Genomic DNA, 124998 nt, shown 5'->3' with positions numbered 1-124998 from the left:
TTATCGTAGTTCCTGTCTCAGTTGTGATACCATTTGAACAATTGAGTATTTTTATGATTCAATGGGTGTTTTAAATAATTTGAAGTATTAAAATTCTTGTTTTTTATCTACACTCACCAATATTATAATGCTGAAGAGTTTGTATGTTTGAACACCTAATCTCAGAAACTATTGATTTCAATAAAAGTTATATCAATGGATTTCTTGAGACTAGGTCACTAGGATTATGTTTTACGGTGATTCTTTCCACCCTTATAAGTTAGAATAGAGTTGCTCACATACGAATTTTGATTTAGGATACGAAAAACAAAAATCTTTTTGTTTATATTATATATGAGTGGGACATTGATAATTGTATATATGTTTATAGCTTATACATATATTCAAAAATTACTTGACCGAGTTTGACGAAAATATTGTTCTTATAAATAGGTATATCAGAAAAGTTTAAAATGTAGCATGATTCGCGTTCAAAAATATATAAAGTATTATATCCTTACGGCACAGGTGGATTTACTGGATTTCCCATTTTGGTCAAATTAGTTTATAGAGCGAGATAAGCTGACGCCAATTTTCTTGTGATCTAAAGTACACTAAAATGAATATTTACCGATAAAGCATTAAAACGTTGTATTTTCCCTGACAAAGTTGTTATACAGCTAGTTATTTTATAAAATAATAAATATATATTATTGCATTTTGCTCAGTTATATTACTGATAAAATAACGACTAAAAACAAAAAGTTATATATTATAAAACATGCACTGAAATCAAAAATCTTCAGTAGATAATCAATTCTATAATACTAACATCACCAATAACCATGAACCATATGTATATTGTATATAATATTATTTTGTTATATATATCGTTGTAGATATATACATATATATGTAATTATATTTGATAACACCACAAAAATAATATTTAAAATCATAATACTATTTTTTCATTGATACACAATTAGTTTTGAGTGTTTAAATAGTTAGGTATCACTTATCAATTAGTTGTACATGTCTAACCTATCTATTTCCTAATATTACTAAAAATTGAATTAAAAAAATTCGTGGATAAATTAGTTAAACGATGGAACACTGTATATAAAAAAAAACATTAGAATTATATTATCACATATTTAAAATTTTATATTTTGATCTATGATAGGATATTTCAATATTTGGTATATTTATTTAATAAGAACATTTTTATAAAAGCAATTTAAACACAATACTCACTTTTCACTTTAATTTTATATTGTTTTAAATAAGTATTTTAATTATTTTCAGCAATTTACAAAACATTTAAATTTATTAATAACGTAAAATAGACATAGATATAGACATCGTATCGTAGCTATTTATTTTTTATTTTTTTTTCCAAAGAAGTAATTTCGGCATATGTTTTTGTTTTTTTTTTTGTTTTTGAGCTTTAGTTATATAGAAAAAATTGTTTATTAAACTTGCCATGCAATCACTAATAATCAGTTATTTCCAAACAAATTTGTAATACATATTATACAAAACCCTGACTATTAAGTGCACACCAAATTTAAATTATCATAATAATATAAATTTTAGTATGTACAACTATTGCGCATGAATGCTAATATTCACGTCCGCAAATTTTCGTCACCTAATATGTAATGTATCGACTTCTATATCTGATTAGAACTGGTCACCACCTTATAATAATATGTCACGAACGAATAACGATAAGATAACGAAAATAAAACCAGTAATGCAAAACTAGCCATTTTATTATAACCGTTGTACGGAGCGAAAGCGAATATATTAATCGACACGCGTTTATCGTATACTGAAATCGAATATTATAATACCGAATGGTTAGCAATAAAAATTTGACAACGTTGATATGATGAAATGTCCTGTCGCACTTAACGGCTCGAATCTAAAAGTCCTTCTGGCGATGGGCTATGTAGGTAGTAGATACGTAGTATACATGTTTTTGCATACTTATATATAATATTTTATTACATTTATTATTTATTAAAAAGTGCTTCTGCTATTTATATGTTTATAGTTTAAATAGGATTTAAGAACTAATTGGATGACGATAATAGCCTACAATAACCTATGTACTATAAGGTACTTATATATTTAAATATGATACGTTATTAATCTATCGATTGCGCATATTGTGCCAAAATAAGTGGAAATACTCGTGACATATCGTCTATAATATTGTATATCAATAAATTGTAAATAATATTATATAATGTATTATATTTATTTATATACTTATACTAAATTAATATCAATTAATTTATTTTTTCTATGCAAAAAATGTCTTACAAAAAAAAAAAAAAATGCTAATTGCTAGTTTGTGAAAATATTAATACGATATATATAACATATAATATAAACTACACCGATTCAATAAGTTCAACTGTAATGTGAACGACGCTCATTGAGGTTTTTCAATAGTATCGACCGCGGAATGACATTTTATTATAGTATAGGTAGGTAATAGGTATATATATATTAAATATAAACCTAATGAGTCAGAAATTTACTAATCAATATCCACCATATTAATTATAGTATTCAATATGCACTATGCTCGTATATTTACAGTTCTTATACTTATATCATATATCATACACTTTACACTTATATTATTAAAGTATATGTATGTTATAATGTCACCAAACCATTTTTTCTAGGTTCTTTGGAAAATATTAAATATATTTTCTACATTGATATATATATATGGGTTAAAGGTGCCCACTCATTATAAAAGTATTGTGTTCACTAGTCAGTGGTTATATACATATACTATCGGTACCATAATTATAATACGTGTTTTTTTAAGACACACTCGCCCGCCTCGTTTCTGGAGTCCTCACTTGATATGCGTAATTGGCGTTATTTATCGTTGGAACTTAGATAAAATGTTTCGGAGATCAAAACTATAAGTACTTATGATATTATTTACACTCATATAGTAGCATACTTAACATACCTAACTTAACCTGTGGGGGGGGGGTGGGCTAAGGGAGCTTTAGATCATTGACCATAATAAAATATGAACTATTCTGCACTCAAATAACACAAAAAAAAATGTTAATTGTTTTAGAAATAATGATTATGTAATAGGTAATCTTGTATATAATTTTTTTTTTATTATAAATAAACTATTTCTTAAAAGTACCTAGAAAAAGTAGACAAAAATTATATGATTGAACAAATTAATATAAAACGTTTTTATAGTGGTATAAAAATTCAAAATTATTTGTAATTATTTAACCCATTACATATTTATGTAACATAATACAATAGGTACATATCCATTTATAAATGTGATATTAAATATATAATTATATAATATTTATTTATTTATTGTATGTACTTACTATGGCAACTTATAATAAAAATAACTTTGTAACGGTTTCTAATTTTTATTTACTATGTTTAGCCCACTTAAAAAAATACGGAATCATCCTGGGTACGACGTCATTACATACACATTAGATACTGGGGAATTGCAGACCTTTTAATTATTTGACATTATAATAAAATTTATAATCGTCCTTTTTTTAAATAGTTTAAAGACTAAAGCATTTTTACTTTTTTGTTTTCACAGTTTAGATTTCGGTGTTATAACTGGATACATTTTGATGTGTAATGTGTATAGTATAGGTACTAATAGTTTAGGTACTCGCTTTTTCGTAATAATGTGCGATGCAATACCATTTTCCTCTAAAAATTGATATCGCTTTCTTACACTGTCCATTTTCACCAACAACAAAAAAAGTAAGTTTCCATTTTCATGTGATAAAATTTAAGCGACAATGGTCAATGTTAAATACAAGATGATGTCTTTGTTTTGGAACTAAAAATCACCACCATTGATAAGTATTCCAAAAGGTACATGTCTTACGGTTGCGTGTCAAAGTCAATGCGCCCAACTGGCCAAGTACACCAACGAAAAGCGTCAGTGCAGTAGATTTATTTCGTGAGTTAAGAGTGGGATATTTAAGACGACATTTTAGGCTGTTCTATAGGTGTATACATATAAACGAGTTTATTTTGCAGTGACAATGACGGCGGTGGCGTTGATGAAACAAAAAATAAAAAAAACACCTTTTCTAACGCCTAACGACTGTTATAGCGACGATGATGGTTGATAAACGTTATAGTAATAATAATATTTTAATGACCGGTGCACAAGTACGTATAAAATACGACAAACGCGGCGGCGTTGGTGGCGTGTGCCGTCGACGAAGAAGTCGACGCCGCCGCCGCCGTCTTCGTCGCATACGAGAAACCCACGGGCCGGCTGGGGGACCACCGGCAGCGCTAAAAATTGAACCTTGTCTGCATAGGTGTCGGACACGTGGTGCGCGCCGGTTACGCATGCGCGGCACACCGGCCACACAACGGCGGCGGCGACGGCAGCGACCGGCCGGCACACTGGTGTGCTGCGGTGCGCGCGTGTGTTTTATACAGTGTCCGCCGACCGTCGGACGTCTTACACGCGTTCGCATACGATATCTGCCGGGCGTGTTCCCCCCCGACGACGCGGGCGACGTACACGATAATTAATAACAATATCATATTATTGTTGATCCGTTTTTTTTTCTACGGACGGAACGCGAATAGTTTTTGTTTCATCGAACGTAATTTTTTTTTTAAATATTTATATATTTAATTTGTTTACCGGCAAAAGTTCTATAATATAGTAGTAATACCGCCAAGACTACTAATACTAATACTATTACTACTACTACTAATATCACTACTACTACTTCTACTTCTACTACTACTACCACCACCACATACATTACTTCTACTGTAAATTGTAATACTACGTTTGTACCACTATTGGTATCATATTAACCGCGGCAAAAGTGTACCGAGGTAGTTTATCGAACGCGACGAGCGTGTAATAATAATATAAAGTCGTACGGCTATATTATATTATCGTAGTATTAGACAACCGCGACACCGGTGACAGGGAAAAAAAAATCGTCGCCGGTGGCGACGACGGCGGCGGCGGCGGCGGCAGTGGCGTCCGTGGCGATGTCGCGTTCACTGTCCGCGGCAGACGACCCGTTTACCACCCGGCACATTAGCTGGACGATTAGCTGGTACGCCGTATAGTAGTATCATACGTGACAAAATAACAACAAAAATAATAAAAAATATTCAGCGTCACACTCGTACAAACGTCAAGCGTGCACCACCAGACGACTACGACGACGAAAACGACAATATTACCGTAAAGACAACTGTAACTACAACTGCGGCGACACAATCGTCTGCTGCAGGCTTCCCGTATAGTCTCGTATATGATGCCGGTGAAATTACCGCCGTTGACGCTATCGGCCGCCCGATGAGTTGTTGTTGGCCGCCAGTCGCGTGTGTAACGACGCCGCCGCCGACCTGAGCGTTTGTGGGAAGTATGTGGAAGACACGTAACCGATACAATTGGTCGTGGTCTATACGTATTGTCGTTGTTGTAGCCGCCGCAGCCGTAACGCTCGCGATGTCCGCCGCCGAACCACGCGAATCCGCCGTCTCCTCGTCCTCTTCCCTGCGTTCTTCTTCTTTGTCGTCACCACCGTCGTCGTCGCAATTTTCTTCCTCCTCATCCTCCTCGTTCTCTTCTTCATCCTCGGCCGCCGCTACTAGTGCGGTAACCATCGTCACGTCACAACTGGAAAGAGCGCCGTTCGGCCGCGACGGAACCGAACAACAGACTAACACTCCAGGTAAGTTTGTTACCTAAGTCCTGTTAGAATTTAGTCATAATACGTAATAATATTGTGTATAGTTACGCTGGGTAGGAAAAATATTGTTCTCTGTTTGGTAAATAGTTTGATGTGAATGTTACAGTAGGCTCGTTCGGATAGAAGAGACGCCAGTAGCAAAGATTTTTTCCGCATTACAGATGATCATTTATAACTTATAAGTTTGCTACTTTTACGACTGATAACGCGACATATCAATAGTGTTCAATGATTGCGATTTATGATCCTATTCAAATACAACACCTGTTGACTGTATTGGTTTGCCATGTCTTCTTTCTTATACAAAAAATGTAGATATCACACATGACACATACATTCGTACGTGATATACGCAACTTTTTTTTCCAATTTAAATAAAACCGGTATTTGTATTGAATTGTTAATAAATCGTAGGTAGGTACATATTTATCATAATAAAAAAAAAATTTTATGAGTATTTATAATTCTAATGGATTTCCGATAAAAGCCGCGTATTTGATAATTCGACTTATTATTATTTTATTGACAATCATTTACGTGGTTATTTAAGTTGGATTATTTCACCTTCCCTATCAGGCACTTTCCCTTTTAGATGGTTTAAATATAAATTTATTTTATATTTCTAATAATGTAATATGCGCAGAAATGATTTATGATTAAAAACTCGTTTTATTTACGTTCTCTTTCTATTGGTTCCTTGATTTTTTTATAAGCTTATGTGGATAAAATTGTAAATACTATACTCCCAATTCATAAAGTTATAATTATACAAAAATGTAATTCGGTATGTAAACGCATTGAAATTAATACGTGGGTTGCTGTATTATACTACGGTATATTGTATAATAATATTGGTATAATACTTATCGTTTATTCGTTTATGAACTGCAACTGTTCATAATATCTATCATCGAACGACCCATCTAATGAACGCACAAAATACAAGTGCACACCCAAATGTAAAGCTACATTAAATCATTTAAGTCATATATATATATAATTAAATATTATACGTGATGGATTTTATATTTTGACGTCTGCGGGAATCAATTGGGTATCTATAAAATATATATTTTGAGAATGTAATTCATAACTTCATAAGTAAGTGGACACTGAATTCTGAAAAAATATATGTATAATTAAATTGAAGAAACATTGAGTTGTATAAATCATTGGTATATTACCTATAATAAAATAAAAAATTGATTGCACTATATATAATAAATAATATATCTTTGATTAAAAACAGGTTTGAATGTTTAATAAAATATTACTCTATTACCCTTACCCGCGTTAAAATTCTAAAAGATTTTGATACTTCGATTTATTAATTTACTATTTATCATAAATTCTATATTGTGTAATAGTTTTAAGTCCGTCAAAATGTTGAGTGTGTCTGTTCCAGAAACAATTCTCTAACTATCATCAGCATGACGTGTATTACATGTGAAATTGTTACCTTCTGTCACTATATTATTTTATAGACTTCCATTTGAAGTAGGAACGAGTATATGTAATTCAATGATCTATAGATAAAACATTTTAATTGCATGCGTAAATAAAGAGTTTCGTTCAAAAATATCCTATCCATCGTCTTTGTCTATCAACCATATGAGTATAGGTTGTCAATGCATGCAATAATATTAAAAATTATGTTCTATTAATTGTTCCTGCATTATCGAAATAAACATGATTATAATAATAATATGGATGTATAGTATATACCTAATATAAATCATAAATTTCCCATGATGAATGTTTCGCTTATAATAATACATTATTTTGTGAATGAATTGATCGCCTCCAGATTATCATAAATCGCCTATCTATAGTATTAAGGCAACCTAAATTTCGTGTAATAATTCTACGTTTACTGTTTTCTATACGGTGCTAAGGATTTTTAATTGTTTGAATTTGAGCAAATAGTAAGATAATACATTATTATCTTATGTTGGACCAGTACCAAAACTATAAAAATTAAACGAATTTGATTTTTATAGAAAACCTATTTTTTTTATACATTGAAAGATTGAAGTATGCTTAATTTTTCTTTATTATCGAAAGAAGTTGATGCTATATTTTTATAATATGTTATGTTATTTTTTCAGTAAATCATTACTGAAATCACCACGTGCATAAATACAGTATAATACAATGTGTGTATTTATACAGGTATAGGTTTATATAGTACTTATTCATAGAGTGATTAAATAAAATATTATATTTGTCTGAGATGAAAATCGCATGTTCTAAATTATTATGCACGGTTTATACATTATTATTAATTGTACGGGGAAGGTGAAAAAAAAAATCATCAAAAAGCATTTTAGCCGTGACGGCTGTCAACGTGTTTTCGTCGGACAGCCCGTGGCGGCGGCGGCATTCGCTTATACATCTATAATATTATAATAGTATACGGCGGAATGATTGTTAATTTCTTTCGTTTCGGCCCCATACGGACGATATAAAGACGCGAATGAATGCGCCTCGGCTGTCGGGAGAGGCGGGTATAACCCTCTCGGGCTCGCGGTGCACCATTATAATAATAATAATATTATAACAACGTCGGTATATTGGCCGCCGTATTCTGCAGGTTTAAATGTCACTTGTGAAAGGTGACCGTCCTAAAAGGACTTGAACGGGTAAACTGGTATGCGCCACACAATTAGCATGCATTCTCCGCGACGACGCGATGTGGAATGAAAAACATGTACGTCTGTTTATTTAGTATAGACATATATATATTAATATATTATAAGTAATACGCTGACATGCGTGTCCGTGTCCGTGACGGTCGGATTGAAACAGTCTTTTGAATCGATGAGATATGTGTGACTGTAATTTATTATACAATTTATTAGAATAATTAATAATAATAATAATATTTTTACAACTATCGTTAAATCTCAAAACTACACACTATTTATTAAGGTTGCTGTGTCCAAAAACTAAAAATTGTTTAATTATTTAAAAATGTAAAATATTATATTTATTTAGATAAAAGAAATTACTGTTAGCTAAGTGCTCATTACAATAAACAAGTAAATTAGAATTCTATACTTTTTTATATGTTAAAATAACAATTTCATCTTATTTAGAGCTTAAGTAATTTTTTTATGGTTAAAACATCATAGTTTAGTGCGCATCTATCAAACCTTTTATTAAACTTGGTAAACGTTTTCTACGTTTGAAATACATATAGTCTGTAGATTAAAATTAGAGTGTGGTATTTAGGTATAAAAAGTGTAGTAACTTTATTTTGTATCGAGCTTTTAGTAGTCTAAATCTGCACGTCACAAGATAATATTATTATAATTAACTATTTTTGTACATTTATAAATTATAATACATTAGGTACATCTAAAGTGTTACATAATGTGTACACAAATAATATTATATATATTAGGTTGTATACTGATTGAAAATTCAATTGTAAATAATTTATCATATACATTTTAATGACGTGATTTTTATGAATAATAATTTTTTTTATCTATGCAAATAATATAAATTTCTATAGGTATGTATAAAATATTTATTAAATATCAACGGATTATACATTATATAATCTGAGTAATCTGAGTACCTTTATAGGTATAATACAATTCTAGTGAGGATTAATATTTTTTTTGTTTCGCAATATATATTTGACAATTGTATTGAAGAATCCAATTCCATCCTATTTGAAAATATTTAATGAGTATCTAAGCTTTTGGTTTATTGTACGTTTTTAAACATTGAAGACAATTATTTAAATTGTAAAAATATATTTATGCTAATCATATTTTTTTTAAACTATTTAATCTAAGGCGATATGCGATTAAATATTATAGTTTTTATTTTACATAATATGATATATCTATTAAAAAATGTGACTGAAACATATTTAATTTAATATTCAAAAATATCTATAATTTGTAGAATAAATCATAATTAAAAGATAGATTCTGTATTTTTAACTTTTAATTACAATTAACCTTTTAAATTTAAAAATATTTTTTTTAATTTGATTACTTTTAAAATATTCTAAGCTACCTTATACATATTATGCAAAAATAATTATCTTCTCTAAAACCTTATCATATATTTTCTCAATCAAATTATTACGTTTTAGGGGAAGTATTGATCTTAAAAAAATGTAGTTTTTTGAACTTGTTGAAACTTGAAATTGATTGCTAAGAAAATATAATATTATAAGATATTATGAAAACGTGTTAAAATTAGGAAACTAAAGACGGCTTTAAATTGTTATATTTTAATTGAATTATTTGAAGTAAAATTATTTTATCATCATCTAATTAAATAATTATTTGAATTTTAAATTTACAAGTCAACATTTCAAGAGAACAACATTATTAATGATCATTTCTCTATTATTTATACCTATATTAATTGATGAATGATGAGTGATGACCAATAAATCTATGACTAAACGATATCGCATTATGTTGAGTACCACGATTTAGGTTACACTAGTCGAGTGTTGGTTCCTAGAATGCGTCAACGCAATTTGAGTACTTATCATGTTATCAACGTATGAATTATTAGTCATTATTATTAAAACTGATTTAATTTTAGATTTTGCAATTGTTAAATTAAATATTTTCTATAAAAAATGAATAATTATTACCAATTTAATATGCGAAATGTAATGTTATTTTTTATAAATACATGAAGTGTATTATAGTTCTACAAAAAACTAAAGGAGGAAAGTAGACAACCGATCTGCTGTGCAGTAGATGTAAAATGCACTTCGTCATTTATGAATAAGTAATTGTAAAGTATATGTGTAATATGTGTTAAATTTGAATTTTATTCAGAAAATAACTAAGAGAAGACAGTTTCTTATGATATAGGTTAACCTATAAATTAATATTAAAGGAATATTAAATTAATTCATTCTATGATTGATATTACAGTAAGAGGTTGAATTAATTTTTGTCAAAAATATTGCATTTGAAAATATAAGACATTTTTTATTTTTGATCTCACAAAGTATCAATTAGATCCAATTTTCTACTAGAAAATCAAAGCTTTTTTACTACTACCTTTTATTTAAAAGGCGATGAAAAATATACAAATAAAAATACACATACATAATTTAATTATTATAACATGAATATATTCATCGCTTCGTTTAGAATCCAAAATTAAAAAATATATTTTTAAAAGTTTGATTTTGTAATCCAGTGAACCACTTAAAAGAAATGTCTTCTTAATATTCGAAATCAATGGTGAAATATTCTTATTTTAAAAAGTTTGGAGTTTGATAGTAGTAAACATTTTAGTAAAACTGTATTTATTAAATACTATGTAATGGACTATATGTATATTTAGACAAGTACGTATGTCCGATAAATATTGTTATAACTAAATATAATAACGGTTATACATAAAATATTAAATTTATATAACATTCATAATCATTCATTTTAGTAATAGTGGTATTGGTTCTTAATAAGATCATTATTTTATAATATATTTATTATTTATGAAAAATGTTTATTTACGCTAAAGTATGGATAGAACGATTCTGTCTATTGGTTATATATTCGCGTTATCGTGGCCGGTCCCGGACGGACAAGTGTGTGACGACTATGATCGACTGGTGGTGGTTGTGTGATTACGATGGACGTCTATAGCGACCTGTGCGATGTCGTACACTTGGATGGCAGCAACAACGGGCGATGGTGGAGACTCAGGCGAGTGCAAGCAATGCACTTTCAATAATATGCAACGGTGGTGACCGGTCGCTCGTGAATCACCGCTGCGGGTCGTGTCCGATACGTCGTTTTTGCCCCGGTACTCCGCCAGTCAAGTTCGAACGCCAATGAGCCCGCGTAATTAAGACGCGCTTGCAATATGCCACAGCGTCATTGGTGCTATACGGTGTAGCGGGCATTCTTTTTGTCGCCACTTACCGACTTACCCGAATCTGCGGCACTGCTGCCATCACCATCGTCGTTCATCCGCGGATATCTGAAGGTTGCGTCTATACTCAACGCCTGGTATCGGTGAAGGCCACTGTCTGAGCCTCGCGTCCGTGACCGAAACCGACCAGTTGGTCGAACGATCTCGATAACTGTCGTCCTGTACCACAATCGATGTCCCGTCACAACACGTCTGCTTAGAAATTCTGCCACATAAAACGTGGTATATAATATAACTCACCGCCTTATACAATTGTGCAATCACGGTTTCCATCTCATTTTTTGTCTACTCGTATTTATCCGAACGTGCACCAAGTTTTGTTACTCTTGGGCTATTAGCTCCAATCTCTAGTTGATTTTACATGGTGTCGCTAACCACAACGTATGATTCTGAAGATCACCCTCCCTCACCACGGAAACCACTCCGGAGAATCGACGGAAGCCGGGCATCAGTTCTGTTGCAATTGAGCATGCGCAGAGATAATTGGAGACGCAGAAACAAGAACGCGGACGATTCAGTGACGATATAATATTATATATGTTATGACTTATGAGATATCCTCGTTTATTATTTAAGTAAATTTCAAGGAGATGCTAAGGATAAAAACGTACTGTGTGCGGTGAAAAAACCTATAATACGATATGTTATATGTTAGATCCATGCACAAAACAAACTGATCGTGGTGATGTAGTAGCAAGGGTACGACCAAATATTTCTATGAAAGGATTAATATACGTATAATCATATAGATTATAGACAACACATTCAATAAGATATATAAACATTTTTGGAGAAAAGTGGTTAGGACTAAATCCACCACGCCCCTTTATTGTATGTTACGGACTGGCAAGACGTATACAAAGATAACAAAGATCGTGAAAGTGAGGCCAATGTTCCTCATTTTGGAATTAGGTAGCTGTATTTGATTAATGTTGGTTGGCTATACCCCCTTAGTCGTTGAGCCATACTGTCATTGGACATTCACAGATTCTGTGTTTAGACTTGGGTGCGTATTCACAGCATTTGCACTTTGCACTTAATTATTATAACAGTCTTAATTGTTCTGAAGTTATTATAAATCAAATTAATGATGGAATGTGCCAAATATTTATCATAATATCTATCATAGTTAATTTTATACTTCTTAGAATGTAAATTATAACATCATTATTAAGTTTGGACCCGATTAGTTGTATGCCGGGTTTCATAAATAATCATTATAACATTTCACATTTAATGAATCAATAGTTAACTGCTAATGGTCTTTTTGACATGACTTAGTGGCCCATTATTGGTCCATTAAATTTTAGTAAACCATTAAATTAATACATTTTGGCATTCGTGCAATATGCGATCTACCACACAACTTAGAATGTAATATATGTTCTATCGTGTACTTACAATGTAACACATTAAATAAACCGATATATGATTAATTTAAAAATGAAAATGTTGCAAAAAATGTATGGAATGTAATGTCAAGTGATACATAGTCATTTAATTTAAGCCTGGTGCAGATAAATATATAAAAGTGATAATGTTTTAATTGATTTAATACAGGATATTCGTATAGTACACCGTTAGATTAAAGGAAAAATTATTGCAATGCTATTTAAAAAATTTAATTAATAATATTATATTATACTTCTTTATTTTATAAACATTTTAATAATTTATTGATAAGCTAAATTTAAAAATAATGTATATTTGTGTTATGTAATAACTGTTTTATATAGTTTGTAAAATTTAAAATATTATATTATATGATAGATCACAAGTTAATTGTGGTAAATGTTTATCGTATGATAGATCGCATATTGCACGAAACCCTATATTTTGTATGCAACTTGGCATCAATGTTTAAGAATTGTGATAAATCATTCGAAAAATGATTCTGAGTTAAGCTAAGTTCTAGCTGTTAATTCGGGCAATAGAATATATTTTTAAGTTTGTATAATAAACATATATGAATTGGAAATTTTAAATGTTGTGCTCGAGTCAACAATTTAAATATATAGTTGTAAGGATAACCTATTATTAAAGATTTCAAAAAATATATAAATAATATTAATGATTCTAGAGAATTTACTAGGTGTTAATCTCATGTATAAGTTAGGAGTTAACTAGAACTATAATTAATTAGGAATAAATTAAACGAAAAGAAAAAAAAGACTTTGTGGTAGTATAATAATGGAATTATTATTATTTATTGTAGAACTGCTATAATTAAGAGTAGATGTACGAGAACAATGGCTCTTTCAGTTCTAGATAATGTCTAATGCGCACCTACCTCGATAACGTTTGGTATGAGGTTTATCTATTTCATCATTTTTTTTTTTTTTTTGATAGTATTTCCATATTTAAGCAGGTTTGGCATCAAGCATCTGGCGACGTAAACAGTTTTATCGAGACAACTCTGGTGATTTTTGTCATCCGAGTGAAAGTTGCTACAACGTTCTCATTGTACCTATATAGGTTGGTGTATTATTTAAATTCATATTTTGGAAAATCATATTTAGACTGCAAAGTTATCGAATTGTAATAAAAAAAAAAAAAATGAAAGTAGGTAACCGATCTGCAGTAGGTAAGGAAGTGTCGAATATTCTCGCCATTGAGTAGGTCTATATTAGACTATCTGTAGACTTAATTATTAAGTATATTGTATGTAGTACCTATTGTTCAATTAGTTATGTTGTAAGTTGAATTCAATTTAACCAAAAAAAAACATAACATATATTATTATATTGTTAATTCCTATTTAATTATTTATAATATATAGTATACTATAGTATACTCGTATATTTATTCATATCATATATTATTGTTATTAACTTTTGAGTCGATACCAAATTTTTGTAGAACGGTGTGTATACTGTGAATTATACTTATATTATATAGGCAATAGCATAAAACTTATAAATGTGTTGAAAATGTTATTGTGAAATTTTATATATAAAATATAATAATCTACATAAAAGCTCTAAGTTCCCACTAATAATATTTTTCGATTACAAAAAAATAACTTAAATTGTTATTCTTATTTGTTTAAATTTATAATTTCGTCCAAATTTGAATTTTAGATGTAGTACGCATATATTGTTTTGATCCTTTAAGATTGTTAAAAGTTTTTATCGACAATAGTTTAATTTTTTTTTTTTTTAATTATTATTTTGTATGCCTATAAATAGCTAAAAAAGAATTGCAATATTTTGAAATTTTACCGTGTATTTAAAGTGCACGGTTATTCGTTTAGTTTTTGAGTTAAGCCAAGTAAACAATATCGATTTTGTTAAAAACTTTTATTCATGAAAATTCCAGTTTTTTCCATTATTGCGTACAGTTATATTTTACAACTACCGCCTCAGTAATGATAATATATATATATATAATATAAATTAGACGATGGATGATGGGAATTTTCTTTTGTCAGATTATCAGTAAATTGTTTAAATATCATGATTATTTTATTGTAGTGTGTAACTGGAGATTATAGGATGAGGATGTCAAAGGTAAAATTTAGTTAGAATTATGTATAACCCTCCCACCTATCATAACAAAAATTAAACAATACAAATGGAATTTAAAAATATAAAAATAGTTACAAAAATAAGTCAATAACAATTGATTGTTTATTTTTTTATTTAATGTGCCGCAGTGCCCGTAGCCGTGACTGCGGGAGTCCGGGCTGACTATAAATTATAATATTAGAAGATCTATTTGCATGTGTGTGTTATTTTCGTACACAAGTAAAAAATCAAAGGCGACGTAAAACGGTGAACCAAGAAGTTCACATTTTGAGTATTATTTATCACAACATTTTAGGTGAAGCGCCGCCTCACTTGCCTCACCCTCAAAACCGCCACACTGCATTTAAGTCTTTTAGATTATGATTTTATGTTTCCAATGTATTGTTATTATGTTTAATGATTAACAATATTTTTAAATCTTATTACAGCATTCTCGTTCTGGGTTTATTTTTCCTCATTGACGAAAACATTTTTACGACATAGTGTTTAATATATATTTAATCAATTTTATAACTAAACTCGGCTCATTCTAATATCGAGTAATAATTTTCTAAAAAACTTATTTGAAAATCTATAATTGATTATGCTGAAAATATATGTGTAAGTAAATAAATTTTGAATAAATATTATATTGTGTGTATCCATGGCCCCCACAAGGAGGGGGGGGGGGGTTGATGGACTTCGAGTAGAGAGGCCCGGCTATTTTTAGGGCCCTTGAGCCCGTTGATATTTATTTGTAGAGTTGTATAAAGGGCCCGGGTAGACATTTAGTACAGAGGCCCGAGATTGTATGTGGAGGCCCTGTGTGTAAACATTGTTTGCAGTGACTAGTTATTATACAAAATATTAAATAGAATATAATTCATATAAAACTATCTTTAAACAAATCATAGATGAAATGTTATATTTTTTATTGATTTACTATGGCATCTGTTCAAATTGCATGTTTATGTTATGTGAAACTTTAAATTGTTTTTAGTCAAGATTTTTTTTTATTTCTATAAATCTATTCACTGAATAGTTTTCTTTTGTTCATATCGTAGTTTTGGTTTATACTGTATAATATATTATATATAATTTTTATGTGGTATTCGTTTATGTATTTAGTATCAATTCTGAATAATTTTATTATATCACTGTTAAACTTTTAATGAAATTCTATTCTATACATCAACTTTGATATAGGTACATCTCTTTTTGTTTTGAAGTTTAAATCTAAACATATAAATTGGTTGTTTGACATGTCTCGTTTGAAACACAGTGGTATACCTAGTTATTTCTTTAATAACTGGCAATTAAATGTTTTAACATTCTATGAAATACCGAGAAAATAAATGTTAGTTTAATTAAATAGATTTGTTCTTATTTCACAGACGAAACTCTATGAAACAATGCCGGTTAAATTGCAATGATTATGACATAAAAGTGGTTTTATTAAAAAATGTTATACAAACTTAATTTGCCCTCGTCTAATAATTTTAACCAGGAATATTCAACTTTTTAATAAATTAAAATGTATTTTACCCCCACGTCTCTATTTTGCTTTAATAATATTCTCTTAAGGTTTTCCCTTGGGCATACACCTACACGTTATTAAATTAATTTAAAAAATCTAAATTTGGCTGATTCAAGTATAATAAATTTAACAATAAAAATTTATTGACAGAAGTATTGTGGTCTTCATTGAATATTTCAGCTTATTAACTGATAACATAAGATACATCATATAATATAGATAATTATTTTTAATTGTGTAACATGTTTAATACAAGTAGATGAATATAACTATATAAAGGAATAATTTAAATAATTTGTTTATAATAATTAAACGTTATACCTACTTAAAAGATTAATTATAAATTTTCATTTTTTTTGTGACACAATGAATCGTTATATACAGTTTTAGATTATTAGCTATTTATTTTTTATTAACTACATGCAAATAAAAAATGTATTCGGTATTCCATATAACTTCTTGTCACTATTAACATTTGACTTCACTCGTCGTATGTAGGTACATATACAAATATTTAATTTGGTCTTGAATGTAATTATTTTATTTAAACATTTTTATTATACTTATACACTGGAAGTTAATAAAAAAAATTCAGGAGTTGATCTGTTTAGTATTTTAATATGAAGTGTACAAAAAATTATAAATTTGTTTTATTCTTATACAAAATCGGATTATTTCTTTTAAACAATCATTATGCAGAAATCATTTTTTTTTTTATAAATATTATACCTATATCATCTTATGCTGAATAGTAAAATATGTTTGAGCAATCATGACTTGGAATTATACTTTTTGGTGTACTGGCTCCGATTCAATTCTATATAATTATTATTCATTTTTTAACTGTGTAACTTTCAACTAATGAATAATACAAAAATTATTTACAAACAATTCTTAAAATTAAAGTTATGTAGATATTTTTAATTTTCAAATTTATTCAATGAAAACAATGAAATTATGTAGTAATATGTGAACGGATTATTTATTTAATAAAACATATGTACAATTAAAATATAATATTTCTACAAAAGTAAAAAGACTATGTAAAGTGAACAATCATTATAAATTTGTTTCATTGTGTAATCATTATTCATTATGCAGAAATGTTTTTTTTTAAATATTATATAAGTTCCTATCATCTTACGCTAAATAATAAAAATATATGCTATTAATTACTTTTGGTGGGAATTTTTTTAACATATTATATGTAGGAAAATGTTTATAAATATAATTTGTATTTATATTTAATCAGTGTATTTTTACTTTGCTTAAAAAATTTTAATGATTGAAGATTTAAATAACTTAGTACTTAGCTTAGCTTCAGTAAAAAGAAAACTTTAGGTACAATATATAATTACGCTACGCAGTATAGTTATGTTTTTTTTGTACTTGTTAGACAATTACGTTTTACATGAATGTGATTTTAGTAAAATAATATAAATGGTTGTTTATTGTATGCGGTATGCTTACTTACTTACTAATATAAGCATTTTTATTTTTTTATACTAAATTCTTAAAATATTCTTATAAATTATATTTAAATGTTAAATTTATCTTTGACTGTTAACTTCTTCAATTATTGAAAACATTCAAAGAAGAAATGCAATGAAAATTAATTTACGATGTTCTTACTTAAATTAAATAACTTCAAACTATTATACTGGGCTTATTGTATATTATATGATAGATACCTACACAAATATTATATAATAGTATAATACAAAGTGCTTTTTTCGTATAATGATAAGTTTATACTTGAAATAAAATGAAAAACAATATCCTATAAAGTTATAAATACATTTTATGATTGTTATGTATAGTTTCATATCAAATAGACGATGAACATACTCATGTTTAAACATATTCAAATTTAAATTTAAATTTACCTACCAATCACTTTATCAAAAATGTTTAAATATCATCATTTTTAGTGTTAAAATTATGAATCATGACGAACTGTATTAATATGCATAGATTTTTACGTCTTCATTTGATTAATATACACCTCGCAGAGTAGATACACGCGTATATTTTGTTATACACCTATTAGAGAATGCACAGTAGCCAAAAATATAATTTGAAATTGTATATGCATGACACCCTATAAGTGGCATGATGTAAATACTGTAAATTCACAATTCAGTTATTACGAAGTGCTAATAATGTCTTAGGTATTGGTATCCGACTATGTTACATTTCATGTCGTGTACGATTTAACTTTTACTTCGTACGTAAAAAAACCTTCCAATTATCCGAGTAATTATATAATATATTATCATATATATTACTTGGTTAGTGAAAATGGCGTGCGCATAATATATGCACGTATAATATAATATCGTTGTTGTTTTTCATACGCGCGGCGTATGCAGAATATTATAATGTATTGTATGTTATACGTCGAGCAAGACGCGCGTGTACACAACAGCAGTAATAATAACGTAATAAACAAAAGGAAAACGTAAAAGTCGTAAAATTTAAACGTGCCTTTAATAATTTAAGCGCGCGCGTGTGTATACGACCATCGGGGAGGGGGGTACGGCGGCGATGACTAAAGCATTTCGCTTTTTCTCTGTAAGGGTAGTTCTCCGGTTACGCAGGTCAGTGTCCGTCTGGGCCGACGATGGTCGTTACGCGAGGTCAGTCGTGTCACGCACCCACTTACGCATCGCAACTACCGCCTGCACCCGTCGCGTACAACCCTCGACCCCTCGCCGACAGACGGCAACACCACACCACTACCGACCGACTGCTATCATCGTTTATAACACTATATATTATATACACACCAAGTATACCGTAATGCACATAATACAATATGTATATGTATATTGTATATATATATTTAATTGTTAATAGTTTACATATATTTACTTTAATAGTGCCTCTGCAGTCGTCCACTGCGTCCCCGTGGGGAATCGTTTTATAACCAGAACTGTATATAATATTATATTATACGCACAAGCACGAGCGCACGCAAATTCAAACGGGTTAATGTTGATGTGTATAGATATTATTATTATATTTGTGTGTAAGTGTATTGCGAACGTTATAATATAATATATAGTGCGATTACGTGTGAAATGTGCAAACTTGCATCGACCTTTCCATGGTATTTGTGTGTGTATAGATTGCATTTATACTATAATATATAGTAATATATAGCAATATATAGCACAGTGTGCATCAAGCACTACTTAATAAGCGTAAGCGTGAACTGGCGGATTTATACATAAATATACATCATACACATACGTATACTAGGTAGTAGGTATAATACTCGACGAGTGCATTGTGCATGTGTTTTCGTCATAGTCGTGCGCACGTGTGAATTTCGGGGGGTGCCTACAATTTTTTTGGGCCCTATCTTAACAAGACATGTACATATTTTAATAAATTATAATGCCTGAATAAACATTACTTAAATTATATCACATATAACATATTAATCGGTAGTATTACTAGTACCAAGTTATACCTATAATATTTCATTAGATAGTCGGATCTAAAATCTATTTTCAAGATAATTTCAATATATTTTATTTATTATTTTTACTTTTGTAGTCAATAACATCTAGCTGTTATAATCATAATAAGTTTAGTTTTACCACGCAAATTTAAAATATTTTAAGTTGTATTATTTTTTTTATCCCAAAACATAATTTTTTACAACATATTTTAGAAAAAATATCATTTTTATTCTAGTAGCATTAGTTAAAATACGGACCCATATATATGATGCTATAGGATTTAAATTTTAGAGCCTCAATTACATGTCGGGGTGTGCCCAGGCACACTCGGAACCCCCTGTGCGCACGCCTATTGTTTTTCGTGATAAGAATGTATAGTTGTATGAGTGTGTGCATAGTGCACACATGAGTTGTATATGCATTGATCGCTCTGTTATATACACGCAATAAAAATTCAATGACCTATTGATGTCAGAATCAATAACCAGCCGGCAGTTCCTATAATACTTAATACACATAGTATGCAAATTATATAGGTAATATGCCGCGTATGTATGTGTTCATTATGTACCTGTAATATTATTATAGTAAATGTATCTCCGTGCGTGTATGGTTTTGTGCAACCACCGTGTTATTTGTAAGCTACTGTATATAATACATGTAATGTATAGGTAAGGATCGTCTGCAGTTATGTAGTGTGTAAACACATTGTTCATAGATTTTAGATATCATCTAAACTACATTATCTAATAATAAAGCTGATGTGTATACTAGTATACACTACAACCATGGCCGATTTATAGTCACACAAAATCATACCACGGTTTGCATGGTACCATTTCCCCCTATTATATACACATCCAATTATAATATTAGTCGTAATCAATTCAATTTGCCATTTTCGGTATATATTGAACACGATTATGTTTTAATTTACAGAATTGTAAGAATTGTATCAGCTGTCGATTAGCGCGGTTCACACTTTCACAGCTATAGATGTTTCTGTTATATCCAAAAGTTTAACTCTACAAAAACTAAAAAATTAGATAATCGGACTTTAAGTATCTTCTACCTATGCACGATGCACCTACGCATGTATATTGTATATATAATGTTATAAATCGACCTAATATGATTAATATGTACATGACTGATTTGTTTTTTAGTTAAATGACAAGATGATTATTTCATCACTCATTGTTTTAAAATCTATTAATGTTCTTAAAAATATTTTTTTAACTAGAATTTTTATAGTGGGATCCGATATAGCCATCGAAGACAGACGACAAGTGTGTGCATAGACATATATAGGTACTTTAAGTGCAATTATCTAACTTCTTTTATTATCTGGCAGAACTCAACTTTTGAAGGCGACATTACAAACGACATGTGAGCTTAGAGATACTATCTCGAGTTTTTTGAAAATTATTTTTCACTTTTGATGCAAAGGTTTAGGTTACCTATTATTGTTGATTTCATAAACTTTTTTGTAAACATATTTTTATCTATACATAGAGTATAATATATAGTTGTTTTATTACCTATATTTCATTTAATTAGGTACTATAGTATATTTTTCCATGTGCAATTATTCGTTAGCATTTATCGTGTTTTGTTTCGTTGTATTTGTCGTTTGATCATAAACCGTCACCAGGTGAATAGAGGTAGCGCCCGGATACATAGACCACGTACGGACACATTACTTTGGATAATGCAACAACCCTCACTCATCCAAAAAACATTTAACCTAATATTCACAATGTTCACATAGATACTAAGAATAATATACATTCTAGGCGCGTTGTTTTTGATTAGGAAATAAAAAGTTAATGTTGGTTATACTTTATTTTAAATTCATAAATGATATTTTATACGTACACGAACAAGAGGGGTAACATTCTTAAAAATTACAGACTTATCTTTAAATCTCGTTATAATAATACTAGTATACACGACATGCGATAGTTTTATTGATTTTATGAGTTTATTTGAAGAGTTGTGTTTAAACATACATTCGTTTAGATAGATAGTTAGTAAATATAAAAATAAACTGAATAGTTGAACATGATGCTTTATATGGTTATATTATAATATAATATAATGTATTGATTTTATTTTCATGAAATGCCGAAAGTTGCTTTTAAACTTGATTTATATTTATATTTTATATGTTTAAAAGAAATTATTATTAACGCTAACATTTTTACTTTTATTATAATTGTACAATTTATAAATCAATTTTCACAATAAGCAGAAATTATATTTGTAAAATTAATGTATTAAAATATAAAAATATAATAAATATAGTAAAATAAATTAGCTGAATTTGAGCAGTGGGAATTAGACAATCAGCAAGTAACACACATGTTAGGACGAAGATAAAATTTGATGTAAAATAAGTTTTTACTAGATGACATTTTTGATTTTTATGAGGCTTGAGAGAACAGTAGTGAGGAGAAATAGCTATAAGAGGATTTAAAATGGATTTAAATTTATCGAAGAAGTTAAGAAGTGAGACTTCATTCCTGTTAGGAGTTTGAACGGTTAGTTACGTTTGCATACGGACGGTAGTTTTATCGCATTTTTAGTGGCTCGTTGTTGATAATGGTGTTAATAATAAGTGGTAGAGTTTGATGGCGATTATTGTTGACATTTTTGGTATGAGATTTTTTTATTTGTGGCTTAGTTATCTGTAAATTGTACATCTTTTGAAGTTGGCAGTGTGCGCTTCTTACAGGGATTTTGAAGGAAGATTTGGTGTTTTTGAGTAGAAGAAGCATAGATGATTTTTCTCTCATTTGATACTCATGAGTCATGGAAGGATATTATATAGAATAGGTTTGAGTATGGCCATAGATTTGGACATTTTGACAATATGGTTATTTTCGATTATTACGACAATAATATTTTTTTTAAAACAGACACACTGTTGACTTTTGTTGTTGTTTTACAAATATTTAAATTTTCTTGTACATAAATTGATCATTGTTTAAATTGTTTTTAGAACATTATTTTTGAATGTGACAAAATCAGAAAATATAAATTTGAAATTCATGTTAAGTTATAACATTTGTATAATCGTATACATATCAGATTTTTAAAATAGGATATATGATATTATTTTGATTATATGATTTGAAATGAGACTATAATTATATATATAATTATTTTATAAACAATTTTCAGTAATTACATACATTAGATAAAAATAGAATGCGACGAATGCGTAATAAAACCAAAGTTATAAATTTTGTGATAGGAGTTTAATGACACATCTTACTGATGAAGTACCTTATAATATATAGTAATACTAACCATGTAATAATAACGATTCGTCCAAAGCCGGTTTATCGAAAATACGGTGTGACTCACTAGCCAAAATATCACATCAATAAAAAAAAATATCACCGTGAGAAATATATATACTAGTTAATTGAATTAGTCACCATATTATGCATGTCCGTTTTTCCTTAGAAATGTTACTTAATGACAAAACTTCTCAAAGTGTGTTAACTATAAGTCATAAACAAATGGATTTTGTTTGTTTATGACCAAAATACACACTCGTACACACACATATAATACTAATGCATCGCATGTAAATAATATATTACCCATTACATTTTATTATGATTTTGCTATATCACTGTTAAATTTTAAATTCATTATATAATGTTAAAGGACACAACATACAACGGCTATATTATTACTTACGCAAAGCTCCTATCAATACTTCATATTTCGAACAAAATATTAATATTATATCAGGATTCACGGTGTTTAATATTATATACTATACTATGTAGGACGTAGGTATAAGGTATTATGTTATATACCTTCATTCCAAACATAGATAAATACAATTTTTTAGTGCAGGGAATTAAACCGTTGATATAATGCACAAATAAAGTTATAAACTTGTAGTTAAATTATAATTTAAATCTGAAAATGCATGCACTTTACTGGTACCTCTACATAAATGTATTTGTTTTTATAATTATATTAGAAATTGAACCCTTAAAAATATTTTACTTCATTAATCTTTTATTCTTATTTTTTATGGTTATAGAAAATAACAACTTGATTAAAAATTTTTTCGAGTGGTTGAATTTAATTAATGTATGATTAACTGATTTGCAATTACTTTATCTTCGTGTATAGAAGATATATATTATGTAATATATCATGTGTAAACCAAAACTTAATTTAACAACTTATTATGGATCATACAAACTTTCTTCTTATAATTACTTATATTTTAATGATATTCAAAGTTCATATTTCATAATATCAAGCCTCATTTTAAAAATTAATAATTATTTTAGATGTATAAAAAGTTTTTATTTATATCGAAAGTTTATTTATTGGCTAGAATAAATTATCAATTATAATTTTAATTTAATGTACTTAACAGCTGAAAAATATTATCTTATATGCTATGATAGTTATAATAAGTATAAGCACAATAAGATTAAGAATAGGTTTTTACATTTTTAATTAAATATTATTATCATTTAATTGTATTAATTGAGTACGTCACTTTCATATGATTTCTTCACATTTCGTATACTTACACGTACATTAAAATAAATTCAAAAATATTTTCTACGATTTATGTCTTATAAAGGTAGATTACAAATAGATTCCCATATCCCGTTGTTCAACAAAAATATTAAATAATATCTTCATAAAAATATCGATTAAAATAACTCTTTGTTTTAAAAAAATTAATAAATTATAAAATAAACCATCCAGAAATAATAGAAAAATTTGACTTTAAAATTAAACAAAAGTATATAGAAGAAATAACGATATTTTTAGAATTGTAAGCTATTGTAGTTCTTAATCTGATTGTATTTTATATTCATCAACTAATACTTTAAACGGTAAGTACTAGGTAATCCTATTAATATCGATATATTTAATTGTAACGCTAATGATATTAATATTGTATGTATTCTTTAATTATCATTATATATTATATTATTTGATTTTGAATATTTTATATTATTACGTATTAAAATATATACGTATATACGTAATATATCTTATATACCTTTTTTTTAATGCTATTGCGTTATTTGCGTAAATGGTTTTTATATCATGATCAAAAAAAAAATGTTTATTAAACAAAGATTAAATCAAATTGATTAAATTATTGTTATTTTAATACTAAAAATTCTCAATTATTATTTAAATTAAGAAATACACTATATTAAATAAAAAGGTATATAATATTTATATAATTAAACAATAACCAAATAGAGCATAATTAAATTTTCATTTGCTAGAATTTCTTATATTTTCGATGATTGTTCGTAGTTTATAAAATGTTTATAATTTTATTGAGAAAATCAATCTTCAAAGTATCAGTTAAACTAGATCTATTCAAGTATTATACGAAATTCATCCTTCACAAAAAAATATTTAAAGTTTAAAAAATAAATATATAATTGTAAATTTAGAAAGGTAGTACCTATTGTTAATTTTTATTTCCTTGCTCGAAGGAAGTGTAGGACTGTAGGAGTATATATATATATAAATATAAATATTTTTAATACGTTTTAACAGTTATTAAAAAATAAAAATAAATTGCTCAAAGATACTATCTTTAAATGTTCTTGTGATGTTTTAATATTTAACTTTTGGAATAACCAATTTTCCATGTTGAAAGTTTTGGACTCAGTAAATGTCTTTAATACTTACAAAACTTAATTGGTATAGTATTATAAGTATTAGGTTCATTAGTAATACCAAATATAATTTTTGAAATAGAAACATCTAATTTTGATTGCATGTTAAAATAAAGCATATATATAGATTATTTGTATAAACCATTTAAAATATCCCAGTATACAGTTAACAAACTATATCAGTACAAAGTTTCCGAGTGGAGGGTATTAAGATGTAAAACTAAAAACGAATGTCCAGACAAACGAATAGTTTTACCTTCCTACCCTATAAGATCACTTTCCATTTTATACAAATACATATTTTACAAGAAGTTTATTAAAAACTGAGTTTAATTTTTAATTTTTTTATCAGTTGTTATGGTACTTTTTTATGATTATTTTATATATTAAGTATAATTACAATTTTAAATAACTTAATAAACTTTTAAAACGGTTATAACACTTTAATTAAATTGTTGGTTGTATTATTGTTAACGGGTTAAATAGATTTTTTTAAGCAGGTATTTAATTTTAAATTAAGCTATAGCAGTTTTTTAATTATCATCTGTTAATAATTTTCAATAATTTGTCCATTCTGACTTCTAAGTTATAAGTTCATTATTATTTGTATATGAGTGGTTCACTAAAATATCTAAAATATAATATCATCTAAACAATCTGAATAGTAGTAAGTATTTAATCTATTATACATTTGACTTTCATAAATGGATGATCATTTTTAGTTTGTGTGTATTCATATTTCATATTCATAGGCATTCTTGATATGTTGTACTAATTTTACCATTTGTAGAAATAGATTTTGTTTGTTTATGAATTTATGGACGATGGTCTGATCTACAGTAAATACAACTTTATAGTTTTAAAATAATTTATAGCTTATGATTTTTACAAAGTTACCACTTTTGCCTTTTTCAGTGTTTCAAAGCTATATTTTTTTTATAATATACAGAGATTGAGTACTTTTTTAGAATGTCTAATTCAATTTTTTATATATTTCAATTGATTCAGTTACTCTTTAAATTAAAATTATTTTGTATACATTTATTATACACGATATGTATATTACGTATATTTTCGTACATTTTGCTGTTATAGATTTTTCAAAATAATTTTTATTAATTTCTATCTAATAAAATCAAATCTAATACATTATTATAAATCTTCTCTGTACTCATGTACGTATTCTAGTCATTTAACTTAACAAACGGATCGTGTTTCATAAATTGACAATTAAGTAGTATTAAAATGACTATGCTTTTATTTATTTTTGATTCCTTTTGTTAGTATAGTTTAAAGTTACAAGTATTACTATTAAGTTTTAAGCTATTTAATGACTAAATAATTAAGTGGGTATAGGGTTTTTGTAACACAGTTTATAATATTTATTGTCCAGAATAATTCTTGGAATCATTGGTCTGTATATAACTAGTATGTTAGTGTGTTTACTTGCACTTTACAGCATTACATTACATTTATGATTTTAAAATTACTAGCTATATATTATTTATTATGTATTGAATTAAATCTGATTTAAATTATTATAATACATTTTTCATTAGCTATTAATTTTAAGTTTTTTTTTTCAAAATCTTAATGTTACAATAAGTTGTGTAGTAGCTTATAATATATAATGTATAGTTACTTCTATGAGTTCTATGATAAATATAATTATATGTTTAATAATAGCTAATAAACAATAGAGAATATTTTGTGTTTATTAGATTATCTGAAATTAATAATATAAAGCTATTCAGTTAATAAATTAATAAAAAAAAGCATTGCATTATTCCACAAAACTTATTTAAATAAATAATTTAAAAAAAAAAACAATTATTATAAATAAATGACATATTATTATTTTGAATACAATAAAAAATGACTAGAAAATGTCTACAAGAAATAAACTGCAATAATAATAAAATAAATTATAAAACATTATTTATTATAAAAACCGAAAAATTATTTAATACATTTAGATTTCATAAAGATATCTTATCAGTTATCATATATTTCTTATTTTAATACTTAATTATATATATGTTTTTCTATTTATTTTTCACTTCTCACTACCAGTCACCATTTAGCGAACCGAGAGGATAGAGGTCTAGATACATTTTTAAATATAGATTTTGGCCAAGTATTCAAGTACCTATATAGTTTGTAGGATTTGGATATGAAAATAGTAATTCATTTTATTTAATGGCGATCATTACCGCAGAAAGTATTTCGCTTAAGAATATTTAGGTGTACAGGTGCACAGTTTAAAAAATATTACAGGAACGTTTTTTATTATGGTTATCGTCATATACGTTTATAATAATATAATGGTGGATTTTATTTTAGGTACATCAGGTGGCAGACGACAACATTGTCCATGGTGCAAACGAGCGTCTGGCGCACTCCCGTTACCGTCGTCTTCGTCATCGTCAGCCTCGTCTTCGTCGTCGTCATCTTCATCTTCGTCGTCGTCATCGTCGTCGTCGGCAACTTCCGGTATCAACCGGCACCACCATCGGCGAAAGCACCGTCCGCGCGGCCGACGGCATTACGACAGCGCCACTAGGTCTAGTCTGGACAAACAGCGGATAGAGGCGATCAAAGAACAGATACTGTCTAAACTGGGCATGACCGCAAAACCGAATATCACCAAGGCGCGGTCGACGAGGTTCCTGGTAGAGGCGCTGGCCGTCGAACCGTTGTCCGGACTCACCGCCGCCGACCCGGATGCCGCCGCCGTAGCTGGCAATACACTGCCGCCGAGTACACGGTTACCGACCACTAGAGACGCCGATTCGGAGCCAGACGATTTTTACGGCCGCACCAGAGAGATCATAGGATTCGCGGAACCAGGTGAGTGTCTAGAAACGTGTACGCACAATATTATAATATTATATTACATATATCATTATTGAGCATTTATCGTTCCCGTGTCTTTATACGACCTGCACATATAATATTATAAACGTCAAACCTAATCCCATCGCATAATAATGTGGCCCACCCGAGTCGTGCAAGCATAGTGTTGCAGTACATTTCTTCTGAACGACTATATTTAAGAGATGTGGCTACGATGGCTGCACTATACTAAGTATACGTCATATATATATATACGTCATTATACATTATACGCGTGTAATAGTTGCATGTTGCATGTATATAGTTAACATCTACTCGTTCTTAAATCACGTCGTTTAGATGTCTTCGAACTCGTTAATATGTCAGTAGACACATAAAATTTGTAAATATTTTTTTAATAAAAAAATAATAATAATAAAACAACAATATCAAATAAAAAGATAATTACACGTTCAGCTAGTTCACACGGTAACTGTATACGCACACCGTTTTCTGTTTGTCGCGCTTGTATATAATAATAATTACACCATGTTTTACATTATAAGCGCCTGCTTAGTAGCGTAATAATAATAATAGTTTATCTTTATTGTATTTTCTTAAATTTGATTTATTTGAAACACCGTGTAATAGCATAGCCCCCCGGCCATACAAGTCATTGGCTTCTGGCCTGCGACCCGTGTATAGTAATATTATAATGTATAGGTAGCAGGTACGCACGTCGAAGAGTAAAAAATTACCTAATCGAAAAAAAATATGAAAATAAATGAACACCTATTAGGTGCAACGCATTAGCTAGATATCACGAACCAATGACTTTAGGGAAAATATAACAATTGTTTCAATAGCATTTTGAAATATCACTATTTTACGTCAAGAGGATAACTCATATAATTCCGCTGTGCATTCTGTGTATCAACTAATATTCATTTAACTTTGACTTTAGTAGAAATATTTGTAAGCGAGTTTTGATTTTATTTAAAAATGGGTCAGGTTTGTCGGAACAAGTTTGAGAAGAATAACAGTATTTTATGTTTAATAGTGTTACACATTGTTATAGACAAATTACTCAACACAAGTCTTTCGTTTCATTTAATTCTCAATTTAATATATTTATAACAAAGGATAGTATAGTACTTTTCACTTACGTTATATATTTAATCTATACATATTATAATGTGTACAATATTTTTCTAACAATACGCTCTGTAAAATGTATAGTTTATATAACTAATCAATATTTACTTCATAAGCAATTTTTGTTTAGAGCACTATTTAAAGAAAAATTATGGAAATAGTCAACTCAATTATTATACAAATAATGTATCTAAACTATGTATGTTAAAATAAAGCACATCTCTACATCAGTCACATTAATAAATTATAGATTTGAGAATTTTATTGAAAAAGTCAAATACTAACAATAACGCATTTATTATGGTTATATTCTATATTTATGCATTTATTCGTTTATAAACATAAATCACAATAAATGGGTACGCTGTGAAGTAGACAATTTGAGAATTCCTGGGTGAAAGTCAAAATTGGCCTTAACTTTTACGACGTTATAAATTATACAATTGTTAACACTTTTGGATTAAATTTAAAAAAGGAGAACTTTTTTGTGTAATTTTACATTTTGTAGACATAGTAGTTGTTTAAACTTTTTAAATAAAAATCAATTTTTAAATTGAAACGTTGAAGTTCTCAGAACTTTTTGTATAAAAATTGAATTCGTGATTTTTTTCATATTTGTAGAAAATAAAAAACAAACATTGAATGATATTAAATAGATAACGATATTATTTGCAAATGTCACGAATAACGTCATCTTGCATATTATTATATTGACGAAAAGATATAATATAAAAATGCGTGTTTAGGCATTTTTCCATCTATACAAAATGATTCTGAGAATATTATCATGACTCGTGAGTCGTGAGCATTCTAGAGATGTTTATGGTACGTAATAAACATCAAAATGGAAAAGTTTTCATTGAACAAATAGTAAAAACAATCGGAGCGTATATATATTTTATATATATGTATGTGTGTGTGTGTGTGTGTGTGTGTGTATGTATAAATTATATTTTGCCCTTCTGTACGATTTGCGTTTTATCGTTAACTCGTGCGAGTTGTACGGCCTGCCCAAGGTACGTGATAAAACAATGTATACAATATAATATAGAGTAATGATGGATCGATGTGCGGCTGCCTGCAGTACACAATGACACGATGAATAGCGAACAATTATTGTTTAGTACATAATATAATGAATCTATACAATTTAAACGAACACAGTTTGCTTAGCAATTTTTTACAAACGACTTATGCAAATATCCAGCTTATAATAATTTGTCTGCAATAACTATTTTATATTTGATGATATATGATTATAATGATTATAATATAATATATATATATATATATATATATCTTGTTATGATATTAATATATGGTCGGCTTGCTGCTAATATTATGTAAAATTAATAATGATTTATATGCACTATAATGACGGTTTTAAAAATAATATATAATTGCAATCTGTTTACAAGATAATTATTAATAAGGATTGAAATGGAGTGGGTATTTTAATTTGAGATTTATCGCGTGAATAATTTTACACATACATATCCAATTACCATCCTGCTATCACCGCGATCGGTAAATACAATATAATCCACTTATATAATTGATTGAAAACTAATAAACACACTAATGTAAACTGATTATTATCGTAAAAAACACTTTTGTAAAATTACATTAAAGCACTAATGTATAAATATTAATGTTTTAGTAATAATATACAATACCTATTTATATTATTCAAAAAATACAACAAGCACTATATTAAGTCTTATATACAGTCAGCGAGATAACATGTATATTTTACACGGCGTATAGAATACACCTAAATCAATGAACTTGAGCTATTTTTGAACAAAAATATACCTTTTTTTAATTAACGTTTCAGTGAATATCCACAATCGTCCATTGCGTGCTGTGTAATATATCTACCTCTATTTACCGACGGTTTAAACTCCGTTGGTTGTTAGACGCACGATATAAATTTATGTGATAAAACAAACAGACGTATTACACAAGATTAAAGTGTGGTTAAATCGTTTTCCTAAACTAAGCAAAAATTATAACGGTATAGGGAGTAAAAATGTATAGGAAAAGCTTGACATAGGTATTTATAATATACTATTTGCACATATAACTAGGTAAGTAATTATGGATATAGTACATTAACACAGTTATCGTGAAATGTATAGTACTCGTATCTAAGTATTTAATATTTTGCATTGATCATTATTTATTATGTACGTTGAAACAACAATAATATCAGGGATATTATACATTTAAATTGATAAACGCTTTTCAAATTTCAAATACAAATAATATTATGATAGTCTTAAACATTTTTAATGATAAAAGTGATTGTTTTTGAATTATCTGAGCTTTCTATATAATAATATATATTATTGTATATATATATATATATTATGTATCGAAGATTTTACAAGTATCAGATATAATATTCAATACCTACCTTAAATTTTCTTCCACATTTTATAACGCTTAGTTATTTTTAATTAAAAAAATACCTACTCATTTTCATTTGTAATAAAAAAGCTATTAATTATTACAATTATTTCGTAATATTTAATAACGGTTATTAAATCTAAAATTCTTATTTTTTAAAGCTACTCAGAACTGTTTAAGAGTTTGATTGTGATCTGATTATTAGTAAATTTGTTTGCATTCCATGCAAGATTCTAAAATTATATTCCCGAATAATAAGTAAATGCACATAGGAATATAGTAGATTGTATATTATAGGAATACTACAGATATTAATTCAACATGTTGTAGTTGTATAGTTTACTTTTAAATATAGTTTTGGAAACATAAACTAAAATTTTTGGTTCGATATTTTATCTAACAACAACAATTTAATTTTGAAGTCAAAAATAAGTTAACAGAGAATCGTGTACAATGGCACTTGATTTTTTTCTTATGCTGAAATGTAGGCATTTATTCATTATTTATTTGTACAACAGACCGAAGCCCAAAGTATAAGTGATAATTATAACAAGATAATTTAATCTAGCACTTCAATAACATTTACACGACTCATAAGTCATAATAATAACAATGAGTACCTAATTAGAACACTGATATATCTTGTTGAAACTACTATTTAATTTTGATTACCAAAAATATTTATTATTTCAAATTTATTTTTTTATTTTTTTAATGTAAATATGTTTTTTTACTAACTTAATTTACTTTACTTTAATTATTTCTTATTATTATTATTATTTTTTTAAATACAACATACTTCAGAATATATTTTTACATATAATTTATCTGAGGCTATCTTATTCAAAACTCCAAGCTCAAACTAAACTCTTATTTTCGTATCTTTAAATACTTCCTTAACGCAAAATCAAAACTTCTATTCCACAACTAAGTATTTACACCTTTTAAAAATTCATTTGGATGTATAGTATTCGAATTTGGGGCTTCGGATAAAAACCCAAATCAAAACAAAATACAAATAACAAAATACATTATAAAGTTGTAGTAGATTGTGAGATATTACTAACTACCATGGCGGTATAGATAAAATATCGAACCAAGCAATAAAAAGTGATAGATATAACGCATTTACGCATGTATAACTATCAATCAAAATATTATGGAGTTTATACAAGTACCAAACGAATGAACTATGTAAAACGATAAAAGTTATAGAATATTACTGTATACTTAACGACAGCCAATACTATGAGATTTTATATAGCATTGTAATTATTAATATACGATATATTCGACGCGCGTGAATAATTTCGACACAGCTTCGTCCGAAATCATATTGTAAGAGTCAAATTCTTTTTTTTTCTTTTTACTACGTACCCAAAAAATATTTAATTAAAAACAATTTCCCTTTGGCAGCCGCTAGTTGAATTTGACGTTGGCAAACGATATACGTTGCGTTTTGCCGGGTGCGCGAGTGAAGTGAAAACGTCGCTGCCACCGCGCCGCCGGGTTCGAACAAGCATCTAAATAATAAAATGTTAGTATGAAATATTATTCTTGCAAACGATATTTATATTCTTTATTGCTTAGGGGCCCGTGATTGTCGGCAGCTTTTGGTACACGTATACCTAGTATGTATCGACTACCTAGTCTCTATATCGTAGGTATTTGCATGTATATACTATAATGGTCAGTCAGCGAAATTATTTAGAAATGGGTTTCTAGTCGCGGCATCGTCAATGTTAATAAATATATACATACGAATAGTATATTAATTATTTGTTTATTTTTTATCTTTTATTGATTGATTTCATCTCAGTTATAACTTTATTTTTATCTATGGACTATTAAATGTATCTAAGTTTGTAAGTAATAGTAAATATAAAATTGATCAATGCCTATATAGGTACCTATATAAAGATACGTTAATATAGTTTAAAAAAAAAACTATGGAAAGTGTAATAATTTGAAATGTTACAATTAAAAAAAAAAAAAATGTAAAACGATTTTTAAGTTATGACCAGTTTAGTTCTGCATATTATGTCATGACTCATGAGTGTCAAGTGTGAATTATCTTTTATAATATCAGATTCGATTTATCTTATGTTTTATTTACAAGAGAAATGTTTTCAACCTGGTTAATTTCTTTCTTTTTTAATCGAGGGAGGTTATTTCTTTGCAGTATTCCCGTGATAGGTGCCTATATAATAGTATGCGCTGTTACAAATTATTTATTAGGAACATCGCGACGGCACGCAGGAACGGTGGCGCGCGACTGCCGCAGCCGCCGAGAATATTATAATATTAATATCTATTAATAATAATACAGTACTATCTTGTCAGTCTGTTGATTTAAAATGATTTTATTTAAATGTATTCGCGTCACAAGGTCCACAGTCCGGTACGCGTAGTAGCGGTGACGGCACGCGCGGAGGGGGCAACTGCTTGCGGGCAAAAATACCTATATTATGCCGCCGCAGCCTCCTTTGAACTCGTTTATATTATATATTTTATTATATTAGTAGAGAAACCCTAGATCCAGATCGTTATGTCGGTAATTTATAGATACTGGTTCACGCCCATGTATTTATTATTGCATAATATTATCTATAACGCCGCCTCATAAATGTGGTTATTATTATTATTATTATTTTTAAGTTATTATTTTTTAGTCTTCTTTTCAATATAATATTATATCCAAGTATGTAACTAATTGGGACATTATATAGTAAATATATTTGCTAATGCAGGTATATAATCGTTGTGTATAGTGTTTGTACATCTAAATATGTATGTGTGTATGTATATGTGTGGTATAGCCATGTAGGTATATATAATATTATGACCGTCTATCTGTTTATGGTGACCGTGAGAGTTTTCAACGCGCACCACTCACGCCAAAGAGGTATAGGTATATTAATGTCGTTATAAAAACCGCGGTCCCCAGCGCCCAGCAGTGCACCGGCACTTGGCAGCCAAACCAACACATATTATAATAAATAATATTATGATATACTTCATTATCATAATAATATATATTAATATCCACCGGCGCCCTATAATGTATAATACGGAATTTCGATACGGCTATTACACACGTGCAGCAGTTCTACGATACACAGTACGGACGCCAGACCTAGTGGGAGAGAAAAATAGACATACACACATACCACTGACCAGACCATATGTTGGAAATTATTATGTATCCGTGTATATTTAAAATGTATATGTATTAATGTTTATTACTAGATAATTAAGGTAATACAGCCACTAATTTTCTCAGCCGGCTGATGCGTTTGCGAAAACAATGTTTTTATATAAATTATTTTAAAATACGAGTATAAAATATGTATAATAATAAAATATAAAATAAAATAAATAATTAATAATTATTAATAGTTATTATTTTGATTTTATATATTAAAATAATTCAACTATATAATATATTAATATATATTTTATATGATATGATTTTAATCATTTAAAGCAGAACACTCGACTGGAACGTCTATGCATAAAGTATAACTATACCTAATCTAGTTTATAATTTATACGCATTTATAGAGAGTTAATATTAAGATGAGTGGGATTTCTTTAGAGATTTTTTCGACAATTTTCCATTCATACAACTTAAAATGTTTGTATAGTTTTATATATTTTTTATAATAATAAAAAGGGTCCGATTCAATAACCAGGTATCTCCACTTTTTAGAATTTTCCAGGAGACGTAAAAAACTGTTTTACTAACCACCCTTTGATAAAAGTACTGTTTCAAAAACAGATTTTTATGCTTTAGATGTATATATAACAGTACATACACTCTTATTACTTTTGAATAAATTTTAATAATTTTAATTAATTAATATAAGTATAATTTAGTAGAGATAAATGAGCTTTTGCCCAAAATTAAAATCCATATTTTTTTTATATCTCAAAAATACTTGAAACATTGCATTAAATAATCTCAAAAAACACTAACCATGTGTGATCATATCTATGATACTAATAAAGCCTAAACTGTTCATTAAAAATGTAATATTAATATCTAACCTAACATTCATACAAATTACATTATGTTTCAGAATAATATTATGTTACTTTAAAAATTATGAATGATCGTTAAAGACAATCTAAACTTAAGATATTTTTTATGTCAATAATGTAATGCCAGTAATGGTATACATATAACTATATTAAAACTGTTTAGTATATAACGGTTCAAAATTATTAAAAAAAAAAAATCGAAAATCAGTTTTTTGTATATTATATTAAAGATTATGTTTAAGTATGTGCACTGTGCACTGTATAGTATACGTAAATTATGTTTTGAGCTTAGTGAAAATATCTAATCAATTTGATATTTATAATGTACTTAACATCTTACACAGATTTACGAAAGTCGTTAATTATTCACGGTGAGTGTTGCAGGTGCGCATTATTAATAATTTTATATAGGTGAACTCGAGACATAAAGCCGTAAAGGTGTATATAAAATTTACGTCTCAGGATGTCGTATTGTTATAATAGTATAATAACGATATTATTACCCGCTGTCGGTTTTTTTCACCGTTTATAATCATCATCCCGTAGTTCTAGATAATAATAATAAAGTATAATAACAATATGCAGGCACAGTTGTTCGACAGACGGAGAAGTTTTCGTCACGATGATGAAGATTCTTACGAGCATAATGTATACACGTAGAAAGCGTGGGTCGACTGCCGCCACGCGTCGTTTTCGTTATTACTTATTATTATAATATAATATATATTATATTATGTAACCCGTGCACGGAGCACAGTATGTTATTCCATAGTGTACTAAATAATATGGTAGCTTTTGTCGAATCGACCACGACGGATACATATTTTATTATATGTATTTTATTTTATGTTCTAATAATAATATTTTGATTGCATATGCTATACGGTTTTGAAATAATTATGTATATAAGGTGGCTGAATAAAACACGCCGGGTTTTTGATATGATTTTATGCTGTGACATACAAATCTACAATACTTGTAAAGGTTATTCCTTTATCCTCGTCGAGTGAATTCTAAAAAGTCACTATATTATCTGTAAATCAAGGACGCGCATATATATAACATATTATTATATCATATAGGTACATGTCTTTTATGTATAAAAATAACTGCAACTGGGAAATACGATTTTTTAGAGTTTTGTTCCCGAAAACTGTAATCAGAAATTCGTACAAAGAGTAATAAACGTATATAATTTAATGAACACGGCGATTTCGATAATAAATCAGTATTTAAACATGTATATATGTATGATTATATTAAATTATTTTTGTCTATATTGAGCTTTAACATTACTTTTAAACAAACAGTATTTTTCTTTCGATGAATATCTTATTAAATTATTAAATGCATAATGTAAATTATTTTTTATATAGGTACTTATAATAAAATAAAAGGTATAATTAATATGTAACAAACACAGTCCACAATTCGGCAAGGTATTCATTATATCATACTAGACAAGTTTTCAGATCTATTATCATAATAATAAATTATGATTTTTTATCATCATTTAAATTTTAATTTAATTTAAATTTTTTAGTAATATATTCAAACTTTAAATAAAATATTACAACCTATATTCTTATATTATATATTTGTGTATAATGCCTAATAGCTTTAAATAGTTTTAAGACGGTTGTGTTTATACGAAATGGGCCAATGTGTTTCCTCATAAATGTAAATCATACATATAGGAAAAAGTATAAACTCAAAATCACCTATTTGTACAAAATGGTTTTTACGCACATTTAATATTCATTTTATTGCGATGGATGTATTGATTTTACAATGATGCATGTTTTTTTGCATCATTCATCACCTTTTGGGGCAGTAAAAAATGCTTTAGAGGTAGTAGCAAATCGGATCTAGTTAGCACTTTTTTGGGTTAAGAGGGGTGTGGAGGGGTCAAAAATAAAAATGTCCAGTAATTTTCCTGATCATCTTAATAATTATATAGATCACATAAAACAAACAATATTTTAAACAAAAATTAATGGACCTATCGCAATACTAATTGTAAAATAAATTACTTTAATAGCAATATCACAAAATATATTATCATAAAATTTACTTAGTGATATAGGTTAACAGCTAGACTATCTCCGCTTAGAATCGTTTTTTGTATACAATAATATATCATTAAATTCAAATTTAACACATCCTTTACAGTGATCCACTCAACACTTACTGTACTTGCCTGTACTGTAGAATGGTACACACTTACCCACATTTTTATAAAATTAAAATATGATTCATATTTTATAAATCTTGTACTCACAATTTATTCTATTACTTTACTAAAGGGTTTTCTTCTGACCCGTTAAATTGTAAAATGTTTGTTTCCTTGAGATTTTCCAGTTATGTTTAAATACATAATATATGGAAATATACAACATGCGCGCACGAGATAGATTTAGAACAAATATAAGTAATGTTATTATAGTATACTTTATAATCTTGTACCTTTAATAATATAGAAAATATATAGAAAACTAATTCCAACCGTGTTAATGCTACGATACGAATGCTTACGATTAAAAAAAAAAGAAATTTAGAATACTGGTAAATAAATAATTGTACTTATAACGGGATATGAATAGAGGGGATATTCGGAAATTGCAATAAAAATTGTAATTATTTTGTATTTTCGTCGCAGTTTCCTAACTGTTAATAATTCTTGGCTGTTTTGTTCTCCATCAATTGCTTACACCACGTAAAATAATAAGTCGCACTGTACACATTTCAGATTTTAATGTTACTTAAAAACTTTTATACATTATAATATATCATATATATGTTTTCATCTATACATTATATTATAGCATCAATCTAATATGTTCCTCTTCCTACAATTGGACCAGGTTCTTACTATTTTTATCTGTTCATATTTAATGAAAAAATAAATTTCGTTCTTTTTTAATATTATTAAAATATATTAAAATGTATAAACTTATATTACTCAAATTATAATATTTTACGTCCTTACATGAGTTGATGAAGTATAAAATAAGTATAGTACAAGAAATGCTAATTAATTTGATTTTCCTTCAAAAAGGGTTCAATTTTGAAAAATAAACAAAATATCTTAAAATTATTTTTAGTGCCATAATCATATTTAACTAGATAAATGCACTTAAATAGTATATTCTTGTAAAACATATATAATATTATTTTAAGCAATAAATAATGTATTATATTGTTCACTGTGCTGTTTTATTACGTACAACATTTAGGCATATATATATTCTATAAACAATATTACATAATATCATACTGTTAATTCAACTCAAAAAGTTGAATCTCAGATCGTTTATTATTATGGAACTTTGTTATTATTATGAAACTATTTATTTATTTTTTGTTAAATACTTACCGCATAAATTATTATTAGCTTTTGTAAGTATAGAAATGTTTTAACTTCTGATTTTTTTTTATTTTATTTGTAAGTAGTTACTTTTTTTTAAGATAAATCAAACAATGAAATAATTGTTATAATAAAACAATGTACTTACTTATGTATTCTCATGTTATAATAATATATAACAATAATTTACGCAAAGTATATTATAATACTATAATATAAATACAATAGTGAAAAATAAAGACATTAATTGAATATTAATTATACTTAAATGTAATTCTAATAACGATATAATAAAATTCATAATTTTAAAATAATGATATACAAGCACTATTTGTAAAATATATTGAACGGCTGGCCCCATTTTATTGTAACACCTTTTGTGTTAATCCATATAGCTGGCATAAATACATCAGTTTATGCAACGAAGTATAGCTTTAACTCTTAAGGTTAGTTATTTGTATAATTTAATTATAAAGATTGTATTAAGTTTAGAAATTTGAATACAATTTAAGTGAACAATAAACATTGTATTCTTAAAAACTTCCACTGCCTGCAGAGCCATCTATAATAAGTTGACAATTTAATATAAAAGATTAACTAATTTACATAATTTTATCATTATCCTAAGTGATGTTACGCTTTGCTGTCTCAGTTATGTTTTAGTCAGACAAAACGTAAACACATTTACATTTAAAAAATAACAAAATCTTAAATTTGTATTACATATACGTTTAAAAACATTTCATAATGAGTAATGTCAAATACTAAGCTTAGGTACAAATTGTTAATCTAATTTAATATTTATTCGTAGCTATTAAATTGTTGTATTATATAATATCTAAAAAACATAAGTATTTATCGATATAGTTTTATTTTATCTTGGACACGAATGTACACTTTTATAAATGTTTCATTATTTCTTTTTTTTTCTTACAGTAGAATTACTACATCTTGAATCGAATTTTCACACAGCGTTCAAGAATACATTTTAATTTCATAGTAATCGCATCTCGTTGTTTTCTATTAAAATTTAACTACATAATTAAAGTTATTGTCTTAAACTAAAAACTCCCAACTTACTGAAATCAGTTTTAATCTAGTTCTATTCAATCTCACATTTTTGATAATTGTTATTAATTGTTAGCGTGGAAGATATTGTATTGATGATATATATTATATAATTATTTACACATTTTTAAGACTAAACTTTCTCAAATATTGTACGATATCTTAAATAGACCTATGATATATTTATTATTGAAAAGCATTTCATTGTTCTCAATTAGTTGTTTTTCAGTATTATTAAAAACAATGATAAAGCTAAATTTTATATGTAATATTTGACTAAAAAAATACTTTCAATTTATCTCCCATTTATAATTACTACGAATTCAACTATATTACAGTTTAAAACGTACAACGTAGTTATGTAATTAGTAGTTTCCGCCAACAATTTTGATTTTTGTTTCCGTCAAGTATCCTTTCCACCAAATCTATTGCCACCTAATTTGTACCTAATTATATTTTCAGAACCATTTAGATTTAGTCAGGGGCCACCACGAGGAAGCTGTTCTCATTGACCCAAAAAATTGTTTGACTTAATTTTCTGATTGAAGCTCAAAAATTTGAATTTGAATTAAATTTGAACCCATCAATTAGAATCATTTTTTACACTTACTACGCGAGATATAGGTCAGTTCAATTTATATTTATTTATAATACGTAGGAATAACTACCCGTAAAATCATTTATCTCTTATATATTTTCAATATCAAATGGTTTATCCTGAATCCCTATATAAATCGATAGCACTGCAGATAGACTAGGAGTTTTTAAACTCTATATCTCAATAATATAGATAGAAATAGATTTGGCGGAAACGATGACCGCCTAACGTTATACTTACATATATTATATAAATATAATTTACTTGTTAATACAAACACTTTTAAGTCTTAATTAATATCAAATTATATTAAATTAAATTACGCATATACTCGTAATAGTGAAATAGTTTCCTTGTTATAAAAATTAAACGCATTTCAGGTTATACAAAATTAATAATTAATATAATTTTTTTATTTTGGTTACCATGATTACTAATTAGTTATACCTACTAGACCACTGCCGTTGTTGTGCCAAAACTATTGAAATTCACTACACACATGGATGACCAGTTGTATCTATGCTCAACGATATTTAATGTACAAATCATTAAACGAGTACAGACCCGTATGCAGACATATTACGATATTTTATTAAAATACGCGTTGTCATCTCATATATTATATTATTATATATAAATACAAATATATATTTGTGTCAAGCATTATATTATAGTGCATATTGCATATAAACGGCATATTTAAAAAAAAAAAGAAACGTCAAGCATAGACATGTGCGTACCTACATACATGTAAATATATATATAATATACATATAATGAGTCATTCTCCATAAAGTCTGTCTAGCCTCTCATGCAATACGAACGGTATTATAGAACCTGTTTTCGTTTTATATATTACAATTTATTATTATTATTTTTTTTCCATATTTTTATTGTACATAAAATGACGCCACCGTAGTGTATAAGTATATTGTTTGTCTGCAAGCGACTTAAAAGGTATACCATCTACTCACACATAAACACATATAATATAACATACAGTAAGACGCGTGTGTATAGTACTCCTCTTTCGAGGCGCGCGGCGGCGCCCACGCAGTCATAATGCCGTATACTGTAGTATACTATAGTATGACGCGAGGAATTTTAACGGCCGTGTATGAAGCTAAAGATTTTTCTCGTCTCACACGCGCACACCACGCGGTTTGCGGTTTCCATTGGGCTGTTCACGCTGAACGCATTCTGTCGAGCCCATTATGTTTTATTATTTCATTTTTACCACGAATGCTGCAGTCGGCAACAGCAATAACAATAATAATAATAATAATAATAATAATAATCGTCACACGTCGGCTGGTTGTTGTTATAACCACACTCACTTTTTGAAGGGCACTTAGATTTAACTATACTAAAACTTACTTAGATTTCGATGAAATGTTGTGGGCAAGGGCAACGATATAGGTTTTCACTATCAGAGTAAACCATTAATTTGACTTTATTGTGCTCATGCACACAACTGTAGACTTAAAAGTTAAAGTTATACCGATTTCGTAATTATTGTACCCAACTCTTTAAAATCAATTCAAAAATTTTTCAAGATTGAAATTAGATTTTTAAATAAATTGATGATTATAATTTGTGGAAATTGTGGAAATAAATAATAAGCTTTCAGGTTACACAGTAAATTCTTTATAATCAGTTAATAATTAAGAAATGTAAGTTAATAATGTTTACTGACCAATCAATAATTTTAACTATTATTATATGTATCTATATTTTATCAATTGTCTATATAATTACACAAATAATATTGCTGTAAGCTTGTAAAATATTTAAAATATTAAATGTACTTATTGTATTTAATACCTATAGATAATTTATAATTATGATTTTAAATTTCCTCGATATTGTTTAACCTAAAATTATTTATACGTATTGATAAATAATTATGTAGATATAATAATAATTACAATAATTATTATTTCGTTTATTATATTTTATATAAAAGTACACACGTTGTTGTTGTTTAACATTTAGTTGTAATACATATACGAGATTACAAGATCTAAAATACTCACTGACATATCGCTATCAATTCCCACTAACAAACCAAATTCAATCATACATGATAATTATTTAGAACATAATTAAAAATGCCTTGAAAACTTAACACATTTGTATCATATTTTATAAGATACCTTACGCTTTGAACTAAAAAATAAATTATTTACACTGTTTTTATTATATATTATAAGCGAAAGATTCATTCCTTTACTCATTCATTTACTAAAAACGAAATCTCTCCAACTGCTTGACCTTTGAAACCGACGTTTCTCAGATATTATTTAGTTTATAGGTAAGATACGTCAGATATAAGAACGGATTTTGCAACAGTCGAATTAAGGGTGGGTGGGTCTAAAGGTTATTGTAAGATTATATTAAAGTCCTATATTTTGTCTGCTAGAGACATAAAAATGAGTTATTCTGGTTAATATTATTAAGGTACCTAATCGATTTTTATCTATACAAAACTAACGATAGTTTATAAACCCCATAATTAGAATATAAAATTAATAATATTTTATCAATTTACTTAATTAACGATCTGCGCCCCTGCGCCCCACCGTGTTTCAAATCAAGACACATTTCATTTTTAGTCACTGAGTAAATGAGTGACGATTTTTTCACCACGGAAAATGTCGGGCAATTCAGCTAGTATTGTAATGTATGTAAGTATATGATTAATTCCAATTTTTTTCTGGATCTAATTATTTTTATGTCTTTTAAAATTATAATTTACAATATGATATTGCTTGTATATGAATATTTTTCTTATTATCTATTCAACAAAAGTTGTCATAAATTACTTACAAAAATTATAATAATAATACATTTTTTATTGAAAATAATTTGTTTTACATTTCACAACAGAAATGTATTATCGTATCAAAAATATCTTATATTTATAATAAAGTTCCCATTATACTATTATTGTATTATTTTGTTTAATGATCGTCGAAAAAAAAACAGAGAAGTGGACCAACCGTATACAGATAATTGATAAATGAAGTATAAAACATCATTTTTTCAGGATGCGAATAATATTATTTTTTTAACGATTCGTGCGAAAAAATATTGTTTATTTATGCCAACCACGACTAGCCACGTGGCGTCACAGTCGTGTTGTGAATATTATTTTATTACGTATATAGTATAAGTATGTTTAGCGACACTGCCGTTGACGTCTCATTTAAAACGCGTAATGTGTGCTGGACCGGTCTTCGCGCCGCTGACTGAACGGCAGTCTCACCCGCCCTCGCGGCAGCAGCCGTAGTGCGTAGCTCATTTGAATATAATAATATAGTCTGCCGCGCACCTATATAAATTTATATATATATTAAAGTACACTTATAGTGTTGTAGTCTACTGCAAGCGCCGCCGCAATGACGTCGTAATGTCGTATGTAATTGAATTAGAACCGTCCTCCCGACATATAAATAATGTGTGATGTTCCTATTGTATTTATAATACGGGGTTATTCAAAGTATTTTATCGGATTTCAAATGCTTATAATTTTTAGTTTTAATGTTTAGACTGTTTAGAGTAATATATGATATAAAATAATAACATTTCAAATTGATTTAATAGTAGGCATTTACCTATAAGTGTTCTATGTGGCTTCCACGAACAAATCAAATTCATTCCATACATATCCGTTGTGTCTAATTGACTCTGCTAATTTTTTAACTTCTCTGTGGTTAATAATAATGATGGTACGAATACAGTGCCTTTGGGCTTTGATACAACCAGATAACCCCCCCAAAAAAAAATAGTTTCATGATGTAAGCTCAGGTAATCTAAGAAGCCAGGTGAAAAGTATCGGATAAGTCATATTTCATTTTTAATAACATGGTATTTATATATATTATCTTAAACCTATAATATATTCTATGTAAATAATTCGTTATATGATATATATATATATATTACTAAAATATGGCAAAGGACGACAAATTGATGTGATTACATAGGTACTATAATAATAATTTTATTATATTGTTTGAATGTGTAATGTGCGTGATATTGCATTAACTACCTTTTTAATTTTACAATAATTTTCGAGTTATTATTATTTGTAATTATAACGTTATAATAATATTATCGTATTATCGAAGTATGTCTGCAGAAGTTGTTCGCAATCACTGCATTCCTAAATGGACTACGAAAATGTCGCGACTAAACATTTATGTTAGAGTTAGACATTAGAATAATAGTATCAAGAAAGTTGTATAGAAAATATAGACATTATGCTATAATATTATAAGCGAAAGAGAGAGAGAGAGAGACATAACGGTGGCGATAATGAAGACGAGTCTGACGATGTGATCCTCTCTCTGCAGCGTGCATAGCACACATGCACAACTAAACTGCGTACACGATATAAGTACATATTTATGTAATATCATGTATACTGTATATATTGATTAACTCGAAGAACACATAAAATACGCGGACCCAAACGATTTAATGGATTCACATTAGTTTTATACGGCAAACCTATATTTATATTTATGTTTCATTCGCGCCGTTGACATAGTCACCGCCGTTGATGCCTCCTCTCGTCGTTCGCAGTACATTTAATGGCCTATATAATATATTTTCCACGTTTTCTAGTGTGCATAAAATAACACATCCGAAACATAATCGATGGTTATTGGTTTTATGATAAATCCAGACACGTTTTTCAACGCACACCATCGAGTCGTCAAATGGCATAGTATAATAACAACAACAATAATGATATATACATGACTATGTCATTAAAATATTATGTGCGATATTACATTTAGAATTTGTCATCATCCATATCGCTGCAGTCATAATTACTATGAAAGTTAAATATAATACCAACACAATAATATAATATGACTTTATAGCCTCCGTCAGTATACAACGAATACTGCAGAAGAACCGTAGCCAGGCCACATTGTCAAAGGGGAAGCAATAAGCATTTTAAAAGTGGAGACATTATAGAAATTGAAAAAAAAATTTCAAGAACCTAATATTTTAGATAAATATATTATTATTGATAATATTATATAAAATGTGCTTTGATGATACCTGGTGTTATAGTTATCTGTGGGTTTTTTTTAAATCTATTAAAGTAGGTAAAATTATGAAAATTAGGTAATTATTGATAATAATATCATAGTACATAAGTATACGCTTAATATTTATTTAATTTTTTTATTTATTTTATTTAATACAGTTGTTATTTCCTACTATTGGACCTTACAAAAATTTCTCAATATTAACATGTGTCTCCGTTTTGAATCAAATACCAATATTGTTATGCTAAATCGATCATTAATTGACTTTGTAGATGTTTGATTCGTGTTAAGCAGGAAAATGTCGATTTACAAACCGCTGAGCTACATTCAAATACTTCAACCGATGCTATCATTATGTAGGTGAATGAATAATTTACGTTGTTTATTAAGTTCTATCAAAATATCGTTAATGAAAATTCCATCGAATAATTTTGGTGTATAGGGAACCTGTACTTAGGCTATGTGAGAATAGGTGCAATACTTATAAACCCCTTGGTTATACGGTCCTGTAGTGCTGCAAGAGCACTATTATCTCGTGTTTTTCGAAAATAAACAAACGCGCGTGGTGACCTTCGGTTTGGAATTGGTGAGGGTATGTCACTCAATGCTGTACTCGTCAAGTTAACGCGAAGTGCCTGATTGAAAAAAAAAAAAGAAAAAACTTTTTATGTGTATGTTATAATAAGTTTTTTTTCGACAGTGCGATGATATAGGAAAGAGCGAGGATGTATCCGCGAACGAAGGATGAAACGATATAATATGAGCACACGAGACGGGAGAGACGCGTGTATAGGGATGGTAGTATATAATATGTATATTGCATATATATATGTGTGTGTGTGTATGTGTGTGTGTGTGTGTGTGTGTGTGTGTGTGTGTGTGTGTGTGTGTGTGTGTGTGTGTGTGTGTGTATGGTAGGAGCAGCGTATAATGTAGTAGTGGCGGCGGTGGACGAAGTCGGCCGTCGTTGAGCACAGAAAGGCGGGAAAGATAAGCGATTGGAATGAAAATGTTTTGCGTGCCGTGGCGGGGTGTTACTGTGTTGTAGTGTAGGGTGAGTGACGGGGAACGGGACGTCGGCGGCTACGGTGGCGGCGCGGCCAAGGAGATGGGTCGCGGGAGGGTGGCGGGGCCGTGATGACTGGGAAAGTGGGGCACTCGGCGGAAAGGGATTTTCACTGGAGCCACTTGCCATCGATCGTGTCTGAGACCTCGCAGACGCACGCACACTGCAGACACACTCGCACGACTTAGGCCACTTGTCCGACGTCCTTTTTATAGCGCTCTCACATACACACGCACATATACCCACACACCCACACTGCACATACACTCGCACACACTACGCAATGCATATTATGTGTATTATTATATATAATATATAGTATATACATATACTCGCACGTCGTGTATAACGATATCCGTGTAGGGTGGCCGTGGGATGTTCGGTCTGAAAACGTTCTCCATAGGGCTGTAAACGGTCACAGCGGTGTAATGTGACGTGTCTGCGCAGTGACGGAAGTATCGCGAAAAAGTAACCTAAACCGATAAGCCTGCCTATAATATCGTATTATGTGTATGCACACCATTATACTATGCAGTGTTCTTATGTACATTGTACATGTAATGTTATATATTATTATATTTTGTGCTGAGACGTCGTGTCGACGTACCTATTATACGCGTCTCCACACGTACTCGCGAAGTCATGACTATTGATAAAACAATATTAAAAACAGTCTAATAATAATCATCGCCATCCGATTAAATTATTACACGATCATTACGACCTTATATAGACTATGAGGTACGATTTATTTCTCTCTCTCTCTCTCACTCTCTTTTTTTATTCAATTCTCGCTAATATCGTGGTATATTTTTAATTGCCATATATATATATAAATGTTTTCTTGGTATATTATTTTACCTTTTACGTGACGTTCCAGAAGAATAATTGTCAAACGAATATATAGTAAAATAACAACTGTCAATCATATTTAATTTTAATAAACACAAAATATTACATTATTACATTAGATACTTGCAGCAAATTCCGAAGTATAATTAAATGGCGTTTTTATATTTTACATAGGTACAATATTATATTTATGTATTGTAATATATTATATATATAGTATATTTGTTGGATATTTTGAACAGAATGTAACGTTTGGACCACTTTATTAAATCAGAAATTTAATGAAATGAAATCGATTTGTTTAAATATGATTTTCCTTTTCGTTTCGATATCCATTTAAGTTTATTTTCTTACATATTAGACTTTAGAATTCAGTTAATTTTGATGTTAAATATATTTTTTACTTTTAATCTATGTAATTTGATATTTTCAATATTTATTATTTTATCAGATACAATAAAATATTAATTAGTTAATAACAAACAAAAATATTTTATTGAACTACATAATTACAACAGTATGATTCACTATTAGTTTAATAGTGAATTTATTTATATTGCGCATTAGAATATTTAGACTATTCTTATCAATCGATTTGTAAAAAAAATTAAATTTTTATTTAAATAAATTTCTATTCATTTTATAATTTGTAAATGCTTTTAATAATTGTTTTTAATTAACTTCAGTTTTATTGTAGTTTAAGTTTTACTGTTTATAATGTTGAATTCGTTTTTTTTTTTTTAATTTTGGTTTTAACTTTTAAATACATGATTTTAAATTTTTCAAAAATTATTATATTGTTAAAAGTATAAATGTCTATAAATGAAAAAATAATTGTGATTTTAATATTGAGCTTATTATTTTTTTCTCTAGATGAATACAATGTACACTATAAATCACAATATTGTATTACTTCCATAATGATGGAATTGTTTAATACATTAAAATATTCAAGTTAATATTGTATCAAATCGTTTCAATTTATTTTTAAAGGAAAGTAATTGAAATACAATAATACAATAATGTATTTTATACATTCCTTAAATGTGGACGTTTCTATGTACAATAGAAAATCTGAGAAAATAAAATTGAATTTTTACATGCAAGACTTCTTGATAATTTATTAACATTGTATAAATTGTTTAAATTGTATAATATACACTGCCCACATATTTTAATTAAAAGTACAAATCTTACCTTGTATATATATAACTATCATTTTAATCTTAGAAATAATATTATTCTCGCATATTATATTATAATCGTATTTTACACATTTAAAAGTAAAAAAAAATATCACAGCTACGTCGTATTACCTACTTTATAAAAGTTGTTTGCACTAAAAAAATATAAATGCGTGTGCGTAAAATCAATATAATGAGTATTATTACAGTACAGTTTGTTAAACAATATATAAAAATCAAAATAGTCTTGCATGTTAGCGATTTATGTTCATTTTTTTGTTTTTATGTAAATTAAATAATGATATATTATGATGGTCTTTTTTGAAAATAATTGGTGCCTTTAAAAAAACATTATTTTTAAAGTTCTTTTAAACCTTGATATTTAAATATTTTTAAATTATTATTTTAAATTTTTAGACGTTAGAAAATATTCGTCTAGAATTTTTTTTATTCTAACATAATAAATACAATTTATACATTTTTTTCATTGTAATATGATATTACTGTTGGAATAATATCGGACACGGTGACGTCAAAGATGGACAAATAATTTTTCTTCCTTCTTACTTATTTTCTGTATACTACTCGAGGGATTGGATTTACAAAATTAATATTTAATACGTAACCTTATATATGTATTTGGAGTAAAAATTTAAAGGCTACATTGTTCAATGTCGATGCACTGTTTATATATGTACATCTCGCTTTGAATTTAAAATACTGATTTATTATTAAGCTCAACAACTTTTCTTTGTGGTAGGTATTATAATATGTTTAAAGTTTAAAGCGACATGAAAATTTAAATTTTAAATTTTAATTTATAAGATAATTAATTTTCTTAAATTTATTTGTATACAGCCAACACGTATTCGTTGTCTATTATATATTAAAATATACATACATATTAATAGGTATGATTATAAAATTGTGTTTAATTTATAAAATGGAAGGTGAATAGTCATAAACTACTTCTATACACTATACAGTTTGTACAAATGTTAAAAGTTATTCAATTAATTTCAATATTTCCCTTATACATAAATTCTGAGTTCGATTTGGCCTGAACAAGACTTAATAGTAAGAACAAAAGTTTTTTGAAAACTAAAACAATTGGTGTCCTAAAGGTTTTATTCACAAATTCTATGTTTCGTGTTAACTGGAATGAAATTTTTTTTAAATCCTGAAGTTTCAATTCACCAATACTTTAACATAAACCATGATTGCTATTTTTATGTGATAACAACGTAACTATATAATATTTCAGATTTTATTTGAAATCGTTTGAAAAAAAAGATAATGTTGAAAATGTTCGATTCAAAAATTGTAATTATAGGTACTTTAGATTACACATTTTGTAATAAATATTATCCTAGAAAACAATACAATAATTTAATTTTGACTAATAAAAAAATGTCAATTTTAAGTCAGTGTACGTTTTAATATCCAATTCTGTTAAAATAGAATTTAATAAGAAAAATTAATTTGTTAATATTTTTAAATTTCTATAAGAACGAACATTTTGAAAAATAATGAATTAATTTTTCAAGCATTTTGATTGAAAATCAATATTTTATCAACATAAAGTCCAATAAAAGTAGGACATTTAAATATTTATAAATAACTCTTAAAAGCATAAGTAATTTTAAAACTATATCATATCTAGAAAATGTTAAAAGAGGTACATTTTAAAAATGTTAAGTCTGTACTTATTTCTCTCTGAATTATAACAAAAAAACAAAATTGATTTTGTCGAAAATTGTGTTCCCGTTTGCCTGCTGTTTTTTGTAAGTTTCATTCATGTCAATAAAACAAACGGTAAGGTTTTCCTATTTATTAAAATTAAAGTTGAGTGTTGAAGCAAATGTGTAAATCGTAATGAAAGATAAATAAAAACACACATCATTGCAAAACCAATAAGCATATTTACTTCGCTCAGAATCTAAAATAAAATGTAATAACTTTAAAATCATATTTATATTTTATCAAAATTCAAAACTATTAAACCGTTGTGCCTTTTTAATTTTAGCAAAAATATTATTTATCGTGTTTAAAAAAATATTAGTTTATGAATTTGTAAAAGTTCAAAATGCTGTATTTTAATATTTTGCAAACTAGAGATAAATTCTAAAATATCATCAAATATTTTCCAATAAAATTGCTATAAACTAAACAAATAAATATAAATATAAAAAGCAAGCAATCATCCGTTTGAAACTTTGAACTTTTTGACTTACCTAAGATCTCAGCTCAGAATCGTTTTTATTGAATGCTCTTATGTATGATAAAATTTAGTTATTAAAACAACCGATTTAGTTTTTCATCCAAATCGTGTATCCCACTGGTTTTTCTTATGTGGTATTTCGTCTAAACTAAAAATTATGAATATCAAAAAATTCGTTAGGACAAGATTCAATATTAAAATAGAAAATTAATAAGCTCTAAAATACACAACTTTTAAAATTTAAATTGATTTTATCGTAATCTCATAATACTCGGATCCCCAAATACCTCAGTTGTGTTGATAAATTAAAAAACATTACCTAAAAATATAGGACAAAATGTATTACGTCCGAAAAACAACAGCAGGATAGCGCATCGCAATTTTCGAAATTTTTAGCCAGGCAACAATAATAAATAATAAATATTATCGAAACATTTATGGATAGATTCTTTCCAAGCTAAAATTACTCCAAAACCACATTTAAGCTTATTTTACAAAAACTAGATTCTAATCACTAAAAATATGCAAATATGACTAGTTAAAATTAAAATCATCTGTAGTTTAATGAATTAACATGGCTGCCCAGCTATCGATTTATTCGTATAACACATTATAATATAATTTTGTCACCGATTGTCGAGACAATTTTTCAAGCTAGATGTTTGTGTACGTGCGTACGTATACATATATTATATCCATACATATAAATATATATCGTTTTGTTTTTCCGAATATTAAGTTTAGGTTTTTTTTTCATTCATCGTTATTCACTGACTGTAACCATGACTACTATAACGTATCAGCGGAACTTATAAAATAAAAGTTATCCTTTTCGAGTTTGCAAAAAAAAAAATCTCAAATAAAATAACCGAAAAATAAAAGGAAACTATTTGATGTACAGCCGTACAGCATAGTCAGATAACGGCAGTGGCGGTCCCGGCGTACACAGAGGAGGGCCTTATAAACTTTTTCGGAAAGCAGCTTTCAATGTCATTTTTCCCAGCCACTACGATTCTCTCATCGATTGCCCGGCGTCGTCGTCGTCGCCGCCTCCGACGACGACGACGACGCCGCCGCCGCAGATTTTTACAGCGAGACACGTAAACTGCCCTCGGGTCGCATAAACGTTGCTTATTATATACGTCGTTGGCGACCGCAATGCGTGTGTGTACGTGTATTTATAAAACCAGAGAATGACTGTGAAGATGATGATAATAATAATAATAATAATAATAATAATATACTCGAGGGAGAGGTGACGAGGGAGATGCTCGCAGTGAGGACTGTTATGTGTCGTGTATATCGCGGCGTCCGGGAGAGGGGTGCACATAATATAATACTATATAAGGGTAACCCCTACGCCCGACACTTATGGTCCGTAGTAAAATGTATATATGATGTATAGGGGTTATCGAACGTTTGTCTGGCTAGGCGCGTTTGCCGGAGACTGAAATATCTGGCTCAAATAATAATGTACGTAAACCACAGCTGATAATAAATAAACACCGTCCCCAAAAAAGTGGGTCAACTCTTGGACCGCGGAACAGAAATGTTTTTTTTAAATATTTATGAGAAATTTGTTAGTTAAAAAAAAAAATAACAAAACAATCGATTTTCTCTAGGAGATCGTATTATAATGTTCTTTTGCGCAGTGAAAACGGGAAGCCCGAAGATTTCGCACAAACGGATACCGGAAGGATTTGTTTGCGACTCCCTGCCGCCGCATCGGGAAATTTTTTAACGATCCTCGCGTCGACCACGAATACTGTTATTAGCGTGGTATTCACGTGCCACGTGCGTATTATTATTATACACGCGGTATCCATCTTTAAACGCCACGCTTTAATTAAAAAAAATAAAAACCAAGCCAAAGCCATTTACTATTTTGATTTATCGTTTTTACCTCAGGCTTTTCACGATAATATATATAAATTGTATATAATATGAATAGTGTAAATTCTTATACACAGCATATGTATTGTATGTTTATGTAAAAGTACCTGCGTGGTATGTACACGATATATGTAGAACACACACACTAGCTGCTTACACGTCGATAATGGTCTAGTAAAATCATACACGACCATGCATTAATAATCGTGGCTCTAAGCACTTTTGGACTAAATTAAAAATATAAACTTTGAACGCAATTTAAATATAATCTACGATGTGAATTAAAAAAGTTTTCGTCCTTGAAATATGTTGTTTAATCTCCATTTACATGAAAAGGGTTTAAACACTTGGTTTGTGTACGATGTCTTGAAAAGCTTAAGTATAACACATTAGTGAAAGTTCATAACTTGCACTGATTTTCAAAAAAACATGAGATGGCTATGCGCCTGTGTATAGATAACATTTACAATAGCGATATAGCATAATATATTTATTACACTATAAATTACGTTTTTCCGTTCGTAAAAATATTAATACTATTTTAACTTTGACATAAAACTATGATTTATTAATGTATGAAACAATACGGTGTAAATAAATTACATACTTTTGAAATTTAATTATTCAGATAGTACGAGAATATTAATAAGCAAAAATATCCATTTGTATATGAATATTAATAAACATTCCTTGCCTATGTAGGAGCTGTGTACCTTAGTATACTTTATGCATATATACTGATAATAAGTAATAACGATATTGGATTTATTTACGGAATTATAAAATTATTTGTATATTTGATGTATCAAATAAGAAATATGGAAACAAAATATTCAATATTCTATAATATATAAGAACATAATTATAATATGTAATAGTATTTTTCAAAGGTTAACATTTATATAACTTCTTACAAAAATTAATTTCACCATATAGGCGTAAATTAGACAACTTATACGAAGGCTCAGTCCTTCTAAATATTTTCCACCTTTATCTCGTTAGTATAATAAATTATGTTAATATGAGTTAATAATTTAATATTGATATTTCTAGTCCTACATATTTTTAGTCTTATATTTATACATTATGCTTATGCATTTAATTTTAATAGGGGTATTTTTAAGCTGTCCATAATACATGTTTTAATATTGCGGTTGGCTCAAAGGTTGATAAAAATAACAAACGTTTGACCGTTTAAACATAAATCATAAGCTAAAGATTTGAGTTTAGAAATAAAATGCATCAAACATGTCGGTGGACTAAAGATAAATCAGAAAAATTGTTGAAATTGCTTACGATAAATTAATATAACGTTTAAACGGCAAGAATAACACAACAGTTAAAATTTACCCGGGAAAAGTATAAACAAAAGTAGATCATTCCTTTTTAAATGATTTATTACGATTTCACTTTAATACTGATAATTTATTATTAGTAGGAAGAAGATACTGCAGTCCATTATTATAATAGTTCACAAGTCAACAGCTCACTCATGTTATTTGTTCTTTGGTTATGGTTTATACATAGTATAATATATATTAAATTGTCATATTAAAGCGACTGAATATAGTCGCTGCTAACGAATAAAATGTAATTCGTTTAATGTCTTCGCACAAAGATGACAAACGGGTGGTCCCGGCCATAGGTCGCGCGTACCTACTTTCCCAGTTCCCGATACTTACCGTACTACAGGCAAGAAAAATGTTAGTCTGTATAGTATTACAATAAAAAGGACATAAAATATACAGAATAATTTCGGATGAAAATCGTTTGATATTTAATACCGGGTAAGGTAAAATTTCTCTATTTTATCATTTTCATGTTTAAATTGCAATAGTCTCTATCGTTATACATAATAGATAAACCCGATTTATTAACGAATATCGGTCGACGTAATCTGACTAATAATCTATACTTGTATTTATAATATTTAAAATTTATCATTCTTATATAATAATTACATGAAACTAAAACTGACATTAAAAAAAAAATGATACGAAAATATAATATGTTGAACGTATATTTTTAAATCAATTAAGTCGTTGTTGTAATGTACTAAATCAACAGATATACCGATATACGCATATCATCGTTAACTTAAATTGATAACAATTCTATTCTCTATAGAAAGATTTGACAGAGTACAATTATTATTCAAATATTTACACTTTTTAGCCCGATTGCAATTTGAAAATTTTGGTTTAGGTAAGGAGTATACTCCGACAATCACCATAAGACGTGTGATATGATAAATAAGTAAAATTCGATTCCAAAAAGTGTTTCTCATTAATATACTGACCTACTCTGATTGGTGATACCTATTATATTATATATGTGTATATGTAATGTATTATATGTTTATACATTAAAGAGATTGGTATTTACGGTGGTGGATTACAGTGAAAAAATAATAAACTTCTTAATTGTGCAAACGTACATTTTTCTGTCTGTCCACAGTGTGGACTCCACACATTCAATAATAATAATTATTTGCATTTTTTTTTAATCGATCATTGAATATTAATTTTCAATGAATAAAAGTAATACTAGATAATGACGCTGCAGATATGGTTTGATGGCCGCGAGTAGAGAAACAGTTCATCAACAGCACCTTCTATTATTTAAATATGTTTTTATTTATTTATAATAAAAATATATGTTATGCTTTTTTTATGGGAATTTTTTATCGTTATTTTTAGGATAATTTTTTTTCTTGGCAGTTGCACCGCACGTTCTGCTAGGGAAAGAGGCGTATATATATAAGTATCGGTCGGATTCAATACAGGATCAATTAAAAAGCTCGTCGTCAAAGGCCGCGTATATATATTATGTGTATGTAATGAATACATATATACGTCATATTACATAATATACGGTCCCCCAAAGGAAGAGGTATAGTGATGGGACGACGAAGGGGTGGCGTCATACGGCTCGCGGCGTGTCCGTAATAAAACGCGTATATATAACATCCGCGACGACCGGCGCTGACCGTCGTCGCCGCCGCGGCCGATATTATACGACTATACGGACTAACGTACACATATATTATTATGAGCGTAAGTCACAATACGTGTACCGCGCGCTAACCGTCCGCCACCGCCTTTGCTCGCGCGCTCGTTATATAATATATACACACGCAAACACACACACACAATATAATAATATTATAGTCCCGCATGGGGCTTTTTTTTTTTTTTTTTGTCTCTATTCGGTATCTTTTTTTTGTTTTTATTGCCAGCGTGAGGACATCGTTACCGCACCGTCGCGCGCATCCGCCGCCGTCGAACGTATTTTATTATCGCCGCGCAAGACCCCAACGCATCGGTGCTGGTCCGTCGTCCGGTCGCCGCGGCACGGATAGTCGCATAATAATATTATATTACATACATATATTATGTATATGTATGTATGTTTATTATGTATATGAAACCACCAAAAAGCCAGGACAAGAAATCCATAGATTATAATATTACATACATTTAGATGGAATAATATATTATGATGATGTATCAGTGTGCATGATCGAAGAGTGATCGTGCATTATAATGTACTAGTTACCAAAGTGGTTACATTATTGTTATTTCAATAATAGGTATCTAAAAAAAAAAAAAAATAATATTGAAATAAATAGAATTCCAATTTATTGAAAAAACACACCCATAAAATCGTAATATAGCCCCAATATGGTAACAACTAACTAGTATACGCTCTTCGATTAAAGTATACCGTAGGTATATTATATTAAATATAAGGGTGTCTTAAGTTCCTAACCATTTATATTATATGAAATATGAGTAAACATGACACAACAAAGTCGTTGATTATACTTTGAATTCATTATTTTGTTACATTAAATATTGTCGTGTATGGTAAATTTTCGTCAGTAGTGTCACACGTTATATTTCATAGTACCCGTACTCGTTAAATTTTTCTGGACCTACATGATGTTATATTATATAGTCTTTGTATGTATATAAATAATAAACAGGGCTCAGCGCGAAGGAAAAAAGTTCCCTTTAGTTGTATTAGGTACCTACCTAAAATTCGGTTTAATTTACGATTTAGCTTAGGTATAAAATTACAATTTAAAATGTACGAAGATTTAAATTATTACAATAATTAGATAACTGAACTGAACTTTCGTTGTATTAATTCTTAAAAAGGTATCGGAATCCTAAGATAGATAAATTGACAGTACCCATTTAACATTATTCGTACCTATTGTAATAATACGATAAGATAGTAATAATTTTTTCTGGTTTTATTATCAACCATCATCATACTCATACATATACCGTGTTTAAATGGAGTACATATTGAAACTAGGTAGGTATTTAGTTATTAAGGATTAATAGATCTTAAATAGACTGGCATAACCAATATCTTAATCCAGAATAATTATGTTTATTTAGTAAGTATTCAATGATCCTGATAGAGAAATGTGAACATGTGGTTTATAAAAAATTGAAATACCTATTTTTATATTAATGTACAATTTATGATTTGTACTTATGTACCTATATATTATAATATATCACGAGTATAATATTTATACAGGTATATAGATATAATTTCAAAAATTAAAAATATAAAATTAAACATTTTTCACGCATATTATGTTGGTTGTCAAAAAACGTGAAAAATGTTGCAGCAAGAAAATTATAACCTAGAAGTTGATAATAAAATTTTTTTCATTAATATAAATATTATTATGTTAAAAAATTATTTATTGGTGGAATACTTCTGTACTACGAATTATTTTTCATTTTAATCACGGAATAACACGGTTATGCGTATACATAAAGTAAAACGATTCTTCAGAACGAAACGACTATACATGCAATAATTATTATGCATTCAGGTACGCGCGATCCATATAGCATCTGCACGATGTAGTCGAAAGAGAAAACGACGACGGTTCCGAAACATGTAAAATATAATATTTATGTCGCGTCGCGGGCGCGCAAATTCCCGTTAAAATCTCTGTTTTTATTGCCCGGTCCGGATCGCATAAAATATATATTATTATATGTCGTGAGTTACACAACATTACAACAACAGCCGTATACCACCCCTAACCGTGTACGGGGTATACAAGGACCGTAACGGTCGTGGGGACATGAGTTTACTGCACCGATGATGTGTGTATATAGGCCGCGTGCCCGCGTATATATTATATCGTTTTTATTACCGTGATTGCACACACCGCGTAGTCGTGTACGTATATTACGTATATTATATTATGTTCGTATAATAATAATATTATATAAAGGGTGCAGCGACGCGCGAGTTTTTGACCAAAGTGCGTTTCTGAGAAGTCGCCGCCGCCAGTCGGTAAACAGCCGTTAGCGTCGATGGCGCAGACGGGTTGGCGGAGTTGTGGCAGGGGGAGGGTGCAATAACCCGGGAAACGCGACGCAATAACCGCGGGCGCGAGAAACCGTCACGATCTATGTACATTTATATACAGTGTGTTTCCTTTTATTGTGTCCCGACTGTGTTTTCTACCGAAATAGGCCTATATCTTATGCCAATTATATAGCAATACTATTCAAGCGATTGAATACAATTTCTGAAAATACGTCTGGATTCGTTATGAAGTTCGTTTTTTAAGTAAACTTCATAGACTTTCATTTTTCCACTGATTTAAAATAGGACTTACTCATAGATTTTTAAATTTTGAGTATTGATAATTTTTAAATATGTTAATAATATTAATTAAAAAATTAATTAAACAATATTAGAAAGTTGAGTTTAAGTTAATTTCAAATATATTTTTAGAAATTTGATTGGTCATCTATAAAAAAAGTTTACACTTAGCAAGATATTAATAATCTTAAAGAAAAAAAAATACAATATAATATGTAATGTCCATGTAGCGCGTTATTATTAACGTGTGCGGGAGCTCTCCGCTCTTTCTTGAATATAATCATAAATAATCATTTTCAATTTTTCTGAAATTGTTTTTATTTTTTAATCATGACTAAATCCAAAATTGACTGGATTACAATGAACTTAAGTTTCAATTTAAATAAGTAAATAATTGAATTTTTCAATTATCATCCTACGACAATTTTCCAAATCCAAATGTCCACGGGATTTCACGTATTAAAGCTAACTTAAACTCATTAGATTAGTTTTGGTTTTATAGCCATGGCTTAAGGATCAATATTACTTTCAAAAATTAAGTCTACCCAAATCTAATGTTTGAAATACCTATTTTTATCAAAAAAATTCAAATTGCATATGTACACAATGAAAAGCCTAAACAATTAAATATTGTTAAAAAATGTATATTTCTGTATTCCACGTAGATTTCTCCCAAAAAACCCTTTTTCAATTCAATGTCATTGGACAGAATTATTTCGTATCACTTATAGAAAACACGCTGTATACCTATGGTACGCATTCACGGATCATATAATATATCCTGTAATCATTTATACATATATAACAACATAAAGTTTAGAAATATATTATTATACGGTAGCGATTGACTCGAACGCGCGCGGTTGTCCTTTTACATGCAGGTTTTTTAGGGGGGGGGGGGTGAGAAGACTTTATCGGCATAATAACGACGCGACCGTAAAGCTGTTTTTATTATGTATAATATTCGCTTTGACAGCCATTTCTGGAAAACCCGTCGCAACGCCGCTGTTCGTGTTGGTCGTGGCCGTCGGGTTACACCCGATTAACCTGCAACTTTACGATGACGGTTGCATGTTATGTAGGTAATAATATGATATTCCATATTTTGCATTATTATTTATTATTATATAGGTATCCATCTAGCACGTCTCTCGTTATTGGTATATTTAATTTTATTATTTTTTTTTTTCCTTAAGAATTTTTACAATCTGTAGTACAAAATAATAAAAAGAAAAATATATTAATATTTTATTTATTTTGTAGTTCGTTTAAATTTAGGTATTCTCTAATCTCTTACCAGTTTTCTTGGGTGGATTATAATGTATACAATCATATCTATAATTGGCATAAATATAAGGCAAAGTAGTTGGACAAGTTCGATGATCATTTTCATTTTTATATCTCTATTTAGGCTGTAAACAAATGTTTTAATCTCATTTAAAATACTTAAATTGTTCGTAAATTGTATGGTTTAACTACATTTTTGTCATGTATGGTTATATCCATATAAAACTAGATATCAGATCTATAAATTAATAAGAATTTGTACGTAACGTTAATTTAAAATGTTTAATAATGTTATATTATTAGTATTATTGATATACCGCGCAGTTATTACATTGTAGAACCTAGATAGCTTAATATAATATTTATATTTTGCAAACGAGAACCCCACTTTTCTATAGTGAATTATTTAGCAAATTATTTTTTTTTTAATTTTGATATACCTAATTCAAAATCCGAACGAGTAGTCAGTTATGAAAATATTTATAATATGGATAACAGTCCTTAAAAATAATTTTATAAGAATATAAGTTAGATGAATCTAATATTTATTATCATTATTATAAATAATTTATAGTTTTTGAATAAACGCGTGCTTAGTGAATCACCTTGAATACTGGACCTGAGATACACTTTAGATCCGATCAGATCCGATCGAATTAAAATAGAAACGTTATCCGATAATGGGTTTGTACTGTATAGTATTAATAGTTTCGCCATCGACGCCGTATCGTGTGGGACGACGAGAATTATTATTATTGTGATTATACGTGTTTGGGGCTTCTACGCGAATGCGATGCGCGTTTGCATACTCGTAACGCCGTGTAACTAACATATGAAACTGGATATTTTTATTTAACATCTATATTTACCAGTATTTTGTTGGGCATTGCAGTAATAATCAGCTAACTATAAGAAAAGTCTTTCAAATTTTTATCGTTCTTTGATCATATAATAATAAATTTATTGCTATTTTTATCGTTCGAACAAATCCTAACCTGCCGTTTACATTGTCGGTTTTAAAGTAGTTGTAATGCGATTTAGTTTTTTGTACCTATTTTTTTTTTTTTTTTAATTAAGTACAATACAATAGATACGTATGTGTTTGTGTGTGTGTGTGTATTTTAGTGTAAATTCGCATTAAATCTTTATTTAAAATATAAAGTAAATACATTTATTAATTTTTTACTCACGTGGTATTGCGATATAGGTAAACAATTTTTGATTTTATCACAATGAAATGTCAAATTGTATCAGTATTTATTCACAAATTTTTACTTACAATCAATGCATTGAAAATTGATTTTATATTAGCCATATAGCTAGTAATTATTATATTTAATTTACAATTGTCAATTATTAACTCGACGTAGAACATCACTAAGCTTGTAGTTGTCCAACTCTGCTGTAATTATTTAGCTATAAAAATATAATATATCAAATCTAGAAACTAAATAGAATAAAATATAATATAAATGTTAACATATTTTATTTTAATTATTGTTGTAATATTGTAACACTACATTAATAAGTTTGATGATAGAATTAAATGAATGAAGTTAATAATTAAAAAAATGTATTTTAGTTAAAATTATAAAATATATTATACAACATTATAGATGTGTTCTACACGTTTTTCGTAATTTCCGTTGATATCAGATAATGGAAATTGTGGAGTTTTATAACAAATTATTTGCCTCTATACAGGCGGGACCATCATGATTAAGACGCTACCATAAACAATTCACGGCCGCACTGTGTTATGTTTTAAGAAAATGTTATCCTTCAGGTTTTTTTTCGTAGGTCATTCCCCGTGATCTATAATAATTAATAAGTAAATATTTTTCATTGGTCTACATTATTGTTACGTAAAATAGTGAAAGATACAATACACTAATAAAGACACTGCAGTATTGGTATTTTGAATACGTATTTGTCAAAATTAAAACACGTATAAATGAAGGTCAGTAGTAACCGACGTCTGGTCTTTCAATTTGGCAATTAGGTCAATAAACTCTGTTGTATTGACCCAAAGCCTAAACAGTGTCGGTCTAAGAAAAATAAATTGTTTATATTGCGTGCATATGATACCTACGTATTATAAATTATTGACACGTGTCGTTGTCATCTTATAATAATAATACTAATTAGTAATTACTATTAACACTATTTCTAACTGCCGTATGCACGAATAAATAAATAAAATAATTTGTAATTAATATCATGAAAATTATGATATTAACCCAATATTCTATTATTATGAGGACGCTTTACCCGCATGTGTTGTCTCTGTCTTATACACGCGTAACATAGATAAAAACTATTTTGCGCGGGACAATTTTACTCCCTCGATAATTATATCAAAATTACCAAAATTTTAAACCGCATTGTAGAAGAACTTTACCTGTGTCGTAGTGTTTTAATTTTTTTGATAGTGGTAACCAATAATTTTTAATAATTAAATGAAAAAACCTAAAGTTCTCAAACCGATAACTTTAATTACATTCATGTTATCAAAAAAATTAAAACGCTACGACACAGGTAAAGTTCTTCTACAATACTATTTAAAATTTTGGTAATTTTGATATAAATATCGAGGGAGTAAAATTGTCCCGCGCAAAACAGTTTTTAACTATGTTACGCGTGTATAAGACAGAAACAACACATGCGGGTATAGCGTTCTCTTATGTGATAATATGATGATGCATAATAAATATAATATGGAGACGAGTGATCCGTTTTTGACGAAACAATTTTTTATACAACGTATAAATATGTAATATTGTATATTATACAATACGTTCGCAGCATTCGTTTTTTTTCTCGCAAACGTGAAATAGAAACCGTTCCCGCCTCGTTGAATTATTTGCGTTCGATTTAAATAGACGTCGACAGTTTTATCTGTGTAATGTGTATATTATCTGGCGTAACGAAAAATATTCCCAATGTCCCCATATCGAAGACGGCAAAATAACTGCGCAGCGTAGTATTTACGACGAATATTCATAAAGGTCGCGTTGTGTTATACAGTTTAGTTTAAATGTCCCTCGGACCTCTTTATAGAACGAACATTAAAACCAACATTGCCAAGCCATTAGTTAGACAATGTCTAGACGCGCGTGGACAAAGATGGGGCTTCTAAAAGTAAACCGTTGAAACAGGACGATCGACGCTATTTCGTTTGTTCGAATTACGATATCGGACTTAAATAATATTGGTTAGGTTTATCTAGGGCTGCTATAGAAAATAAAACGTCCCTATACAGACGCGGTCAGCGGTATAGACAATATTAGCGCAGTCGTCTCGATGAGTGTGCTACATAATATATTATTATGTGTTTATCATAATATACTGCAATACATATTAGTGCATTACGCGTTTATGTCTGTTATTGTATACCGGATGTCCTATATCAGCTATATCGTGCACATCTATTTGACCAATGATTATGTACACGTATGTCAAAAAATAGTATTTGTAGTACCTATAGTTGAATAGTTAATATATTATTGTTTTGTTTAAAATTCTAAAATGTATACTTTTGCAAAATGAAGTTTGTATCTCCACAGGACGCAATAATAAATTAGTAAAAAATACCTTAACAATTTGAAAATTTGGTCTTTAGGTATATTTAATATTTGTAAATTTTTCTAGCACTTTCAGATGTGTTAAATTGTTATGATTCTAATTAAGTATATTGTTAATTGCAGATCGCTTACTGTTAATTGTTTAAAACAAAACACGAATTAAAATTATGTAATTTAATAAAAAAAAAAAATGGTGATGCTTATTTATTTTTATGATAAAAATTAAACGTTCCGGCGCCTCACGTGTCATTAAGTATTATTTACTTCGCATTTACCTCCGACAAGACATCAAGTTCGCGCAGCGTTAGTTGTTGTTGATAATGCTGTTTCTTTCTCAATATAATAAAATATAAATGCAGTCATATTCGATATTGTTTTAATATTTATAAAAAGCCCTATTTTATGAAATATATACAATATTCTACCCTTACGACAAAAGTTTAAAGTTTAATTAAGTTTAGAACTATGTATATGCATAACAATTTATAACAGAACATTTAGAATTACACATTTACACATAGAATCCCCAACCTTTTTTTGCAAATATTTTTTTTTGTAAAATACTCTATCACGAAGGTTTTAACGCCTTCTATCAAAAAATTTATAACTGGTAGAGGACATCTGCAGAGAGCAATAGGTAGCAATAGGTTCTTTTAAAAAAACTCAAAGTTGAAGCTAGGCGTAAAAACGAACGTAAAATTATTACTGTCGTATTTTGGGTTTCATTTCCAAAAACTGCATTTTATATTTATTTTCGTGTTACACCGTGTCAAAACCATTTTGACTTTCAGGATTAAAGTGTGGACGGTATAGTGTATTATTAAACATCCGCCTAACACACTCCGTGAACGTTGGTAATCCCCGGGTTACAGCGGACGGCGATTAATATTTACACAATATCTACGTGAATATTCACCAGTGAATACTTGCGAATTCGACGTTCCCCCGCGTCTGTGACGTTTATAGTATACGAAATTTTGAAATCTCAGCGACACGGCGCTGCGACTATAGTCACGGTATTTAAATCTGTGCGCCTGCATAACACTAACGCAGCAGCTATATAAATAATAATAATAATATAATCGTATGCAACCGCGATTGCAGTCCGCTTATTATAGTGCTCATATAATGTGCCGCACGTGTCTGCCGAGTAATACAATCATATAATAATATAAATATATAATATATATTATGGTCTCGTGCGTATTTTATTATATATACATTTTTATTGTATGTCGTCCGAAACACCGCCAGACGAGGCCGCAGCAGGAGCGAATTTAATTTCGATTGTGTATCTTCGTCATCGTCATTATAATATTATGAATATTATTACTGCACTTTGTATAATATTATATTAATAATGGCACGCGAGTCTGAGTAACGACCGTCGCCACATGCACACGCGCGCGTCGTCTTAATATAACACGATAAACATTTTATTGACGCGACGCATTTAAAACCGCCACACGATATATGATGAAGACGGTATAACGTGGAATATAATCATTGTAATACAATCAGTAGTGTACATTTGAAACGACGACGAAGGCGACGGTATTCATATAATAATAATAATAATAATGATAATATATACGAAACGACGTTTATGTTATCCGGAAAACAAACGTTGCAGGGTAGTCGCGACTTTCCGAGAACCTAACGCGAGTATTGCGACACCGCGAATAAAAATGATTCTTCGAAACGCCGTGAATTCTCAGCGATGATACGCTCTAAAGTCTGAACCGAACATCATCGTCAAATCAAGTTTTGGATTACGCAATAGAATTTTATACTGTGTTCCTGTAAGACAAAACGGAATTTCGTTTATTGCAATCGCAGAGAACAACGAACGCGCTGTGTGTGTGCTTGTGATTTTTTTTTCTTCTCCGAAATCATGATAATATTATTATTATATTATGACATCGTATAGGACCGACGAAAAAGTCAGCTGTACAATATCACATAATATTTTACATTTTTATTACCGTACATAACGTTTGAACAATCTAACCTAAATGATTATAATACCTTTTAAGTTTCAAGAATAATAATTATATTGCACTGTACTAAACAAGATGAAATCAAAACGTTCGGTACTGTAATAATACATGCGTATAAAACGTGTAAAAATAACGAAGACGAAGAATACGAATTTCAAAAATATAATATACTGCACGGTCCGTTGTAATGGAAATCGTGCGTGATAATATGTATAACCTTAAAGTCAAAACCGTAAAATATAGTTTCCATTACTTATTTGAACAAGTGACACGTTTTGACAGAATCGAGAACAAATTCATTTCGGACTAACTCGACTCTTTTTTTATTATACATAAGCCATAATAATTGCCACGGTGTCTGCAGTTCGTCCAGACATAATTGATACAACTCTCGTCAAATCATATATTATAATTAGTATGGGTAATCTTATGTGTCAACGGTAGTGAAGACTTTCCTTAACTAAAAATTATTGTTATAAAAATAATTATTTTATTATGAAATTTCGTTTCTCGTGTACCTAAAGACTTTATTATTTAGGTTTTAAAATTAATGTATGATTAATATGCCGTTCGAAATGGTTGCAAGTAATACCGTCTATTGGATTACATAAAGCTTTTTCGGATTTTAAAGACGAAAATTTGTTTGTAAAGATGATTTTTCGACATTATTTCACTATTACTTAACATGATAAATAATTTACATTTTAATTTGTATTGTTCCAGGATCGACGTTAAACGGACAAACGTTGTTAGAATTTCCGTGGTCACAGGATATGGGAAGCACTGATTCTGTAAAAGTCAAGTCTGCAAAGCTGTGGTTTAGGTTAGAATACAGGCCGGACGTTCCCCCGGCCGCGCGTAGGACCCATCATAGTCACAATGTAACTTTGTGGCTGTTCAAAATAAACTTCCGTACGAACCCAATGCGGAATACCACGTTCCTAAGTGGTAAGGTATGTTTCACAAAAAATACACAACATTTATTACAATTAGAGTAGTCGTAGTATTTTAATAAACATAATATTAAGTATATTATTCTACTATTTAGGTTTGTATTTTATTTCATATCAAACACTTTGATAAAGAATTATGTTTCTATTTTTATAAAATATTATAAACTATTCATATGTTTTTAATATTATTATTATTTTTTTTTTTTAATGCTGGAAGGTTAAAGTAAAATTATATAGGTCTTAAGGTTCATTTTACTTAAAAGCCGTTTCAAGTTTTTAAATTATTTTTTATTTCATCTCGTAATTTTATAGTATAATCAGTTCTAGTTTAGGAAAATATATTATTCTAAATCAAGTATACAGTATTATGTTTATATTTTATGTTAAATGGCACCTCGAGAATCAATGCTATTGTATTTTTCAAGTACAATTTATTAAACGTTTTAATATTATAATATAATAAGCAATGATCGATTGCGGATGTACGTAATAATCAATTATTTGGCTTACACATTATTAATATAAATAATATCTTATCGTTCAATGCATATTATATAATTCACAATAGTTGGAAATGGTTCAAATAGGTCACTAAAATCTAGTCTAACCCCAAACGAACGTATAGTACTATAGTGTATATAATATAATAACTACTAATAAATCTTTGGCCATACAATTTAATGCGATCGCTAAAATAACGCTATAATGTTTCCTAAAACAATAAAATGTGTACGCAATTACATAGTACTTCCACGGGTGTTCAGAGTGCGTATGGTAACGTTGAGTTCGGAATGATATATCGCGGATAACATATTATTATGATTATATTATGTACGAGTATTTGAGCGCAAGACTTTAGTACCGCAAACATAATATTGTATGGTTGAAAATGACTTACAAGTTACAAGTGAAAATATGACATATGTGTACTTATATTTCATACCAGAGGTTTGATAATCAAAATGATTTTTTTTTTATCAATTTTAAAAACGCCTCATGGCTCATACAATGTCATCCCAATATAACATGGCACATAATATTGAATTGCATTCGTAATTTACACATGTCTTGGTTTTCTTCTCTTCCACTCTATCGCTGTAATGGTGCAACGGTCCAAGTCCTCAGACTCTTACGGGCCAGACAGCCTCCACGCACGTCTACTGTATAATGCATAAGTACGCACGTTCCCACGTTCCCTTATTACTACGTGATTTCTCAACGGACGCGTTCCTTGCATCATTCTCGTTTATAATATAATTTTTCTTGATCGTAGCGTCTAATCCCCGCCTAACGCCCCGGTCCTATACTAACACGACGCATTGCGTAAACGCACAAGCACACTGCATACGACTTACAAAAGGTTGGGATGATGGGGTAATGGGTGCCAGTATACTTTAGGCTTAACATATTTTTAAAAGTTTTATTTCAGTATAAAATGAGAAGGTGGAGCAAAGACAACGATGTGTGTGTCGTCACTCATCGTAATTAACAATATGTGACATAATTTGATAATATATCTGTTACGGGGCAAGACATTATTTGAAATCGCAGAAAAAATTAGATTCTAACAATGGGGCTTTGGTTCTTTGGCTCTCGTGGGTGAGTTTGTATACAATTTAGGGGTACTGGCTAAACATATCCACAAAATATATTGTAATTATTACTGTTGGCGTCAACTTCCAAGTTCATTGCAAGTTCGATTATACTATATGATATTTAACGGAAACTCGTTTGTGATTCTGTTTGTTTTTGTTAATTCGATTTTAAATTCACGACTTTCAAATGTTTTGTGATAGAGACGGTAAAATATATAATCCAATAATCCATAATTTAAATACATGATTTTAAGTGGTATGATTACTTGGTTATAACGTATAATATAAGCATAATTATTACGCAGTCGTAGGGGATTTAATTTTTGGCGAAGATTTTTAAATTTTGAACATAGTATATTGGCTTATTTATTAGAATAGACCTATCGTGTGTGTATAACGTGCAGATTCGTTTTTTTTTAGTCTCTTAATCCAGCCCGATTACTCTTAAGTCTTTCCATGTGTACGCACTGCAGTATATACTGCAGCGGTGGCCGGTTGGTACGCGTAAACAATCATTTGTATTTCAGCCTGCAGTAGTGTGTGGTGAAGCACATACAGCATATAACGAAATAAAAATAATAATACATTATAACATGATATTACTATGGTGCTCTGACTTCGGTTCTCTTTGTTTGAAAACTTCGTGGAGGAAGGGGATAAAGATCCGCGTAGGTTTGTCTCGAACCTCCGAGGGACTTAACTTTCGCGACTTAAGAGTCTTTGCACCTTGAACTTTAATATTTGTAATTTTAAATATTCAACATAAAATATGTGAAAGATAAAATGTACAAAACTTTTTGATGTGTAAACATCTATACTACTAGAAAATGTATCACAGTAATAATTTCGTGCAAACGAACGTAAACGCTTTACTGTAATGAACGCAAGTTGCTAACGGCGGCTAATCTCAAAAACCACTCGATCGATTTCAATAAAAAATTTATCGATAGATTCCTTGAAACACAGAGGGTGCATTTTATTCGTTTTCAACCTATATAATATTATGCTGCCATTTGGATTATAGTATACACATGAGTTTCGTTTCTATTTATGAAAATCAAATAATTTTTTTTTTATATAAAATATATGGATGTAATTGCTTACACGTTTTATACTATGATACTATTAAAAATTATTAAAAACACGATACATTTTTAATTATTTTTTTATACACTTACCCATACCTGTTTCAAACAAAATTAATTTTGATGTTTATAAATAAAAAAAAATTATCACGAGGTATTTATACTCGCTAGCCCACAAGTTAACTATATATATTATCTAATATTATACATTTGTACATTTTTATTGCATATTCATTATTTTGTATATTGTATACACAAACAGGAATTTGACGAACATGCCACGCTGGCGTCATCGCTGTCGCTGTCTCTGAACAACCTGGGTTGGATATCGGTGGACGTAACGAACACCGTGCGCGAGTGGTACGGGTCCAGTGGCAAGCACCGGTTGCGGTTCCACATCGACTGTTCCGGATGTGGTGGCCTGGTGTCGCCGGTACTGTTCCACGACACCAGGCAGGCCAACGAGTGGGAGAACCCTTTTCTGATGGTGTACACTGACCCGACGGTGGCGAGGCGCGTGCGCCGCCGGGCGCTGGACTGTTCGCTGGCGGTGCGCGGCCAATGCTGCAAGCAGCGGTTCTACATCAAGTTCCAGGACATCGGCTGGGACTCGTGGATAATCGCGCCCGGCGGCTACTATGCAAACTACTGCCGCGGCGATTGTGGTGGCGTGCACAGGACACCGGACACGTACCTCAACTTCTACACGCAGGCCATCGAGGACTACCGGAAGGCCAAACACTCGTCCATATTCCAGCCGTGCTGCGCGCCCGTCAAATTCTCATCCATGTCGCTCATCTACTTCACCGACGACGGTAACATCATCAAGCGGGACCTGCCCAAAATGGTCATCGACGAGTGCGGTTGTCCCTAATGACCACGATGGTGATCAGACAAGTGTGCGCAATAGTGCTACTATATTATTATAGTAGACGCGCCCAATTATTATTATTATTATTATTATTATTATTGACGACATATTACGCGTATAATACCATTATCGTCTTAATATTTATATTTGAATCGCGCACGCACTACGTATACAAATTATATTATTATTATTATTATTATTATTATTTACTTGTAAATTGTAATGCGATTACGTCGCATAGTATATGTCACTTCGACGTAAGACGTATAAACGTATCATGTAATAATAATATGTCCCTCGCTCGACGGTTTTTTCTATTACTATTATTCTCGTTGTTCTTCTTGTTCTTCTTGTTCTTCGTATTCTTCGTATTCTTCTTCTCATTATTATTACTATTCTCATACTTTTTATTAAACTATCATTTACGCGTCTCTTCCACCGCTCCCCCGGACGTCGTTATCGTTTTTATTCTCGCTCCTCGTCCACCCACAAATCATCGAGCCGCGCGACCCTCGCCTGTCACCGAACGATTTAAAATGATACCTACCCGGAAAACGTTCCGAGCCTCCGAGGGTTCATAAGAAAATCACTTGACATTTACTCTTCGCAAACTAAAAATTATTTTTATAATGCAAAACCCGTGTACATTACAGAGAGGTGAACCGGATTACACACCCCAACAATTTGCTTTAATTATTTTTTAAACCAAATGGTATTATTTTCAATATTGTTGAAAATGTAACATGATGTTAATAATATTCTTCTTTTTTTTTTATCGATCGTCGTTATTACATCGTACACTTTTATTTAATTGATTCTTAAAAACCATTTTCTTCGCAAAATCTAAATCTAATGTAATTTACTATTTTTCGAATTTTCTGATATTGTCTTCAATACTTTAGGGATTTTTTTTTTATAAGATTAAGATTGAATAGAAATTTTCTATTATCTTAATTGTTTTTTCAATGTATCTAAAAATGAGTTTAATACGTCGGGTCGAGGTTAATGAAATGACGAATTACAATAAATTAACGATATAATTACGGAAACAATCGGGTTCTACCAGAAATATCAGCGATGACACACGTGAACGCACTCGATCTATTAAAATGGTAAAATTTTTAAAACTGAACACATTCGGGTAATTACCGATTTGTTCAAGCATTATTTTATAATCATAATTCATTAATATGACTGTTCTCGTATAAGACATTACATATTTGTGTAACGGGCATCGTTGTCGGTGATGGACGAACGTGGGTCGACAACGATCGGATGAATATAGTAACACGCTTATACACACGAGATTGTCGTCGGATTAGTTTACAAATTGTGATTAAGAGAAGAAAATACCGAATTTTAACTACCCCGTGGGGACTCAGCCATAGTCATAGTATTACGATATGGTGTAATATTTTCACAAAAGCGTTCGTCGTAAATAGTGCAGACGTACATATGTGGTGGATCGGTAAGACCTAAAATAACGCTAGCCGACGGTTCTCTCGAATTTTTCGTCAAACATTTTATATAGGTACACCCACAGCGATTTATCAAAAAAACTCAACGGCTTTACGAGTTCCGTAGACCTGCAAGACGTGCATTTCCGTATGTATTTATAATATTATGTACTCGCGAGATTTAATACGTTATACTAAACAATAATAGTAGCCACCGCTGTCGATCTACCGATCAAGTATAATAATATCATGGTGTTAAGCCTGATCAGTTGTTTTTTCGACACGATTTTTATAATAATAGAATACAAAATATGTACGTCCCGTGGTGCAGTCTGAAATAAAATCATAAGCGATATCGCATTACAGTTCCTTGACTTCGTAACTATTTTGTACTACTGCATAAAAATATAATTATAATATATATTATTAATTATAATTTATATATATATATATATATATGATGTACTTTGGTGGTAAATAAAACTATATTTATTGATAGGCATCGCACAGCTCTATACAGGTAATTTATATAATAACTATATATATATATTAAGTACAACGAACACGACTGACTAGTGATTCGCGACACATTGGTCAGCGACATAATGACCATAGTTGCCGCTGGTTTCTTTTCGGATTTTCGCCGGCGAATAATAATTTAAACTCGGTACCGCTACAATAATAATAATAATAATAATAATAATATTAAATTGTAACTTTAGCACGTCCGTTGAATTCGTAACTACAGCAACGGCGACACATCTTTAGTATTTTTCATTCTCATTTTCGCAGCAACCTAAGTAACGAATTTCATTCGGTTTCCGCGTCAAAACGACGTATGAATAATAAGCGAATAGACATATTGAAAATAGCCAAGAATTACTATAGAAATGATCGTATGAATCGCGAAAACTGTGTAATAATATGTATGACAATCGACCACTGATGTGAGGAAAATATCCCAACGTCCGGCGTGCGCAAAAGACGAACGCAAAACACGCTCTGCTGTTATAGGCAATGGCCGTTAGATAAATAATATTATTATTCATCTCGTCGAAAGGTATAGGGTAAATGGGTGTGACGTTATACTGCTCGATTATATGCATTATATAATTCGTGGTGAACCGAAAACATTTGGAGCGGGAGGGGCTCCGTGATCCTTGTAACGTTGTAAGTTAATGCAATTTTCATTTTGGTTTTCCTGATATTTCGGGCGGAGAGGGGTGAGAAGGGGGCAAGGAGTTTGAACCCTCCAAAACCCCGCTGCATTCACCTCTGACATTCGTAATTTAACGCACTATCGCCACTAAACTATAATATTAAACTATATATACACATGATAATATGAACCCAATATATATACCTATCGCTGTTAGCTCGTAGCTAATTTTATATTTCGTGTGCACATACTTATAAGTACTACGTATGTTTTATTAAATAGCGTGTGCATGCGTGTATATTGTATACGATCGCGTATAACCTAATTTTATCCCGTAAATAAATAATAAATATATACATATTATGTATATTTATCGTTGTAATTGTGTAGGAAAGTGTTAAAATATTCTTATTTGAACGCTTCGGAAATAATAATAATAATATTAATTATATATAGTAAAATTGAATTAGTAGCAATTCGTCTTACGAAAAATATATAATTTAATATTTATATATAGATACATTATGTACCCACTCCATTAGCACATTCCATTTTATTGTTGGTTTTAAATTAATGTTTATGACGCGAAAAACTTAACTTACGATACTTTAATATTCCATATTATATACATAGTTACATATTAAGTAATGATAGAGTATATAGATTCTAAATTATTATAATAACAATAAATTGTAACAATAATAATTGTAATTATTATTATTTTAGAAAAATGTTCTGTGATCTCTTATAAAACGTTTGTATGTAATAATTGTTATCGGACAGAAATCGTTTATTATAAATTAAACTCCCAATCACCGAAGTGTTATTATATGTACAGTGCACGCACATAGAAAAATATATAATGCATTTCCTCGGTTATCAACAAAATTAATTATTTGAATAAAAAAATGATTAGGGACTTTCTTTTTTTAAGTTTTTGAAAAACCTACCACCGCATATTATAACCGATCTCAATTGAATAAGGGAGGAGGTCCCACGTCGTCGAATTTATTAAAAACTACGACGGTGGAGTCAACTCCGAAAAATAAGATAGTGTAAAGGTTTCAATTAATCAACAATCTTTTGCAGCGTTTTGACGTTTCAATGGATTAATGTGCTTCACCGAAGTGAAAACCCAAGGCCTAATCTCCCCCTGTTTTCTACCAGCATTGTATTATATTTTAAAGTGTAGTAAAAACGCTTACTGATTAAACAGACTATACGGTAATTTTTCATTTTTAGCAAAAACCGACAAATGCGTTTCATCAGCCACTGGCAGCTCTTTAACCAACTTTACTCCATGATACCTATGTGAAAAAAACTAATTTTGGAGTTTCACTTTTAATTGTGTTCTTCTGAATTATACCATAGAAGTTTCGAGTCGTAATTATGATTTATTATATTAATACCAAATAATATGTTCCATTGGCCCAAATTAAAATAATATTTAATGATATCATTATACAATTTTGTAAAAGCCCACCCCCCAAATAATGTATAGGAAAACTATCAATAGCGTTTAAGAAGAAATATTTAAATTAAATTAATATAAACAATTATTATCATACGTTTCGAAATAATTAATTTAATGAAATCGAATATTTAGATAACATTTTTTTATATAATAATATTATAATATTGAATGGCAAAAACCAACAAACCATAGTATTTTATTATGATTTTAGATCTATACATATTGACAAAATATCTAACGAACTAGAATATCCAATTAATAATTATAAGAAAAGTTTCGTTCGATGAACGTAACACTCGTTTTACATAATTTTTCGAGTAGGTATGTATAACAGCTGGACGTATTCTTTTTGAAAATTACCTACACCATCAGACTGAATTAGTAAGAATCAGTACGAAACACCGACCGCGACGCTATAAGTTTATTTGACATTGTAGTATCGTACTATCGTTAAATATATTATGTACGGACATCATCGTAATAATGAATTAATATTAATTACCCGCATTAATAGAAATGTCCCCGTGACCTTTACGCGCAGCTCGCATTTTATGTCATTTAGATTAATTTGAAATGCCTTAGATGAGTTTGTTCAGAGACTGATTCCGAACATTAGAATAGTGTTAGAAACATTTTTTTTGATTATTATCATTCTTATTTTTATCCATTGACTGGACTAATAATAATATGATTGATAAATCAAATTAATAGAAACACTAGACAAATTTTAAAAAAGATCTTAAATTAATTATTAAAAAAAATATGTAAAATTAAATAATAATAACTAGATAAATGTCGAGGAATAAACTTTTCATTTCCCTTATTGTATTTATTTATTTATTTATTATTTGTTTTTTGTACAATAAATATGTTTATAATAAACGATATTTCTATATACATATATGTATTACTATAGCCTGATGTATTGTGTACATTTTGTTTTCTAAAAATTATTTTGCCCACATTGTGATACTACAAGCTTTGGTTACTTGTATTTCTTGTAACTACTATTTTTTAACTACTATATAATATAATATATATTATATTATATAGAATACTAAATTATTATATTTGCACGACGTATAAGAATTAATGATACAATTTTAGTTTTTAGTTTTTTAGTGTTGTTACCTTGCTATAATACGTGCTTTTATAAATATTGTAGAATTTATATTGTTGTATGATAAATAATTACTGATCTTATTATTATTATGTATAGGGAAAATAAAAAAAAAACATCTGTTAGCAATAAATTTGAAATACGATTATTGTAAAATATTATTTATTGACCTTTTATCATTATTGTTTACTTATTTTTCTGCATTGCTCACCTAATCAAATTATCCAATTCTTCGACTTCCTATATAATACAACTTGTTATTAATGACAGTAATATCAGTGTTATGATTTTAAAAGGTAGTACTCAATTTAAATTGAAGGGGTTTAAAATTATTGCTCCGCAGAATATTGAACTATTGTTGATAAAAAAGACAACATATATTGGAACTTTGGAAGTTCTAAAATTTCATAAGCCTTATATACTCTGTTGTCTAATCGATTATGCTGACGCAACTATGGTAAAAATCTTCTATTTTATTATACATAAAATATTATCATCTTTCAAATTAATGATCATGAATACTAATAAAAACATATTGCACAGACGAATAATATTATTACAAAACCAATATACATTTGTTGCTTCAACTCACAATTTAAAATTTGTATAATCAAAAAATATTCAAAATTGTATTTATATAAGAGTTAATTCATAATACCTACTATATTTAATCACAAAAATTACTTTTACAATGTACATGTAGGTAAAAAATATGCAGTCAATTTGAAATGCATCATATAAATGTATATAAGCATTAAGTGCCTATAGGTATCTATTATTAAATTATTCTATAGTCAATGGTAAAACTATTTATAATTAATTTCAATTCGTTTTAGTTATATATTATAGAAATAAACTTATGAATTACAATCAACTAAAATAGTAAAATATAAATATGAAATATTTTCTATTTAAATAAATACAATTGGCTGGAGATTAAGATGGTAATGAATAGGTATACGTACTGGTGAATTAAAGTGTCATTGTTTAAAAATTAATTTTGGTATTATAGAAAACTTAATGTTTAAAATGCATTTTTCATGAGTTAAAAACAGGTAATTAAAGGTATTATTAATTAATAATTTAGATTTAAAAAAAGTTAAGACAACCTCACGATTTAGTGATTTTTATTCAAATATTCAGGGCCGGCGTTAGAAGGAGGCAAAGCGTGGCATTTGTCCAGGAACTCGCGTATTCAAGAGCCTCGCGCTTTTAATTACATATGGCTATAAGTGACTATATGGTTATTGGTTAAATAAGTTTTGCCCAGAGCCTCGCAAAAGGTAACGCCAGCCTTGCAAATACCTACAGTAAAATAAATTTGAAGCTAGAATTACGTAGGTATTCTTTTTGTTTTTTTTATTTATAATCCGTACATAATAACTGAAAAAATCTATTTGAAACTGATTATTTTATTCCATAAACAGATATATTGTTTGAAACTTACCAGATTAATGAAAAATAATATAAAGTAGAATTTATTTAGAATTTAACCACGATCGTGTGATTATTTTAACAAAAAAAACTTGAAATAAGTTCGAATATTGAAAGAATATGTAAATAATATGTAATAAATGTATATATATTTAGATACCTTTATAATTTTTAATATCATATGATTTCATATCCATGATCATCGCCGAGTTAGTACATGTTTATAATTTTATTGGCTATTAATTATTACTTAATACTTATAAAATGTGTTAAATAATTTATTTTAAAGTATCAATAATTAAAACAAATAGGAAATAGCGTTCTCAAAGAACACTCGAGAAGAAATTATCATATAAAATGCTTTGAAATTTTATAATTTGAAATAGTTTTAATAAAAATAAGGCAAAGCACAAAAGTAAAGGGTTTTTAAAATAAATTTTTACTCAATGAATATATTATTATATAAATTATTAAATACTTTTTTAATGTTTACATTTGGTAAACTATATTGATTTGAGCATCGGCATCGCATAAGTACTTCAAATAATTAAAGTTAGTTTAAATAATGGATTCCGCCGACTCATTTCTTAGTCCTTAATGACAAATAGAACACTGCATACAACGTAAATTAGATTAATGTTTAATTAAAAGTTGTTAAAGATCTATAAATATATAATAAACCTTCTAACATTTTTTGTATTCAAATGGTCCATTGTTTTCAAATTTAAAGATTCAGAGGAAATAGCTGAATGAGTACTAAATAAATTATAAATGCAATGTTACTGAACACAATAAGAAATTATTCTCCTTTATTTTTCTAACGCTTTGTAAAAATATAATTTCTTTTTTGATAAATTAATTATCAGTTATACTATATTATAGATATAAAAACATTATTCGCATTCTTAAATCCTATTATCCTAAACTATATAGATGTCCGACTCGGTTTAACGACTGTAACAATAATTATCACCTATAGGCTATAACTATTATTTTATTTGTTTGTTTTATACACCTATATATACATATATAATATATATTCATAAAATTAAATTTATGTTTGCAATTTTACCGAAAATATAGGCAATACATAATGTGAGACGTGAGTACCATCATTACATGTATATTATATATATTACACATAACCGGGTAATGGAGTCCAAGTGAAATATAACAATGGCTTTGGCAGACGCGCAAACGATTCCTAGGACGATAATTTTATTTTTTTTTTTTATTTTTTTTTCTTAATTTATATCTTCTAAGAACATTAAATAAATGTTCAAAGTACTCAGAGTTCCGATACATTATTGTTGAGAAAATCCCATCTGTATATTATTTTGTAACACAATCGCACTCAATATAAGCACTAATTTTTATATATATTAAAAACGGTGTTTATTATAATTATAAATTTAGCCACGACACATTGACTTGCAGAATAAAACATGGTACCTATATTATTACAATATTTTAACATCAAACTCATACACGCGTCATCGTGAACTTATTGTATTTATCTATATTATTATATTTAGTGTAATGAAAAAAAGCAAGTGAAAAAAGGGAATGGATAAAATGCAAGTAAAAAAAGCAAGGTCCATGATTATATTGACTTCAAAAAGTCAGTTATAAATGTAGTCACACGTATATTAGTTGAACATCCAAGTATAAAAGGAAGATTTTTTCATTTAACGCAAAGGTTAAGTTATATGTAGGTACCTATAAATTAAATGTATTTATATAAAACGTATATTATGATAAGCTACTGCATTTAAGACATTTTCGATTAATTATTATCGTTGTACACAATAAAAATCATTTTTCTTGCATATGTTCATATATCTATATTTTTTTTTTTTTTTTTGGTTGCAAATTATCAAAAATAAATTGAGCTTTTTTACTGTTACCAGAATCTATCTCTAATTTATTTTTTTTAATCAGTGGATTAAAAAGATTAATAAGGATGATTATAGCTTATTATGACTTTAGAAAATCGATAATTAAATCCTTTCCTTCTGTTCAAGTTGTTCAATATTGTTAGTACGTTCTACATTTTTAAGAGTTGTTTTGTATACATTCTCATAAAAAACAACCTTTTATTATATTTATATGCTTGATTAATAGATGTGACTGCATTTATAGCTGCTTTTTCGAAATCAATATGAACCTTGTTTTTTTTTTTGCTTACATTTTATTCATTCGCTTTTTTTCCACTGGCTTTTTTTACACTTGCCTTTTTTCCGTTTTTTTTCACTTGCTTTATTTTCCAAAAATAATTATATTTACTTATTAATAACAATGCATTTGATTTTACCTATTATTTTTATTCATTAAAAATACACTGTTGATATTATTTGAGATAAAACCGTATAACACCGTTATTATTTCAAAAAAATTGAAATATGTTAAAACAATGCAGCGTAATATAATTAAATACAAGAAAAGTTAACAATTTTTAAACAAAAACCCCGAGCTAGAGATCATTATGAGTTATAATAAATTATTGTTAAAAGTATATAATCAAAATATTATAATTATTGTATTGTAACTTACCTTACATAATACATAGTATACAGTGTATACTATACACTGCATATACCTAGTAGTCCTAAAAGTATAGTAGTTAACGCTTATTATTGGAACCAAACACACTGTTTCCAATTTTCACGTAGTTTACTAACACATAAAAAGAAAATTCATCTACTAGACTTGCTTCACTCACTAATAGGGTAATTAATAATTATGTATATTATGGGTGTATTTAAAACATTTTTAGTTCGTTTCTTTTTAATTTTAGTTTAATGATTATAATACTACTAGATTCATCACATTGAAAAGGTAGTTTTTAAGTAAGTGAAATTACATTTTACGTGATTTATAGTTATTAACAAACAACTTGAAACAGATATTTTCTATTCTAAACGTTATAAATGGTCATGTTTATTTTTTCTATATATCAATGACAACATATACATATTTGTAATAAATATTTAATAGTGCAGTAAAAATTTGTATTATTACAATATATTTCTTATTTTTGGACCTTTCAACTTATTGATTCATTCGATTTATGTAATAAAATACAATACTTAAGTATCAAAACGAGTTTAATAAGCAGAAAATACTGTTTATGTAATATGTTACTGCAGTGATATATGGTATAGGTAGGTAGATAATATTTTGTATAGTATACAAATATAAAATTGTATATATACATTTGTAAATATAATAATATATATTATTTTATATTATATTATAATAGGGCAAGGGCATGTATACAATTTTCACAAGAAAATATAGAAAATTAAATTTTTGGTCTCTCACATTACTTAATAATAAAAAGACAATACTAGTGTAATTGCAATAATTTTTTTTTTTAAATGCATAATAATTGTTCAATATAACCTAATCTGTATTTATTTCTACTACTTTCTAACATGATAACAAGACCCATCTAGTAATTACTGACATTATACGAATTATGATAGAACACTTAATATTAATTAATATATTATTAAATTTACAAATTTTATTTACAAAAAAAAAGACCAAGTGTGTAATACGCCCCTGGTTTATTGACGCCAATCGTGTAATTTAATACTCTTATTAGAACACCAGCTTGAGCTTATTGATAAAACTATAATAAAGTTCGATAAAAATGTTAACTCTGATTATTCTATTGAAATAATTGCAGATGGATATCGTATTTTCGCAATAGTCGCATAAACAGTTAAATCATAATCCGAATAAATTTCTTTTTTACCTTATTTGATCTGTTATTGTACACATCTGAACTAGCAAAAATAGTATATAAACATTATAAGCTGAATCAAATTAAACTACCTACATATTTATATATATTACCAGTTTACAATATTATGATATATATATTCTTAATCGTTTGGTATTTTATGTTTATTGTTTAACGACTTAGGATATAAAATATCGTATGTGAAAACACATATATTTTTTTCTACATACGCGTGTGTGTGCGAATGCGTGTCTGAAGACTGGAGCGGAAACAATGCGAAATGCATATCCGAAATAAATAATCGGGAATAATAAATAGAAAGAACAACGGCCGGTCCAAGTTAGCACTTCCGACCGGGCTCATAAAATAGACTGGCCAAAAAAAAAAAAAAAATCCGATGGCACTACCAGCCAACCTCTCTTTTGCCGCTATATCTGCTTCAATATATACATAATACATTACATGCACCAGATGAGCGAAAAAAGAAACAAATATATTTATATACCTAAATGTATAATATAAATGTGTGTGTGCGTATATGAAAAAAAAACTGAAATAATAATAACGCTATTTATGATCTTTCATGAAATATAAAATAATGTAGTCATTTGTTCGGTTTTAAATATGCAAATATTTATATTATATCTGGTCTGCTCATTAAAGTTCCATCTATACTCAAAAAAATGTGTTACCCGCAATTATTTTGTTGCTCTTTATACATGTGAATAAATATCGATTGACAAATAAACCTACAGCAGTGTATAATGGTTTTTAACTATTCGTTAAATCCCTGAGTATTATCTAGGTATTCCATGAGTTTTCTTAAAATAATTATATTTAATAAAAATATAATTTAATAACATGTAAATTAATTAGTATGAAAGTAAAACAAAGTATAATTTTGTTTATTTAGTTTTGTCTAAAAATTAAAACAATATCCTAAAAATGTACCATTAAATTTTAGTAAAGAGCATAGTGTGCTATGTTGTAAAAAATAAAAAGGTTAGATAACTACTGACTTATAGGTATGCAAAACTGTGAAAGTTTTTTCAATTTTAAAATTCCAACAAAAACTTTTTGCATTAGAAATATTCAGTTTAAATCATACAATAGCAATGTCATATAAATTTACCATATTAAACAATACCTAGTGTATAGGTGTATAGCACTATTATAGCTTTATATAATCATATCTCTGTCCAGTATACGATATAATATACTTCATTGTGGTTAAACAATAATAATTAATAAAGTAATTTTGATAAAGAAGATTCAAAAACCCAACGGTCATTGTATAAGCTTAATTAATTACGTTTTAACTTTTAATTTAATATTATAAATTACTATAGCTCGTGTGATCTTTAACTTTATAACTATAAATAATTATATATATCTTAGGCGTTCAATCTATAATATATATATCCCTCTCGAAAATAATATTTTGTACAATATTGTCAATAATATAAAATAATTTTTTTAAGAAAAGGTGTTTATAATCTAAGGCTTTTATCGTGATTTGTTTTATTGCATTATTATTCTATCATTTAGTACTCTCAATTTATACGTGTAATATTAATAACAATTCTTACGATTACCAAGTTTTTATTTTATTTTTTATAATTTTCGAAGATTTAATAATATTTAACATATACGTATCATTGCAGTGAGCGATTTCTGTACTTTAAATGATTCACATATAATATAAATATATATATAGGGCAATTTTTTATCAAACAGTACTTGTTATTTTAAAATATATTAAGGTTTTTAAAACATTTTTTCACTTAATTTCCAGTCAAAATGAAGCAACATTTTCCTTAATTTTTTACTTTTTTTTAATAAAAATATACATTTTTAATTTCATATTATGAAATAGAATATTTCTAGAAGTATTTTAATACATAAAAATCTAAATTTGGACAAATAATTTATAAGTTATAATATTATTTAAAATTCTTATGTGCAGTTATAACTCGTAAAATGTTGGTCACTACTCCGCTTACCAACATTTTAAATAATTACAATTGGTAAACTACTTGTCCGAATTTAGATTTTATGTATTAAAATATTGTGAAAGATATTCTGATTCAGAAGATAAAAATAAAATTGTATGTTTTCATTTAAAAAAGTAAAAATAAAAAAAATAATTACAATGAAAAATATTTAAAAAATGTTACTTTATTTTGACTGGAAATTAATTAAAACATTATTTTTTCAAATACGTAAATAGATTTTGAAATAATGATTAATGAGTGTAGTTTGATTATTTATCAACGATGCAGTATATATCATAATAATTATCACATACGTATATAATATTATGTAGCATGATATGATATAAAGTGTATAAGTATAAATACTATACTTATTGTAGACAAAAATAACCTTATCGATGAGCTCTATTGGAAATAATTTTTGCGCACTGTATTTTGTATTGCAGTGAGCGATGTATAGTATTTATAATCAATGGTAATAGCCAATAGGTAAACTTATAGCAGTTTTATAATAAATAAAGCATTCCATACTCTACAGATTTTATACTAATATTTTTTTTTATTAATGTTATATATTATTAGTATGTATATATTTATAATATACATAATATATCTATGGGTATAATTACTTAGTATTTTGAAATGAAAACCAAGTTGTCTAAATAATAATTAATAACTACATATACTCAACGTCCTAACTATATTATATAATATTATATAATATGTACAATACGGGCGTAAGAATACCAAAAACCAACGTAGAAATAATGAAAAAAAAAAACACCAGAGCCCTTATTCCCAAAACAATATTAATGTTTAATATATAGGTAGTATAATACTTCCCACGCGGTCCACACTTTGAAACAAATATTATATAATGAACTATATGGAAATATAATATTTAATTTAATTTTGTGTTCTTGTTCTGACGTAACGTATTTCCAGTAAACAAAACTTGCGAAACACATATACACCTACACACCCACTGTATAAATTTTGATATTGTGCAAACAAAAATAGTGTATACAACTTATACGATTTCGGATTTTTCACCCACGCGCCAGCTGAAATTAAGTTGTATATAACGGGGTAAATTTTGGTCATTTTCCCATTATTAAACAACAACTCAGAACCAGATTAATTTGTTAACCAAAAAATAGTTCCGTTCATAGACTTTATTATACATCACATAATTACGGTTTAAATAAACGAATAAAAACATATTATATAGTATAAATAAAATGCGAAAATATTATAAATGTATATAACATTTTACCAAAATTATCTAACAAGTAGGTAAGAATAGATCTACTTTTAATATATAATTAAAATGATCGAAGTAGGAAATTCAAAGGATTATATTTTGTGTGAATATCTTACGCTTTACAGACTACAGACCTGTTACTTATAAAAAAGTACAACAACTAACATACCTATTATTATCATATTATATAATGCATACTTTACATTCATATACCATTTATACTGATTAGTGATTATACCTTTGTTTCTTATAACCCAGGTACCCGTATATTTTTTAAATATTCATTTAGTTCAGGAAATATTTAATTTTTGTGCTGGTAAAATATGTTAATTTTGATTTCTTAACAATTCTTAAAACATTTTATATAACTATAACTAATTTTTTTTGTATTCATCTCTAAGTATAAAATGTAGATAGGTACAAAAGAATAGTTACTAAATAGTACCTATACAATAGAACTTGTACTATAAAGTGTAATTATTAGTATACGAGTATATTGTACATTACTAATTAGTTATTAATCAAAAAATATAAATTAATAAATTATGATAATAATAATATAATAAAGATAATGATAATAATGATATAATATTATTAAAACGATATCGTGATCCATGCATGGCTATAATATAGTATAATATACTATATATAATAATATAATAACGATTATTAATCAATAGCTATTACGGTGGTGGCCACGGCTTGCAGGATTTATAAAGAATATTAAACAATTCTATATGGGTTCTGATGTCTGTTTAAAGCAAATACTTTTATTTCAGATTATCGTACTCGTATATAATATAACTACTTACAACTGCGGAAACTGATTTAAAAACGTTTATGTTATTTAGGAATTTGAACTGTAAAATGTTGCAACACAATAAATGTTTCATGTATTCATAAAACATAATAATATGTAATAACATAAAATAATATTTTAACTATAACTATTATGATACCATCTTTAAATTTAAACTTTTAACAAAACAAAAAGAAGCATTTATAAAGAAAATATATTAGCTATATAGCTTTAACTAACCTAACCTATAGCTATATTCGTATACCACAAACTTTGATATAGAAGTCAATAGAAAATATAGTATATATTAGTTTTATAATTTGTAATCCTATAATCATCACTGCAGCAGTTGTTGCAAAAAGGTTATAAAGGTTACATTAGGTATTCGAAATTGTGCGTTTGGGCCATAATTAACGAATCTATATTGTTATTATTCACTATTTGTGTGTCATGTGCGCGCAGTACCTATTATTATCGATTTAAATTTTGGTTAAGAATGACTATAGCTATTTGGTGAAAAGGCACCCTTCATGTGCGTATTTAATTTATAATTTCACTATTTCAGTACCCGCTGACTGATATAATACAGCTATAATATGTATAGCTAATATTACTATAAGTAATATACCTACATTGTCACATTAGTTATAGTAATCATGCACACAATAAATGTCGTGTTAGTAATGTCATTAATTTATATTAACGTTTTGTTTTAGGTGGGTGTTTATTAAACACTGCGTATATAATATTTATAATGTTCACTGTACAGCCGCATTTTGAGATACTCAAGACTTGTTTAATATTAGTTTATTATAAACATATATATCATAATTTAAAAAAATATATCATATGCATTATTATATATATGTTAAATACAAAGTGTGTAAAATATATAGTTGAAAGGATTAAGTATAGATATAGTATATCCTATAGTATACTCCGAATAAACAATCTTAACTTTAACTATATCAAAAAATACATATGAACTAAATTGTGTGTAAATACAGGTTAATGTGTTGATTCATCTAATCTAACCCTGAGTTTAAGGACATTTTGTATAATACAAAATCATATTATTTTTTATTTTTTACAGTTTTGTAAAATTTCCCAAACCCTCCGAAATTCTTTTTTTTTAATTGGACATAGTGATAACGGTACTCGAGAAGTTGTGACCGGGTACAGGAATTAATTTCGTATCACTCATCTCGGAGTAAACCAATAGTAGACACTTTAGGTATACTTGGTAGGTACTTAAGTACTTACTAATATAGTAATATTTATAATAATATAATGTATTAACTATTAACTATTGATTAAAAGTATCAATTAAATGAAGACTTGTTAACTCATTACATTCCAAAAAATGCAGATAATGATCGAAACACATTTTAGTATTTTACTATGTAAACTACAGACTATAATATATAATATAGACTATAGAGTAAACATTACATATTATAGTTATCTAATATAATATAACTCAGGCACGTGTACAGGGGGGTTGGGGTTCAACTATACAGGCAATAAATTGCAGATAATAGGCTTAAACTTAAGTTTGATAATAGGTCAACTCACATTTATATTGAAGCTAACATCGCAAGATTGGTGTTTGGTTCATTGAAATGTACGTAGGTACATTTGGTGTATAATATATTTTATTTTTTTTGGTCAAAGAGAGAAAACAAAATATAGCGAGTTGCTGATACTGAACTCTTAGTATATATACCTAATTATAATATTGTGTTTTAAAATTTAATACGGAGTTTCATCCATTAGTGGTTATTTTATTTTCGTTACTTATTTGGTATTGTAATTTATACTGTTGTAAATGGGTGGTACGGTGACAACCGCCCTAATGCCCACCCTCATTAGAACAGGCCTGAATAATAATGACAATGTATCAATAAAACTTGTCGTAAAAATCTTGTAAGATGTAAAAAATGTGTTAAAGCCGTTAATGGTAAGCTAACGTGGTGGGTCTGTTTGACCGTTGGTCATAAATTTGTTTAGCTTTTCCGAAAAAAAAAACGCTATAGCCAAGTCAGAGATCGGCATGTAAACTTTCTTGATTTTCGATTTTTAGAAATTTATTAATTTTATGCAATATTTATGTATAATGTATTTTATTTTCATTTTCAATTAATGAGATAGATATCTGTCTGAAACCGGAGAGCGGATTTTGTTGTTTGGGGTCTTGTTAGATTCACATTGGCTAGAAGAAGAGCAGTAAAGATTTTCAGAACTTAATCTTTTATAGTTAATTCACTATAGAGCTTCAAAAAAAATTAAAACATATTTAATTGGGCTTTTTTTTTATGTTTTTCAGCTATATTGCTTTGTAGTGAGTTAATGATTGAAGATAAAGTTCTGAAAAATCTTCATAGCACTTCTCCTAGACAATGTGAATTTAACAAGACCCCAAATAACAAAATCCGTTCTCCAGTTTCGGTAATCTACCATGCTAAATGAAAATCTAGCAAAAAATAACTATTTTTCAACCGTGAAAAATTAAATAATTTTTTTTGAAAATTTTGTATCTGCTTGATAATCCTTTTTTAATGAGCTATCGACCAACTTTTTAGCTATAATAGTTTTGGAGAAAAGTTAAAAAATATAAATTTTGGGACTGTTCACGCCTACGTTTTTGTGGATTCAAATCGTTATACGGGTGTGATATCGGATCTCTCTCATTAATATTTTATGTTGAAGCTAGCTTAATTATCTACCTACTCATTACAACTGAGTTACATTTTTATCATTTTCCTATTTAATAATAATTCTTTAAGTTTTAAAAATTCAGACTTTTTTCATTTCAATTACCATACTTACTTGATTAAAAATCAAGAAAGTACAATTTTAATTGCTCCTATGCTGTTTTACACATACAATCGTTACTTTTTATTACCTATACCGGTTTATTGGTTTATGTCTGTGTATATATATATATATATATAAATAATACATCGGTTGTCCGAGTTAAGAAAAATAAAGGTAATACTAACTTACATGTTCTCATTCCAACATTACTTATATTCTTACAAAACATTTTAGTATGACCTTAGTCCTTAGATCATATTTTAGTATAATATGATCTAAGAGTATGCTATAACAATATTATTTTTGAAATATTTTAAATTATCGTCACGTGTACAACACTGTATATTGACCATTATCAATATTTAGAATTTCGCGCCATTTCTTTAGTTTAGGCTTTCTTATCACTAAATACAATTTAATATTGATTATAAATTTCGCATATTTTTTTATTATTTTTGTTGAAATTTGAAACTTTCATTATTCAATTATTGTTTAAATAAATTATACTTTTTTTTGTTTTTTTTTTCGAACTGTTACTTAAGTTGTTGAATTTGATGTAATAAAATAATAAATAATCTTAGTTTTAAAATGCCGTGTGAAATGATAACGGTCCAATTAGGCCAATGTGGAAATCAAAGTAAGTAATTTTTAGATTAAGGTAATCGACAAATGTAATTTAGCTTTATTTTGACATACGAAGATTTAATACCTTTTACTTTGTTTTAAGTTGGATTTGAATTTTGGAAAAAACTATGCGCCGAACATGGTATCAATCCAGAAGGAGTACTGGAGCCATTTGCTACAGAAGGTGTTGGCGACCGAAAAGATGTATTTTTTTATCAGGCTGATGACAACCATTATGTGCCAAGAGCTGTTTTGTTAGATTTGGAACCTCGTGTCATACATTCAATTATGTCATCCAATTACTCAAAAGTAAGCTTGAAGAAGATTTATAAATAAGATTTTCATTGTTATAATAATGATTTATTGAATTTAGCTATACAACCCTGAAAATGTATATCTATCTAAACATGGTGGTGGTGCTGGAAACAATTGGGCATCAGGTTTTAGTCAAGGTGAAAGACTACAAGAAGAAGTGTTTGACATATTAGATCGTGAAGCAGAAGGAGGTGATAGTCTTCAAGGATTTGTATTGTGCCATTCAATTGCTGGGGGTACAGGTTCAGGAATGGGTTCGTTTATACTTGAACACTTAACTGATCGATATCCAAAAAAAATAATCGAAACATATAGTGTATTTCCAAATCAAGATGAAATTAGGTAAGGGTTTAACTATTTCATATTTATGTTCAAATCAAAATTTCTATCAAATTATATTCACAGTGATGTAGTCGTACAACCTTATAATTCGTTATTGACTTTAAAACGACTTGCACAGAGTGCAGATTGCGTTGTAGTCTTAGATAATACAGCATTAAATCGAATTGCTACTGATCGATTACACATAGAAAATCCGTCATTTGCTCAAATAAATTCATTAGTGTCTACAATCATGTCTGTTTCAACTGCTACTCTAAGGTAATGTTTTAAGTTTTATTTATTTTTATTACTTGTTTATAGTTAAACTGATTGTATAGTTTTGATCTTATTTAGATACCCATCATACATGAACAATGATTTAGTTGGTCTCATTGGACCTTTGATACCATCACCACGTTTACACTTTCTTATGACAGGTTACACACCATTAACTACTGATCATGAGGTACTTTAATAATTTTTTTTTTATATATATATATTTTTAGCATCTATACATATTATATAGTAATATTTAGCTTACATTAACATATTTATTTTGTAAATAGGATGCTAATATTCGTAAAACTACAGTTTTTGATGTAATGAGACGGTTATTGCAGCCAAAAAATATGATGGTATCCACAGCACAAGAAAGATCTACCATACCACATTGCTACTTATCTATATTAAATATAATACAAGTATTTATTTTATATATTTGGTTAATAAATGTACGTAAATGAAAATAATCAATGATAATAATTAAATTAAAGGGTGATGTTGATCCTACACAAGTATACAAATCACTCCAAAGAATTAGAGAAAGAAAAACTGTAAATTTTATTAATTGGGGTCCATCCAGTATTCAAGTTGCTCTTTCAAAGAAATCACCCTATGTTCCCACTGCGCACCGTGTATCTGGTCTTATGTTAGCCAACCATACAAGCATATCTCAAGTATATTATATTTTATATCTTAATAATTAAAATATAATAATTCAAAAAGGAATAATTATTATTAATTTTTTTTTTCAGCTTTTCCAAAGAGTTCTGGATCAGTACGATAAACTGCGACACAGAGAAGCGTTTTTAGATCAATTTCGTAAACAAAATATGTTCAAAGATGATCTATGTGAGATGGATGATTCTAGAGCTGTAGTTCAAAATCTTGTAGATGAGTATTTGGAAGCCACTAAGGACACATATCTTCAATGGCAACCTGTATGTAAAAAAAGTGAAATGTTTTAACTGTGGTGTTGTGTATAATTTATAGCAATAAGAGTATTGGCACTATGTATTCTTTTAATACAATAAAATGATTGTTAACAATCATATATTCATATTAACTAGGTATGATATAGTTTAATGAAGTTTAAGAAAACTAAAAACAAATATTGAATGAAAATTTTTGGATCTTTATTTAATTGGCATTTTACTATGTTTATATTTCTGCTTTACTAAATCTATTTTGTATAATAACCTAGTCTATTTTACTTATAAATTTAACATAACACAATGTTAATTTTTGATTTTTTTTACAAAATCTTTAGATAGAATTTTTTTAATTGATTTTAACATTTCAACTTTGATTAAATACTAATATTAAAAACTAAGTTTGGTTTATAACTTTTTTTTAAATTTTTTTAATACTTCACTGAAAAATAGATGCATGTTAATAACTAGATAATATATGTTAACCACATCAACATGAATAACTTATTTTTTTCGAACATTTTATTATGTTTTTGATATTGGCCAGCTAAATTCCATTAGAATATTAGGTGGTAATTACTATTTACATATTATGTGCTATGTCACAATTTATATTTAAAAATTATTTTGAAAGATTATTTTTTTTATTTTCAGAAAAATGTTGTCAATAATTAAGGAAGTCGGAAAGTTCATTATTTTCACCTACTAACATTCATCACAATTTTGTTAAATTATATAATTTTCTATAATTATATCTATTTAACTATTTTTACATTTTGTTAAAAAATAACTTATTATTTATAGTTACTAACATCTAACATATTGATCTGAATTCTCTGTTTATTGAATTTTTTTTTTTTTTTTGTGTGTTTGTTACTAAATAATGTAAAGATTCAGTAATTACCACATTATTATAGTAAAAATACTTATATTTCATATAACGAGTTTAAATTCACATTATTATATTTTTTCTTATACTTTTTCAATGAACTAGATTAAAATGCAATTGAGTCTAATGATATGTATAAAAATCTATTTAGGGTAACTAAACTAAAATATAGAAAAAAATAAGAGTTAAAAAAAATTCTTTTATAGTGTCATTTTATGCACAATATTGACTGATTGTTTTTTTTAATTTTTTTTACTTTTGTCTTGTAAACAAATTATTTAATAAAAATATTCTATAGTTTTATTTATGATTTAAATAATATATATTTGTCATAAAAAAATAGTTGTTTTATTTTTTTAAAACTAAATAATTGACAATACAGTAGAACCTTGATTAACCGTCAGTCTCAGGACCAGAGCTTTGACAGTTAAGCGAGCAATAACATTTTTTTTTAAACATACATACATATTATTTATTATTATTATTTAGTAATTATGATAAACTTAAAATATTTGCACACAAAGAGACTAAAAACGCGAACGGTCAAGTGAACGAACACACGTGTAATATATAACTAACTGACTTTTCAAAAACAAAATGCGATCACAATTAACTGTTTTTATCTCACCCATAATATTTATATATACATATGTACCTATGGAGTATCTAGTAGATATTGCCAGAAAGTTTCGGATTATATATATATATTATTATTATTTACTGCAATGCATAAGTATTCCGTGCAAACGTGCCTGACGGTTAACTGAGAAAAACTGTTAATCGGGGGATGGATAATCGAGGTTCTACTGTACTTTATGAAATTTATAATATTAGAAGTTAATAAAATTTCAAATTATAAGCTCCAAATTTCATTCATTTATTATAATTAATTGTTAATAATGAGGTTTTTAAAAAATAAAATAAATTTTAAATGTTGTTTTACCAAATTTTCCAATTATTGTTTATAAATAACAATATAATTTTAAAGTTATGGCTATCGTAGTTAGATGTTATAACTATAGTTTTATTCATATACAAATAAAAATTTCAATTATGATAAAAACATTATATATATATTATTTTATTTAGTTGTTTGTTTAAATTTAAAAACAAAATCATACGTTTAAGACTACTATGAAAATTTTAAACATTTAAATAATGTCAGATACTTTTTATAGATAGATTAACTTTCTGTCATATTATTGTTATTTTATTAATTAATATTATATAATATATAACATGCGTATATTTTCATAACGACAAATTACATTAAATTAAAAGTTTATTTTATTTTATTAAATAAGCAATGCTAAAATTAGAGTTAAACCTGATTGTGTTTACTGTTTATCCGAGTTACATTAAAACCAAAATTAAAAGAGCACTATGACTAATCTGCTGTCAACAGATTGTCCAACTTTATCCAATTTGGAGGGTGGCTGATAATTAATAACTAAACACTCAAATTAGCTTTTAATAATTTTTCTATAAACTAATCAGGTTGCCAAATCATTTTGTGTCTGTCAACATTAAAAATCCTATTTAACCCTTAGAAGAAATTTAACTGGATGTTCTCAAATTAAATAGCCACCTAGGTAGACATACTCACGACTTCGATTATTCCCAACATAGCCAGTTTCACTAATGCCGAGATACACCAGCAACTAGCTAACTTATAAACTAGATAGCCATAAAACATTCAAAAAATATAATTTATCCAAATCATAAACTTATTCAAACCCTTTGATATATATAATATAAATAATAACTTGCATTTTATTGTGTCAGAATTTTTATTTATATATTATTTTAGTCAATGGTGTTGAGATCTAATAAATCATAATATTTTAATGATTAAAACAGTCGTGCCAGTCACCAGCAAGCTGATCACCTACCTTAGTCATTAAGGTAAAATATTTAGAATTAATCTTAAGTACAGCCCCATCTATTATATTTGTACCCTGTGGTCATTACACCAGACCGGATCGATCACAGGGCCCCCGTCCCCATAAATAACCTGTATCATCCTGCTTTCCTCATAGATCTCAATATCTCATAACCGCTCCCGCTCCTCTGTGTCGTCGTCATGCATGAGGGGTTTGCCTACTCATAACACATAAGACGTGCATGAAAAATTGCCTTACCCGCCCAGTTGCAGGCGTTTAGTTTTTTTTTGTCAATGGTCAATAACTCTCGGTCTTGACCAGCCCAGTGGTGCTTCGTCGCCGTATTGCCCCTTTGCATACAACATAATATTATCAATGTATTGTAAACAATAATCATTTTCTTATTACCTATGTCTTGAAGAATAAATTGTATATTTTTATTAATAAAAAAAAGGGGGAAAACATCTTTAGAAGCAGAAAAAATGTTAAGATTTTTAACTTTAAGAGTGGTAGTATATTGGATCTTGTTGCCTGTTATACTTGTTTGTATTATGTGAGGGGGTCAAAATAAAATAGGGGGTAAGTAGATATATTTCCATTATATTGTACAGTATCTAGGTGTCGAATGTAGGTACCTCGTCATTTAGTAAGGTTATTTAGATAAGTTACTGTAATGTTTTAATGTATGTATATTATATATGTTTTGATTATGATAAATCATTGTATTTATACAAAAAACGATTTTGAGCGGAAAGGTTTACAAATGTTGAAAACTCTGTAAATAAATAGCTCAAAAAGATTTTGAAAATTATAACAAGTATAATGTATATGGAAAATACTAATAATACAATTTGGTAAAAATTCCAATTATCTATCTACAATTAATCGTTTTTAGGTAACAACAAAAAACTAATTTAACGTAATATTCCCGTAATATTAATTTCCAAATATTAAAAAAAAAGTACTGGGAATTTTTGATTTTAATCTCTCTCCCCAAAATACCATCTAAATTCACTCCCTACAAGAAAATTTAAAAAATGTTCTCTTTTTCTAGATTCTGAACGGAGCGATAAATTGATTTTATAATGATGAGTGTTTTTTTTCTATCTGTTACTGTCATTACCTTTTGGGACAGCAAAACATTTTCATAATTTTTGGGTTGGTTTTTGGTAATAAATTGGATCTAGTAAGTACTATGGAGGTAAAAAAAACTAATTCTAGAAGTTACTTTCAAAAAAAAACTAAGAAACCAAAAGATTAAAGAGGAACGGGAATTTTTACGCACAACTACCAATATCCGAAAAAATCAACTATATTTTTTGGGTGTAACTACTGTAAGTCAAACACGAATAACGTTATATACTTAAAATGTTTACAAATTGTTTATATTATCATATCTTACTAATAATATATTTTTTCTAATATTTTTACATTGTGTAGTAATAAGTAGTAAGTACTTCATATTGTAACTAAATTATTCTAAAAATATATTATTACTTTTATTTTTATTTTTTGGACGTTTTTAGTTTAAATGTTCAAAAACGTACGAAATTAGATAAATAAACAAAGAATATTGATTTTAGTTATTTTGTTGTAATTTAAAATTGTTGGGTACTCAAAACTTTAATATTTATTTTATCATTAAAATCTTATGAAAAATAAGAAACTAAAAAATTGACATATGTTTTTGTTTTATTTTGAGACTGAAGTCATAACTATTATGTAAAGAGTAAAGTTCTTTGTAAACAATAAAGATAAACATTACGGGTTATTTCCTATAAATATTTATTCTGTTCGTGAATTTTATAGTAAAGATGATGGTTTTTCTTTTTTGCTGTTTATATTGTACCTTACAGTCTACAGAGAATATTATGTCACATTATGCTGAGCATAATACGTGATAAACTGATAACCGTTTACAGTGATTGGAATTTTGTTGTAGTAAACATCATATGTGTTTGTACTTTCCATTAGTTCTATATTTAACTTCTGCTTCAGTTATACCGTGTCCATCATCATTGTCAGGACTAGGATGACAATCTAATACAGCCACCACTCAATAGAGTAATAGGTACTGTTTTTCTTCAGCTGCGACATGGTCTACAGATTTTTTCGTCTTTGGTGATGGATGTTCATATCCAATGATTATTATACTATACAGTGATATTTTTCTATATAGGCATATTATAGTGACTATGTTCCATTAAATTAACGATTACGAGGTCTATATCGTCCGTGCCCATTGGCTATGAATATTTATATTAGATACATTAACATTTTCAATTAAATCATCCAGCTAATAATAATTTACACTTTATAGTAATAAAAGGAGTTCTAATTAGGTGTCTCTACCAAATACAAAAAAATCTCAAGATTTTAAAAATACGTTCATTAATTATATTTTGAAATTTAAAAAATCAGAATTTGAACAAATTATTATAGTTATCAAATTAAAAATTGGGGTTGGTCGTGCTTAGTAAGTCATTCTGTATAATGGCAGTAAAATTAGACCATATATTAACCTTTTGATATTATTGTAGATTTGTCACTTTGTTATTTTGAGTGCAGAATATGCTACCTATATTGAATTTTTTTAGGAATGGGAGGAGATAAGAAAGTACAAAATGCTATAGTTATATACTTTCAACACAGATTTAAAAATATTATCAAATAGCCTAAGAAAATTCGATCTAAAAAAAGGGCTGAAATGCGCTCATTTGTAACCTTGTGCATTTTTGATTAAACTTGAAAGTTGTACTCTCAGAATCTTATGGATAACCCAAATCGTACCATAGGTAACCATTTTTTTTAATGCAATACTTTGATTATATCAATATTATCATTTACGATTATTTACGCCTTATAGTTATCAAAAATATGTGAAAACTGAAAATGTTGCAAAAATAATAAAACACATCATTTTATAATTAATACATTTCTAGTCCGCTCAGAATCTAAAATATTCGTGATTCCTCTAAAGCGGGATAGTCGAATTCCGGTAAAATACGATTCAGAACGTTACGATTGAGAACGTTATTTTTGGTAACACAATTGAGAACGCTCGATATTTTTTTTTTCCAACGTTGCCAAATGTAATCGAAACATAATTTGAGCACGATAATCGGCTATCGATCGAACGATAAAGAACGTTATACCTTTTTGGCTGAACGATTGATCCGGTTGATATTTAATATTTATCGGACCGTTTATCGGATGTTATTTATAACTTAGATACCAGGTATACGAGAGAATGATTTAATAGGCGTTGTAGTCGTCGCTCAAACGTCAACGAAGTATTCGTCAGTTTATAAAATATTATAATATGGAAAATAATGAAATTAAAATTATACGAAGTGAATGAGGTGAAGATCTAGTACTATTAGATAATAATAAATATCCTTTAAGTTCGGAAACGTAAAGACACACGGTTGAAATGGAAGTGTTCATACAATAAATGTTCTGCAAGTATTCTAACAGACAGAGAAAAAAAATTATTGATTCAAAGACTCGGTAAGCATTATCATTCCGATATCCCTACGTCTACTATAGAACGTCAAGTTGTACCTACGTGAAAACTGCAAGCGAAAAGCCGTAGATTGCATTTCTACAAAGCCAAATAAAATAATACGCACTGAACTATTAACAGACAATTATTCGACTTTATGTCATAAAGACCTTAATACGATTAGGAAAACTATGTACACCGAACGAAGAAAATATTATCCACCATTTCCTAAGTCACTCGATGAAGCATTTACTCAGCATAAGGACAATCAAAATGAAAACAGTTTTATGTATAAAGGCCAACAATTTATTCACGTACCTGACAATCAACTGTTTATATGTTTAACTACAATACAAAATATGGAATTTATGACGACTTGTACTGATTTTTTTGGCGACGGTACATTTGAATATGCACCGAAATATTTTGTTCAGCTTTACACAATTCATTGTTTTAAAAATGGCCATTATGTGCCTGTAGTTGTGGTATACTTTTTTTTAAATGACAAATTAAAAGAAACGTACAGTAACATGTAGAAGTTTATTGTTGATTTATGTTTTAAAATGACAAATCGAGTGTTAAACATTACTAATTTGCACTTGGGTTTTGAACTTGGAGCCCATAAAGCAGCGGTAGAAATGTTCCCTCAAGTTAATATTATTGGTTGAAGATTCCATCTAGGACAAGCATGGTGGCGAAAGGTAAATTAAAAATAAATTATACTTATAATTATTTTATTATTTTAATTTTTAAAACAGTAAACTTTTAAAATTATAGCAATAAAAAATTGGGAAGTATTTCATTTTAATTGAAACATTTATTTTTATTTTAGATAAATAGTGAAAGTAAACTTCGAAATGCATATAAAAATTCTGATGACGCCCTAGGAAATTGGCTAAAGATGTTTTTTGGTCTACAATTTATAAACCATGACGAAGTTGAAGATGCATTCGTAGAGTTAATCGCTGTTTGCCCAAATGAAGAAATTGGTCACATTTTTTCAGATTATGTTTTAAATAATTACATACAGCCTGGCTGTCCGTTCAATACGAAATTGTGGGCAATGAAATCTTCGGAAAATCCCAGGTAAGTTTCAAATAAATTAATACATGCAAATTAATAATTACTACAATTAATAACTTTCTAGGACTACCAATGCCGCTGAAAGCTTTCACAGAACATTTAACAGCCAATTTTACAGTTCTCATCCAGCAATATATATTGTTATTCAAACACTAATTGAAACACAATCAGAAAGTTCATTAAAAATAGCAACGATAGAACAGGGTAAAAAAAAAGAAATGCCAATAAAACAAAAGGAAAAAATAATTAATATTCATAATAAATATATGTGGTATGTAGCAAATAAAAGTTCAAGTAATTTATTAAAATATTTAGAGTATGTTGGATTACGCTATCCTGCTATAACTAATTTATAGGTTTATTTGTTATTACTTATTACTTATTTATTACATTTTTTATACATAGGTATTACATTTTTTTTTTATAATTCTACATTTTTAAAAAAAATTTAAACATATTTATATTACTTATGACTTTTTTCTAGAATATTTGTTAAATGATATGGCAACGTTGCATGTAAATCATCCGTTCTCAATAGTATTCTTTTTTGGGTTTTTATAGGGTCAGTGGTAAGTTCTTTGTTATTTTTAAGTGTTCTCAATCGTTCGATAGCCTCGAATTCGAATTGCGCTTATTACCTACAGAAAAATGATCAAATTGCACTTAGATTGAACAAAGGTAATGGTCAAACTGCACTCGGGTAAAAATCAGGTAGTGGTTGAAATGCACTCGTTAAAAAAAGAGTTAAAATGGAAAAAACGTGAGAACTTGTTACAAGTCAAATATGTGTATAGTAAAAACCCGTTAAAAGTATTACGAATCTTATGTTTACGAACGCTATGGGCTACCTATTTAATAGCATTATATATTAGTTCGTCAATGCCATTTAGATAACACAGGTAATTATTGTCACCAAGAATTCTAACCTAACTGGATAATAAATAGTTATCAATAACAATATAAGATTAATATACTTATATTTTATACCGTGTGCTATTTAGACCTATGTAAACTACAATTAGTACATACTTTTACGTCGATGTGTAAACATGAACAATTTAAAAATTATTATAAGTGAATGACTTAATTGTGTATCAAAGTTATACATTTTACAAAAAAAAAAAAATGTAAATGAGTAAATGATAGTGTTAAAATGGCGTTGTAACCATTGTGGTTGTCTTTCAAAACTATATATCTTAATGAATGTTCTACAGTTATTTTTCGGTGTATTAATACATAACCATGAAGAACCACTTAATTTACCCCTTCAAATGCATGATAATTTTATTGAAATACTTTTTTTGAGCCCAAGTGCAGTTCGATCATTATCTTTTTTAAACCCGAGTGCAATTCGACCATACCTCTCTAAAGGACAGCCGCATCGTTTCCGACATTCGACAGTGATAGCGGTATAGGTAACGCAAGGACGAAGAGTATGATAAAACAATCAAACAAGTTTTATAAAAAAGTAAAAAAGATATAACATATACTTTCATTGAAGTTAGATTATTATTCATTTTATTTTACAATCAAGAATTTTCAATTTTTTCTTATTTTTCTATTTTCATAATATTATAGAGCTCGTGTGTAAATAACTCCTAGACTTTTAGTCCCGCATGCCTCGCCTGTAGGTACCTATGAGCTGTGACCTATCCATCTATTCAGCTGGTAATCCGGGTGTGTGTGCGTGCCAAATGACAAGTCGCGAGAGTGGAAAAATCGAAATGTATATTAATCCATCATTATATAGGTATACTGTGTACGTCGGTGTTTAAATGACCGCTAGTATAATACGGCTGAACGGGGAGGGAATAAAAATGGCATTACGCGTACATACAGGAAGCCGAAAACAGATTCACTGCAGTCTATTATGGACGGGGTCTAATATGATAATATACATACATAATACACAGGTAGAAGTACATATTATTATATATTTACACGTATTATATTTAGGTATTGTATATACTATATACATATATACTTATATTAGTATAGGGTGGGGAATTGGTTAACATTGAATTTTTACAACGGATTCGTATAATAATAATAATGCAATACATCTGCCACGCCGGTGATATAAACGTAAACGTATGTAAATCGTATTCAGAAAAAAAATATATTCGTATATACATATACACATATACACACACACATATATATATATATATATATGTATTTATGTATATAGGTAAATAATATATCTGTATTATACAGGGTGTAAGGCGTTTTGCCGTACTCATCGTCGTCAACGACTATTTTGTTTTTACTTAATAGGTATTTTTGAAATTCTGTCTATTTTAGACGCGTCCAAAACTATTAAAATGTAAAATGTAAATTTTTCTAGTTCATTGTATAATATTCAAATATTTGTGCTGTAAGAGGTGTGTGGGAGGTGTGTACTACAACCATTAGACGGCCGTGTGTTTGGTAACGGCAAGACACCCTGTACATAATAGGTGGTGCGTATAATATACATACTTACACGGGTTATATATAATATACCATATAGATATAGAAGACTGTTGCTACAGACATCAGCGCGTTCGGTTTCGATCGAGTATACATAATAATAATAAGTATATGACAGTATAATTCGATTATTTGAATATTTTTAAATCCTCCATCACTCGCACATATCATATTGTTATAACACGCCGCGTGCTTCCTATTATTATTATTACTACTATTTTTACCCGCATCAAGTTCATTTTTTTCTTCCGCACGAGCATATAATATTATATAGGTATATGTTCTCGCTATATATACATATAAATATATAATTCGTCATCATGTGTACATGCCAGTATATTATGATGGTATGATACAACTGTAAAATATTCGCCGGAGTTTTTATCCCGACTCGGTACACCTATAAATATACGTATAATAGTATACATATGGTACTATATCGTATATTATAATCATATATAATGTACGACGCGTAATATACAGCGTGTATCCGCAGGGGATGGATCCGACGGATAGCTCAATTAAATTGTTATAATATTTGAGCTGCCAAACCGTCCGAATTCACATACTGCAGTAGGTAGTACATACGCGTATTTATTATTATTATTATTATAGTAATCCACGCTTCACGGTGGTTACCATGGGTCGTGTACAAATTAAATGGCGGAAAACAGTTTCCGTTTAAAATACGCGCGTGTCCGATAAAAAAAAAGAAACCGTGAGGAAATTGTTGTTATTGAATGCCATGTGTTTAATGAATACCTACCGCAGACAACAGCGAGATGACTTTCTTCATACGTTGATTTAAAGGTCCAACACTTTTCCGACAAATATTAAATAAAATACATTAACTTAAAGTGTTAAATTCAAATTAAAAATTTCGAATTCGGGGTTTAACGTTTAAGGTCTACGGGCCTGTATAAATTGTCACTCAAAGAATGGGACATTTGCTATCTGGTATTATGTATATAAGACATTTTCCATGGCCTGCAGGTTTAAATTACACTTAAAGGGATTTCTACAGACTACTTTTTCGAGCCTTCACGGTGAAGATCTACCTATTTTCATTCCAAAGTACTGAATATCAATCGATCTAATTAGTAATTACACTTACACGTCATTATAGATTTTGAAAACAAAGTTGGACTCCTTATTATCTTATTTAGATAGAACTCTTGAACTGATTTAAATATTAATTTATCGAAATTTGACTTAAAAAATGTAAACATTTTTGTATATTCAACAACTGATTACCTTTATTTAGATAATTGAAATAAACGGTATATAGAATTTAAAATAAACCTTCAAATCTGTTTCAACATCAAAAAAAAAAACATTTTTAATTTTAATACTCATAGAGCTTGGAAAATTAATTCAATATTACTCATAAATTGACCTAACTGTGATTAAAAAAACGAGTTATATAAAGACACAACTTATCATCATAATAATTTATTTGTGAGAATTGTTCACTATCCTTAATTTATTTAAATTCCGATTGTAGTGTTACGACGTGGCATAGCGTACCCCATAATCGGTTTGAAGTGATCTTAGATGGAGACGGATTCAAAGTGACATTTTTCACTGGACGCCATTCTTAAATTCGTTTATTTTAAATTGATTAAAATTTATCAAGTTATATGATTTAGCAAGTTAAATTTTCGATATTTATGATTTTTGAAAATAATAATATTATAGTTATATATTTTGGCAGAAAACTAAAACAGATCGCATTTGTATAAATCTAACTTTATCGTATGTGGACATTTTGATGCGATAATCCATAACATTTCCAGTACAATAGTATTTTTTCATTTATTAAGTTTTATAATACTACAACTTTCTGGGACAACATAATATTGTCAATTTAATTAGGGTAGGTTCCTATAAATATTGATCCTATAGAAGATAAAATACGTATGAGAAGAAATCATTTTCCTACTATGTATAGCATATTGACCTATATAATATAATACTTCAATTAGTAGCAAGTTATAGTAAATGAGGTAAAATCATACGATTATACATAACAATAAATATTAATTTATGTTATTGTTCGTAAATAATAGATTTTGATTAATATAATTATTAAACCCTAATTAAAGTAATTAATAGTGGTATAATATATATTTTATAATATTATTACTTTTTTAGAACATAAATTAATTAGAGCTTACTTATTATAGTAATTAAATTAATCATATTAGGAATAAGAAAAATTAATTCAAACAAAAATGAAAATAAAAATTTTTTTTTAAATTTTAAATCATATACCTAATCTGTTTAGAGAGACATAAATACTGTTCAAATACAATACTCGTAAATCATAGATAAAATTCAATAAATTGTAACGTTGATTAACGTAAAATTCGTGGTACATTGATGACAACAACAAGCGATTATAGTAGTGTCCTTTTTGTTCAATAAATATTAATATTCTGTGTAGTGAATTGTTTCCATATAAATACGATTGTAAATAATAATACACTTATATAGTAGATACCTATGTAGTATATTTAATAGTAACAGTAAAATTTTTTATCATTTGTATTATGTCAACACGTTCGCACACACTTGTAAATTATAATACATTGTTATTTACAAGAAACCATCACTTAATGATGTCTTGGATCTAATATTGCCTATTCGTTACTCCTCAAAACTACAATACCTTTATATTATTATTTATTCATATTTCATATATTATATTAAAAACATTTTCTATCTAATATTATAATTATTAATAAATTTTGGTTTCATTTAAAACATTTTATTTTGTAAAAACTTTATATTTTACTTTTAAGTACATTTATACATTATATTATATTGTGTATTGCAGTGTTCTTTTTCTTCATTACTTTTATTTATAGTCATTTTTTTTTTGTAATGAATTTTATAAAACTTGTAGAAACTATATTATTACAATACAAAAATAAAGGTATGAAAATGACGAGATATTTTTTATTGTAATTACATCGCATTTATTTTTACGAAAAGATGAATACTTTCGATATCAAAAATAATGGTAGCGAAAATATAAAATCAATGTCTCATTATACATCATATTATGAGACACAAGACGTTTAATATGACGTATAATGGTGGATATTAATAATTAAATATGTTGTTTCCTATGTATAATGTATAAATATATTTTTTAATAACATTTAGTATAATGATTATTGAATACATGTTTAAAGTTGTGAAACGAAATACTGATAAATGTCACTGTAAATTTCATAATTTTAATTTAAAAAAAATAATACGTCCTTATTTATTTATATTTGCTAAATATCAGGCACAATATACTTAAAATAGCATATTTTGAATTTAATGTATATATTATATTGAACTTAAAAAATTCTGGTTTTTTTCACAGGTTTTTTGAATAAAGCATTTAAGCTATGATTGATATATATATTATAATTTATAAGCAAGTATCTCATCGTAACTGTTATTGTTAGACTAAAATAAATTCACATATTATTGTCTCGTGTCTGAATTTCATTAGGTTTACTATTCATTTTTTGTTATAAATTATAATTTTTAATTCAAGTGAGTGCGATTCACTCAAAAAGTCACGTGTAAAGCGTATACTTAAATAAAAAAAAAATCCTTGAATATTCTGCAACGTCTATACCGAGTTTTCAGCATGTGTAACAGCTACCTATATCTATGTTTATTATAAATCGAAACACAAGTATGAAAACATTATTATTTATTATAATGATGTTTGTAGTACAATTTATCACCCCTCCATCCTTATGCAAAACAATGTTAATCATGTATCAAACATGTTATCGGATATTAAATATTAATATTTAATAGATGTTAACGTTTTATGATATGTAATATATAACTTGTACGCTATTGTTTATGTATAGTATGTTGTTAATAACTTCGACGACTATTGTCTATGGAACACTATAATAAACGTAGTATAATAATGTTATAGTGAAAAGTAAAACTATAATAAATACTGGAAACTAGTATAATAATAATAATAATATTATTTATACGATTTGAACATTGCGAATTTGTCACTTTTATAAAAAACGTATTATTTACCACGGAGACATGACTGTTGTGACTCACGAGTTAACTAATAAGTCCAATTGGTACATAATAAACAGTTTAATTCTATAATATATTATTATCTATATTGTGTAATACAAAGACAACAATTTATTATTTAGATCATCTGCTTCAGAAAGATTTATGGCCTTGAATATGTATTAATAAAATATAATAAAATTCAATTGTAAAATCTTCTTTTTTTAAACTTAAATTTTTTATTTTCATAATTTGTCACATTTTTTTTTCTTTTAACAATAAATGGAAATAACGTGTTTTCATATATTATGTCAAATTGTCAAGGATGACAGAATTGAAAAATCATCATAAGATGACTTTAATAGTTTAACATGAATAATTTTATAAGCTGATACAAAATTCTTAAGATTCGGTGATACTTACTATGAGATGTGATTGTATGTATAATATACTACTTGATATTCTGATTGGAATTTGAAATAGTAAACTATTTTCATACAGCAGTTTTATACTTTATAATTAATATATATACATACATATATAATGTGATAATTTTAATGTAAGGTTTATTTTCTCAATTAATTTTTATAAAAATATTTTGCCAAAAAACACCACAAACAACTAAAAATAATTAACTATTTATTCAATACTTACAATAGACATTCAAAAAAATTCGAGAAAAATATATTGTTTAAAGTGTAAAATATCAGTAACTTGTTTCTGCTGTACAGTAAATCACAAATTTTAATTTATATATTACAATAGAAAAAAATTGATAAATTTGATGTTAAATAAATATTTCTGTTTTCTTTTGTATATTGTTAGTTTTTCACAATTACCTCAAAAAGTACAAACTAGATTAAATTTCCACATTGTTGAAGATTTAAACAAATTGTATATTCCAAAATATGATAAAATAATAAAAAAAATACACACACTTTATTGTAGTACTTACAATTTACCAATAAACAGTGGTGCATTTAGAAAATATGAGTCCTGAGTTGAAATAAATTCGATTCCACCTGCCTCCCCAATCAATAACAAATAACATTAACAATACACACCAATTAAACAAATATTTTGAATAATGTTTTTATACTTTAATTACACGTTTAATTTATAAGTATAATATAATGTAAATAGTAAATTTATAATTTCTTCCATGACTTTTGTGCGACAAAAACTTCAATAATGTTATTGCAATCTAAATATAAATTTAAAAAATATATTAATTTAGTGTTAAATTATGATTATCGTTAACACATAAACTGCAATGTATTTATGGATACATAATGTAATTATATTATAATAAACATTATTATTTTGTTAGAAAATGTATTATGATTTTTAAATTTATTGGGTATTGCCAATAAAACAACCCTCGGTTCACCGAGAAAAATTAGAATTATCATAGTAATAATCAGTTGCATTTATATAAATAATCTAGTGAGAGGTTCTAAGTTCTAACCAAACGGTGCCGCACAAAATAAAATAAAACCACTATAAAATAATATTTGAGAAAATGATCACCCTGTATGTGAAAAATGAGATATATTTCGTATTCAAAATAAGTTGACCTCGATCACATCATATCATGCACATTCATGAATGGAATGTCGACTGTATTTTTCCCTTTTTTTTACTGCCCTAAAGACTTGGTCATTGTCAAGGTTAAGTGTTGATAATTCGTTATGAAGATTTGAATTTTTTTATATATAATATTCCATAGATTATGCTCATAAATATTGTTATGTTTTACATATAATTTCTATTTTATAAACCCAATGATGTAAGGTTGACATAAAACAATATTATGACGAAAACCATCATTTGGATAGTTTAGTCACTACTCGCTCGTTATTGCGGATAAAACTATTTTACTTTCTAACTATGAATATATTATTGTATAAAATAATACGCACAGAAAAATAATGTATACTTACAGAACTATATTTTACTTGATATTATAAAATTATTGCCATTAAAAATTACTAAATTCATTATATTCTGTAGCATAAAAGTGTATACATTTTGTACTCGCAAATCGTAAATAAAACTTATATCATGTACGCAAAATTTAAAATTATAGAAGAAAAGAAATTGTAAGTCTCATAATAAAGAAATTATAAATGTAAAACAAATTTGAAATATTTTAAATATTTAAAGCATTAGAGAATGCTTTATGAGAGATAAAATACAATTTAAACCTTGGAAAAATTAATGCGAAATATTAAATTTAAATAATTTTAAACAAAATGAATCCCATTGGGTTACATGGCATAAAAATGGAAATTTAAATATTCGAATGTTATGGAAATTCAAATCATCTTAAAGAACTTATAAATTATTTAGAAAATGATAATAGATGCATTATTATGATATAATTATTAATATAAAAATTGTACGATGGATGATGATACGCTATTATTTGGCAATTTATTTTTTAAATCAATATAATATTTTTCAGACATTTTTCAGGTATTTACTCATAAACGTAATAGCTGAAAATACTCTTATGTGTAAAAAAATCATTAATATTGATTTTTTTAATTAATGATTAGCTGATATATAATTTACAAGTTACAATTAAATCTGAGGTGAATTGAAAAAAATAAATACACGGTTAAACTAATAAAATTAAAGTAAGGCACATGTCAGAACAAAATAAATTATTTATTATAATTCAATATATTAATTAAAAACGCTAAATAAAGAGCATACGTTGAATGATTATTTTATATATATAAGTATAGCTGTTTTTTGTATGTTTAAAATACTTTTTATATTATAATCATTTTACATAAATTTCTATTTTCACATGTAAGTTAATTAAATGTACTCAACATATTATTAATAATATATGAATTAAAACTTGCACTATTAGCAGCACTTAATGTTATCATAACTTTTGTAATTAACTTATAAAACTAACTATAATAACTATAAAATAATAGGTAGGTTTGTGAATTGCGCTATAATTATGTTAAGTACCTAACCAAAGCATTCTCATTTATTTTATTTTGATAACCTTCATTTTCGTGAAATGAAAAATAAGTAGGGCAATTTAAATATTTGAATTATTAATTGTATGCAACTATTTTATTTGCAGACCTATTAAACATTCTTTATTTAAAATAAGCGGTAATTATTACAATGTAAATATATTTTATAAATTCGTTTAGCTGTATATTGATTATACGATTTACAATGTATACACACGCCACACAGATAATAACAAGTATATATGTGTAAATATACATATATTTATTATTTTGTAAATTTAGAAACAAAGATTATCCGATGCCGTGTCTAAAATAGTTCTGTACATTTCGTGTCATCGAGTGCTGTTCAGTTTTCACTTTGTAACACTTATCTATTTTTCGAGCATCGGATTATATTGTAATCAGGGGCAATTCAAATGAGGAAGAGATATAAAAACCGCATAATATGGTATTACATAAGAATGAGGTTGAGAATTCATGAATATGTTCAAAAATGATGGAATCAAAGTTAAAATTACAAAATAGAAGGTTAGATACGTACTACCTATACATTTAAGTGAAATTATGTATAAAAAAATATGTACCTTAAGCTCACTAATTTACTGTCATTAAACATGTTAGTATATTTGGTAGATGAGAAATTGTACTTAAATGCATTGCTTAAACCAAATGTAAAACAAAATCATTTATGCTTTATTTGTTGTAAATATATACAAATGTATTAAGATTTATCGACCAATACGCGTGATTGCAATGTTTGACATTACAACATTTACAAAACAAGCCTATTGTTAAACAGGGTCAACAATTACGAATCCTAGCTGACCCAAAGTAGTGTTTTAAAATTCAAAATAAATGCATTATAAATGTGACACTGACTCTGAGCATTTTAAAAAACATTTACAGTTATTAAAATGTATATGTTGCATATACACGAACGAAATGCTAATAATATTAACATTTCATTCGCTGTTCGTTAAAACATAATACGTATTTCACTGATGTGCTGTACAGAGATTTTATACCTATAATAAACATTATAGAAACAAGAAACCTTATTCAAATATAATTTGGGTGAAGTAGTGAATTTAGCTAATGATTGGATATTGTTAGATGAAAATGGTTTTTTAGCGCTTTGTATGTTGGTATAATAGGTTATTACAGTTACTGATTGAAGATATTTTTTTTTTAAATACATCAACTATCTATTGGGTACTAAATTTTTACTTTTATTTTGGGTGAAAAAAATTACTAAAGAACATTCAATAATATTATCCATCTTTCATCTGAAAATATTATGTATTAGTGTGATTTTACATGATTTTTAAATCGATATAAGATTATCAAAAAAAAAAAGAAGAAAGTCAACTGATGTGTTCTATACTTAAAATATTTAGGTGAATAACTTAACGAATATTACTTTAAACAAAAAAAAGTTATTTATGGTCGTAAATGAATAAATATATTAAATAATAATATAAATGATTATATTATATGATAATATAACTTTATATATCTCTTATAGTTTGATTCGTAAAAATAACAAAATTTACATAAATTAACTCTTGTAAAAGTATTAATTTTATAATATCAAAATGTGCTTATAGTTTTTTTTTAAGTGTAACTTATCTGAGTCCAATGGTAAGTTTCCTTTTATTATAATATAAAGTTTTACATAACTTCATTAAGTACAGCTATACTTGCTGCTATAGTTGTCAAACAAAATAGAGTAAACTAAGAAATAATTATAATTATTATAGAGAGATAAGAAAAGTTACGGTATACAAATATATATAGTCGTAATAATTCGTTTATAATATATTTTTTATATGTTTTACATTTTACTTGGTATTTTATACTTCCAGATGTATATTGGAATATTGAAACAACTTTGGTAATGCATTGATCTGTCCCTAGTCTATTGTATGGTTTTAATGATAATTTTTCTTTAAATTATACGATTCATTCGGAATAGAACAACGACTATACTTTTGCTATTGAATACTTTCAATTATTGAGTGATTGTATTTGAAATGAATTTCTAATATGAAAAAAAAAACGATGGTGATTTGTTGCGCAATAGAAAATTAAACAGCGTATAACAGAGAGTAATCATTGATATGCTTAAAACAAATCTAGGCGACTAGCAATGTAAGCGTTAGCGTCTATAGTAATATATTCAAAAACGACTATCATGGATTACATTTTATATACCATTTTTTTTTTTATGTACAAACGAAGATCGAAGATGGACGATCGATCTTAAACATTAAATTATGTATAATTTATTCAGTCCTTGGTCATTTCGGTTGCAAAAATAATGTGATCTGAGCGTTGCAATGTGCTGTCCTTTTGTGTGCGAGCAGAAGACTACATCATTATTTTCCGAAAATATAATTTAAAATTCGATTTATTTTGAATAGCTTTTGCAAACTTATATTTTGCAGACAGACGTTCATTATGTAACAATACAATATTTGAATAACAATAATTATAATAATAAAAAACTTTCATTAATATAATATGGATTTAATGTATATATTTGCAGCATTTTGCACAAATGCACAACCTATATAAATTTAATATAATTATGGTAAAATATAATTTATTGGTATGGTTATGAAATAAGCAAATAATAATAATTTTTATGCTTAACATTTTCACACGATTAAAGTAATTTGTAATATTAAGTTTTTGATGCATTTTTTTTTTAATTCCTTAATAAGTAATTACATATTTAATAAGTATATTGAGACCTCAAGGGTTTTAAAGTATAAAACAACAAATTATGAATTTATGAAAGCTAATTGCTTTCAATTGCCTAATTGTACACGACTAATTATAGTCGAGAAAATTTTTTTTTAAATGTTTAAAATTATATTCGTATCATCACATATTTTATAATAATGTATAATACATCAAAATGACTCTATTGTTGAAAATTCCGTATATATTGTTTGAAATATGATATACAATTTCAAATTCAACACAAATATGAAATATTTATATTAAACTGTATACATGGCGTATTCATTGTATATAATATATTTATAGTTTGAGATGTTTATCATTTTTTGACAACAGAACTCATTTATTATAATTATTTCATATGGGAACAGTATTAGGTATTATTTTTATTTACGTGGTCAGATTTTGACCAGCGACGAATTAAAAAATTACAGATATCAAGGTTTTACTCAAACTGTGAGTATTTATTGAAATCAAAATTTTCAAGGATGAACATGATTTACATATTTTTAATAAGTACGCTTTTATTGATATAATTATTATAGTATATTATTATGAATAGTAAACACTATACTTAAATTAAAAACGATATACATATAGAAGAAAATTATATGATTTCAAAAACTTATTACTTTACAAAATTGTAATAAAATAATGTTGTACAATTGTTAAATAACTAATTTTAACTTTTCATAAGCTAATAATCAGTAAAATATTTATCATTTTATGTAAATTTTACGGCAGTTAGACTTACATATAAAACGTAAAAATGAAATCATATATTTTCCGAATAAAAACAGATCTTTTAAGCCATTAAAGAATGTCAAACATTTTTAGAGATCATAAATATATTTATTTCAGACATAAAAAAAGCATAAACATGTTTGATATTAGTACATTTATAAACAATTTTTCTTTTACATTTTAACACACAAAAATTCTATAGTATAATATGTATACTATATATGTTTTTGATTATATAAATTATTTGATAATCAAGTTTTAAATTGTTCTTAGTATAATATTGATTAATACAATTAATAACAAAATAATATAAAAGTATGTTCACGAGTATACACATAAACTACAACTTACAAGTCAATAAATATTTACAAGATTAACAGAAATAACAATAAATTATCTTTGGCTTATATTTTAAAACAGGGATCGACGGCAGGTAAACTCTTTTCACACACATATAAAAATAGAGACAGACTATTTTAATTTCAACAAACTGCATTATTTTTATTCTAAAAATTAGCTCCTATGAACTGCCGATATAAGACTTTAAAATATTACTATAAATTATGATATACGCCGATCGACTGCATTGCTAGTGGCTAAAGTGCACGTGGGTATACATAATTGCCAAACCCTGTCCTAAAATATATTATAACTATACCCTCACTATGTTTTTTATGCATTAATATTAAAACTAATATCAATAAAAAAATTTATTAAGTCTTACATAACCTAGCTAAATTCCTATAGATTTTTTTTTAAACATATTTTTTCAAATTATAATGCATTTTCAACTATCCGACCTTTATATATTTTTAAGACTAGAAAGGTAATTCACAAATCGCACTATGAAACAATCGATATATATATATCTATATCTATATATATCTAACTATCTCTATATATATATATATTTACTAAATCGTACTGACGTAAAAACAAATAATAAATAAATAAAATAATCAACATAAATAATTTATTTTGAAATTATCTTGGTAACATTTTTCGGTCTATAAATTAATCAGTAATCGCTATTACTATATACGGATGGACGAGCTATAGCTATTACACGTTATCGTCTCACGTAACTGCAAAACCTCACACCCCTAACACATTAATAGGAGCGGGCCTAAAGTTACGCAGGACTCATCAAATAATTGCCATACACACACACATTATCACACATAATATAAACGTACACGAACGCGCGTGCACACACACACACACACATACACACATACACACACACACACACACAAACACACACATACAAAAGCGTAATCTGTGCCGCTGAACGCGTGTCATTTTCGTATCCACTGCAGGATCACCTGCATTTCAAACAGATTTTGACTCACTGTTTCCTGGGTCTGAGGCGGAAGGGAAAAGTAACGAACGGCAATGCTAGGTTCCCTTTTGGTACGGCGTACGATACGTCTTCGACCGGAAGCAGCGTGTACTTGTTCAGCAGCGTTCCAATAGTGCAGAACGACAATAGCTGCACCAACTTGTATCCCATGCATGACCGTTTTCCACCACTGAACGGTATGAAGTATTCCGGTTTTTCTAACCTCCCTTCCGCATTTATGAACCTCTCCGGGCTGAAGTGTTCGGGGCTGTCCCACAGTTCCGGGCTCATGTGTAGACTGTAATTGTTTAAAAACACAGTCGTGCCTTTCGGGATTCGTACACCTATAAAAATAAAACGGTGAGTAAATATGTTCCCACGATTGCGGTATGTTGATTGTGGACACTTACCATCGACCGACGTGTCTCTGTTGGCCAAATGCGGTACGATGGGCGAGGCGATCAGCCGTAGAGATTCGTAAATAACGGCCTCGGTGTACGGCATCTGAGATCGGTCGGAAAGTCCAATTGACCCGGAGGCCTGGATCACGGCATCCGCTTCCTCTTGTATGCGCCGCTGTACATCCGGTCTGTCCACTAGAAATCCCAATGTCTTGACGATGAAATTCGTGATTGCTGAATGACCACCGATAATATCCTCTAGCGAAAAGAGCCCAATGTTTATATCGAATCCGTCGTCCCGGTCAGGTTGCGTGACAGCGTCAAGCAAATTGTCCACGAAATCCACAGGCTTGGTGCCTGGAACCCATGCAGCTTTCCTTTTGTTGAATATTTCGGTTTCCATGAAATTGCGAATTTTTGAGCTCCATGCTCTAATTTTTTTGAAATGCCAATGGTACAGCGGCATCAAACTGGGTAGAAAGTCACAAGGTGCTCCTTGGTTTACCTCGTAAAACACGTCATCAAAATTTCGTATAAACTCCCTGAACTTGTCGTAGGATCTGGAGAATCGGGTGGAACAAAAGTACGACATGAACACGTTGGCACAAGTATGAAGCAACATGTTTTTGATGTCTACACATCCGGTGTCGGTCATAGTATCTATGGTGTCTGTGAAATCGGCCAATTCGGTTTTCAAACACTTGTCCAGTCGGGTGTACATGTTGGACGTAGTGTTGGGAAAAGTATGAGCTCTAAGTAGCTCTCGTCGGGTTTTTTGTAGTTGAGACCAGTCGCAAAATGCCAGAGCTATTAAAATAATATTAATAATTAATTAATTAATATTTAATTAAAATTAAAATTGAAATTACGAATTATTATCGTTTTTATTATTATTATTATTTTTTAGTATATTCCAATAAATTATACTTACAATTGTTTTTATCGCCTTTGAACAACTGGTTGAATCGACGGAATGAAGGACGGCTGTCGAAATGGTCGCCTTTTATCATTAACACCTCGCGAATATTGTTTAATCCATTGATGACAACGCAAGGTACCGATCCCAAGTCCAAACGGAAAACGGATCCCAAGTCGGCCATAATCTCGTCGAACACTCGATACGGAACCTTATAACGTGCCATCAGGTATAAATGGCCAATTATCGGCCACGCTTTGGGTGCGGGCGGATCGACGAGACCCGCGTTGTGGTCCACTTGTTTTGTTTTCAATTCGTCTCGAATCAGGAACAACAATACCGCAGTTAACACGAAAAGCAACAAGTAAGTTAAAGAACTGAATACAAACTCCATTATAATTATTATTATTATTTATATTTAAATGTTATTAGAATTTATTCGGTTTGTTTAGTTAAAATTATTTTATTTTTTTTTAATCGTCGGTAATCGCACAGCTCAAGCCTCAAATGTGTGTGTATGTGTTGTTGGTGTGGCTGTTAGATGTGTGTGCGGAGCTCTTGCGCTCGACAATTGGTGTTTCACGTTTAGATTTTCCTTTTATACCAAACAGCCACACTACCAGGATCAGATCAGCTGACCGAGAGCATTCAATAAGACAGATCGTGGTAATTTCCATTGCAAATCAGAATTTTTCCCTTTCATCCTGTTGCCTACCTTCGTGTTCACCTACAATATGTAAAACCCGTCGCTTCGGCTAGACGTACATAATAAACAGCCATCTTTTATCGGGCATGACGTAATCTATACACGGATGTTGCTCGTTTGGACTTAATTTTAATATGTTTAAAACTACCTTAGTAAAAACAAAAAATATACAAAACATCGCACAAATTATCTACTATAGTAGTCTAACCTTACCTATGATGTATTACAAAAGTTTTATGTTAAATATTTAATTTAATCCAATAGTTGTTATAAATTATTATTGTCTTGTCATTATACTACTATTGATAAATGCTATTATGTATACATACCCCACTATATTATGTTTATTAATTATTATATTATAATATTGTGCGTAATTATCACTTGCCTGTAATATAAATTACACATAAAAATAAACGGACAATATTAAGAGAACAACTTTAATAACAATTTGTTTCAAGAATCAGGATAATATAGATTATAAAATAAATACGTAATGACACATATGTTAATATTTTTGCAATATATTATGTTCAGCAGCCTTCGTAATTTAAAATGTTTGTAGGTAAATTGAGTCACATAACTAAGGTTGTTATTAATAACTAATAATAACTATGTTATTCAATACTTAAATGCCAATAACATATTTATCATCTCTAAAATCATATCATTTGATATTGCTTATTTAGGTAAAAATAAATTGGAAACATTTTTAATGCATTCAAATAGTAAGATCTTTTTTAATTTTAATAATGTATTATTTATTGTGGTAGATCGTAAATAAAACGTCTGTGTGTATATATATATTTGATCATTAATGAAATAAGATTTTCTAATGTTATTAATTTAATTATAATTTAGTGCCTAGACAATATTTATAATTGAGATTCAGTTTACCAGTTTTCGTATTAAAATCGCACAAACTAAATTTACCAGTTAATAAAATTAACCTAATAATTTGAGACATGATATATTATCTCCATTCTCCATTAAACTAAACACAGTTATTGAGTTATAACATTATAAATATAAATATTATTTAATTTAGTTGTTTAATACGTACATGTTAAAAAAATTATATTTATAATTTTTAATTTAAAATATTTAAATGTTATCAAATAAATAGTTAATATACAAAATTATCTATTGTATCTATTAAAAAACCATACAATATTATAATAAGATAAAAATAGTAATGCGTTTTGATTTGAATACCAATGGTATTTATTTAAGTTCAAGAAGGATTGTTGAGTAAGCGCTTACCGCAGGTGTCGATACTACTTGTTTGACGGTTTGGGAATCGGATACCGAGATAACTATTTTATACGTAAACCATCGCGTGACGTATACGACATATTATTCACAAAAACTTTTACTTTTTAAAAATATTGAATATGTATTAAATTAAATATACCTATGTATCATCTTTACATCTTTGTTACTACTAATTTTTGGAATTGTTGTTTACTAGAATTAAAATTATAATTAGTTTGGTTAGGTATAAACATTATAATTAAATATAATATAACATGTTACATGTAAGAAAAATTAGTAAAAAATTTAATTTTTATACTTAAATTTTATTCTAAATTTATGTAGATAATAAATGTAGGTACATGAAGTAAGTTATGCACAGTTTAAAATCCAAAATACTTATCAATGGTATTTTTTCATTTAAATACATTATAGAGAAGCGATTTAGAGGTTAAATTAGATTGTAGATTGTCAAAATAAATGAATATGTAATCCAAATAAAAATTAGAAAAATTTGATTCAGTGGCAAATCAGAGAATTGATTAACAAAAAATATACAAACAATTAGAACAATGTAGTGAAAATATTGATAATGATAATAGCCATAGTAAAATGTTTACTGAATTGTTAACTACGTTTGAAATTCAAACAAAACAGCCTAAGAAAATTGCAAATGTAGATTATTAATAAAAACTTAAGTACTGAAAAAAGGAAAACGTCAATAAGTGTACAAGTAATCAATTAAAAATTATAAAATTCTTTTAAGATAATTAATCACAATCAGAGTTAATATACTCCAAAAAGTATTTTAAAATATGTCTAGAATAAATTATATACAATTAAGGTAAATTAATTTAAATTATTTAAATTTAATTTAATGAATAAATTAAATTTATATAATATAATTAATATACAAATTACAAATATTGAATATCATAAAAGTTATTCGTAGTATTATCATAATAATATTATCTCATAACATTTTCAAAAAAATAATAAAATTGAAAAAGGCTGATTGTAAATGTATGGAAATAATCAAATAAATACATTTAAAAATGAATTCTATGAGAAAGATTGTCAACTACAAAAAAATATATGTTTATTATTAGAAAAAATTAAGTAAATCGAAAAAAATTGTCGTCCGAAAAAAAATCGAAACTATTATACAGTTATACGTCTTGTCAAAAAAAGAAAATATGAAACATTATAATAAAAAAATATGCTACATAATCGAATGCACCTAATAACGATATTGATAAAATTTATCTGAAAAATGTTATGTGAACTAAAAGACTTACTACAAGGTCTTTTCTGAAATAACCAATTTAAAATTATTCAAATTTTACAATTATGTGTGCAACTAAAATCGATTCAATATAATATAGTTTGAAGTTTTTTTTTTATGCTCATGATGTTGACTTCTAGTTCAAATTTAAAATGTTTAGTTCTATTTTATAAATATTGTTATTACCGCAGATGCAATCGTAATATTTTATTAGATATTTGTAGATAACAACTTTTGAGTTATTGGAGAGACAATAATATGTATTTTTCATGAAATTTACTATTTTTCAATTAGTTCAATAAGTGTCTACAAGTCTATGAGTTTTGAATAACTACAAGCTTTGAATATTTTCTTGATTTACACAATTGTTTCTGATTATAAACAATATTGTTTTGATAAAAATTTTCTCCCACAGAATTAAATGTATTTATATTTTATTTCTATAGATAGACTCTTACTCCATATATTCGAATTTCCATCATTTAATTATATTGGTTATTTTATAGCATTGCATTGCATCTATCGTAGATTAATTCATGTAGCTAAATATATTTTAGCTTTATCGTGTCGTATAGAAAAAAGAAAGGTATGTTGTGATATTTCTTTTAGCGTTTATAATGAACATACCTATTCATCAGAAAAATCACGTAATTAAATATATCACATATACATACCTAACTTTAATCTTTACTATATCTAAGTACAAATACTTTCGAACTATAATTTTTTTTTTCTCGTATATGTATTAAAGTTTCTCATTATCACTAGAATCTGCAGTTAGTGCAGTAAAAGAAAAAACATGTCTATAAATACAATTTTTATTTTTACTATTCATTAAAAATGTATATTATTGATTCATTTTTTTATTTAAGATTTGAGTGCATTTAATTTTTTTTTTAATCTACCATATTGCATAATAAAATAGTTATTATATACGATATAACTACATTATAAATTATATAACCATTTATATCAGCATAATTTGGGATTTATTAATTTCGGCTACTGTAAATATCTAAGATATTTACAATGTAGATATCTACTTATTATAATTACTTTATTAAAGCAATTTCAATATTTCTTTTTTTCATAATAATTTTTTATGCATACATACCGAAAAATAATTAAATTAGGAAGAATAAATTATAAAGACTTATACAAGACTTGTGAACAGTTTACACACGTAAGCAATTCATAGGCAGTAGGCACGCGTGATTTAAATTAAAGTCCCCAATGATAATTAACAACATAATAATGTGAATTAATTCACATACAACGATAAAAATATATTCTCTACTAATGTTATACCTATTTTTATCATTATAGAGTACAGTCAATTTATACTATGGTATCATAATAAATTATAGTCTATAGATATCGTTTGACAACCATGTACATTATAATATGTTTAATAATTATATGATGATAATCAAAGAGTAGGTACTCCTCTCACATCCACAATTATACCACCAATATTATCTACGCTTAATAAATAAAATAAATATATATATATACACATACATTGTATTTACGCTAAGAAGTATCACCAAATAATATTTCAGAACTCAGATTGAAATGGGTTTTAAGGAAATGAAAGTAGTAAATGAAAATACACGTTTTCAGAAAATTTCAACATTTTTTACTCTTTTGCACTTTTACAGGTACATTCACAGTACAACTTAAGCATATTTTACTCTAATTTTACTTGCAAGTTAAGATGAAAAATAGAGTATTTTTTAAGTTAATAATGTTTACAAACACTCATACATTACGAAATTGTTTTGTATAGTTTTTCTTATTTAATAAGCAATATATATATATATAGTGTTAACAATGGTGTTTATTTTCGTTCTCTTTGGGTAAAATATCGAGAATATTGATATACAGTAAAATCCCGTTACAACAAACTCCAGGGGACCGAATTTTTTTTCGTTATAACGGAAATTTCGTTGTAACCAAAATTCGAATAAGCTCTTTATAATCCCTGCTTTTCGGCAGGGGACTTCTATGACTTTCGTTATAACGGGATTTTTCGTTGTATTGGTATTCATTGTAACGGGAATTTACTGTATATCATATATAAAACTAATATCGTTAAAATATTTCGAAAATAGCAATTATTTGAAAATTTCAAATTTCTATAACTTGGTCAATTTTGTAATAAAAAAAAAAATTTTACCAGAATCAGTAAATAATGTGAGTTTAGTGTTTATAAAATATAGATCGTATTGCACATGCATTTACTAAAAGGTTAAAAAATTAAAATTATTCAAAAATTGGATTTCGATTCTATTTGTTTTAACACCCGAAAACCGGGTTTCAATCCAAGTTTTTTAAAATTAGTCTTACAATTTAACGACAAAATTATCCGTCAAATAATTTATTGTATAAAAAAGGTATTGTCATTTAAAAAACAAAAGCTTTAGGTCATTCCTTAAGGAACAAAATATCTCAAGAATTTAAAAATATGTTATTTTTAAGTATATTTAAAAATTCTAAAAATCAGATTTTGAATAACTGAATTTTATTATTGAAGAAATAAGGGGGGGTGAGCATGCTCAGTGAATCACTCTATATTTTATTTGCATAAAAACATTAGTAACAAAAATAGAGGTACATTCTATCACCTGACGTCCTGACATGATATACAAGCTTATAAATTTATAATATAATCTATTTAATATTTATTTGTTCATTTTAGATTCTGAGCGGAACGATGGATGTACTGGTTTCACAATGATGAGCGTAATGTGTATCCACAACATTTTTGCGATCATACATTTCGTGTATCCTCATCGTATCTTCCCTACTTCGACTACTGCTGTACGCGCCCTGTTATTGTCATAACAATAATAATAATAATAATAATACTAATAATAATAATAATAATAGTAATATATTTCTATACGTGTTATATATTCGATAGAAGTAGGCCGTCCTCTATGCGACAAATCGACATTGGCCGATTATTGAGGATAAAACGGCAGATATACATATTACGATTATTGTTGTAAATTTGTATGATATTTGCACACGCACCGGACGCGGCGAAACTGGCGCGCTCGCGTAGACCGTACGCAAAAATGCAAAATTGACCGCAGCCGACGGTCCCGCGTAAAAATACAAGTAGATCAGGGCAATACCTGAATAATATATTATTATTGTTTGGTTTCGATATACACGCGTATATAGACAGTGCCAGTGGTATAGTATATAATATAGTAGTAGTAGTAGTAGTAATAGTAGTAGTAGTAGTAGTAGTAGTAGTAGTAGACAGTAGTAGTTGTAGTAGTATAGAGTACATGCAGTGGGTACACCTATATATTATTATGTATATGAGGTATTCGCGAGCGCGTTCCAGAAATAACGGTACAAATCCGTTGTCCGCGATCGTGATTTATTCATCAGCGCATAGTATAACAATATAATACGCCTGTGCAGCACGCACTGAACGCGACAGCACACGATTTTTATTATTATCGTTATTATAATGCGCGACGACCGACCGTAATAAGAAAAATAATAATATTATATTAACTAACAGCGCCGCCGCCGTGTCGTCAATCTACCCTGCTGGCTGTGCTCTACACGCGTATAGTATACAAGACTACGTCTATACACGGCGATGGCGTACAGGTACAGTAGCTGTGTGCGTGTACATAATGTTTATCGTTATTGGCCGTTAATCGTATACACTGTACGCTATCGTCGATGCCTTATTATTATATGACATTATATGTATCATGGACAATTTATTGTACGTTATATATTATTATAGGTCAGTACGACATGACACACACACACACACACGGCCGGCGACGGCGACGGTCCGGGGTATTGGGTTACGATATGTGGATAGATAAGCCGCCAAAATTATCCACCCCATGGTTAATTCATGTGGATATTTTTTTTATACCATTTATTATTACGAAGCTCGCGTGTAATACGACTGATGGCTGATCAAAAATCAAAACACGAGTCGGAGAAAATTACGATGGGGACCGCGTGGGGAGAGGAGAAAACTACGAGAGAGTGTGCGATCGACAGGCGTATAGAGAGAGAGAAGATAAAAAATTCAAAATCCCGAGCTGTTCGTTCCGAGAAAGGGTAGTCGCACCGTGACCGATTTAAAGCGCGCGCTAATTTTGCATAATGCATCGTATTATGATTGCGTGAGCATTATTGTATACGAGCAACAGTCGTGTACCACATTATTTTAAAATGTCTATTTAAATGTCGACCGTTACGACGAGTTACAAAAGACGTTCTGGGCAAATAATTTATTATGGCCCACAGAAATGTATAGCAGGTTGCAGGTAACAAATAATCTCGAGTGCTGTCTGTTCGGATATGTAGATATTATAGAATTATGATCGAATAGTTAATTTCAGTTTTAAGAATGTACGACCGAAATAATTGTAGGTCACGTAAATATACTTTACGAAGCGTTCACATAAGAGAGTGGAAACCTGATGTTATAATACTATTACAGTATTATACAACAATTAAAAATAGTTTAAATACCTCTACAGAAACGTACATATACGTCGAGTAGATGATGCTGGTCGGCAATTGAACCACGTTTTGTTTGTCTTGACGCTCTGTTTGTATAAAATATTTTTGTATAGCTACGAAAATATTATCATAAAGTATCAATTATAAAAGAAAGGCTACACAATCATTATAATAATTATCCATTTTATCGTTGTCTTAATAGTAGTGATCATGAATTATTTTACTCTTTTAGCCGCGTGTCTTTCTATTATTTTATATTATAATAGCCAATAGACAAACAAATATATTTGGTAAGTTTTTTATTCCGATAAATTATCACGGTGAATTTTCACAATAGTTATGTGTGTTACATTTGTAAACACACTAAACGCATGTTGAGATTTAAAAAAACAATGAATTACCATAAACACATCGATTTTAAATTTACCGTTTACTATTTCTTCGTAACAATAAATGATCTTATCAATGAATTTCAGTTAAAATGTTCCAAGGAAATTCCCTGTGACTTTCGTTCAACGCGTCACAACTACGGTCGGCAATACCTACTCGTACGTTTAAAATTGTGTTATTTCATTCAAGTAATACGTGGAAATTAAATTCATTAAAATGTATTTTGTATTCATTTTCGAGGAAAGACAATAGCGAAAAAAATATTTTATTCAGACCCATACTATTCTTCGTGTTTTTATGTTCCAGATAGCTATAACATGTGTGCCAAATAAAAACATTTTTAATCAGATTGAAATGCATCATAATAATACATATTATTAATATTACAGCAGGGCCTATGCTGGAATAGTTTCAATTTATGCTCATGATGATTGTTAATAATTTAAGACAATTATGCGATATTAATATTATTGTTATTATTATTTCGTTATTAAGGATACTGGATAAGTATAGAACTATATCCCGTGTGATTCAAAATAGCGATGCTGACGATACTGTGGTATTTAATTTAAAATAAAAAAATACTTATGTTTCCGCAATGAATTGTGGACGTAATTTTTTTTAAAAACGAAGGTAGATTCTAGATACTTCTCATAGTTTATATTATACCTGGATTTGTCAATATTGTTTTTCGCACAGGTGTTTTAAATCTGGATTCCTTATTATTATTTAAATATATAATATCGTAACCATATATTACGAATAGTACATAACTATTAACTAGACAATAATAAAAAAATCTTGAGCAGATATCCATTGTATGTATTATTGTCAGTTTGTCGTAATATTTAATGGTAGATCTGTATTCCGTTATTTATGTACGGTCGACGGGAAATTATATAAGGTATAGCCGGTGTAGGAGATGCTCATCGACCGTTTAGGCGTGTTTGGAGGTTTGGATTTAGTGATATACAATAGTAGTAATATATCGTAACAATATAATAATATAACCATCGATGTTCGTCATTTTTCGTGTATTTGTGATTTTCTTTTGAGAATGTTTACGAAAAAATGACCCAAAAAAAAAGTAGTAAACACTCGCTGTTGTGGTGTTGTCATGTTGTCTACGTATTATACCTAACTATACGATAAACGTATTATACAATAATGTAGATACATTACTATTTTATACGTATTAGGCTCATTAGGGTGTACATAATATATTATATCGGTAGAATTACCGAAAAAGAAAACATGTTGACGGACGACGATGGAATATTTTGCGTGTCGTACGACGTAACGATATATCTGGTAAATCGTATTGTATTATTCACCTACATTTCTATGTCCTTGGAACTAGAAAACCAAAACAAACCTAAATAATAATAATAAAAAAAAAATCGAGAGAGAAATGAAAAACAACTCACGCGAGATCGCGCGCATTTGGTCTGCGACGACGGCGGTGACTACAACGCCCGACACAAGTATTACACACAATAACAAAAACGGATGTAAGATAAATGGCATTAATATTATGTACGTATATAGGCGGCGGGGCACAAGAGGCATTATAATATTACCATCACGTGTTTGGGCGTACCTATGCGAAAATAGCGGTAAATAGAAAACAACGACGGCCTCGTAAAACAATAACACGCGGGCAATATTCGGTGGACAATTTCGCGCGAACGGCATTTAAATAACAACAATAATAGCAACAAAAAAAAACCCACGTCGAATCAATAAAATGACAACAGAACATATATTTGTACGCGTCTTTCACACAACGAATATGCTCAGATGCTCTAGTAAAACGATGGTGGCATAATATTGTTATACATTTCACCGCCACGACGTATTATTTTATTAATACTAATATGTTCATAATAATATTATACACCTTGTACACTAAGGGTGGCCAACTTTAATAGACTTGCGATCGACCTCCGAGATTTTCTAGGTTGTCGTGATCGAAAAAAAAAAAAAAACAAAAAATATATTATAAACAATATATTATATGTACACTTCTTTTATTCGATATCTGTGTATAATCTCGTTTTTCATAGTTATATTTATTATTTTTTTCTAAATATAATTTTTATATTCTTGGGATATACAAAGATGTATACATTTACAAAAAAAAATATTTGAATTGTTTTCTGAAAAATTTCAAGAAAATGCGAAAGGGTGTCGCGATCGACTGGTTGGCCACCCCTGGTATACACCATCGAACACGTATTTAGAATGGTAGGGGATGGGAGGGGGCTTAGGATACGGATGATAAAGTTTTTAAGAGATTAATATTTATACATTGCAGAGTGATTTACCTATAGCGCACTTACCTGTTTTTATATGATATAACACCGTATGTTCGTATACCACCCTCACAGTCCTTAATATTTACAATACAAGCAGAATTGTCACTGCGTTCGGTAAACCAATGCATTTATGCGATTATAATACAGTCGAGTCGCGATAACTCGAAAAACTTGACAATTCAAATTTTTTTTTATTCCATAGAAATATTAATGATATATAAATTAATATAATTTCGAGTTAGATAAATCGAAGCGAATTTCTATCTCCCTCCGACTTCAAGTTATCGTGATTCAACTGTATTATTATTACCAGCGTTAAGTATGGAGTAATTGTTTCTACACAATGCATAATGATATGTATAATCTCATCGTGTATGGCGTATTACAATATTGTCCGTAAACACCCGCGGTGGCAAAACGCGCAGAAGACCGAAAAACATACCGTTTGAAAACAAAACACATAGTAATATATAATATAATCGTGAATTACAATATGTTATACGACTTCTACGTTGCCGAATATAATCGTGCGTAATGCTGCAGTCAACAATCTGGATCATGCGCATTATTTAATAACTATTACGAATTTTCGGCGTCTCGCACAAAATTATATAACCTAGATCGGAGGCGTGGATAGTATTAATATGGATGTGTCGATGTGTTTACCAGTGCCTGTTAAAATATATTGTTTTTCGGACTATGAAACGCACGGCCGAGAAGGGCCCATACGGTCTAGTTGTAGTAGATATATATCATAGGAATATCGATTTCTGCGCGGACCCATTTATTTATAACGGAATAGGCCAATATAGTACAAAGTACCCGCAAGCAAAAATTGTCCGTAACATATTATAACATAATACTTAATAAACATCACACAAATAAGTGTATATAGTAAACAATAGGAAAACACGTTAAGAAAATCTATTGTATTACATTTATAACGGGTCATTTATTCAATGAGACCATCATAGCAGTGGATAATTAAGGAATTTTCCATGTGGGTTAGGGTTTAGAAATAATTTGCCGTGGGCGACTTTACCACCATCACAGGTGAAATTGAACGATTCTACT

The 124998-nt window shown here is 28.3% G+C and overlaps 4 protein-coding genes across 4 annotated transcripts; 3 read left to right on the top strand and 1 right to left on the bottom strand.

Moving 5' to 3' along the window:
• Nucleotides 1–4433: 4433 nt before the first annotated feature.
• On the top strand, nt 4434–76067 carry LOC132920119 (inhibin beta chain-like). Its single transcript, XM_060982209.1, has 4 exons — nt 4434–5735; nt 28234–28740; nt 66898–67127; nt 70070–76067. The coding sequence occupies exons 1-4, from the start codon at nt 5426–5428 to the stop codon at nt 70679–70681; spliced, it is 1659 nt and encodes a 552-aa protein (XP_060838192.1). The 5' UTR covers nt 4434–5425; the 3' UTR covers nt 70682–76067.
• Nucleotides 76068–88371: 12304 nt separating this feature from the next.
• LOC132922236 (tubulin gamma-1 chain-like) lies at nt 88372–92377 on the top strand. Its single transcript, XM_060985645.1, has 9 exons — nt 88372–88584; nt 88675–88880; nt 88945–89228; nt 89292–89486; nt 89562–89673; nt 89774–89908; nt 89981–90163; nt 90242–90427; nt 91073–92377. The coding sequence occupies exons 1-9, from the start codon at nt 88536–88538 to the stop codon at nt 91091–91093; spliced, it is 1371 nt and encodes a 456-aa protein (XP_060841628.1). The 5' UTR covers nt 88372–88535; the 3' UTR covers nt 91094–92377.
• A 5212-nt stretch (nt 92378–97589) lies between these two features.
• On the top strand, nt 97590–98134 carry LOC132918905 (uncharacterized). Its single transcript, XM_060980258.1, has 2 exons — nt 97590–97781; nt 97843–98134. The coding sequence occupies exons 1-2, from the start codon at nt 97597–97599 to the stop codon at nt 98132–98134; spliced, it is 477 nt and encodes a 158-aa protein (XP_060836241.1). The 5' UTR covers nt 97590–97596.
• A 13614-nt stretch (nt 98135–111748) lies between these two features.
• LOC132923041 (cytochrome P450 307a1-like) lies at nt 111749–114012 on the bottom strand. The gene is made up of 3 exons (XM_060986837.1): nt 113472–114012; nt 112550–113347; nt 111749–112483 (listed from the first exon to the last, which is right to left on the bottom strand). Exons 1-3 carry the CDS (start codon nt 113848–113850, stop codon nt 112146–112148), a joined length of 1515 nt encoding a protein of 504 aa, XP_060842820.1. The 5' UTR covers nt 113851–114012; the 3' UTR covers nt 111749–112145.
• Nucleotides 114013–124998: the final 10986 nt, after the last annotated feature.

Source organism: Rhopalosiphum padi, chromosome 2 (assembly GCF_020882245.1).
Source record: "Rhopalosiphum padi isolate XX-2018 chromosome 2, ASM2088224v1, whole genome shotgun sequence".
NCBI classification, from domain to species: domain Eukaryota; kingdom Metazoa; phylum Arthropoda; class Insecta; order Hemiptera; family Aphididae; genus Rhopalosiphum; species Rhopalosiphum padi.
The sequence above is the reverse complement of the archived record's forward strand: the minus strand, read 5'-3'. Positions and strand labels throughout refer to the sequence as shown.

Bases quoted from the DNA above. Each gene is read 5' to 3' on its own strand.
- LOC132922236 (XM_060985645.1), top strand. From the start codon at position 88,536: ATGCCGTGTGAAATGATAACGGTCCAATTAGGCCAATGTGGAAATCAA. The intron at 88,585-88,674 runs GTAAGTAATTTT...CTTTGTTTTAAG, and splicing joins AGGCCAATGTGGAAATCAAA to TTGGATTTGAATTTTGGAAA. The intron at 90,428-91,072 runs GTATGTAAAAAA...TTTTATTTTCAG, and splicing joins CATATCTTCAATGGCAACCT to AAAAATGTTGTCAATAATTA.
- LOC132918905 (XM_060980258.1), top strand. From the start codon at position 97,597: ATGTTTTTTGGTCTACAATTTATAAACCATGACGAAGTTGAAGATGCA. The intron at 97,782-97,842 runs GTAAGTTTCAAA...ATAACTTTCTAG, and splicing joins AAATCTTCGGAAAATCCCAG to GACTACCAATGCCGCTGAAA.
- LOC132923041 (XM_060986837.1), bottom strand. From the start codon at position 113,850: ATGGAGTTTGTATTCAGTTCTTTAACTTACTTGTTGCTTTTCGTGTTA. The intron at 113,348-113,471 runs GTAAGTATAATT...TTATTTTAATAG, and splicing joins CAAAGGCGATAAAAACAATT to CTCTGGCATTTTGCGACTGG. The intron at 112,484-112,549 runs GTAAGTGTCCAC...TTATTTTTATAG, and splicing joins CAGAGACACGTCGGTCGATG to GTGTACGAATCCCGAAAGGC.
- LOC132920119 (XM_060982209.1), top strand. From the start codon at position 5,426: ATGTGGAAGACACGTAACCGATACAATTGGTCGTGGTCTATACGTATT. The intron at 28,741-66,897 runs GTGAGTGTCTAG...GTATTGTTCCAG, and splicing joins CATAGGATTCGCGGAACCAG to GATCGACGTTAAACGGACAA. The intron at 67,128-70,069 runs GTATGTTTCACA...ATACACAAACAG, and splicing joins CCACGTTCCTAAGTGGTAAG to GAATTTGACGAACATGCCAC.